General features: G+C 24.7%; 9 protein-coding genes and 1 non-coding gene across 10 annotated transcripts; 4 read left to right on the plus strand and 6 right to left on the minus strand.

Annotated features, from left to right (window-relative positions):
• The first annotated feature begins 27191 nt into the window (after window positions 1–27191).
• LOC134831029 (zinc finger protein weckle-like) lies at window positions 27192–29208 on the plus strand. Its single transcript, XM_063844663.1, has 3 exons — window positions 27192–28199; window positions 28254–28799; window positions 28856–29208. The coding sequence occupies exons 1-3, from the start codon at window positions 27376–27378 to the stop codon at window positions 29151–29153; spliced, it is 1668 nt and encodes a 555-aa protein (XP_063700733.1). The 5' UTR covers window positions 27192–27375; the 3' UTR covers window positions 29154–29208.
• A 1179-nt stretch (window positions 29209–30387) lies between these two features.
• Window positions 30388–39591, minus strand: LOC134828447 (uncharacterized). The gene is given in 8 exon segments (XM_063841425.1): window positions 30388–30540; window positions 30605–30852; window positions 30935–31013; window positions 31229–31709; window positions 32232–32488; window positions 32549–32698; window positions 34108–34257; window positions 39529–39591. Coding segments are annotated over 8 exon segments (1581 nt in total).
• A 3981-nt stretch (window positions 39592–43572) lies between these two features.
• On the plus strand, window positions 43573–43962 carry LOC134828448 (transmembrane protein 42-like). The gene has a single exon (XM_063841427.1). The coding sequence runs from the start codon at window positions 43573–43575 to the stop codon at window positions 43960–43962; it is 390 nt and encodes a 129-aa protein (XP_063697497.1).
• LOC134830883 (la protein homolog) lies at window positions 43958–45395 on the minus strand. Its single transcript, XM_063844494.1, has 2 exons — window positions 45258–45395; window positions 43958–45183 (listed from the first exon to the last, which is right to left on the minus strand). Exon 2 carries the CDS (start codon window positions 45167–45169, stop codon window positions 44057–44059), a length of 1113 nt encoding a protein of 370 aa, XP_063700564.1. The 5' UTR covers window positions 45170–45183; window positions 45258–45395; the 3' UTR covers window positions 43958–44056.
• A 2951-nt stretch (window positions 45396–48346) lies between these two features.
• Window positions 48347–49875, plus strand: LOC134829488 (ankyrin repeat and MYND domain-containing protein 2). Its single transcript, XM_063842569.1, has 2 exons — window positions 48347–48418; window positions 48572–49875. Exon 2 carries the CDS (start codon window positions 48575–48577, stop codon window positions 49808–49810), a length of 1236 nt encoding a protein of 411 aa, XP_063698639.1. The 5' UTR covers window positions 48347–48418; window positions 48572–48574; the 3' UTR covers window positions 49811–49875.
• A 1540-nt stretch (window positions 49876–51415) lies between these two features.
• Window positions 51416–52601, minus strand: LOC134830712 (protein Vhl). The gene is made up of 2 exons (XM_063844271.1): window positions 52160–52601; window positions 51416–52101 (listed from the first exon to the last, which is right to left on the minus strand). Exons 1-2 carry the CDS (start codon window positions 52307–52309, stop codon window positions 51670–51672), a joined length of 582 nt encoding a protein of 193 aa, XP_063700341.1. The 5' UTR covers window positions 52310–52601; the 3' UTR covers window positions 51416–51669.
• A 2510-nt stretch (window positions 52602–55111) lies between these two features.
• On the minus strand, window positions 55112–67364 carry LOC134831789 (carbonic anhydrase 1). Its single transcript, XM_063845603.1, has 3 exons — window positions 66958–67364; window positions 56307–56596; window positions 55112–56238 (listed from the first exon to the last, which is right to left on the minus strand). The coding sequence occupies exons 1-3, from the start codon at window positions 66989–66991 to the stop codon at window positions 55753–55755; spliced, it is 810 nt and encodes a 269-aa protein (XP_063701673.1). The 5' UTR covers window positions 66992–67364; the 3' UTR covers window positions 55112–55752.
• A 2277-nt stretch (window positions 67365–69641) lies between these two features.
• On the minus strand, window positions 69642–70491 carry LOC134831891 (uncharacterized). The gene is made up of 2 exons (XM_063845722.1): window positions 70215–70491; window positions 69642–70159 (listed from the first exon to the last, which is right to left on the minus strand). The coding sequence occupies exons 1-2, from the start codon at window positions 70420–70422 to the stop codon at window positions 69924–69926; spliced, it is 444 nt and encodes a 147-aa protein (XP_063701792.1). The 5' UTR covers window positions 70423–70491; the 3' UTR covers window positions 69642–69923.
• A 1806-nt stretch (window positions 70492–72297) lies between these two features.
• On the minus strand, window positions 72298–99657 carry LOC134831679 (opioid-binding protein/cell adhesion molecule homolog). The gene is made up of 11 exons (XM_063845476.1): window positions 99526–99657; window positions 93587–93655; window positions 93425–93522; window positions 91335–91542; window positions 91111–91269; window positions 89163–89291; window positions 84761–84895; window positions 80395–80544; window positions 77010–77111; window positions 74861–74989; window positions 72298–72556 (listed from the first exon to the last, which is right to left on the minus strand). The coding sequence occupies exons 1-11, from the start codon at window positions 99623–99625 to the stop codon at window positions 72360–72362; spliced, it is 1476 nt and encodes a 491-aa protein (XP_063701546.1). The 5' UTR covers window positions 99626–99657; the 3' UTR covers window positions 72298–72359.
• Window positions 87241–87322, plus strand: Trnas-aga (transfer RNA serine (anticodon AGA)). The gene has a single exon. It is a non-coding gene; the product is annotated as a tRNA-Ser (tRNA).
• Window positions 99658–133929: the final 34272 nt, after the last annotated feature.

Here is a 133929-nt window from a genome sequence, read left to right on the forward strand (position 1 = left end):
TCGGTTGCTTGAGAAGACCATTTTTAGCAAAATAAATTGCATATAATATCTCTTTCTAATATGGGCGATAAATCTTATTATTAAGCAACACACACACCCGAACACAGAGACAACAAATAAAGGATAAAAGTATTGGACTAGAACGGACTGACATCACTCGCTACGGGGGATAACGAAAGGCTTTTTGCCACATTTCTTGGCACAATTTCCAAAAATTCAGTGCATTAATTCCTCTCGAACGTATTTTTTTTTTATTGCATTTCTTGTCTCCGTACGATTTTTTTTTGCTTTTTGCGGGTACCTATTGCCATAATTTTGTCTCTCTTGTTTCGCCCTTTTCTTTTAATTTTGGACCAAACCGACTTTTCATTATTATAAATCAGGTCATTATTGTTTTTTCTGCACTACAACTTTTATTGTGTGCTTCGAAATGTTCTTCGGAGAGGGAAAAAGTCCAATATTTTATTTTTTTTTGTAGTTTGTTACAATCAACAACATTGACAAACATTAAATTACGTACCTATTGTTGTCTGAATCGGATTGCAGCATGTCCTTGCCTTGCTTGACCACTCTTGCGTATGCCTCCGTTCGCATCTCATGCGGTCCAAATGTGCCACAAATTATTTGAGTCACCATAATAATCGATAAGGCGTTTCGAAACATTTTTTATTTATTTATTTTTTTCACTTTTTTATATTAATTTAAAAAAAACTCTTAATTTAATTCATTTCTTATTAAAAAAAAATTAAAAATAATTTTTTTAACTGTCAATTTTTTTAGTTTTTTAAATTAATAATTTTATGATTCGACAGAATCGAAGTTTATCATAGAACTGTTCATCGCATCTCTTCCCCTTCTGTAAAAATTTCTTCTTTCTCTCATTTTTTTCCGTTAGTGTATCGTTGACTTGCTAATTGACCTGATTCTGATTCTAAGTAGAATTGAAAATTTTTTTAATAATTTGACACCTGTGTGTTATTTTTTATTGCTTACTTTGTTTGTCACGAGAACACGATTTCGTTCCTTTCACTTTGATGGTTTTATGCTTCATTGTTTTATTGAATGTCATAATTTACCGATTGTTTGCTCCTTTTTGTTCATTTAAATGTGTGTGAGTGAAATTGTAAAGAAAAAAATTTTTTGTCGTGAATTTTTTTATTTTGCTTTATCGCATTTTGAATTTTAAATTGAAAATTATTTTTTTCTTTTTAATTTTTTTTGTTGTTTTCTAAAATATTTTAAATTATTTTGAATTTAAGCAAAATCAAATTTATTTTCAAAAAATTTAATTATTTTTTTAATTAATTTGCATTAATTTTATTAAAGAAATATTAAATTTAATATTTAATAAAATTCCTTTAATTAATTAAATAATTTAATTTTTATTAATTCGATTTTATTAAATTAAAATAATTCTGAATAAAATTAAATTAAAAAAATAAAATTTAAAAAAAAAATCAAATATTTTTTCTTCAAAAAATAAAATATTTATTTAAAAATTTAATTTATTTGAATTAGTTAATTTAATTAAGATTTTATAAAAATTTTAATAGAATAAATTAAAAACAATTTTCTACTATTTTTTTTTATTTTTTACTTTTCCAAAAATTATTTTGTACCTTAAATATTATTAAAAATTAATTTTATATTTTTAAAAGAATTTTAAGAATTTTAATTTAAAACTTTTTTAATTTTTCCAAGATTTTTTGAATTTTTAATAATTTTTTAAAATAACCTTTTTGGAAAAATTTTAATAAATTTTCTTGAATTTTTAAAAAAATTTAAAATTTTAAACTTTCCTAAATTATTCATTAAGATTTTTTATTTTTTAAGATTTTTTTTTTAATTATAAAATTTAACTGCAGACAAATTTATTTTCATGAAAAAAAAATTTTTTACATGAAATGCGATTGAAAAAAAATTATTTTATTTGCAAGGATATCTGTCTGCTCTTTTTTCCTCCCGTGCCTTTATTTAAAACAATGCTACAAAAGCTCGTCGAGATTTGAATGTAAATGAGCAAATTATCTCGTGTTGTCTCCCATTTGTTGACTTTGACTTGGATTTGATCGTTTGCGGATGATTGGGAGTTCATTGTCTGGGCAACTTTTTCAAAAGATGAGCAACACACAAACCTAATCAAATGGCATGGCGCACAAGGACTTTTATTCGATATTTAACGCCTCATGAATACAAATTGTAATTATTTCAGATTATTGTAATGATGGATCGTGCGTCGCATGAGAATGTCGAAACTGAATGCAACAATTTATAAGAAAAAAAAGGGATCGCTCCAAAAAGAGGGTTGAATCAATCTAAGAGACATAACGACGTAACAATTTGATTAATTTGAGACGATTAAAATAAATTCGGCAATAAGACTTAATTGGGCAGTTAAAGGCGTTTTGCATGATTTTCCTTCGGATGAAAAAAGGGAAAATAATGGCAAATTTTCTCTTCTTGGAAAGTTGCTTGTGGGTTGGAATGAGTGAAAATTGACGCAAATGAATCTTACAAAGAGGTAATTTTCAAAGATGAGCCTTGAGGAGTTTTCATATTTATTGATTTTGCGTGTATTTGATTGACAGTAATTAAGCAATTTTAGTCAAATATGTTTCATTAAGCAAAATTTTCGATATGTGAAAGCAAAATTAGTTACATGATAGATAAAGTGGGAGTAATTGAAATATCGGAGAATAATTCAAGTTGAAATTAAATTTTAATTAATTAATAGAATGAAACCAAATTTAAGATAAATTTGATTCCAAATGACATAAGTTTGAGTTTAAAATTAACCCAAAATATTAGAAAAAAACAATTAAAATTTTTTAGCAAAATTTAGCAATTTAGTAAAAAATTTAGTAAATTTAGCAAAATTTTTAATTTAGTATCTTAATAAGTAATAAGTTGAAATTTTATTTATTTATTTATTTTTTTGAAAAATTCATAAAAAAAATTGAATAAAAAATAAAATTTTCATTAAATTGAAAATAAATGTAGTTTTTCAGAAAAATTACTTTTATTTCAGATGTTCTTAAATAATTTTTCACTTCACTTATTTTGAAAATTTTGAAAAACTATCAATTAATTTTCACAAAAAAAAAGCATCAATTAAAAAATTGTGTTTTAAGGATAAAAAAATTAAATAATAATTTTGAATTTTTTTTCATGTGAAACGACAATTTTGAACTTTCTCGAAGCTTCTCTTCTATGAAGTTTCTCGAACATTCTATGAACTTTCTCGAACATTCTATGAAGTTTCTCGAACATTCTATGAAGTTTCTCGAACATTCTATGAACTTTCTCGAATATTCTATGAATTTTCTCGAAGCTTCTATGAACTTTCTCGAAGCTTCTATGAAGTTTCTCGAACATTCTATGAAGTTTCTCGAACATTCTATGAAGTTTCTCGAACATTCTATGAAGTTTCTCGAACATTCTATGAAGTTTCTCGAAGCTTCTATGAACTTTCTCGAACATTTTATGCGCATTCTAAAACTTTTTCCCAATGAACAATATAAAACTTTGCCCCAATGCACATTCTAAAACCTTGCCCCAATGCACATTCTAAAACCTTGCCCCAATGCACATTCTAAAACCTTGCCCCAATGCACATTCTAAAACTTTGCCCCAATGCACATTCTAAAACCTTGCCCCAATGTGAACATAACCGATACGTTACTTAATGCGATATTAATTTAGAGCGCCATCTGTATTCTTAGTATGTAACTAAGAGCGTGACACGATGACAGAAAACATTGGAATTTAAATAAAAAAGCATATAATAAAATAAAATTTTCATTAAATTAGTCAGAAAAATTACTCAGATGTCTTGAATAATTTTTTGAAGAAACTTAACTAATTTTCACAAAATCAATTAAAAAATTGTATAAAAAAAATTAAATAATATTATTAAAATAATTAAAAATTAATTTTATAATTTAATAAATTTAATTTTTTAAAAAATATAATAATAATTTTTGAAATTATTTTTCATGTGAAACGACAATTTTCAAAACAATTTTTAGGTTAAATTTTAGTATTTTATTATTAATTTTTTTTTATTATTTAATTTTATTATATTTATTAAATTTTAGTATATTTTTTAATAAAATTAAAATTCATTTAATATGTTCTTAATTTTTATCTAAATTATTTTTTTTTTATTTTTTTTTTATTTTTTTTTTTAATTTTTCAATTTTTAATTTTTATTTTATTTATTTAAAAAAAAATTATCAAAATAAATTTAGATCATTTCACGCGTAAAATGTTGACAAAAATCATAAAAATTTAATAGCAAAATAATTTTTAAAAAATTTAAACCAATTATTGACCCGAATTTATTTATTTATTATTTATTATTTATTATTTATTATTTATTATTTATTATTTATTATTTATTATTTATTATTTATTATTTATTATTTATTATTTATTATTTATTATTTATTATTTATTTATTTATTATTTATTATTTATTATTTATTTATTTATTTTTTTTGTGAAATTCATATAAAATTATGTAAAAACTATTCAAATACCAAAAATTTTAATTTTTTTCAACGTCTAAAAATTAATTAAAAAATAAAAAAAAAAATATTCCATGAAAAATAAATAGGTTAAAAAAAACCTTCTTCAGTTTTGTTTCGTATTTTGCTAAATTGATTTTTTTCTACACGCACAACTAATACTTTTTTCGCATGAAAAGGATTAAAACAAAAATTTCCTTCATTATACAAATTCAACTTCACAAAAAACTAAAAAAAAAAACAGAATTTTCCGTCTCATTCTCAACTTTTTATTCAATTTTTCACTTTTTTTCATTTTTTTTTTCTTTTTTTTTACGCAGTTAAAAAGCAGCAATAATGACTCCTAACTAGCATTGTTATAATCCCCAGAAAACTTCTTTATCGCATTAAGTACCGTCATTGTCAGATTATGAATGCCTTCCTGATTAATCTCATAAGTTGGCTCCAGCTGTTCATTATTCGTCGGAAAAGCTCGTCTCCCATCCTTTTTACTGTTGTGCAAAGGCCATCTTTCGCTCACCAAATTACCCAACAATGGAGGCAGAACTTTGTCGCGGTAATATTGCAAATGACCCGGAGGTTGTGAAACCTGAAAAATTTTAAAAATTATTTTTTTTTAAGAAAACATATTTTTTTAAAGAAATTACTCGATGAAGAAAAGCTGATCTCACGATATGAGCCAAAAAATAAAAATTGTAGAATAATTGGTAGTAAAGGACGAAATAAAGAACACTTCGTCCTATGTAGTAATAGCTATATTTGTTCTTGGAACGTCCTTCAACGAGTGCATTTATGTCTCTTTTGTCGATTTTTTTGTTGATTTTCTCGTCATGAAGACGAACTTCGTAGTTTATTGACGTTGCATCGACAGATTTTGACGACGTCTGATGTACTTGTGCCACAAGAACGACAAATGATGCCATCATAAAGGTAAAGATGAATGACGATGACATGATAATCTCCTCCAATAAACTTGCGAAGAAGGATCAAGTTGCAGTCGTGGAGGTAATTGGAGTCAAGAGCATCAAATTGATGATGAAAGATTTTCTCGTCATATATTTTGGACGAAAAAAAAGAACAATTTTCCACGTGAACGAGTCTTTTATACGAAAAAAATCGGCGTTGAAAGGATTTCGCCCAAATATCCTTCTGTGATGTCAAGCAGAAAAAGGCGAAAAAAAACTATAAAAGCATAACTTTTCGATCGAAAGACGATAAAAATTTTCCAATCTCTAATTTTTTTTTCTTAAAAATATTTTTTCGACACGCGGCGATGAATGAAAGTACTTGACAAAAATAATTGTCTCTGAGTGCATAAAAGGAGGCAAGAGAAAAAAAAACTTTTTAAATGCGAAAAAGTTTTTCCATATTTTTCGTACACTCTCTTCTGTTGCTTTCTTTTCTTGAGCAAAAATCTTCCGTCACACAAATTTGCCTAATATTTCCAATTGACGACTAATAATCGAACTTTTTTACTTTTTTTTCCTTTCTTGTTGCTATTCTTTTTTTCTGTCACTTTTCAGCAGTTATTTCTGGCTTTCTTTTCTTTGAAAATCACCACGAACAACGAATAACGTCGAACAAAAGCAATAAATGGAAATGAGAATGTCACAATATTTTAGTCGTTATAGTTTAAATATTCTTCTGTTATTGACAAATTGACAGTAAACTTTTATGATAATGAATGAAATTAACACGAAAACTGGGTTTCGTGACGATTTATTTTTTTTTTGTCATTTTTTTTATTTTTTTTAACTTAAATTTAAAAAAATTAAAATAAAAAATAATTAAAATAATTAAAAATTAAAATTAAATTAATTTCTAAAAATTTCGACTAAAAAAATAAAAATTAAGAAAAAAATTAAAGCTGTCAATTTTTATTTTTTTTAATTTATTTATATATTTTCAATGATAAATTAAATTATTATTAAATTTTTTAAAATTTTAATTTTAACTAACAATAAAATAATATAATAATAATAAATTTAATTTTTTTAATTTTATTATTTTTATTGAATAAAATAAATTTAATTTAAATAATATTAATAATAATAAAGAATTATTTTTTTTATTTATTTTATATTTTTTTTTTTTAATTTATCAATAATTATTTTATGTAAAAAAAATAAATTTCGATAAAAAAAAAGAAAATTAAGAAAAAATAATTATACTTAACAGTTAATTTTAAATTTTTAAAAATTAAAACAATTTTTTAACTAAAATAATAAAATAAATTATATTTTAATAAAAATAAGAATTAAAATTTTGTAAAATATTTTCTTAGTTCGAATTAAAGTAAATTAATTTTTAGTAATTAATTTAATTAAATTAATTTTTTTACATATTTTTTTTATTTAAAATGAAAAAAATAATTATTTTAAAGTTATCTTATAGATTAGATATAAACTAAAAAAATTTTTTTTTTTAATTATTAATTTTATGTATAATTTTTACCAATGTTTAAATAATTTTTATAAAATTAAGCAAAATAAATTTTATCATTTAAATATTTATTTTATATTATTATTTTTATTTATTTATTTTTATTTTAAATTTTTTTTTGTTTTGAATTAAAAAAAAAATATTTTAGTGAATTTTGTCACAAATTTTAATTTAAAAAAAAATATTTTATGGATTAATTTTTAAATTTTTTGTAAAAAAAAAAAAATTGGTTACGAATTCCATTTTTCGTGGCAAAATGTCACAAATATAGAATAAAACGTGACAAAATCCGTTATTAAAACATAACTTTTCTCTTTTTCATGCTAATTAAGAATTCATTTATCACTTCATTCCACTTTTTGTTCTTTTTTTCCCATTTCTCCATTATTTTTCTTTCTCTTTCTCGTTGCCTCTAATCAAATTAACGCAGAAGATGTCCCAATTAAAATTCATTTCGTTTTATATTTATTTAAATAATTTCATCACTAATCTCCTTCGGCAAGCGGTGCGTGTTGTTGCCGAGTGCGTGCAAGAAAAAAAAACGAAGAAGAAATAAATAAATATTTATCCGTAAAAATGGATTTTGTGAGATCATTTTTCAGCATTTGCCTCGTCTTTACGTCGATTTTTATTCACTTTTCGCACACAAAATCTCTCGGAGGAAATATTACGACGGCAGAAGCAGCAGCAGCGTCCTTGACTAAATCCAGCGCGTTGACAACTATTCCCAGCGAGGCGCGCGGCAATAAATACAGCTACTACTATATGTCCCGAATAATTTATTACATTCCGTTGTATTATTTGTTTTATATGGCATTTTATGGTGTCAGTGTGGTTTTTCGAGGAGCCATCAAACATTACGTGAGTTCTCACTTTTTTTTCTCGTGGCAGAACGTCTTTTAAGCTAACCACATTAATTTAACCCGAAATTCCGTTATTAATTTACAGAATGAATTGAAACCGCCGTTGTCGAGGAAGCGACGAAGTGAAGAGAAAAATGAGAGATTAGCGGAAGAGGTTCAGAAAAATATTGAGAAATTCAAAGAAAATTTGAGGAAAACATAAAATTAATTTTTAGAAAATTATAATAAAATTTATTTATGAATTTAGGAGAATTTTTCTTGATAATTTTCGATGTTACTTAAAATGGTTGTGAAAAAATGTTCGAGGTTTTGACGATCGTTGTTGTTCATAAACGTTGATGTTGATCTAATGGAACGAAGATTAGCTGCTTGTCCAATCTGAAAAAAAAATAAAATTTATTTCTTTCGAACAAATGAAGTTTAACTAAATTATTAATCAAGCTTAATTAATTTTTTTTTAAATTATTTTTTTTTTTAATTTTTTTTCAAAAGTTAATCCAGTAAATTATTGTTATTAATTAATTTTATTAAAAATAAAATAATTTAACAGCTAAATTTTATTTTTTTTAATAAAATCATTTATTTTTCTACTAAACTTTTGGATATATTTAGAGATAATTTTATGTAAAAAAAATTAAAATAAAAAAATAAATTATAAAATTTTTGAAAATTAAAATTTAAAATTTTAAATTTAATTTTTTAATAATTTTTGTAATTGAATTTTCAATAAGCTTTTAACAAAAAAAAAATTTTTTGGCCTTATTTAAAAGATAATTTTTAAAATAAAAAAAATTTTGGCCCGGGAAATAAAATTATAAAATTAATATAAAATTTATTTAAAATTTTTAAAATTTTTTAATAATTTTAATTTATTTATAATTATTTATAATTTATTTATATAATAATTTATTTATAATTTTTTAATAATATTTTTTATTTTTTTTTATTTAATTAATTTTTTAAATTAATTTTAAATTATTTAAATAATTTTTTTAATTATCAAAAAAATTTTTATTTTATTTTAAATAAAAAAATAAATAAAAAAAATTTTTTTTTCTAGATTTAATTAACAATTTAAAATTTTTTATTCTTGCTTTTATTTATATTAAAAATTTAATTTTTTTAAATTTAAAAAAAAATTTTCACTTAATTTAAATAAAAAAATTAATTAATCAATTCTCACTAAATTTCTATTTTTTTTTCAATAAATTTTTTTTTTTTCTTAGTTAAAAATTTAAAAAATTTTTATTATTGCTTTTATTTATATTTTTTAAAAAATTAAAATTAATTTAAAAATTTTCACTTAATTTGTTAATTTTTTTTTTTTAATTTTTTCTCAAAAACTCACTTTATGTGTGTAAATCGACCTCAAAATCAAATAAACGAAATAAAAAACCAAATAAATTTGATAATACAGCGGAATATAAAATGGAATCCTCGACATGTAATAAAAACTATATTTCGGTGAACCTCTTCCAACTGCTTCTAATTCTGTATTTTTAACTTCTTTCTCATCACAAATTTCATTAAAATTTTTATTTAGTACAAATCCATCAATAAACGTTTGACTCAATAAAATACTGAGAACTAAAAACTTTGAGTTCAAAAACATTTTTTTAACGAAAATATTTATTTTTTTACTAACTTTGGTCAATATTTTCCTTAAGACGCCAAATCTCTAACTAAAATCTTTTTGACTTGACTCTCAAGCAGCAACCTATTAATGGAATTTTTAACAAAAGGCTCATTAGCATCCCTTTTGTATTCGAAAAAAAGTTACTTTTAAATGTTTTTTAAATTCTAGATTTTTTTTAACGTGTAAATTCAAAACCCAAATTCAATAATTTCTTTTTATTGATAATTTTTGTCGATAACTTTCAATGATTCTCGGTATTTCTGATTCTTCTGGAGATTTTTCGCTCGTTAATTGTCTCGTTGTGTCACGAATCGATCTCAGTCCGATATTTTCTCCAATCTAAAAAAATTAAAAATTAATTTAAAAAAAATTAAAAAAAAATAAAAAACTTACTTTATGCAAATACAAAGAACGATAAACCAAATACAAGAAATATAAACAAAAATAAAGTTGATAGTAAAGCGGCACGTAGAAAATTATCCGTGAAATGTAATAAAAACTGTGAAGCATCCCTCTGGCGTTCGATAAAAATCCTTTAATGTCACTTGATGCCTTTTGTTCAACGGGATGTGCGAGAATTTCCAAAAATCCAAAGACGATTGGAATCAAAAGTTGTGCAAAAAAATGTTTTAATCTCATTTTTGAATTATTTCACGTCTATTTGCTCGTCTTATGTAATTAGTTCTGTGATACGATTCTAACGAATAGTTAAAACAAAGCTTTGTTTGAACTGATTTCAGTATTTGCACAGTCATTAGCATCTTTAAGAACCTTTCACTTTGGACTTAAAATGTAGGTAAAATTATTTTTTTAGAATAAAATATTTTTTAAAATAGTTTTAATTTAAATTAATTTAATTACAAAAATTAAATTACTTTAATTTAATTTAAATAATTAATTAATTTTATTTAATTTTCTTAATATTTTAATATTTTTAATATTTTTTTTTATTTATTAAATTTTTATTTTTTTTAATTAAATTTAATTTTCTTAATTAAAAAAATTTTTTTTTTAATTATTTTGATTAAATTAAAAATTAAATTTTATTCAATATTTTTTTTCAAAAATTCTTATAGAATTTTAAAAAAATATAATTAATTAAAATTTAAAAAAAAACTTTTTTAATTCAATTAAATTAAATAATTATTAAATATTTTTTTAATTAAATTTAAATTTTTTAATGTAAAAAAAAATATTTTATTTTTGAAAATTAATTTTGAATTTATTATTTTTAATAATTTAATATTTTTTTTAATTAGATTAAATTAAAAAGAATTTTTAGTTATATTTAATTTTTTTAATTAAAAAAATTTTATAATTTTAATTTTAATTTGAATTTTATTTTAAAAAATTTATATTAAAAAAAAATAATATTTAATTTAATTGAATAAAAAAATCATTGAAAATATTAATTTTATATACAAAATTTTATATACCTAATTAAATATTTTTTTTTAATTCTAATAAATGTTGAAAAAAATAATTTTTGCATAATTTTCATCCATTAAAAAAAAATTCACTTAAAATTCTATTCTCATCAAAACTGGGGCAAATCATGTCAGAATGTGTGAAAAAGAAAAGGTGCTAACGAGAATAAAAAGTAATTCTGAGTGGTTTTTAAGAGGAGTGGGGAGAGTGTAACAATTCTCAAAGATCGAGACCCGAAAAAAAAATTACAAAAATTTAAAACATCATCAAATTCATTCCAGCTGCGTATCGTAAAAACATTAGTAGTGCCAACTTTTGATTAAATAATTAATTCAATTTTGATGAATTTTTAAATTTAAGTGAATTCATGTGCTGAGTAAATATTTTCAAAGCAAAAAAAAATTAAATTACTCCAAAAAATAAAATAAATTAAGCAAAAATGATCGTCAGAAGTAATTCAATCACAGCAATTTTCCTCCTTCTGGTTGCCGTCACATCCAAACAATGCGCCACGATAGAGCAAGACGATAACAATCGCATCCGTAGGACGGAAACGACAAATATAGGAAGTGATAAAATGGAACAAACACCCGCAATTACTCACACACAACGAGAGACGAACAATGGCGAGAACGTTTCAATTACGCAAAAGGCACCAAATCAAGTCCATGATTTTATTCTGCAACGAAGTCAAACTCCGACGCAACAAGTGCCGGAAAACAAAAGAGACGAACCGCAACTCGATTTGCCCGCACCACGAGGACGAACATCCAAATTATTCCGCAGGTAAGTCGATTTTTTTTTTTGGCATGACCTGCGATGACATGACGTCGTCAATCAATGTAATTGACATGTACAAGAAATGGCGATTAGCCACGTTTGCCAGTTAAACAAACGAAAATTTTATCTGCTTGCAACCGAAAATAGCAAAGGAGAGACAGATAAGGCCACAGATGTTTGTTTTTAATCTAAAACTAGAGAAAATATTTTTTTTTTTTGCAGAAAAGTAATTAAATATTCAATTAAATGCCAAACAAATTTATGAGAAAACCACAGAGATAGACTTTCTGACAATTTTATGAATTTTTACAAAAGTTTTGCTACGACTTTAAAAAAATACCACAAATTATGTGATACTTTAATTATTCCAGTCTTACTCATGCACATAAAAAGTTTTGTTGCAAGAGCATTCCTATTTGCATTTCATTACGATGTTTCTCTTATTTTTTTGGAATTACTTGTTCATGCCACTTGATTCGGGAAGAGGCTGTCCATTGAAGATATTTTTTTTTTGCTTTTTTATGAATAAAATATATGAAAAAAAATATGAATAGTGAAAGAGTTAAGTTCAAAAGGTTTTTTTTATCATTTTTTGTGAATGTGTTTGTCACATGAAGGATACGAAATTTTTTGGCTTATAATATTTTTTTGAGTTTGACTACAAATAATGTTTTTTTTACGAAAAATAGAGATGAAAAAGTTGGTCAGGAAATTTTTTGATTTGTTTTCATAAATTTATAAAGAAAAATTTAAAATTAATATTTTATAAAAAGTTAAATTAAAAAAATTAAAAAATTAAAAATTGAAAATTTAAAATTTTTTTTAATAATTTAAGTTTTTTTAAAAGGCAAGGAATTAATTTTTTAATTAATTTTCAATTTTAAAATTTTTTTTTCTATACAAATTAATATTTATTAAAATTTATAATGTTCAAAATTCAATTATGGGTTAAACGTTTTTATTTTAAACATTCAATATAAAAATTTAGATCTACATTCAAAAAAAAAATAATACCTTATTAAAAAAAATAATTTTGAAAACATTAATTAAAAAAATTAAAATTAATTTTCAAAATTTTTATTTTGGAGACTTCGTCAAGTAATTATTTAAAAAAAAATTATTTTATTAAAAAAAAAAAAAAAAATTATTTTAATAATAAAAATGTAAAGGTTTGACTTTAACCTAAGTTTGGCAAAATATAAGAATTTTATTTTTTTCATGTGAAAATTTTTAAATGAAATTATTTTATAATATTTTTTTGAATATTTTAGATTTTTCTAAAAAAAAATACTTTAAAAAAATTCATTTAAAAATTTCACATGAAAAAAAATTAAAAAATAAAATAAAATAAAATAAAAATATAAAAAAAATGAAAAAAAATTAAAATTAAAACCTTTACATTTTTATTTATTTTTTTTTTTATTAAAAAAATAATTATTTGATGAAGTTTCCAAAATTAAAAATTTTAATAATTATTAATTAAAAATTTTTTTAATTAATTTTTAAATAAAAAACTAATTTTATGATAATATTGTTCATAATTTTTAAATATGAAAATATTTTTTTTTTCTAATAAATAAATAAAAAATTTTTTAAAATTTATTTTCATATTTAAAAAATAAAAAAAAATATATATTGGTTTTTTTTACCCATCCTCGCTTTTCACTGAGTTCATACAAAAATTTACAAACACAACTTCTTTCATTAGGTAACATACTGCGATCGTCAAAACCAAAAAAAAAAAAAAAAAAAAAACAAAATTTTTATGTTGTTTCTTTCATGTTAAACTTCTCAACAACCCACAAAAAAATCACTTTTGATTGCGGTTGTTAAACAAATGTACAAAAAAAAATATTTTTTAAACAAACTCACAACAAAGGCAAATGAGAATTGCTCTTGGTCTCAATTTTCCTCACTTTGTACAAAGCTTGTTAACCAGTTACGAAATTCGTTATGAATGGATAAGGACTCTCTCTACCTTCGTGTATCTTTTGTGGTTTTTGTGTGGAAGTTACTCGGATAATCAGAAATAAGCATTTTAGTTCAGCACGAAAAAAAGGGAGATGCCTGGTTGATGAAATTTTTCAGTTCGTCTAAAATTTATCCAAAATTGTCAACCACAATTAATTTAAACTTATACTTCAGAAAATTCAATTTGCGTGAGAAGTCGAAGGAAATCAATCTGAAATTGGTTTGTGTAACTTGAGAGAAAATTGCATCCAAATTCGAAATCAAACAATGACACGATGCAACGAGGAAAAAGGGAATTTATAACAAAATAATGAAATTTAATTTATTTTGTTATACCTTTTGTTCTCTTTTGCGAAACAATTCAATTCGATTCAATTATTTCGAATTGTTATTGAATTTTGCTGTAATAAAAACCGCACGAAATTCAATTTTAATTTCAGTTACCAAACAATTTATGATGGCGCTCGTGCCTCGGGTCCCGTTTACCAACCAGCTACACTCACAACCACGGAAACTCCGAAAGCGAATCAAGAACCAGTCGATGATGATACTGCCACAGATGAAGACGATACGCAGCAGCAAGATGTCAAAACGAACGAAAGCAATGAAAAAATTAATCCTTTTCTGGTGTCGGCTTTCAACTTTATAACGAACACAGTTTTATCATCCATAAAATCACGTCAGAGTAATCTAGATGAGGGACGCGCTCAGGCGGAAAATAAAGTTGAAGAGTTAAATAATACGGGAATGGATAATGGCTCGGAACATATTGACGTGAAGAGTGACGATGACTCGAATACAGGTGAGAAAAGGTTTTTTTCTTCTTTCTCTTTGTTTGCTTTGTGAACTTTGTCTCATGCAAAAAAGGTTAAAATTTTGTGAAAAATTAATTATTATAGACTTTTTTTTGGGTTGTTTAAGCTCATGTGAAGCAGAAAAGTTGATGATGATGATTCATATGAGTAACGTTGTTCTTTGGGTATCGTTTGAGTTCCATATAAATACGAGCGTGTATTGAAATAAATTCATTCGAAGCTGAACGTTCAATACGAACACAGCTATTTGAGCTTTTCAAAATTATTTTTTGAGAGTTCGGAAATTTATTTTAAAAATCATTTTCAACGATTTTTTCTTATATTCCATTTCTGTAATATTTCAGTTCATAACTTGAATCCTCAAACACAAAATTGGGATTCGGAAATAATTTTATTAAAAATGCTGAAATTTTTGCTTATATACCATTTAACTGCGAAAATATACAAATGTAATTTGTATGAATCCATAAAAGAATTTTTTATTAATTAAAAATAATAATCTAAAGAATTCTTCAAAAATGAGAATTCGGACAATATATTTAACAATTGACTGTAAACATTAATAAGCTTTTGTAAAGTTTTTTAATTTTTCTATCTAATTTCTTTAAGAAATGTATAATTTTACTAAATTTTGCGAGTTATATAAAATTTGAGGTTAGAAGATCTTAGAAAAATTTACTCGGTTTTGACATCAGTAATGTCTTCGAGATCGAATATTGCAATTCAAAAGCTTTTTTTTTAATTTTTCTAAAATTTTTGACATTTTTGTATAAATTAAAGTTAAAATTTTTTAATTAATTTTTTTAAATAAGTTTTTAATTTAAATAGATTGAAATCAACTAAGTTTTCATAACTAAATTAATTTAGTTTAATAACTTTAATTATAATTTTATAACTGTTTTTTTAAATAACTTTAATTTATATGAAAATGTCAAAACTTAGTTAGTATCCTTAATAAATTTAAAAAAAATAAAAGTAAAGAAAGCTTTCAAATTGAAATATTTGATCTCGAAGACATTACTGATGTCAAAACCGAGTACTCGAAATTTTTTTAAGATCTTCTAACCTCAAATTTCATATCAATCGATTTCTTAGTTTTTTTTGACTTATTTTGTATTTTAATTCATTTTTATTTAAAAGTTATCTTTTGTAAAAAAAAAATTAACTAAAATTTGTAAAAAAAAATATATATTAAAAAACATCAAAAATTTAAGAGAATTTATCTATTAACTTCAAAATTAGCCGTCTTTGAATTTATCTAAATTTTTCCGTTTCTTTTGAATTTTAACGGTTTTTTCTCTTAACATTATCTACATTACGGTAGTATAGTTTTAAAACTCAAAATATTATTAAATTGAGTCCAAAAGAGTTAATTAATCTCAAAAAATTTAAACATTTTTTTCTTTTTTATAAAATATTTTTTTTAATACTCACATATCCCTTTGAGCTGCATTTGTTGATTTTCTACAAAGAAATTAAACTCAAAAACCGCAAACAAATTTCTACTTCAGAATTACATCTCTCTTTTCATCCACATACTCAAATCCTTTGTTTTTGAAAAAAAAAACAATTTTTATTTGATTTTCCACAAAAAAACACGCGAATAATAAAAACGAGTGAAGTAACGATCCATTTTTACTTACTTGACACAAATTTGAGCTAAACTGTAGTTACGCAGTGTTATGGAATGTTTATTTTAAATGTTTAAATGCCTTTATATTATAATAACATCATATGGGATGGATGGCGTCTTGTTGGTGCGAGGGACTTTTTTATCCGTACAAAGCGACGCACAATTTAATTTTTTTATTTTCTGTTTCAAAGTTTATGACTTTTTTTGTTGTGTTTTAGCATCACAGTTACGCTTTGTATTTTTTTTTTCTCTTGCTCTGTGAATAGATAAGTAGGTATTTCCCTTCGCATGACGACACATAAGCATATTTTATTTAAAAGCTTATTATTATTATGTAAACGCTCCTCTGACTTCTCTTTTTTTTCTTCTTCCTTTTCTTCTGTGTGTGTGTGTCGCAGCGCTAAAAAAATAAAAGATAAATTTTATTATTCACAAAAATTACGTTCATTTAGGAAAAATTGTCGTTGTTGTAGAAAGTTGTCGTGTCACTGATGGAAATTTATTTTTATTTTCTCAGAAGAAACGTCTTTGTAGCGAAGCAGAACAAAAAGAACGACAAAATTTTGTCAATTCAATTTACAGATTATCAAAGATATTGAACACAAGCTCGTCAACTTTTATGTTTAATAATGATGATCGTTGCTGATGTCTCTCTCTCTCTCGAAACGAGAATTTTTTGAATATTTTCTCTGTTTTTCCTTTTTTTGATGTTTTTTGTATGGAAATTTTTTTTTTATTTTTTGATAAAATACCAAAAAGCGACTGAATGTCTGAAATGTTGCTTTGAAGTATCTGTCGTTAAACTTTGATTTTTATGTCCTTGATGCTGCTTTGACATGTTAACGAAAAATTTCTTAATTTTTTTTTCTGCAGAGTCAAAGTCAAGCACTGACGTTGCTGAAGGTCGATACATTAAAGGAGATCCTCTGAATGGGTATTATGACTTTGTAATAACCGAGGGTTCGTACAAATTTTGGATTGTGTTTCAGGTGAGTTTTCTTGTTTTTAATTCGGAAATAAATAATAAATACATCGACAATGTTCGCTCTTTAATTCATGATGAAATTAATATTTAACAAGCAATTAAATTGGCATTCCCTCCAGAAAATAAATGGAAAAAGTTGTCATTTAAAATGAAATTATGAATGAGTAGATCGTATTTCAATTTTGAATGAAGGGAAATTTTTGACCCAGTTGACATTTTAAAAATTTTTAGAAAAAAAAATTAAATTTTAAACAAAAGCCCCAATGCACATTTGAAACTATTACTCGTTTAAATGTTTAAAATTTTCGCCCAGTGCACATTTTTTGTCAATTTTACTCTTTTGAAATTTTTGTCCCAGTTGACATTTTAAATTTTCATTTAAAAATTAAAAAATTTTAAATAAAATTAATTTTTTTTTAAATAATTTGAATTAAAATTTTTAAAATTTTTACCCAGATTATATTTTTTTTAAATTTTAACCATATGATATTTTTATCCCAGTTGACATTTAAAAATTTCATCCCGATAGCATTTTAAAAATTTTTGGAATAAAATGAACTTTTAAACTAAAGCCCCAATGCACATTAATTTTTTTTATTCGTTTATATGTTTAAAATTTTTGCCCAATGCACATTTTTGTAAACTTCATTCTTGACCAATGTTTGTCCCAGTTGGCATTTTAAATTTTCAATTAAAAATTAATAAAATAAGGTTATTTAACATTAAATTAATGTTTAAATTAAGAAAAATATTTTTTTTTACCCAATGCACATTTTAACTTTTCACATAAGATGAATTTTAAATTTTTATAATTTTTTTTAAATCTTTTAACCACGTGACTTAACTCAATAAAAAATTTTAAATTGTCTTCTCAAATATTCTTTTAAATTTTAACCCATAATACTTTTGCCCCAATACACATTCTAAATTTTCATTTTATAAAAAAAATTATAATTATAACCTCAAATAACAATTTTTTTAAATATTTTTAACCACGTGACCAAATATCACATTATAAGTCAAAATAACCGCATTTTTCTTTCATAATGCGTTTTAAACAAGGACAAATTTCATTTAAAAACGAAAAAAAGTACTTTTCACAATTCATTTGATTTAATTATATCCGATCATGTTCGAACAATGAGCATGATTGTGCACGTGGTTTGCATCATTTCATTCGCTGTTCACACAAACAATGCCATTTAATTGAAAAATTAATGTTAAGTTAATAATAATGTCCACGAATACTAATTAAATTTCATTTTTCAAAAAATTTTACAGCTTTTTACAGCAGCTTTGATCATTTATTCGACATTTGCGGCGATTTACTACTCCAAAGTCAATCCGATTGTGTCAGATTACGAATATCAAGATTACCTCGGAGGACGTTCGTTTCCCGAAGGCGCTTCCATTGTCGATGACTCGCAAGATAGCGTGGATCCGGATGGCGATGCAGTCTCTCAACCCGCCCAAAAATCATCAGAATCATGGTTTTCGGGTCCTTGGATGCAACGAACGCAATATGCTCTGCAATTTATACTGGATGCCATTGAACATCCGCCGAAATAGGCAAATTTATCGCATTTTTTTAATTTAATTTTCGATATTATTCAAAATTCAATAAAATAATTTTTTTTTCTTACATTTTACTATATTTGCTATTCATAAAATTGATTGTTTTATTGATCGTTAAACTGTTTCCATCCGCAAAATTATTTTAGGTGCGCGATTATTTTATGTCGAAATGAATAAATTAAAGGACGCTAACTACTATTAGCATGATTAACAATGGGAAATTAAACAAACGACAACAGAATAATTCGGGTAGCGTTAAATTTTTGCAAACGTTTATGTTTTATTTAAAAGGACACCCCTTATTAGTGCGCTCGCTGAGTGTCTGGCGATCCGATGCGAAAATTAATAGTGAGTGAGAGAGACAATTTAATTTGTTTTCTAGCCGAAAAATGAATACATTTTAAATAGAGGTTGGTCAATTGTCTGTATGCGAGTGTGTGTGCCTCAAATTAGCGGTGCAGTTGAGCTTACGCTAATGCAATAAAGCAATCAATTATTTGTGCTGCATCCTTTGCCCCGTGTTAAAGGTAATTATTTGTTGTTTCGCTGAACGACTGGATATGGAGGTTTTTTTCGATGATGATGAAAAAGGTGCTTAACGGCTTGGCGAGGTAATGTGTTGATAGCGATGCGATTAAAAATGTTTTTTAATTAAAATTTTGAAGGTTAATCGACAATTAAAGAAGAAAATTAAAAATAAATTGTTTTAAAGAGTTTTTTTTTAAATTATATAGAAAATTAAAGTTTAGTTTTTACAATCTGAATAAATTAAAATTAATTTATTATAGAATTTTTTTCATCAAAACTTTAAACTAATATTAATATTTTTAAAATAAAATATTATGTTATATTAATTTTTTATTTTATTAAATTTAATTTAATTAAATTTTATTTTTGTTGTTTATAAAATTTATTTTCAATACTAATTATTTTTATTTAATTCAGTTAAGATTAATTTTATTTTTGAAAACTTAAAAGATTTTTTTTATTTCATTTAATAAGATAAAATTCAGTTACTTAGAAAAAAATGTTTTTAAATTTTTTTTTAAATCCTTAATTTTATAAAAAATATAAAAAATAATTAATTTAAATAATTCTTATATTTTTTATTATTTATTAATAAGGCCGCTCCAAATGAAACTCAATAGTTTTGTCCGATGCCCCATTTTAAATTCAAAAATCCAATGGGGCAAAATAAAAAAAAAGTTAAAAATTTCATCAAAAATTACCGATTTTTGGAGTATTTTCATAATTTTTCAAGAAATTTTCAATAAAATTCTTCAATTTTTAATAATTTTTGTATTCAAAAATGTATTTCGACATAAAATTTTCTTTAAAAAATAATTTTCATGAAAATATTGAATTTTTTTTTCAAAAAAATTTTTACAGTTATTTTTATAATATTCATATTTTTCAATTTTAATTAAAATGTTTTTAAATCAATTTTTAATCCACAAATATCAATATAAAAAACTCAAAAGAACAAAATATTAATTAACGATCAAAAATTTTTAACAAATTTGGCATTTTGTATGAAAAAAAGTATTTCAAAATTTTTTATTTTTTTTTTATTTCAAAAATTTTGGACAAAACTATTTTTTTTTTTTTTTATTTTTTTATTTTTTATTTTTAGAAACCTTAAAAAATTCATTAATGTACTTTGAAAAATTTACTTTAAAAATAAAATGTTTTCCTACTTTTTTTAATTCTTAATTTTATAAAAAAATTTTTAAATAATTAAATTTAAATATTTTTTAAATTTTTTATTTATATTTTTTTTATTATTAGAAAGCTAAGAAAAATTCTAAATTTTTTTTTTGAGATAAAATTTACTTATCTGCTTAAAAAAATTTGCTACTTTTTTTAAATTTCTAAATAAAAATAAATAAATTAAATAATTTTAATTTTTTTTTATTTGTTTTTATTTTTTTATCATTGAAAAGTATAAAAAAATATTTAATTTTATCAAAAATGCCAAAAACCAAAATATTAATTATTGACAAAACATTACATTGATGACAAAAATCCACACAAAATAAATCCTTAATTGATTATCCTCGTCGTTATCGCAATTTTTTAATCAAATATGAATGTTTGATGTGCGATAATTAGTGTATAATATGAATATTAGTGCTTATCACAAAATATTTATTAAAATTTGCATTTAACGAAATGATGTTAATGTGAGTGGAAATTTTTGCGGTTTTTTGCACGTACGACAAAACGGGATAAGCGTTCCTTTTTTTTATTAAATTCAATTTTCCATATAAACCGAAAAACTCGTTTATTATTATTAACTCGATATAAAATAAATAATTAATTTCATCTAAAAATACGCACATGTGAAACTTTGCCACAAGTATGGATTATTATTCGTGGATTTTTGATTTTGCGTGACACCGATAATAATAGTAATAATCATCGCGATGTTATTTTATTATTAGTAAGCCACACACGGAAATTTTTTTCAATAAATAGAAATTGTTCATTAACGGTTTTTTTGTATGCGAAAATTAATATTTACGAAATAATTTCATTACATTTTACAGTTTCAGCTGCGGATTTTCGATGCCTTCGAGGAATGCAATTGCGCTAATAAAATGCAATACTAAATAAATAACGAGTGTTATTTTAATGTAAACGGGATATTTGCAGCTTTTTTCGGCAGTTTGTTGATTCAAAATCCAAATCTATCTAAAATAAAACCGCACTTTTTTTTGGTAAACAAAGTTTATTTTATAAATAAATATTTCGAATATTGATCCTCATCGCCTTAAGTGACTACTTTTTTGATAATTTTCAATCAAGTTGAGTACTTTGCTCGTTAGTTCAGTTACTGCATCGACATTTACTTGTCCTGGCGAGTCAAAGTTGAAGTATCTTCCAGGCGAAAGCTCTGTTGGAGTTGGTTTGATCTGAAATGATTTGAAAATTTAAGGACCCTGTACCTTTTGTTCGAGTACATGACGTGACTCATCAAAATGTGCTTTGGGATTTTTTTTAAATTTTTTAACAAAAAGCTAATTTTTCTATTGATTTATGAGTTTTTGAATATCTTTATTTAAAGAAAATATTTAAAAATCATAAATCAATAGAAAAATTAGCTTTTTGTTGAAAAATTTAAAAAAAATCCCAATGCACTCCCAAATCCCAAATCACAATGCAATTTTGATGATCATAACAGTTTTTAACACAAATTACAAAACTTCAAAATGTGCATTGGGATTTTTTAATTTTTTTTTTAAATATGATTTTTGAGTATCTTTATTTAAAACAAATATTAAAAAATTATAAAAATAAAAAAATTGTTATTAAAAAAAATTAAAAAAAATCCCAATGCACATTTTGATAATTATAAATTTTTTTTAAAAGAATTTACAAAACGTCAAAATGTGCATTGGGATTTTTAATTTTTTATATTTTTTTGAGTATCTTTATTTAAAAAAAATATATAAAATTTAAAAATCAATAGAAAAATTAGTTTTTTTGTTAAAAATTAAAAAAAAATCCCAATGCACATTTTAATGATCATAACATTTTTTTTAGCAGAAATTACAAATCCAAAGATTAAAAGGAGTTAAAACTGAAACTCACTTTATGCAGAATAATAGACCGAATAATTAGTCCGAGGATATAGAGACAAAAGTAGATTAGGAACCACAAAGGGATATACCAAACTCGTCTTGATATATAGTAGTAGCTGTATTCAGCTCCTCTGGCTTCTGAGTTTGTCAGTTGTTGGAGAGGATTTTCCGCACTGGCATTATCGTGTTGAAACTTGTGTAATTTAGTGGTGTTTCGAGTCGAGTTGGATGCTGGATGCAATACAAACGACACCATAGATTTATCGCTGTTTAACTCCTGTTTTGGACTGATCGTAAATTGTTCGGTGCTCTCACAAAATATCGTGAGAAATATTAAGAGATAGAAACTCTGATACATTTCGCTTGGCTGTATAGGTAAGTCGTTTTTAAATTTTTATTGCACTTTTCTCGTTCAACTTTTGGACACTTTTTTCTTCTTCGTTTTCTATTCTTTTCTTTTTTCTACTGAAAATTTTCAGTCTGCTTTCGTCATTTTATAAATTTATTATTATATTGCTAGTTTAGTTTATATGAATTTTGAAAAACCAAAAACTTTATCTTTTCTTCGTCGTTTCAGGTATGCCTCTGCCTTCCTTTGTGATAATAAATAAATCAAGAAGTCGTTCGTTGAAGCTACAACAGAGGACAAAACTTTAAACTTCTATAAATACCAGAGTGAGTTAGTTTAAAATTAATGACATTTTAACAGTTTCTGATCCACTAAAATTTTAATAATGCAATTACAATTATTATTGTGGTCGTTATAACGAAACGTTAGCAAACTATCTAAATTCCCTCACCATCGTCTTACCTGAAATTCTGACAAAAAAAAACCTCTCATTTCTCATACATAAGTAAATAAGTAATAAACGACAAGAATATATGGGATTGTGTTAATTAACACATCACAACGTAACGTTCTATCTCGCTCTAATAAAAAATCAGAACACACATTTTTTTCAACAAATTTACAGTTAACCATCTTTTTTTTTACCCCAAAAACGACCAAAAAAAAAAAGACTATAAAAAATTTATTATGTTGATATGTAAATGCAATAAGATCCTAATTACACGCCACACCTCGGAGTACCTGAGTTGTCAGCTTTGAGCAACCAAAAACAGGAAAAATATCATTAATCAACTTATCGTATACCAACCAAATAAAAATAAACATTTGATGTGGAAAATTTTCGTGTAAAAGTTAAATCTGAAGTGCGAGTTGTTTTGTTTGTACGCCGTTTCTGTCGCCGCCCGCTATTAACAAACTTGGCAAAAAAAAATAAAGCTGGAAAAACATACAAAAAAATATGTTAAATAAATATTGACAGAAAAAATTTTGTGTTTTTCCAGTTCTCTAAGCGATGATGTGTTGTTGTATTTATGGGAAAAGCAAAAAAAAAACGTTGACTGATAAATTGTGAAGGGGATGTTCAGAAATGATGGCAGCTTGAATATGGAAGAAATGAGGGGGGATTTGGTAAGTTAAAAATTTTATGGTATTTTTAAGAAATTATTAATCAAATTTTTTGAGTTTTTATTTATTTCAGGCTGAACAAAAAAAAAATTCGAGAAAATTTCAATCATACTGAATTTGATAAGATACTAAATACGTATACTTATTTTGGATCTAAGAGTTATAAGGATCACTAAATTGGCTTGCAAAAGTAAATGTAGCTATTACAAAACAGAAACTAATAAAAATCCATCCAAGGAAAACAATTCGACTAAATGGAAGCTCATACGTCTTGATGAATAAATATGCTTTTAAAAGCAGGAAAGTCTGAATAACTAAGTAAGTGTCAACAAAAGAACTGAAGAATGCTTAAAAACGAATGAAAACTTAAAGCTTAAGGCAAAAATATATGAAGTTATTCCGACACAATTCAATCACAAGAAAAGTATAACGAGGCAAACAAAAAGTTGGAATATACAATTGGAGAATCTCTTAAAAGAAGATAGCTACTACTACTTTTTTTCTACAGTTGATCTTCGATTACTTGACTTCTAAATCAAAGAACGCAATTCGCAATTAAAAAATTTAGTAACATTTATAGCAAATATTGACAAAAATTAAGCTCAAACTGCATTGTTTGAAATGTTTCGTGTAAAATACGATTCAAAATACAACATGAGAAAATTCGACCAACTTAATAAAATTCAGCTCAATTAACTTAAAAAAATCAATCAGAAGTAAAACTAAAGTAAATTTACAAAAATTAAAACTTAAAGAAACTAAAAAGCTAAAATAACAAAAATCAACTATGAACAACGCCCCTCGCTATTTTTTGTGATAAAACACACAGCGAAAAAAACTTCCGTTCCCTCGCGCCCCAAAAAGTAAAACAATTTACACTTCATCATAATTAGAACGTTAAATAGAAAGTTTATCAATTAGTCAAAATTTACATTTCGCCACGATTTTTTCATTTTATTTTTTATTAATATTTCTCGTTTTGTATGCGATATTAATTATAAATTTCCGCCGTAAATCCAAACCAAAAATTTGTCACCGTTAACTTTTTAATTTCCCCTCAGAACAAAAACATTGCTTGTTTAAAATTTACTCCGACATAAAAGAGGCAAACATGATTGAAACCATGACTATGATTACATGACTGCATTAAAATTGACTTTCATGAAAAACTGATTTCCATAAATTTGCATTAAAAACAGCGAAAATTTGAACTAACTCATTATCGGAAATTCATTAGTGACATTGCTACTGTCGCACAAAAGTTCACACATTTTTGCTGCCAGCGAGAAAACTCGTCGTTGGACGAAAAGTTTACAAAATTTTTAATGAGATAATATGAATTTTTGGTAGCTACCTACCTACCTGTGTGTGTGTTGTTGTTGTTTTTGTCGCCGTTGGTACTTGTACCGTGATAATAACTAGGACATAGTTGCACATATAAAAATTATTGTATCTCTCCGCACATAACTTTAATTATTAATGGATAAATATATACGCAGTGAGTTGGCTGTACGGGTCGTTCTGGAAAGCATAAACTACATTATATTTGCATTAATTATTTAAAATATGTCGTGTTCTCGGAACGTACAGCGGCATGCAGGTATGCGGTGTGGCATACATTTATTATGATGATGTTATTGTCGTTATATTTTGTTGATAATAATCATCGTAGGAGTCGCACACGTGAAAAAAAAAACTAAAATCATAAATATATCTCTCTCGTCGGGTACTTCCTGTGGAAACACAGACGAAAAACTTGCAAAACAGCAATATTTTTACTAAATTGAAAAAGTGCATTATGTTTATTAATAAAAAATATAACTGTGTGTCCAACTCAATGAACGGGGATGAATATTTTTTTTCCCAATAGTTTTTCCCGGTACTTGGGCGTATGTTTGTTTGTTTGTCTACAGATTACCGTAGGACCGTGCGATGATGAAAAACATTTGACTATAATCGTGTTGATACTTATTTATTTATGAATATTTTTCGAGTTGAGTGCAGTGTTATAATTTTTTAGTATAATTACATTAAAAATATTATTTTATGGCAAAGTATTTATAGGATGCCACGTACCTTTAGCTGCTTTGTAGGAAGTAGGATGATGCACTAAAGCATGATGATTTTTTAATGAAAAGGTAGAAACAGTGTTAAAAATGAATTAATAATTATGATGATGAGGAAATGAAATAATTTTTCAGCAAAAAACGCCTGAATTGCTTTTCACACAAAGTTTGTATTTTTTTTTTTCAAGTTGCCTCTTACTCTGGATTGAAGTTAATTCAGGAGAGTGGCGAACTTTGTCTTTTTCATACAGAAATGAATTCTTAATGACTGCATCTCATTTCATAGGAACTGGATATTTTCCGGAAATTATAAGGAATGAAAATGTCAAAGTATGTTAACGATTTGCAACTAATAATATTTTTCTATGAAAATGTTAAATTGTACGAAAATTTCTTGATAAATGTTTTTGAGTTGGCATCAAAAATTAACTTCTTAGAATTTTTTGATGGGTTTTATTGTCAATTTGAGAAATTCATGAGAATAAAATAAAAATTTTTTATTTGTGTAGAATTTTATGTTAATTTTTTGGACTAAATTAATAATTAATTGCGAATATTTTTTTATTTAAATTTTTATCGATTTTTTTTATTATTTAAATTTATTTTTTTTTTAAATTCAAATAATTAAAATTAATTTAAATATTAATAGAAAAAAATAAATAATGTTTGAAATTAATTAATTTTTAATTAAATTAATAATTAGTTGATAATAAATATTAAATTATATTAACATTTTTTAATTTTTTAAATTAAAATTATTAAAATTTATATATTTTTTAATTAAAATTTTTATAAATTTTTCTTTGAAAATATAATGTTTGAAATTAATTAATTTCTAAATAAATTAATAATAAGTTGATAATTTTTTTTTTATTATTATTGAAATTTTATAATTTTTTAAATTAAAATTATTTATAATTTTTTTTTAAATCTAATTTAAATTTTTGAAAAAATAATGTTTCAATCGATTTTTTATGTCTTAAAATTTAATAAAAAATTTTTTAATTATTTTTTATTTGAACAATTTTTAAGGAATAAAAGTACTAAAATTGCCTAAAATTTTTTTAAAAAATTACTTTAAATTTTTTATTGATAAATATTTGATTTTTTTTTTAAATTTTATTTTTTAAAAAAATAAATAAATAATAATAAAAAAATTTTAATATAAAAATTATATAATATTTTTATTTTATTTTATTTTATTTTTTAATTAATTTTAATTTCTTTAATTTCAGATAAAAAATTTATCTTAACCGATTTCGACTTCAAAATGAAATATTCAACGATTTTTTCAAAACCGGCACATGTTCGATGGGAAAATGCATAACGGGACTTGGAAATCCGTTACTAACCTCAGAAATGTCAAACGAACCAAAACAATAACAAACCTGAAGAAGAAGTGAAATTTTATAAAAATCGGATTTTCCGACAGTTTTTCCGTGTTTTCATCCTATTTTGAGTAAAATTATCTTCTCTACTGCCAAATTTCTCATTGAAATTTATGAAAATCATCAAAAAATCTTCAAAGAAATCAAAAAATTCCTCAACTAAACTGACCTTCACCTAATTTTCGCCCTCAAATTGCGAAAATAAAATGATTGATTGGCTAAAATGGTGCCGTTTGTGTGGCAGCGAGGAGAGTTTTTGCGCCATCGAGCAAGGAAGCGATCTCATGACCATCATCAATCGCTGTTTCACGATCCTGGACTCTTCCTCCCTATGTCTCTGCGGAAACTGCTACGAATTTGTCGCAAATCTGCAGAATTTCTGCTCAAAAGTTGTTGAAGTCGACAAAATGTACAAAGAATTGTTCTCGGGATACGTGAGTCATGAGGAAGGATTGCGAGATATTCGACTGAAATACGGCCTGACGACAAAAATTCCTTTAGAAAGTGTGAAAAAAGAATCAAAATTGGCAGAAAATACCGAAGAAACGGAAATTCCTGACAAAAGACGTCGCTCACAACGAAAAATTGGAAAAACAACGACAGAATATCCAATTAAAGCGGAAGAAACAACCCAACTGGACTTCAATTCGGAGGAAAAATTCAACAATTCCGACAAATCTCTCGATATTGACCAAGAAATCGAACGAATGATCGATCAAGGAACCGATTCTGACAACGACGAGCATGGAAATCCTTATGAAATGAGTGAAACTGGCGTGGATGATGCCGAATCAAAGCCTAAAACGGACCAAAAGAAGTTTGAATGCGAAGTTTGTCAAAAAAGTTACAGCCGACGACAAACATTGGAGGAACATGTTCGTCTCAAACACGGATCCGAGCAAGATTTCAAGTTTCATTGCGAAATATGTCAACGAAAATTCATTTCTGAGAAGAAATTGAAGCAGCATTCCATAAGTCACCTGCCCGCCAACGAGAAAATGGTTCATCCTTGTCCTCATTGTGATAAAAAGTAAGATTTTTTGATGATTTTTCGACATTTTTTAACAAAAAAAAATTTTTTTAGGTTCACAAAATCCGTTAATGTCGTCGCCCATATCAAAGCAGTCCATATTGGGTTGCGCCCCTTCATTTGCGAGTCATGCGGGCGTCCTTTTCAGAGTAAGGGAGCATTAAAAGACCATCAAATTACCCATTCCGATGAACATCCATGGGCCTGTAGTCAATGCCCGAAGCGATTTAAGAATCAGGCGCGATTGAAAACTCACGAAGATATTCACAACACGACTTCTTACATTTGTCCTCATTGCGGATTAGCTCTAAATACGAAAAGAACGCTCAAAATGCATCTCGTCGTTCACAGCGAAGAGAAAAAGTACAAATGTAACTATTGCGGTAACGAATTTAAGCGATCCAAGGCATTGAAGAACCATTTAATACTTCATACGGGACTTCGACCCTATTCCTGCCCTTTTTGCAACAAAACATTCGCGAATGGGTCCAATTGTCGAAGTCACAAAAAGAAAGCTCATCCCGATGAATTAAAAGCTTTGGAAGCAAGTGGCTTGAAATCGACTGTGGAAATTCCTCGGATTGAAATGTTGCAGCCAAAGTAAGATTTTTTTCATTTTTTTTTTAAATTCTTAAAAAAAATTAATAATTTTTTAGAAAAATATCAAATTTCGAGCAAGAAATCTCAAACGGGCTCCAAATGACTGAACAACATGCCATAACGTTGCCATCTCTCGCCACAATTGATAACTTGCCATTGCAAGCAACAACTCAATCCAGCTTGAGTCAAATTCAGGTGATTGACATGCAACATCCAATAATTCATCAGCAACAACAAATGACACAAGTTATCACGCAAATTCCGTCAACGAATGCAGCGACGTATCATGTTCCCGTTACGATGTTGTCAATTATTGAACATCCATCGATAGAGACGAAACATGAACCTGTGTAAAATTTTATTGAAAAATTAATTTTTTTAAGTAAAAAAAATTAAAATTAAAATTTAATAAATGTTTCAAAAAATTTTTTTCGTACAAAATTAAGTTTTATTTATTTTAATATATTTTTTTCTTTTACAGGCGATTAAAAAATATTTTTTTTTTAATTTAAACTAATCGTAAGTATTTTTTAAATGCTTTCTTAAATACAAAATTAAAACTAGTCTACTTGAGTTAAATACAAAAAAGGCATGAAATTAGTTGAAATCGATCTTTTAATATAACCTCAAAAATTTCTTTGAATGAAAATGTTTAAAAAAATTATAAATTTTTAAGTTTTTTAAACAAAAAAATGAAATATTAAAAATTTGTGACATTTTTTGAAGGAAATTCATCTTAAAAACTCAAAATTAATGGAAATTTGAATTAAATTTTTAAAAAATATTAAACATAACCTCAAAATATATGTTGATCTGTCATGAATTTATTTTTAATTTAAACATTTTTTGTTTCTGTTTGTAATGTAATTAATACTGTTTGAAATTTTTGAGCCGTTTAATAAAATTATTAATCAAAATTTTTTTTGTATTTTTTGCAAAGAAGTATTTTATTGAAATTTTGAACTTTTGTTATTTAATGAAATTTAAAATAAAAATAATTTTATAAAATTACTCAAAAAAATTTAATTAATAACAATTTTATTCAGTATTAAATAAAAATGAAAATTTTTTGAGATATTATTTAAGTTTTTATTTTAGAAAAAAAAAATAAAAGAAATTATTTGTTTCAAATTATTAGAAATTTCAAATTATTTGGAAAAAATTAAAAAAAACTTTAAATATTTCAAATTATTTTATTTTTATAATTAAATTAATAAAGAGTTTCTATTTTTACGAAAAATTTTTAGATTTTTAAAGTAATAAAAAATTGAATTTATTAAAACGTAAATTTTTAATTATTTTTAAATATTTTTCTGATTTTTTTTTAAATTAAATTTTATAAAAAATCTTAAACTAATAAAATCTTCTTTAATTCTGGGTTGAGTGAACAAATTTTATCTACATATTTAATATCATGGTTAATTAAATTTCATTCATTTTTTAACACATTCACCTTTTTTGCTCATTTAATTTTTAAATAAGGATTAAATGCTTTTTTTAAATAATTTTGTCCTTATTACTTATTAATCTAATGTTATAATAAATAATACCAAAAATCAAATTAAATAATTTTTTTCGAAATTTTTTCTTATTGAACAATCGCTCTTCCCGCATAACCTCCGCATCTCGACCTCTGATGATTATAATGTTGATGATGCATGTGTTGCGTTGTCGGTGTGATGTGATGATGGTCGTTGTATGGTTTTTTGGTGCTGTGTAGTTTAGATGCTAAGCGACATGTCTAAAAATATTTTTTTTTTAAATCATAAAAATTTATTTTTTTAATTGAAAAATTTTAAACTTACGATAATTGTTGACAAAGCAAGTAACGCTGCCAAAACTCCTGAAACGCCAACCACATTTTTGCATTGTTCGTAACTTTGTTTGATGCTCATTGGACCGTTGCTTTCTTCACCGGGCATTGTTACGCTATAAGCGATATTCTCCTTGAAACGAGTGTATTCCGTGGAATTACGATCTGTTGCTCTTCTTCGACGACCATGTCCTTAAAAATTAAAAAAAAAATCGTTAGATCTCATTTTTGGCGGGAAAACTATTTAAAGGGCGGGAAAAATGTTATTTTGGTGAAGAGACATTTTTAGGTGATTTTTTCGGATAAAAAGAGGGAATCTTACTTTTGTTACTACCTGTTGGCTCGTACAGATCTAAGCAGAAATCTGGTTGACAATCTGTGGCATCCATGCATGCTTTGATCTAAAAAAAATTAATTAATAAAATAATTTTTTTTTAATTTTTTAAAATTTTATTTAATTTAATTAAAATTTGGAAAAAAATATTTATTAATATTATTTTAATTAAATATTTAAATAATTTTTAAAATTTATTTAAATTAATTTAATTGATTTTTTTTTATTAAAAAATATTAATTTTTTTTTTTATTTATTTATTTATTTCATGAAATTTCTTACTTGAGAATGAATCCAAAGAGTACTCCGTTCCTTCATAGTACTCAACAAAAACGCTTCAAAATCCAAAAATACTTCGTTCGGTCGATCGCGATATCTTGCCGGTTGATGAGGAATAATCGAAGCAAAATCTCGATTTCGACAGCCATCGCGAACCAACGAAACAGCTCCTCGTGCATGCGGATCTTCGGGATCTGGAGAGACAGTTACTTCCATTAATTTCACGTATTTCCAAACACTTGCCGAACTGATTCTCGCTCGTAATTGCAATTTTGTGCCAATTGGAACAGCTTGATCGACAGGAACTTCGTCATTTTTCAAGTGATGAGGAGCAATAGTCGTCGAATGATTTCTCAAATGCGACGGTTTGTCATTGATGCCACTCAAACGAGCAATTGGAGGAGCTTCTTTATACAAAGCAACCTCATATTCCAATCTTCCGGGTGTTTCTTCTACCACGCCAGAGACACGAGCGCCATGAGGACTGAAAATTCATGAAAAATTATAAAATTGGTAAGTAAAATTTATTTAATTTTTTAAAAAATATTTTAGATTTATTTTGACCTAAAAATCATTTTTTTGAATTTAAATTTTTTTTTTATTTTATATTTTTTTAGAATTTAATTTAATAAATAAATTTTAAAAAATTAATATTTTTTTTTAATTTTTAATATTTTATTATTTTTAAAATTAAAAAATTATAAATATTTTTTCATAAATTTAAATAAATAAAAATTAAATTATTTTCTGATGTTTATAAAAAATAAATAAAAATTAAATTTTTTTTTTTAATTTTTTTTTTTAATTTCATTTATTTTAATTTAATTAAAATTTTAATTTAATTTAATTTTATTTAAAAATAAAAAAATTATTTAATTAATATTTTAATTTAATTGGGTAATTTTATTTCGTATTAAAATTTAATTTAAAAATATTTTATTTTAATTAAAACTTTAATTTTTTATCAATTTAATTCAATATTGAAAAAAAAATCTAAAATACTTACAAACTTCCAGCAAACCCAGCAGCTTTATTCTGAATAACAGTTGGCTCTGGAGGCTTACACATTATGATGAGTTCCTGATCGGATTGCATCACAACCGAAGGAAATTGCGGAAACCAGATTCGAACATGGACAAATCCATTTCGCTTCAGGACTCCACAGCGAGTGAAATCAGTAATACGAAGATCGAAATTAAGATCTGTTGGATCACTTCGATCGGGTTTTATTCGACAAAAAGGATCAGCTTCAGGATCAACTCCCTTAAATTTAAAATTTTATTTAAAAAAATCAATTAAATTTAAGAAATTAAAAAAATTTACCCGATCATCCGCAAAAATAGGCGAACCTTTAAATCCCAGAGGTTTTGTCAGTTTCGCCGAAATAAAATCTCCCGCAAGAGGATTCTGTGAGGCAAACGAACATTGTATACTCGACACGTCGTAATCTTGTGCCAGGAGAATGTGTGAAAACTGAAAAAGAGAAAAAAAATAGAACACTTGAACTAGAATGAAGTAATCTTGTATCATTATTCAATCTGGATGTGTTTGGATATTCACTCATCATCATAATAATTATCTTCAATGTAATCACAGCACAGTTACTTTGAACCAGCAGTAGTTGTTACGATAATTGTAAACTTATCAAGCACACACTGAGTTGAGCATCCATCCATCCATCGAAAAGTATGCGGTTGAAAAGCACTTAAAAGTAGCCAAATCGCATCTTAATCAGACCATCATTTGGTCAACGGGTGTTCATTAATTTGTGTGAATTGTGGTGACATAATGACAATTCTTGACTTTAACAAATAATTTCTTGTTATGCATCGTAAAAGCAGAAGCTGTGCAAAAAAGTTGATCGTGCATAACGACGATTTATGTTTGCTTTGTTCTCGCTCAAGTTCAGTAGAACAGCGACTTTTCATTGTTTTAAATGATATTTTTGTTGTAATGATGTACTATTGTCCGGTTATTGGTCCAATTTGCAAAAAAATAAACAAGCGTTTAAAGTGCAAAAACATTAAACGGAAAACAAATAAATTTCGTGTTCTTGTTAGATGAGTATTTATTAACAATAAAAGACACAAAAAATGTTTTGAAAGTCATCGTTAAAAGAAGAAAAATAACAAAAGCGCTTTTAGAGGTAAAAATTTAACGAGTGTCGAAAAATTCAATTAAGATTTTTCGAGGAAATTAAAGAAGTGAGAAATATTGCAAGAATGATGGTTTTCAACTTTTTTAAACAATTTAATGGATATTCGATGGATATAGAATCAATAAAGTAAGTACGTTAGAAAAGTCATAGAGTTGTTGATGTTCATAAAAAAAATAATCACAAGTAAAATTTAATTTCTTTCAGCAATTTGCATTATCACAATAAACTAATGTCTCCGAACCTTCGTGGAAATTTGATAAGATTGAAAAGCATCAAGTTCTACTGTAGCACTGACTTATCGTTTCAAATGATAGTCGGGAAGAATAACTTGCCTTTCCCTTCAATATGAACTCGATAAGGCTGATAATGTAATTAATCAAGGCGTCTTTACAAGCTTCGTTTAAATTTCATGAATTTAAAAAAAGTTTTCTCACAAGATCTCCTGCCAGAGCTGGATAAGGCAATACTTTTCTCAATGATCGTTCCATATAGAAGACTCCAGAAAAATTCAAGTTCTTACTGAAAAAGCAGCAGATTCAATTTGGGAAAATTAAACATTGCAAAAAATACAAAAAATTACAAGGCAATTGTTTAATGTATATGAGAAATGGTTTTTTCTACTTAAGTCTCAAATCCCAAATGACTTTCGTTTGACCATTTTTTTTCTTTGAAATTGGCAAATTATGCTATTTTGAAACAAACAATATTCCTATTTGGCTTTTACTTGAATCAATCTTCGGAGTTTTTTGATGGCCTTGGTTGAATGTTGATAACCTTGATCCTGACTTTTAAGAGTTCCCTGTATCGAAATCCAATATCCGAAGAACTTTTTGATAAAATCATCAAGATCAAACAGGAAAATGAGGTTCGTTTTCTTCCACGAATACAGTCACGGAATAGTAATTTTCACAAGGGCTTGAACTTTTTCAATAAACTTCCTGTAAATGTCCGCCGAACCGAGAACGTTATATACTTTAAATCAGAACTGAAAAAAATCTTGACTAACGAACTACGTCCCTTAAGTTAAAATAGCTTTATGTATTAGAATAAGTCAAAACTCCAAATTGTCTTCCAAATTTATGTCTCCTACTGCCAAAAACAGTTAATGCTGAAGTAATAGTTTAAGCAAAGAAAAATAAATAGTAATAAGACAGACATTTCAACCTCTCAAGAGCCAAATTGTTTAAAAACTTAACGCCTTTTAATAAGAAGAAAATTCAAAAAAAAATCAATGAATTAAATAACGCTACATTTTTCGTGCAAATCGTACGAAATAAAGTAAAGTTAAGTAAACTCCATCAAGCATAACCAATCATCTTATTTTATTTTGTGTGTTTATTTTCAAACCAAACCAATTCTTCTAAAGTTTACCTACTCTTATGTACCCAAAATAAAAATAAATAACAAGAAAAACAATGAACGGAATAAGTGCATGCATCTAAAATGTCTGATGATCAGAAACAAAGCACTTAACGCACGAAATAGAGAATGAAAAACGGAAGAAGTTCCGTTCACCGCATGTTTGTTAAAAGTTAAAATTAAACATAACATGCCGAAAAATTCTGTTATTTTCTTACAACATTTTTTAATTAAATTTTATGTAATTTGGGCTTTTTTTACCTCTTGGATATAGGGGAACAGTTCCAGTTGTAATGAAATTAAAGAAATGAAATGAAGAAAAAAAAATTAACATCGTGACCTTAATACAGTTACCTACTAATTTCACAACAATAACACGCGTAATTCGAAAGCCATAAGCTTGATGAGAATTTGCATAATTTATCTCTAATGTAGTAATTTTTCCGAGTTCATTATGAAGAAAAAAATGCATTTTGATGAGAATTCATGATAATTCTCGCTAATTTAACACCAACTACTGATGAATGATAAAAAGTGAAGAGACGTGGTTTATTGGATGAAAAAAGGCGGGAAAAAAGAAGACGATGAAAGTGCTTGGGCTCATTGATTAGGTCTAATGATAGCTATTGAAATGATAATAAAACAAGAATAAAAGTCGAGAAAGAGAGAAATTGACCAGAATTGGTCAAATTATGGTTATTTAAAACTTTCGAATGGCTTTTTATCAACTTCCTTCTTGCATTGAACGAAAGTTATGAAGAAAGGTTCTGCGAGACGCAGTTAAATTGGGTTATTTGTGTTTATTTATTGGTTTTTTATTGTTTTTTCAGTGCAAAGTGTGCCTGCGGTTGCTACTCGAAAATTATGATATTTTCACTGAATCTGATAGTTTATGCTTTGGTAAAAGGTGCATGCATTACACATTAGAAAAGAACATTAAAGTGAAAGAAAAATTATGTTTGGACGATTAAAGTAGAAAAAAATTGCTTCATAATAGCGAAAAATAGCGTAAAAGATCAAACTTAGGTGAAGGTGAACTAATTTTGTTCTAAAAGTAGAAAAAAATAAATTAAATATAATAAAAGAAAAAAAACGGTTGAATAGTCACGAAATAAAAAAAGCTCAGATGGAGATCTCATAAATGTGAGAAAATCGAGTTATGAAAGGAGGAATATTAAGGTTTTTCAAGAGCTTTTCTGGGTCACGTGCCTAATCAAGCGGATCTGCGTTATCTAATGGCATGAAAATATTTGACAGCTCAAAGCGTGTAAACTCAAACAATTTCGAGCACGTCATCTCGGAGGAACGTGAGTCTCACTGAGCATGACGAGATGAGGTGAGTAGGCAAGAATTTTGTTCAGCATTTTTTCATGTCAGTAGTTTTTTGGTTTTAAATTTTTTCAGTAACGAGTTTTAGAAAAAAAATGATTGCTTGACGAATAATTGCGAGAATTAAGGACGATTTAAAGCAATGCAAAATTTTATGTTTTTAATATTTTTTCTTAAATTTTAATTTTTTTTATTAATTTTTAATTTTAATTTACTTTTTATTTTTTTTTTTATTTTTTTTTTTAAATTTTTTGATTTTTTTAACAAAAATATTTAACAAGGTCTTTAACAAAAATTCTTTGAAATATTTGCTTTTATTGAAAATTTCAATTTAAAACAAACATTAAAAAAATATTTTGAAAATTTTATTATTATTTTTATCCCAAAAAAAAAAAAATATTTTATTATGAAAATTGACAAAAAAACGAAAACTTGCAAAGAGACGAAACGCAATATTAAATTCGTAAGAAAATATTGATAAAATTATGGTTATTAAATTTAGAAAAAATTTAGTTATCCAAAACAAAAAAATAAAATGAAAAGCTAAAAAAAATAAGTTTTAAATTTAAATTAAATTAAAAGTTTTTTAAAATTAAAATTTTTAAATAAAATAAATTTTAGGTATTAAAAATAAAAAAAAAATAAATCAAAATTTTTAAATTAAATTTTTTAAATTTATTTAACGAAAAATTTTCTATTTTTTTTGAAATGTACCTAATTTAAAAATTTATAAAAAAAAATTGAGAAATATTTTCAATATTTCTTTTAATATTTTTTAGTAATATTTTTCTCAATTTTTTGAATTATATTATTTATTTTAAAAATTGTTATAAATTATTTATTCATTTTTTTAAAATTAATTCAAATTATTTCAGACATTAACCTAATTTTCTATAATTTTCAATTCAAAAAAAAAAATAATGATAATTTTGTCGTTAAAAATTCAACATCTTTGAAAATTTTATTTATTTTATTTAAATATTATTTATTTAAAAATTTATTTATTTATTTATTCAGTCCACGTGAATAATTTCTCATTTTTATCTAAAATATTTTTTATTTTTGTTATAATGAATTTGATCACAAATATTTACCACAAATTAATTAAAAATAATAAAATAAAATATTTTTGTTGCAATATTTGCACTGCTGGTAATTGCATCAACTTAACACCATTCAAACAACTCAAAAATTGAAAAATAACAATAGATAATATTTTTTATGTATGTGAAAAATAGTTAAATACCATAATGAAATAATTTGTTTCCATTATTCATAAAATTAAAACATTATCTTCACTCTTTACACAAAAAACACTCAATTAGTGTGCAAAAGTGCGTGGGGTTATTTTATTTGGATTAAGAGGTTAATTTATGATTTTTTTCTGAATAATTATTTTAATTTATTTACTTTCTCCAAACAAATTCAATTTTTCGCCCCAAAATTAACGCAAATATTTCAAAGCGATGCAAATAATTTTAATTTAATCGCATAACAGTGCATTCATCTCAATCGTTGCATAACATGTTGCAAGCCTTGAACTTAAACTTGATCTCATATTATAACATGCCGCGCGCGTATAAATAGCAATTTATGCCATAACCGGAAAGTACGGCAAGCACACTGACCTACTGCTGTAGTGTCGCTCGTACCAACATTTTTCCTCTTCGTTTGAAGTAAAAAAAAATACATAAAAGACGATTGATATGCTCTAATATTTCCTCTCTTTTATTATTTTTTATTTAAGCGCGTTTTTTTTTTCATTTCTATTATTACTACAATTTTTATGATTGTTCTCTGATTTATGATTGTAACTTGAATTGTTTGTACATAATTTATAAAAGTATCATTTATTCATGAAAAAAGTGCAGCTAAAATGGTCCGTGTGCAACAAAACGACATACGGACTGTTACTTCGGCGTTCTAATTAAATCAAAATCTGGTTTTCTTCTAATGTTCTTTTAATAGACTCTGATGAATGCAATTGTGCATACTAATTATATACGCCTTTATCGAGAGAAATATTTCTCCCGCCCGAATGCATTTATTGGTGTCAGTCTGGTTTTCCGAACAAAAGTGACGAGATAATTTAAATATGTAACGAATGAGCCGTTAGATTGTTTGAGCTTTGAAAAAAAGTGGTAAATAGGACATATTTGAATTAAATTAGTACTAAAATTATTTTTTTATTTGCATATTAATTTTAAAAAAAATATGATTTTTTTTTATCAAGTCTCGTTAAAATAAATATTTATTTATTTAAATTTAATTAAATAATTAAAATAATTTATTAATTTACCTAATTATTTTTTTAAATTTTATTTTATTATTATTTTTTATTTTTTTTTTATTTTTATTTTTTTTTTAAATATGTATCAAATGAGCCGTTAGATTGTTTGAGCTTTTAGAAAAAAAGTGGTTTTAATTTATTTTTTTAAAAATTTTTTATTTTTTTTTTTTTAAAAAAATTTCAATTTCATATTTAAATTATTTTCAATATTTTCGACTTAAAAATTAATTTTAATTTTTAATAAATTATTTGATTTTTTATTTAAATTTTATTTTAAAATTTTTTAATAATTTTTATTTAAATTATTTTAATTTTTTAATTATTGCATTACATTAATTTCATCTTTTTGATTTTTTTTTTAATTTTATTTTAATAAAAAAAAAAAATATTAAAAATACGAAAAATTTCAACCAATTAAAATAATATAAAAAAATAATAAATTATTTAATTTAATTTTTTAAATATAATTTTATTACTTTAGAAATCAATTAATTTTAAACTAATAATTTTAATTTTTTTTTATTAGTAAAAATTTGTCAGTGAAAATTTTTAATGAAATTAAATTAATTTTTATATTATATTTTTATAATTAATTTATTTATTTATGAATATTAAAAAATATTTTTATAAAAATTTTAATTTTTTTTAACAAAATTAAAATTGAAAAAAAAATAAATTAATTAAATTTATAAAAAAAATTATTTTTTAAAAATTTAATGAAAAAAAGTTATTTTTTTAAAATTATTATTTTTTTTAATTTAAAAAAATACAATAAATTTTTAATATAATTTTTACTTCAAATTTTATTTTTTTAATTATAAATTTTTTTTTTCTTTAATTTTTTTTTTTCAATTATCCTTTTAAAACACAAAAATATTTAATTTCTCCCATGAAACACTCGCATTCGAAACGAAAAGTAAGCAACACACAAACGCATTCTCGTTTAAAATGTGTCGCCTTACAGTTACATCACTTACATGCAGTTTGACGACACACAGCTGCAACTCTGTACCATTCCGCCGATCATTAGATAATTTTCTATAACATCGATGAATAAATGGCAGAACGGCAAATCTAAACTCATAACATTAAAATTACTCGTCGCTGCATCGATGTTTATTCATATGAGACGCAAAATGATCTTTATCAAGCGAATTTGTTACTTACCGTTGTTAAAATGATGAATAATTTGTTGAGGCAAAATTTGCCGAAGATTTCGTTCACGTTCATTTTGGTCTAATTTTTATCACTTTTTAGTTCAATTTTTTTTTTAAATTTTATTTATTAAAAACTTTTATTTTCTCTTAATGTCTCTATTGTATTCAAACAAAAAAAAAACACAAAAAATATTAGAAAATAGTTCTTTTTAATTAATTCGTCGTCGTCAGATCCATTTCCCATTTTGTACAAACGCATTAACACACAAAAAGCGAACAAATCTAGATTATTATTATTTTTATTTCATAATAAAAGACAGAAGAAATAAATAGACGAAAAATTAAAGAAAAAGAAGAAAGTAAACACGTTACGCACTGTGATTCGTATATTTGGCTTATAAATTTTTTAAAAGCATTTGATACGCAAGCAGCATCTTTTTTGTTGTTAAAACTATCTTCTTGTGTTTATAAAATATAATTTTCAATGTCTCACAACAAAAAAACTCAAAGACGATATAATTTCAGTATTTTAGTGAAACTTTTCGCTTTTTTGTTGTTTTGACATCAAAAATCGTGACACAGTTCTTTATCAAAATATGAATGAAAAAAAAACAAAAATATGAAAATGGAAATTTCTTTTCAAGTAATGTGTCTGGAGAGCGTGTTTATCAAAAATTGTGATCATAGTGAGGAAGCAGAAATTTTGTACGAATGAAATATTTTGATAACTCAAGTGTTAAAGAATAAATTTTAGCAAAAAAAAAAATATAATTGTAATCTTTAATAAAAAATATAGAATTATGATACTGGATGAAAATAATTAAAGGAATATATTTTTTTAAATTTTTTAATTTAATCAAAATTAAAAAAAAAATTAACTAAAAATAAATTAAAATTTATTTATTTAAAATAATTATTATTTATTTATTCTTCAAATTTAATGAAAAAATAATTTTAATTGATTTAAAAAATTAATTAAATATTTAAAAATTTAATTAAATTTTAATTTAAAAAAAATATTAAGAAATACAACTCTTAACAAAATTTGAAAATATTAAAATGGACTTAAAATGTATATAAAAATATTTTGAAGCATATACCTAATAAAATTTCTATTCATCATTGACATAAATATTCAAATATTTATTAAAATTTTAAATAAATTTTAAAATTAATCGATAAATTCATTAAAAAATATTAAAAATAGTGAAAAATAATTCATTAAATAAAAATTAAGTTGATTTTCTAGAAATATATATTTTTTAAAAACTGAAGTTGCCGATCAAAATATATTTTTTATACAAAAAAAAATATTGAAATGTTTAATTTTTATTCTTAAATTTTATTTTTCAGTTTTAAATTAAATTAAAATTAATTAGCTTTAAATCTGAATTTATTTTTAAAAATTATTTTTTTAGAATGAAATTTTTAATTTAAATTTTTGGTAAAAAATTTTTTATCAGCTTCGACTAAAAATCAAAATACTCTTTGAATATAAGTTTTTTTTAAATTATAATTTTTTTTTATTTAATTTTTTTTTTTTTAAATTATTCAATTAATTTTATTATAATCTTTAAATATATTTTAAAATAATTATTTAAATATTTTAATAAAAAATTATTTTTTTAATATAAATAAATCATAAAAATTTTATTTCAAGAAAGATAATCTTCGCATTACTTCCGTTAAATATTCTCAGAACAAAATTCATGTTCCATATCCTCCAGATCTCAATTCCCGATAACTCTCTACATTCAGTTATCGTTAATTTAATCACTCAATTACCGCCTTTTGCCACTTCAACTGAACAATTAATCAAATTATTTCATTTGTACGCATGGAAAAACGGATCATTCACGTCGAACTGTACTTCTCTTCAAGCATTCATCAAGTTGTTATTACTCACTTAGAACTAACCCATATAATATTTCTGTGCTTGAATATATTAAAAAAAATATTTTATTCACTTTACACTCATCATCGATACAATTATTGCACTTTTTATGATTTTTTTTTGCTTCTTCTTCCAGTTACTCCGTAGAAGGCAGAAGAAACAACAACACTTGTCCAGACGAGTTTTTTCTGCAGCGAAATGAGAACTAGAACAAATATGCGCGCATGCAACAGGAATCGCAACGCGTTGTACCGTTTTATAATATTTATTTGCTAAACTTGCACTATTTTTCGATTGCGTTTAGCGAAAATTGCGCGAGAGAAAGGTTTCGAATGCACGACCGTCTTTGCCAACAACTTTGCGAGTAATGAAGATAATGTTGGAAGAAGAAGGTAGAAGAAGCAGTAGGCAGAAGTTAACAGTTTTTCTATTTTGCCGAGTGTTGTTGGTGTGTGGCGTAGGAAAATTGTATCTTGATGTGATATGAAAGCAAAAATAAGACAAAAATGTGAATGAATTGAATATTTTTCTAAAGAAAAAAAGGTAAATCACAGATAATTTGAGTGAAATGAATAGGCGTAGTAACGTGGAACGTGCTTTGGTTAACCATTGTCGTGTAAATAAATTTTTTGCGTGCCCTTTCGTGATTTTTCTGGAAGGGTTTTCATTCAAAAATGCGAAAATAAATATTTTTAATTTATTTTTATTATTTTTTTAAATTATTAATTATTGTTTATTATTAAATTTATTTTAATTAATTTAATTTATAATTAATTATTTATTTTTAATCTAATATTTTTTTTATTTTTCTTAAAAAAATTAAACATTTATTTAACATAAAAAAATTGAAAAAAAATTTTTTTAAATCATTTTATTTAACTTTTAATTATTTCATATTAATTAATTATTTTTATTAATTTTAATAAAAATAATAAAATAAAATAACTAAATTAATTAAATTTTTTTTTTATTTTTTAACATAATAAAATTAAAAAAATTTTTCAATTTTATTTTTTTTATCAAAGAGATCAAAATTATTAATAAAGATGTTATTTGTTGTCAACAAATGTACTTGATCTCTATTCAAAAACCACTGAGTATTTTTTTTTCAAACGTGCCTTTCATCCAATAAACAACAATGTGAATCTTGACATTTGCGGCAATCATAAGAAGCTTGTTATGGTTTAGATAATTTCAATAATTTTTCTTTGGTTTGGCGAAGAGAAAAAAAATTAATAAAAGATTAATTTAAATAGAAAAAAATAAGGAATTAATTGTAAAGGGTGACAGTTGATGGATTAAGACATCTCAAAGAAATAAAATTACTGTGAATTTATGTCATTTTAAACATTTTCTCAACTTTTTTAAAAGGTTAAAGAACTTAAATTTAATTCAGTAAAAAAGACTAAAATTATTGAATAATAAGTTATTTTATTAAATATTTTGTTTAATAGAAAAAATTTTTTTTTAAAGATTTTTCCAGTTATGATTTTGGCTTAAAATACATATTTAATAAAAAAAATAAAATTAAAAAATTATTTAAATAATTTAAAATAAAATATATAATTAATAATATTTTTTTTTAAATCTTAATAACTTTTTAATTAATTAACAAGCACTATTTTTTCATTAAAAATTTTATAAAAACATTTTTTTTTGTTTTCTCGAAAATTTTGTGTTTATTAATTTATTTAATTTTTAAAATTATTCAATTAATTTTAATTTTTAATGTATTCTATCAATAAATATTTTTATTATTTTTTTTAACATAATTTTTTTTTAAATATTTTTCAATTTTTCAGCTAATTTTCGAAAAATTAAATAATTTTTCTTCATTAAACATTTATTTTTATTTTATTAAATTAAAATTAATTAATTAAAAAAAAATTAAAAATATTTAAAATAAATTAAATTTTTGAAAAAAATCACAAAGACAAGAATTTTTTAATTAAAAAAAAATTAATTAAAATTTTCAGATTTGAAAAGCCCAAAAAATCATTTAAAAATTTAATTAAAAATAAACTTTAATAAAAAACTTTTAGCGCCATTTCACTCACTTAACCGATTCAAACCCGCAAAACTTCCCATTTAGACATCACTGCTCGAAGACCCACAATTCCAACTTCAAAACAAACAAAAACTTCCTCTTATCACAAAATCATGAAATTAAACAAAAATGCCATTTTGTCAGGCTTTTGTGCGTGTCTCGGCTCGTGTTTCGGCAAACTCTCTTCCATCGTGACGGTCGAAAACAACGCCATCCTCTACACAATTACTTCCATCAACATCGCCTTAATGCTCCTCTTCAACGGATTAGTTTGGACATTTTTCGTGAAAGCCCTTCAGAGCAAAGACTGCAACACAGCGACAGCTACTGTGACATCATCTGGCGCCAACTACATCCTTTCCGCGCTACTTGGCTGGCTGATATTCGGCGAAACGAATTGCGGGCTCTATTGGTTCGGAATATTTTTAATCATCATTGGGCTGGCAATAATTAACAAAAGTGACGAAAGTCCAAAATTTGAAGAGAAATTAAAGAAAAACTGAAAAAAAAATTTTTTTAGTTCAAGAAATTCTCTTAAAATTTATTTTTTTAATATAAACGGTCTTAAAATTAATGAAAAAAAAAATTAAAAGGAATTTAAGCATCAACTTCTTGTTTCTTCGACACTTTGTCGCCGTCATCGCCATCGAGAGCATCATCGGCCTTGCGTTTCTTGCCGCCCTTGTTAAATTTGTCGTTTCCGCGATTTCCGCCGCGACGTCCCTTGTGTCGCGAATTAAATGCTTGACGTCGTTCCCGAATGTTGTTAATTTGTTCCTTCAGATATTCCTCTTCTTCTTCGCCTTCCAAGACGCGAACCGTGATTTCTTTGTCGTTCACCGTAATTTTGCCGTCTTTGCATCTTTCGAGCACTCCTTTGGCGCTGTCAGCCTCCTGGAAGCGCACATGGCCCGAAGTTTGTCCCTTTTCGAATTCAATGAAGGCAATTTGCGTCGTTCCCAAGGCTTCTTGCAACGATTCGCGAATTTTTTCACGTGTTGCTTCCGGATCGAAGCCATCTAAGTTAATTGTGGCTCCCTTGGGCAACTCGATTTTCTCTTTTTCCTCTTCTTCCTTCGCCGCGTCCTTTTTCTTCTTGTTGGCGTTGCGTTCTTCGCGTTTTTCCTCGTTGTACGTGTCCTGCCATTTGCGAATTAGTGCGACTTCGTTGTGTTTGACGCCTTCCAACTTCAAAAATGCCTCCGCTTGATCTTTCGTGGCGAATGTCGCAAAAACACTTCCCTTGAATTTGTACTCTTTCGTGCCCTTGTCGTGATATTTGCGCATCACGATGTTGACGACTTTGTCGAAACCGCGGAAAAACTCGATTAAAGTGTTCATGTCGGCATCGAGGGGAAATCCTTTGACGTAACAAGTACGGGACATAACCTCCTTGCGATGTTCCTCGTTTTGTTCGGGCAACGGGCGTTCCGGATGACGACGAAGCTTGGTACGATCCTCGCTGACTTGCACGAGACCCTCGTCACTCTTCTCAATGGCATCGACAATGACTTTTTCGTCTTCCGACAAAGCTTGAAGTCGTTTGAACGTGAGAAGTGTCTTGACCGGGACCCATCCGTCGTCTTTGGAAATTTGTTCTTGCAGGAATTTGTCGCGATTGAGGTTGGAATCGCCGAAATAATACTCGAGTTGACGGATTATGTTGGATTCGAGCTCCGATAATTTGCTGGCGCCATTTGATTCGACCATGTTTCTGTGTGTGACTGTGCGGGAGGAAAATTTCACAATGTTACAAAATGGATTTTGATGAATTTTAGGGAGAAATTTTTGAAGTTACCTTAGAGGTGATGCTCTTCAAGTGAGATTTAGCGTAAAATACTGAATATTTTCTATTCAAAAAGTTATTTAATTTAATTTACAGGGATTCGCCGCGTTATTGAGACACCACGTTGAATTTGTTATGACAAATGAATTATCAATTTGAGTCGTCTCAAAGTGTTTTATAATTTTTTCGACGAAAACAAACCAAGGTCATTACAATAAACAAATTATTTGAGTTTTGTTCAAAAAAAATATTTTATAACATTTTATAACTTAAAACTGCTAAAAAATTTAAACTGAAAAAAAAAATTTCCTTTGACATAGTTTTGTTTTAAAAACTAAATCAAGAGCAAAAAAACTGTGTCAAAAACTGTGTCAAAGCCATTTTTGTCAAATCTTGCTCCAAATGGATAAAAATTTGTCAGAGGGCTCTAATTTATCATTTTTAATCATTTTATAACTTAAAACTGCTAAAAAATTTAAACTGAAAAAAAAATTTTCCTTTGACATAGTTTTGTTTTGAAAACTAAATCAAGAGCAAAAAAACTGTGTCAAAAACTGTGTCAAAGCGATTTTTGTCAAATCTTGCTCCAAATGGATAGAAATTTGTCAGAAGGCTCTAATTTATCATTTTTAATCATTTTATAACTCAAAACTGCTAAAAAATTTAAACTGAAAAAAAAAATTTTCCTTTGACATAGTTTTGTTTTAAAAACTAAATCAAGAGCAAAAAAACTGTGTCAAAAACTGTGTCAAAGCGATTTTTGTCAAATCTTGCTCCAAATGGATAGAAATTTGTCAGAGGGCTCTAATTTATCATTTTTAATCATTTTATAACTCAAAACTGCCAAAAAATTGAAACTGAAAAAAAATTTTTTTCCTTTGACATAGTTTTGTTTTGAAAACTAAATCAAGAGCAAAAAAAACTGTGTCAAAAACTGTGTCAAAGCGATTTTTGTCAAATCTTGCTCCAAATGGATAGAAATTTGTCAGAAGGCTCTAATTTATCATTTTTAATCATTTTTTCACTCAAAACTGCAAAAAAATTTAAACTGAAAAAAAATTTTTTCCTTTGACATAGTTTTGTTTTGAAAACTAAATCAAGAGCAAAAAAACTGTGTCAAAAACTGTGTCAAAGCGATTTTTGTCAAATCTTGCTCCAAATGGATAGAAATTTGTCAGAAGGCTCTAATTTATCATTTTTAATCATTTTACAACTCAAAACTGCTAAAAAATTTAAACTGAAAAAAAAATTTTCCTTTGACATAGTTTTGTTTTAAAAACTAAATCAAGAGCAAAAAAACTGTGTCAAAAACTGTGTCAAAGCGATTTTTGTCAAATCTTGCTCCAAATGGATAGAAATTTGTCAGAAGGCTCTAATTTATCATTTTTAATAATTTTGCAACTCAAAACTGCCAAAAAATTGAAACTGAAAAAATTTTTTTCCTTTGACATAGTTTTGTTTTGAAAACTAAATCAAGAGCAAAAAAACTGTGTCAAAAACTGTGTCAAAGCGATTTTTGTCAAATCTTGCTCCAAATGGATAGAAATTTGTCAGAAGGCTCTAATTTATCATTTTTAATCATTTTGTAACTCCAAACTGCTAAAAAATTGCTGAACTCAAAACTGCCAAAAAATTGAAACTCTTTTGACATAGTTTTGTTTTGAAAACTAAATCAAGAGCAAAAAAACTGTGTCAAAAACTGTGTCAAAGCGATTTTTGTCAAATCTTGCTCCAAATGGATAGAAATTTGTCAGAAGGCTCTAATTTATCATTTTTAATCATTTTGCAACTCAAAACTGCCAAAAAATTGAAACTGAAAAAAATTTTTTTCTTTGACATAGTTTTGTTTTGAAAACTAAATCAAGAGCAAAAAAACTGTGTCAAAAACTGTGTCAAAGCGATTTTTGTCAAATCTTGCTCCAAATGGATAGAAATTTGTCAGAAGGCTCTAATTTATCATTTTTAATCATTTTACAACTCAAAACTGCTAAAAAATTGAAACTGAAAAAAAAATTTTCCTTTGACATAGTTTTGTTTTGAAAACTAAATCAAGAGCAAAAAAACTGTGTCAAAAACTGTGTCAAAGCTATTTTTGTCAAATCTTGCTCCAAATGGATAGAAATTTGTCAGAAAGCTCTAATTTATCATTTTTAATCATTTTACAACTCAAAACTGCCAAAAAATTGAAACTGAAAAAAAAAATTTTCCTTTGACATAGTTTTGTTTTGAAAACTAAATCAAGAGCAAAAAAACTGTGTCAAAAACTGTGTCAAAGCGATTTTTGTCAAATCTTGCTCCAAATGGATAGAAATTTGTCAGAAAGCTCTAATTTATCATTTTTAATAATTTTATAACTCAAAACTGCTAAAAAATTGAAACTGAAAAAAAAATTTTCTTTGACATAGTTTTGTTTTGAAAACTAAATCAAGAGCAAAAAAACTGTGTCAAAAACTGTGTCAAAGCGATTTTTGTCAAATCTTGCTCCAAATGGATAAAAATTTGTCAGAGGGCTCTAATTTATCATTTTTAATCATTTTATAACTCAAAACTGCCAAAAAATTGAAACTGAAAAAAAAAATTTTCCTTTGACATAGTTTTGTTTTGAAAACTAAATCAAGAGCAAAAAAACTGTGTCAAAGCGATTTTTGTCAAATCTTGCAAATGGATAGAAATTTGTCAGAAGGCTCTAATTTATCATTTTTAATCATTTCATAACTCAAAACTGCCAAAAAATTGAAACTGAAAAAAAATTTTTCCTTTGACATAGTTTTGTTTTGAAAACTAAATCAAGAGCAAAACTTAATCAAAAACTGTGTCAAAATTATTTTTGTCAAATTTTGCATAAGGCAATGTTTTTTCTGTTAATATTTTCTTTTTGACAAAATGTTTTAAATCTGTAAAAAAAATTTCCATTTTTTTTTCTAAAAATCAAAAATTTTGTGCAAATATTTATATGAAACACGACACTTTTTCATACAACTATATTAAAAAAAAAATATCGTTAATTTTATAGTTTTTAAAAATTTAATTTCTAAATTTATTTCGAATTTGAAACATTTTTGATAATTGTAACAGCCTATTTAATTTTTGAAGCGATTTGTATTCAAAGAAAGACTTCCAAAGTAATTTTTGATATCAATAAAAGATTGAAAAGGATTTCTTGTGAAAAATCGGTAAGAAAAAACTAAATTTTTAATTAAAATCGCCCTATTTCTTCTACTTTTCATTAAAATTTCTTTTGATCATCATCGTAAAAGTTCAGTTTTCTCAAAATTTCTAAATATTTTTATCGTGTCTCAACTCGCCATGCTTCTTTCTTTTCGCAGAAAATGCCAGAGGAAACGAATTCCGTCACGAATGTCACCGAAGATGACCAAAAGGAGAAAAATACGCACCTAACACCGCTCCAACGAGACATCTTGGATGCCATTGCAAAGAAAGACATTTCCCGTTTGAAGCAAAATCTCGTCGAACTGAAGACTTCAATCGATTTCTACGACGACAGTGGCATGACTCCGCTCCAACATGCCGCCTTCAAAGGAGACAAAACCGCTGTCGAGCTAATTCTCGATCGTGGTCCAAACGTTAATTCGACACGACATCAATACGATTACTCGGCGTTGCATTTCGGAGCTCTTTCTGCCAATAGCGATGTTTGTCTCTTGTTGCTGTTGGCTGGAGCGAATCCCGTTGCCATGAATTCTGTGCAACGAACCCCATCGCAAATGGCTGCTTTCGTCGGAAACAAGTCTGTCGTGCAAACTATCAACAATTTTATTCCAAAAAGCGAAATTGACCTTTACACAAAGTGTCAGGATCAGCAAAAAGAGCCCCATTTACCGCCTGTACTCGCGGAAAATTTCCACAAATTTGTCATGATCACGAATTTGCATCCCGTGAAGATTGCGTTGTGTGTCCAAAAGTATCCGCTGTTCTGCGACAACCTCCCGAAAGTGAAAAAAGTCCTCGAGCTGCTTGCCGAGCGTCAAATTAAGCGTCGTGAGGAGCCCAACGAGGTCCAAGCCTTCAAATTCCATTATCTCGCATGCATCGTTGGCGAACTGAATCGCGCCAAGGAACACACTTTGACGCGCAAAGACGACGCCGACAAAAAAGAAGCCGATTTCATCGAACTTTTCACGAAAAAAGTCCTCAAACCGGCAAAAGACAACCAACAAAGTTACCTCGAGACGACAATTCGCGATCTCGTGCGTGAATTCCCCTGGCGAGAATGCACCGTCTTCAAGCAGGTCGTCGCGCAACTCGTTTCGCCCCAAAATACGCTCTCGGCATTCGATATTCTCAAGCAAAGTATCATGGGACACAACGTATTTGCGGATCAGACAGTTTATTGCGACGCTTGTAACGAAGAAAATCCCACGAAAAAATGCTCCAAATGCAAATCCGTGCAATATTGTGACAGGGAGTGTCAACGATTGCATTGGTTTATTCATAAAAAGTCGTGCGGAAAGGCAAGTGCACCCGCAACGAGCGAAGCAGCGACAAAGGGACCAATTGATGTCGCGGAGTTACAGGGAATGTTGCAACAAATGAAGGGCAAATAAAATAATTTGTATTTAAATGTTGAATAAATGTCACGGATTCGTTAATCGATGTCGTAAAAATTTGATGTTTTATTTTTCAAAACTATAATTTTTTCCTTTTGAAAAGAATTTGGACCTTGAAACAAAATTTTTTAATTAAAAATATTTAAATTTGTTCAAATTTGTTGAAAATTTTCCTTCAGAGCTATTTTTTGTTAAAATTTCCCATTAAAATTGATTTAAAAATTTTCTACTTCAAAAAAAAATTTTTTAGGCAGTTAAAATATCAGAAAATGTTTCACTTTTTTCATAAAAAAATTTATACCCTTTCGATTTTTGGAATATTTTTAGAAATTTTCATATTATTCCAAGTACTATAAGGTCTTTTTCGATTTTTTTCAAATTTAAAAATTCAAGAAAAATTAAAATAAAAAAAATTTAAAAAAATAATAAAATTTAAAATTTATTTATGATTTAATTTAATTTATGATTTGATTAAAATTAAATTAAATATTTTTTTTAATTCAATTTTTTTTAAATTTAAATTAATTTTTTATTTTAATTAAGGCCGCTCCAAATGAAAATCAAAAATAAAGTCCAAAATTTTTCAAAATAAAATGGGGGTGCAAAATAAAAAAAAAAATTTAAATACTTATTTTCATACAAAATGACAAAATTTTAGCAATTTTTGATCGTTGATCAACATTTTTGTTGTTTTTTAATAATCTTCCTTGAAACTTTCAAATTAAAAATTGATTTAAGATCATTTTAAGTTAAAAATTTAAAAATTAAAATTTCTTAAAAAATATCTGTCAAAAAATTTGAAAAAATTCAGTAATTTTATGAAAAATATTTTTAGAGAAGAAAATTCAAGTTAAAATATTATTTTCAAAACAAAAATTAAAATAATTGAAAATTTTTTATAATTTTTTTTGAAAATGTCTTGAAAAATTATGAAAATACAACAAAAAACGATCAATTTTGATGAAATTTTTAACTTTTTTTTTATTTTGCCCCATTGGATTTTTGACTTTTGAAATGGGGCATCAGACTTTATTTTTGATTTTCATTTGGAGCGGCCTCAATAATTTTTAATTAATAATTTTTAAATTAAAAATTTTTATAATTTTTGAAATTATATTTAAATTTAATTAATTTTGAAAATTTATAAATTTAGGTCAAAATTTTATATATTTTTTTTTAAATTTTCCTCAAAATTTTAATGATTATATTAAAAATCTGAAAGTAATTCCCATATTTGATTTTTTTTTAATAAAAATAAGAAAAAAAAATGTTTGAATTAGCATAGAAGCGATTTTCAAATTTTCAACGTAAAATTTTTTAATTGATATTTAAAATTCTTTAAAATAAAATAAAAATGAATTGAATGAAAATCATAAAATGTTCATAAAAAAATAGTTTTTTAAGAATTTTTGACAATTTCAATATTTCAAAATTTTCAATATTTTAACAAAAATTTGTCTAAAAACAATTATTTAAAAAAAAAAAATTAAAATTAAAAAAAAAAAAAAATTAAAGTGAAACATTTTTCAATATTGACCTACCCTCAAATTCTAACAATTTTAAAATTTCAAAAATAAATTTCGTCGCAAAAGTCCTTTAACGACAATTTCCAAGCCAAAAGTCAATGAAAAATGTACGACGTAGTTAATTTTTTTATATTCAACTTAAAATTATTTATTCGCTTATCTCATGTTTTCACGAGTGTGTTATGTGTGTAATTAAAGGGCTACCGGGAGGCGATATCAATATAATAATATATATAATTTATCAAAAAATTTACATTAAATTACAACAAAAGTTGTCGAAAATACGAAAAATACGATGAGTAATTGCACCGTTGCTTATGTCCTAATAATTCACACGCGTCTCTCTTCCTCGACACTATTCTCCTCGTTACTATTCGTACTTGTGTTACTATTGCTACTATTTTCACTTTCGTCCGTCGCATCGTCGCTCGCCTCCGTGTTGCGGTATTGGCAGTATCGCTTATGTCGTTTGAAGAGTGTTTCGAGTTCGCGTCGCAGACTCACGGGAATCTGCAAGTCCTGAATGCATTCGCCGTTCTGCAAATGTCTTACCACGCTCCACATCGCGTTCTTTTTCAGCGATCGCAACGGAAACTGTATCCGCACGAGAGTTCGTCGGATCATCCGTTGTCGCGGATCGATTTTCAAGTACCACGGCTTCGGCCAATAAACTTCCTCGTTCTCGACTACCATCCGTTCGCCCGTGAATTTGTCCATGAAAATCCACGGATGTGTCTGAAAGGTGTTGATCATGAAACGATCCTGAAAAAAAAATTTAAAATAAAAAAAAAATGACGAAACGTTAATTAGATTTACGAACCAGTGGCTTGAGTGTTTTGTACAGCACCAATTGACTCGTAAAGTTGACCCAATACACGTCAATCGTGCGTTTTGTGACATTTTCAAAAATTACAAATGCTCGAGATTCTGACTTTTCCGACTTTATGTTGAATCCATGGTTGAGAGACATTTTTCTGCTTTTGCTTCGTCGTCGTGCCGTGAACTTAATTAACCCACTACTCGATACTACGAGCGAGTGTCACGTAAAGTTCAGCACTTTGCAGCACTTTTGCCAAGAAAAATCTGGGGAAATTCTCCGGAGATGGGAGTTGCTCGAGTTTTTTCAGTGAAACGAATTCAGGACGAGAAAATGAAAATTAATAAAAATTAATTTGCTGATAAAGAGGAACTTTTTTTAAGAAGAATTTAATACAAAATATTTTTAATGCAATTCTTTGTTGTTGTTGATTGCTTTCTGCTTAGGCGTTGTTCATTAAGGGCGTTGAATGATAAGGGGGAAAGTTTTTTTTATTGTCAATGGGAGAATTTTTTGTCAAATGTCAAAATAAAATATCATTAAAATTATTTTTTATTTAATTTTTTCATTTTTAAGTAATTTTAATAATTTTGAACCTTTTTTTATTCAATTGAAAATTTAAAAAATTTTGCAATTTTCATGAACTGACTTTTTAGAAATAATTAAATTATTTTTGTTCAGAAGATTCTTCGTAATTTAAAAAAATCACTAAATTCAAATAGCTTTCGAATATTTTCCTTATGAGATTTAAAAAATTTCTTATTTTGTTTGACTTTATTAATGAATGGCGCCCCTTTGACAGAAAATGTCACTTTGTGAGACGAATGAAAGTGATAAATGTTGAAATTTTAAAATAAGCTTACCAGATCTCACTGATCTAAATATTATTTTAAAATAGATCCATTTTTGATCAATTTTCAAAGCAGTTTTATAATTTTATTTCATATTTTCAAATTGAACATTTAAATTTTTTATCGAATATTAGGTAATCGAATATAATTATAGTATAAAAAGTACCTTTTTTATAAATGAAATTTTCTTAGATTTTGAATAATTTTAAATATTTATTGAAAGAATTAAGATTAAAATTAAAAATTAAGAAAAATGAATATTTTTTACTTTAAAATTGAAAATTTTCAACAAAAACGGAAATTTTTAAATTTTTGACGCAGCAACTGATTTTAACGGAAATTTTGATCTTTTTGGATCACATTAATATTGGATCATTAATATCCATGAATTGTGAATATTTCTTTTAACATGAAAAAATTATTTTGATATTTGACTAATATTAAAAAAAAATAAAATGATTAATCTTGAAAGCTTAAAAAAATTATCGATTTATAAAATTTAATTTTGAGGTTATGTAAAAACGAGATCGTCATATAATTTTTTTTTTGCTTGTTAGAAACAATTTTAATTTTTTTCTGAATTCACTTAACGATTTTTTTTTTACTTTCTTAATATCGCTCCATAAATCTTGTTTTTAAAGCGTGCAAAATAACTTTTATTGACGTTTTACGATTATTTTTGTTGCAAAATAAAAAACAAAGTTAAAAACAGTAACGGGTCATGTTCTATTTTTTTATTAATTTTTTTTTTCTTAACGATTTCAAGTTCACAAAGCTATCAGACACCTGTCAAGTCGTACATGCATCGGAACAACACAAACACTCTTCATGACCCATAAATTTATTAATTATAGTAAATATTAGATAACGCCTGACTGACTTAACGCAATTAAAAATAGTCGAGCGAGAATTTAATCAATGACCTTCGAGATTTAATAAAAAAAAAGTTTGCAGTTTATTGTTGCGATAATGTTGTGCATTATGAGTGCGACGTACTTTGATAACGACCTGCTCAACACAAAAATTTGTGCAAAACACGTTTTACGAGTTGCTTATCAATTTCTTTTTGCAGGCGAGACGATAATGTTAGAAATTTAGGAGTTATGAAAACACGTGAAAAAAGTCTAATTAGAATTTTTTAAAAAGAATTTTAATTTGTCTGAAAGCTAAATTACAAAGAATTAAATTAGAGAAAATTACCTTTTTTAATTAAATTAACCAATTTTAATTTATTTTATTTATTATTATAATTTTTTTCTTTTTTATATTAAACATTGTAATTAAAAAAATATTTCATGTTAAAAAAGAATTAAAAAAAAAATAAATTTAATTTTTAAAATTATTTTAATTAACCAATATTGAGTTATTAACTTGTTGATAAATTAAAATAATTTTAAAAATTAAATTTATTTTTTGAAATTCTTTTTTAACATTGAATATTTTTTATTTATATACAATATTTAATATAAAAAAGAAAAATATTCATTAAAAATAAAATTTTTAAATTAATTAAAATTTAATTAAAATATTAATTTTAAATATTAAATAATTTTCAAAGTAAATTAAAAAAAAAATTTTTTTATTAAAAAATAATATTTGCTTTTTTGTTAATTTAAGTAATTATTCGATTTATTTTAATGAATATAATAAATAATTAATACCTTATTTAATTATTTAAAATTCATCTCCGGTTAATTATTATTATTTTTTTTACAAAATTAATAAAAATATAAAATTTTATAGATTTTATAAGATTTTAGTAATTATTTTTATTTAAATGAAAAATTTGATTTTAATACCTATTATTTATTATTATTTTCATTATTTCATTAGAATTTATAGGTAAGATTTTCCATAAAACAATTAAAATAAATAAAGTTTTTTTAATTTTCATTAGAAAAGATAAAGAAAAATTTAAAAAAACTTTGCATTCCTCAAGAGTAAAAAAAATTATCCTGAGATTTACCTTTTTAACCATTAAACAAAAAAAAAATCTAATTCAATATTACCATTTAACATCGAAATCTATAGAATTTAATCTTAAATAATTTTCTTTAAATTTATACTTACAAATCCATCAATAAACCAACTAATTAAAACCCCTTTAAAATTCCACTTTTAAACAATTTCAATTTTATTTGTTTTGCTTTTTTGCACCAAAATATGTCTACATTACTTCCTTTAGTTTTTATTTTGTTTCTTAGAAATTGTATAAAGCTACAATCCTTTTTTCCTTCGTTTATTTAATAATAAAATATTTCTCTCTGTGAATAAAAATCTATATAACAAAAATATCTTTCTTTCTCTTTTCTTATAAACTCTTATTAATTAATTAATTATTCGCTCAAGTTGTAATTCAAAAAATATTTATACAGTTAGTATACAATAACCAATGAATTTTTTGTTTCTTTTTTATACAAACAGGCACTTGTTGTTACCAGACTTTTACGATTGTTACAAATTATTTAACATTTATAGGTATCTCCTCTATCAGGTAAGTTATATATTTTTTTCATTTTAATAATTGACACTTGTAGGTTATTTTTAATATTTTGCTTTTTTTTGTTCTAAATGATCCTCTGTAAATACTGTTTGTATCGTTAAAGTAGTACAAATTCATTAAATTTTAATTGTTATTAATGTTTTTTTCTATATTGCGAATTATTTGTGCTTGACTAACACTAAAGTGCATAAATTTTGTGTGATATCAATTTACGGTTGTTTACAGAACATTTAAATGCCGTGTTAGTGACCGCCACTCTCGCGCAACGTGCGATTACCCAAGGGAAGTGGCGGGCGAAAGTTGTTGATGACATGTCCGCCGAGCGCATCATACGGACTCTCCTCATGCACATCGTGGCACTTGAGTTGTCGGAAAAGCGCAATTTGTTCCTCCGACACCTCAATGGGGTCCTTGAAGACAATCCAGATGACAGATTCGTAGAAAGGCGGTGTCGTCAACGAACCCAAATATGTCCAATAATTGGTGTCCTTTGGAAGCAATTTGGCGGGATCGATGGCATGAGGCAACGTGATGCGATCTCCTTTGTGCGTAATAAAGGGCAAAAGTTGTGCAATCTTGTCCATTTCCTCGTGATGCTTGCCAACCTTCAAGAAAACTCCCAAAACCGCAAGACCATCAGGTTGACCAGCAGCTTCGGCGAATGAACTGTACTTGGATTTGTCCCAGTGCACAAGATGAAGTTCGCCGGCATACGAGACGCCATCTACCTGCAAAAGATCGAAAAAGATCGTTACATAACCTCAAATTTTGACATAACCTCAAAAAATTTTCTTACAGTATGTTCCGAGCCACGTTCATTCGAGCATCCCCAATGTGAGTGAAATTGTTCGAGCACAAAGGTGTCGCTGTTCAAGGGACCTCCCGTGAGTTGAGATCCTTCTCCATTTACATCGACACGCCAACAGTAACCGGGATTTACCAAACTCCGCGTATTTTCCGGCACATATTTGAATTGTAAAGGCGAGAAATTTCCCGTTTTTTGAATGTTGCTTTTCGTTTCGATATTTACCGGAGATTGGCGATTTCCGTTGGCCAAGGGAAAAAGTTTGCCCCAAACTGCGGGACCTGAAATGAGAAAAAATAATAAATTTGATTAAAATCAGCTGATACCGCGAAAAAAGGTAATTTGATAATTTATTTAATTTTAAATACATCAAGTTTGTATTAATTTTTTTTTTTTTTATAATATTTATACGCATGATATTTTTGGCAGAGTGCCATGAAAAAAAATGTTTGTGAAAATTAAAGGTCGAGAGTTTTAATATATGAAAAGGTGTTTGAGAGCTTTCATCTGCAGGCATCGTTATTATTATCGGTAAGTTATTAAATTTCATTCATATTTTTTTTTTCAAATTTTTTTCAGATTTCTCAGATGTAAATGAGGCTGAAAATCAAGCAAGAAAAAAAAATTACGATAGAAAAAAAATTTATCAATTAATCCAAATAGCCTTGGAAAATTATTTTTATATTTATTATACTTTTTTTACAATTTAAAAAAAATTACAATAATTTATAGTTCATAATTTTACTTGAAAATAATTTTCTTGAAATTTATTGTTTATAATAACTTTGAATAGTATTTTTTTTAATTGCTATTTAATGCTATATATAATTGCTTTAGAAATTTTTCAACATTAATTTATTGTTTTAATCGTGAAGAACTTTTTATATTTTTTTAATGAGCTCGATAATAATGTTAATTTAAAAAAAATATAATTTTGAGAAAAAAATAGAATTATTGAAAAATCTTGCGAATATTCAGATTTACAAAGCAAAAATTTGCACATAATAATAATTCAACAAAAAAAACATAAATTATAATTGTTGGAAAAAAATATAATTTTTTTTGTAGTTTATTTATTTATTTATTTTATTTATATAATGTATTTAGTTATTTTGAGTAAATTTCAAACAAAAATTTATATAAAATTTCTTAAAAATTTTATAAATGTTTTTAAATTGACTCAAATTGATTCAAATTAAATATAAATTTAAAATATAAAAATAAAAAAATTAAATTAAAATTAAATTAAATAAAATTAAACAATTAAAATTAATTTAAAAAATTAATTAAATTAAATTAATAAAAATTAATTTAATTAAAATTAAATAAATTTAAAATTAAATATTTTGCAATAAAAAATTTTTTTCCTAAAATTTTATGGAAAAAAAATAATTTTCTAAAAAAATAATATTTAAAAATTATAAATATAATTAGAAAAAAAATATATTATTTAATTTAAAAATTAAAATTATTTTATTAAAATTTTAATTAAAATAATATAATTAAATTATGGAAAATAATTTTTTACGAAAAAAAATTAAAAAAATAAATTATTGTTGAATATTTTTTTCACCTCATAAATAAATAAAAAATAATATTTTTCCAAGACTTGTATACAAAAATTTATAAAATGACAAAAAGTTTTTTTTAATTAAAAGTAATAATAAATTCAAAACTTATCAAGAGAGCTTTCGAATCTCTTAAAACCCTTCATTCCTAAAGAGATTTTTAATCCAAGAAACAACAGCTTCAATTCGCAAATATTCTCACGTACTCAAACTCAATTTAATCTCGCACGGTGTGCATTCCGAGTCGTCGTTCGAAACAATCGTAATCACATGTAATGGATTTTGATTAGAGACGTGTCAACACAAGACGAGCTGGACAATATTTGCTCAAGTGCACATCATCCATTTCCACAATAAACAATAATTCATCATTTCGAATTGTTATCTCGCTTGTTATTCTATTATTATTATGTGATATTATTAAGTAATACGCTGAGTCAGTTTTGTTTATTTTACCGGGGAAAATTTATTGCGTGCCGCGAAAATTGTTTCGCACTTAAACGAAAGGAAAAGTCATAAATTTTAAAAGAACAAAAAATTTTTTAAAAATAATTCTTTTGATAAAATTTTCTTTTATTTTTATTGGTCGATTAAATTTTTTTTTTGTTTTTTTTTATTTTTAGCCCAAATTCTTTTCGTGATGTTTCTGATGTCGGACAAAAGTCACGAAGACACGTGTAAATTTGATTGATGATTAAAAAATGTGGAAAAAAGCGGCATGCAAATCAAAATTTTCACTCGACGTGATAATTACTCGCATCTCGTCATGATGATGCGAAACGTCAATGTGTCTGCCGGTTGTCGCGAAAAAAAAAGTTCATAATTCACAAACAAAACGCAAAAGCCACTGTATTTTTCATTATCGTGTGCGTGACGTGGAAAAATGCATCTGGTCTGTGTACACAAGTGACTCGAGCGAAAAATGACGAGGTAAATTCATTTCCGTTTTTAATTTACTTAGAGTGGCGAGTGAACACAAACCGCGTTGCTGATCGTGATAGCGAGTGAAGTTGATTCAAATTGTCGTTTAGATGGAAATGGCAAGACGATCCGATTATCAAATCAATTATTTTAATGCCTTTTTTCATGCAAATTAAGTGCAAATTATTTGTTTATTTGATTAATTTATTAAGTTGTCTCTCTCTCGTGTCGCATTGTTGACACGTAATTCGAGACAAATTTTTTTTTTCTAATTATTCGACTGATTGATTTCAATTTAGATCATCACACATTTTTAATTATTTTTTCGATTTTTTTGCCTTGGAACAAAACTTGTTGAAACACGGAATAAAGACAAATGACGACGAGTCATGTGATTTTATCCAGTTGAGTGTGGTTAAGCGCGGAGAATGTTTTGATGTAAAACGAGAACAATCAAATATTTAATTAAAATGACCTCAGAGATGAAATGGAGGAGCTAAGAGATAGATAAACAAGATACTGCAGCTCGTGTTGAAATTTTTACAGCTTCAAAGTAAATTTCACTATTTTTGCTTTTTTTTTTGAGGAGGAAATTCTTTTCGGCAGAAACGTTTGTTTATTTGTTTTGGATTTAGTCAATAAAATTTTTAGTCTGGAAAAACAGATTGGAATGACAAAGTGTTCAGAGTGTATTTTTAGTATTTTTGAATAAAAATGTGGTGTTTGGATTTTTTTATATTCGATCTGTGTGAGAAAAAAAATTTTTGAGATTAAAAATAAATAAAATGATGAATGTGGGTTTTTTGATAAATGTTACTAAGCAGAGAAAATAAAAAAAATATAATTTTTCAAATTAAAAAAAAAATATTTTTTTAAATTTTATTGTCAGTTATTAAAAAAATAATTAATTAATTATTTATTTATTAAAATTTTTAATTAAATTTAATTTAATTAATTAAAAGAATAGTTTAAGTTACATTTAAAAATAAAAAAAAATCATTGTTCAAATTTCACTTTTCATGTTCTACTGAAAAAAAAATAAACATTACATTACAACAAAATTGCCTCAGAGAATTTTCGAGTAACAAGTACATTAATTTATCGAACGGAAGAACGTATTAATGAAATATCAGTACCTATAAGGATGTGAAAAAAAAGTTTTTCTTGTTTTTTAATGTATGAACGTAGAAAACATTAGATATTGTATTTTTTCAGAAGGGAATTGACCCATTTGTGGTCTTATTGATTTTTGGATTAATTTTTTAATTGGATAATTTCTTAAATTTTTAATGAAATTTATTTTTTTAGATAAATAATACATTAAAATTGATACAAAATATATTTTTTTTGCTTATATTCCAATAACTAATATTTTAAATTATTTTTTTAAAAATATATTCGAGTCAAAAAATTAATGGATTAATTCTTTAATTAATTAATTATTAAATTAATAATTTTAATTTTTTTAAATAGAGGTTAATTAAATTTTATTTTAATCTTTTTATTTAATATTTTATTAACGTCAAAAAATTTTTTTTTGTTTTTAAAAATTGCATAAAATTAATCAAAAAAATTATTATTATTAAGCTTAAAATTTTTATTTATTTATTTTTTTTTTAATTTTATCATTTTGACTTCATGAAAATAATAATTTTTTATTAATGAAGCAAAAATTCTCTTATAAAAAAAAATTTTGTCTTTCGTATAAATCATTTTTCAATAAAATAAATAAATCAAGAAAAATTAACTTTGTTCATTTTCTTTAAAATTTTTAAGTATTCTTTAAAATATTTTTTTAATTGTTTAATTAGTTTCTTAAAAATACTTTTTTTTATTAAATTAAAAATTAAAATAATTTGTTTTTTGTTTTGAAAAATTACATAAAATTTATCAAAAAGTTATTTTTTTTACCTTAAAATTTTTATTTTTTTTTTTAGAAAAATTCTATCAATTCGACATCATAAAAATAGATAGTCTCTAAAAAAAATGTTTTTCGTGTAAATCATACTTTTAATAAAAAAAATTTGTTCATTGTTTGAGTTTTTGTTAAATATTCAATTCAATGACCAATTTTTTTTAGAAAATTAAAAAAAAAAGTTAAGCAAGATTTATCTCAATTATATTTCATGGATATTTCACAATAATTTTCAAGTTCAAAATTGATTAAAATGACACTTTTTAACTTATCAAATTTAATTTCGACTCAAGATGTAAACAAACAAAAATAAATCTAATTGTGTCGAATCAATTTGTAACTTACAACCTTATCAATAACAAATATTTATTATTATTACTAAATATTAATAAAAAGTTTTACATTTTGATAAAACCTTGATTTGGCTTGAAATCTAGATTTCTACTCGATTGCTTCTGAAGGTCTTGAAACTTTTTTTTTTAGCTCAGTTGAATTTCAAAATTTATTCATTTTTTATCATGAATTTTTCTCACTTCAATTGAGAATAATTTGCGACGGAAATATTTTCCATGATGACACCTCATCATCTTAAAGAGTAATTTTTTATGCAAATTCAGAGCAATTTATCCATCATCCGCGCAGCAAAACAACAACTTCCACAATAACAAAAAAAAGCGTCTATTTTCTAATAATAATCTAAGTGACGCTCTAAATGTATAAATAAATAAAATATTTTATAAAATAGTAACTGACTCCATTTTTAGTCTATAATCACAAAACAATTTATAAAGTGCTCTAACGCCTTCTATCGACGTCGTCATTCGGTCTCTATTGTTTATTATTATTAACATTCGTTCCCATTTATTACATAAAAAAAAATGTAGCGCAAAGTAATTGTTTACCGCGCACAACGGGGGGAAGTAGTGTCACCGCGATGCATGTTTAATTCAATCAGTTGATGGAAAAAAAAGAGATTCATCATCTACATAAATAGGATAAAAATGGTCTTTCCGCTCTTTTGCATGAGCTGCTAATCACGCGCTACAAAGACTTGTTACATTTTTTATTTGTGTTTGCCAAATATCTCGTCTTATCTAATATTCAGAGCAAATATTTGACTTTTTTCTCACTCTGGTCATTGATTCATGACACGAAATTTCATGCTTTGATGCAATTTTTTGTATTTTTTCAATTATTTCATTAAAGATTGATATCAAAAAAGACGCGAGTTTTGTAAGTGACTTGAAATATTAATGAGAAAACTATTTTTTACTCGCACGAAGGAACACACAAAAGACGATTCTATTTCAAACTTGCCATCATGTAATTTACTCATAAATAGAAAAAAAAGTATTAAAATAATTAAGATCTTTGTAGTTAATGTGTCGTCACTGCGATAAAATGTCACTTTGGACAACATCGTTGACACGAATCAACGAAATACGTTAATGGATTGACAACGATCTGAATCTTTCATGCAACTGATGGACAAGGAATTACTACTTGTTGTCATGAAATTTCTTATATAATGCGTGATATGGATTAATGTTCTCAGAAGGAAATTTTGTGGTAAGGATTTATTTTGAAAAAAAAAAAATATGACTTTTATTAAAAAAAAAAATTCTTAGTTAAAAATAATTTTAAAAAATTTTTAAATTGAATTAAATTAAATTCTTAATTAAAAATAATTTTTAATTTTTTTTTAATTATTATTAAATTATTTAATTTAATATTTATTATAAAATAATTTTTTTTTAATTAATTCAGTCGATTTAAAATTTAATTTATTAATAATTTAATTTTTTAGAAATAATTATTAAAATTTTAAAAAAATTAATAAATTATTAAAAAATGTGACAATTAAAAAAAAATAAAAATTGTTTAACAATTTAATTAAATTTTTTATGTTTCTTTAAAAATTGATAATTATTTTAATCCTTAATTTATTTAATTTTTTATTTGTTTTCATGAAATTATTATTCTAAAATTTCATCGAATGAACTATTTTTTGAAAAATTAATTTTTTGATGATTTTTGAAAATTTTTAAAGTAATTTTTAATTATTTTTTTTTTTATTTTAAAATAAATAAAATATGTTATTTTAAATAAATATTTTAAAATTATTAAAATATTTTTTTAAAAATTAAAAATTAAAAAAATATTTATAATTTTTTTTTTAATTTCTATATATTATAACGCAAAATTCAACTAATTTTTATGAATTTTGATGAATGTTTTTTTTTTAATTTTTAAACTTTAAATATAAAATTATTCATATTTTTTTAATTAAATTTTTTAGTAATTATTAATTTATTTATTTTTTTTTTCTTAAAATTTATTTTAGAAAAAATAAATTTTAAGCGACTAATCTCAACATTTTTAGCTGAGTTTCCCTCAAAAAAAAATTGAAAATCATGTGCCGATGACAACATTGAACTTTCGCTTTTGAAAGGTTTAATCCAATTACCATTGCGCGGCACACACACAAGAAATACAAAAAGTTCATTCACACTTGTCGCGCGCATTTTTTGTCTGCTGCCTCTGATTGCAAGGAGACAAACGGTCAAGTGACATACAAAAATATTATGATTTACGTGACATTTTGCGGTGTGGGCGGCTTGCATTTGCGGTGTGAATGTTGTTGAGAGCTTGGCTTGTTATGAACTGCAAATTAAATGCAATTTTGTTCTGCATTTATTATTTAAATTTGCGGTTTGACAATAAAATAAACAAAATTCGGACTAAAAGGGGAAATCCAAGACCTTGACATATTATCAATAAAAGTTTTGAAGGCAAGTGACCTATTTCGTTCGTGAATTACAAAACCTGTCATTTAAGTTCCTTGACTTGAATTTCGCTCCATTGAGGAAACAAATCTTACGAGATTCATTCTCGTAGAAAAAAAAACAGTATAAAGTTTATTCAATGAAGTGCGTCAATGCAATAAATGTTGCTGTATGGACTTCTGTGAAATCTTACTAAGCTTTTTTTATTGCTAAAAAGATTCTATTTTTTCTTCTTCTGTTATTTTTTTATGAAAAAATTATAAATTGTTGATTTTTCTTGCTATTAAAGATTGTTTGGTAAACCTGTCTGGTTTGTGTTTTGCATTTAATTTTTTTTTTATATAAATTAAGAAAAAATAGCAAATTAGGTACAACAAAAACTCATTGAATAATTTTTCTTGTCAAATAATTTATTGTTTTATAATTTAAATATATATTTAATAGAAATTAAAATTTTATAAAAATTAAATAAATTTTTTTTTTGATAATTTAAAAATAAAAATAAATTAAAATAAAATTAATAATAATAATTAATAAATTAATATTTTTATTAAAATAATTAATTAGGTAATTAAATTAAAATATTTTTTAAAAAATTATTTAAAAATTTCAATAATTAATTTTTCTAAAAATTTTAATTTTACAAACAAAAATTAAATTTATTCAGAAAAATTATTAAAATTAAATATAAAATTTGTTAAATAACTATTTAGATACTTTCAATATTTAATATTGAATAAATTAATAAATTATAAATAATTTCAATAAAGTAACGTAAAATATTTTTTCTCATCAGCTTAAAGTCTCAATAGAATTTTTCTTAATATGTTCCAAGAACTGAGGTTAAATACCGACATTTACAAGATTCACATTAACCACTCAGACTCTCTAAAGAGGATTTTCATATAAATATTTCAATATAAATATTTTTTGTTAAAGAATAAAATTTTACGAAATTAAAATAAAAATATATTAAAAAATAAAATTAAAATTAAAAATATAAATAAATTTTTAAAAAAATTGTAATTAATTCTTAATAAAAAATAAAAAAAAACGCACGACTGATCCTTAACTTAAAAAATAAAATATGAATAAATTAAAAACACATAAAAAAATTTTTGGGTAAAAAAATCGACTTTTCCACATTTTCAACTTTAATTTGATAAACAATTTTATTGCACCTTTTTTCCATGTGTATCCGACAACATTGATGTGAAAATTTTATGAGACACGAAAATCTTTATGGCAAAACTTATGAGAGAAACCCCAAGAGCTTCGTGATAATGACATTTTGTATGACGAAAAATACAATAAAGTGTCGTAATAATAAAATATCAAAAAAAAATTGTCATTCTACAAAATTATTACTTTATGATTTAATGATAGAGTTGCCAAACCCAACTAAGCTCTTCATTAAAACAATAAAAACTACTGCAAATTAAATTAATTATAATTAATTTTTTCTTCTACATTTTCTCAATTTGTCATTTCCTTCCAATTTTGCTTAATTACTTAATTTTTCCAAACTTTGTCAATCTCATTAAATATCAATTTTCAATCAAAATAGAATTAACTCATTTTCTTCAATGATATGCAACAATTTTTATCAAAAAAAAAATATTGACACTGTTGATCACCGCTTGAATCAAAAAATAACCTGTTTGCATAATTGAATATTAACTTCTCTTTATTTTAGTTTTTTTTCTGATATGTATCTAAACAATTCGTCAATGTCTCCCATTCCAACTTTTACCGAAAAAGCCGCTTACTAATACGATTGCTCAGACCATAAATAACGAAATTCGTGTACCGCGTTCACCTAGAATAGGAACGAACATTTTTCTACGCATCGCAAAAAAAAAACTTTATTGACCCGGTAAGACATCGTTAGTGATATTAGTTTGTTCGTTATCGACAAAAAAAAATAGTATTTTGGATCAATGGACATTTTTGTTTTGCTTTTGAATACGAACTAAAATAAAATTCATTCAACAAGTTGCTTTATTTATTTGTTGTTTCTTTTCATTTTCTTCTTTGTTCTACTTTTTTTGTTTTCGTTTTTTTTAATGTGCTTTTTATCGTATTTTGTTTATTTTTAATCCGTTGTGGTACGGATTACGTAATAAGAGGATGATGGAAACAAATTGTATTCGAAGAACTTTACGAATTTTCGAAAATTTTTATAATTTTCGAAAATTGATTATAATTTTGATTTCATTTTTTCGAATAAAAATAATTTTACGTTTTCGAAAATAGAAATAAAAATTATTTAAAAAAAATATAAAATTTTTAATATTAATTCCAAATTATTTTAAGATTTTCGAAAACATTTTTTTTTGAACGTTTAAACAAAATTTTGATTTTTTTTTTTAAATCTTTAAATAATTTGGAATTAATATTGCAAATTTTATTTTTTTAAATATTTTTTTATAATTTCGAAAACGTAAAATTATCTTTTTTCGAAAATATTACAAAAATTAAGCAATTTTCGAAAATTAAAAAAAAATCAATTTTCGAAAATTTTAAAAGTTCTTTTAGATTTCTTAAAAGTCGTTTTATATCTTTTTAAATTCGTCCAAGAATTTTTAGAATTTACGAAATTGGTGAATATTTTAAAATTTTCGAAATTCGTTCTAAAATTTTCTTAAATTTATTTTATTTTAATCAATAAATTATTACAAATTTCATTAGAAAATCTGAATTAATTATTTAAAAATTTAAAAAAAATCTTGAGCTTTTAAGAATGCTCTTTTTAAATTAATTTAATAAAAATTTTCAAATTCGAAAAAAATATCTATTTTTTTCAAATTTTCGAAATTGAAATTCTTAAAAAAAATATTAAATTATTATTTCATTAAATTATAAAATTATTAAAATTTAATTAAAAAAATATTTTTCTTTTAAATAAATTTTCTAAAATGAAAATCACTTAAAAAATTTGAAAAATAAGAAAATAATAAATTTTCGATTCGAAAAAATTTCGAAAATAAAAATTCTCTTCAAAATTATTTCTAAAATATTTTTTTCTAATTTTTTTGAATAAATTAAATTTCTAAAAAAAAACTTAACAAAGGGTTCTTTTCATTTCTTTTTTTTCATAATTCTTCCCCAACATTTATTTTTATTTATTTACAAATAAAGCCCGTCACACTTGTTCCAATATTGTCACATGTACAAAAATTTCCAGCGAATGTACGAAAGCGTTGATGAAATTCAATGGAATTGAAAATAACATTTATTACTTTATACCGAACTTCAAACACACAGCGAGTACGGAACAATAGAAAGACAGCTGAGCTACCTGAATAACGAGTTGTGAAATTGACGATAAATGTAATTGCTTTTTATTTTTTTAATAATTTTAAAACGTGTAAAAGCTCTTTACTCTCTTGCCGGCCTCTGTGGCGCGTGTTTTCGATAAATCAATCGAAAAATTGATATAATTGACTCACCGTTTTCCGCTGAATATCCCCAACTTGTACTCATTATGACACTGATAATTGTTTGTAAATAATTTATTGATGAATCGCCTACTTTGTTTATTTTTGTGTCACCGAAATTATTTTATTTCCTGACTTTTTTTTCTTATTTTTGCTCAATGAGAATTTTTTCTTGTTTCAATCACGTGCCGAAAACGCAACAGTTCAAGTTGTTGCACACTTGTTCACTGAAGTTGCGTTCCTTGGTTTATTTTCAGTGTTTTAATAGTAAATAAACAGCAATAAACAACAAAAAAAGCCGTATTTTCTCTTATCATGTGCATGTACGGCCGAACGATGTTCAATTTTATGACTTTATGATCGACGATGTCGGACGAGAAACGAACGCGAAGGAACAAAAAGCGTCTGGTTTCGTTGAAATGCTGCGAGAAACTGAATAACATTCATTCAGTTTACGCCACTTTTGTACTTTTGCGCCGTACACACGCGATTTCGTCGTCGTACAGCTTTTCTCGAAGTTGCTGTCGATGTGTTTGTGCTTTTTAGTTCGTCAATGCGTACGACACGAAACCGAATGAAAATGATAGTAATTTATTTCTTGTCTGGTTTCGTGAGGATTTGTGTCTGTCTGTGAACGTACATGGGGTTGATTACATTTTTTTTTATTTAAAAAAAACAACAAAAACGGAAAAAGGTGAAAACATGTCCTGTCTCGTAGTAACATGATGACCTATATTGAAGTGATCACCCTGTAACGTTGCATTCACGAAACCCGAATGGAATCGAATTTCATTCATTCTCGTTTTTCGACAAAAAGTGAATTTTATTAAAGAAATACGTTATTAACTGCGTTACTTTTTAAAACCCGCCAAATAATCCCTTTGAGCTTTTTTTATTTTATTTTAACTTTTTCAAGGTCACAGAATGAATTTTTTCCGAAAACATTAGAATAAAACAAGTAAAAGTTAGAACAAAAGTCATTGGAGTTCGTCACGTGATTGTAAGCCTCAACATTCTAAATTGTTAGTCACTGTCAAGGTAGGGAACTGAAGAGTCATTACACTTATTATTTATTATTAAAAAGCAATGAATATCAAATTTGTTCATTTTTTACGCGAAGTTTTTGTTTTATTTTTTTTTTTTTCGTTCACGAGCGAGGAACATAATTGTGAGTCAGTCGGATAAGTCGTTATTACTCTTCATGTGATATTGTCATTCATTTTTTTTCGGAGTTTAATGACCATCAATAAAATAAAAATTTATTGTTTTAGCAGTTTTGGAGATTTTTTTGTAAGAGCGCATTTTGAATAATTGATAATAATTTTGAAAGCGCCATCTATAGAAAAATTTGAGAAATTAAGGAGGAGGGTTGATACGTACAGAATATACGTGAGCTATAGATACAGAAAAAAGGGGGAGAGGATTCATAAATTTGTTTGTTTTTTTGAGGAATTATGGGTTGAAATGTGAATTATTTTAATATTTTGCTAAAAAATTTCAAATTTACAAAAGTAACAAAACCTTTAAAATTAAAAAAAAATATTATGAATTACTTAAATAAATAATTTATAATCCAGCTTTTTTTTTGAATAAAAATATTAAATATAATAAATAAATAATAATTATTTTAAAAAAGTGCAATTAAAAAATGATTAAATGTAAACCTAACTTTTTCCGAAAATAAGGAGGGAATAAAATAATGAAATAAAATATTTTAACCTTCAAAACAACAAAAAATTAAAAAATAAAATTATTATTTTTGATATATTTTGCAATTTTTCTAAGGATTAGACTAATTTTCATGAAAAAAAAATTTAAAAAAATAAAAGTAAAAAAAATTTTAATTTCAAAAAATAAAAATTTTTTAAAAATTTAAATTTTTTTTTGTTTTCCAAATTTAAAATTAAGATTAAAATGGTTGTAAAATAATTTAATTAAATTAATTTAAAAAATCATCAAATCAATTTTATTAAATAAAACATTTTATTTTATTAATTAAAATTTTAAATGGTTTTTAAATTTGATAATTTTTAATTTGATAATTTTTCATTAAAATCAAATAAAAAGTCAATAACGAAAAATTATTAAATTATTTTTTATTTAATATTTAAAACCAATTAAATGCAATTAAAATAATATTTTAATTAAAGAAAATAAATTTTATTTAATACACAAAAATTAAAATCATAAAAAATTAAATTAAAATAAAAAAATAAAATATAAATAAAATTTAAATACAATAAAAATTTATCATAATTTAAAAAAAAATAATTAAAAATTTATTAATTAAAAATTATAAAAAAAAAAACGAAAAAATTAAATGAATAATTTAAATTAAAAATTAATTAATTTTTTTTAAATTTTTGCAACAATTTGTTTAATATTTTTATTTATTAATTTTTTATATTAAATTTTGTCTCTTAAAAATAATTAAAATTTTCATTTAATTTTTGAAAAAAAATTGATACAAAAACTCAACAGACTTAAAGGCATCAAAATTAACTTTTTTTTATCAAATCTTCATATTCACGCGCCTCAAATTCTTCTCAAATGACGCAAGTATCAACAACTTAAAAAATCCGTCACGTGATCCGAATGAAATTTGACAACAATGAGTGTAAACAATAATAAGAGTTTTATCTCGATAAACAAATTTTCAGTTAAAAACATATTTATTTTCTTCTAGAAACATTTTTTTTTGTTTTGTTTTTTTATCTCTCTTATTTAGCATCTGGATGTCAATGTCTCTTCAAATAATTAAAATCCAAAAAAATATGTAAAAATTGATAACAAACTATTTTTTTCGTCGCTGTTAATTGGTTAACTAATTAAATTTGTGGAAGTTTTAATTATCACAGATGACCGAAAAAACAGTCGAAAATTGGTGAAGAAGGCCACAGATGAAAAGTAGATTCAGTTCAGTATCGCACGATGTGACACGATAATTGGAAAGTAACAAGGAATGTTCGAGTTTTCAATCAAGGTTTGGAGTTTGGCGGCTTCGGAGGCATTCCTTTAGTTTTTAGCACGGGCATGTTAAAGACTTGAACGTTGCCGATGACGACATTGGAGCTTTTGCTAATGTTGATGATATTGCCCGGATTTGAATATTTCGAGGATTTTCCCTTGGAACGTTTCTTTTCTTTTGATTTTTTTACTTCCGGTTCGGGTTTTTGTTGCTGAGTCGCAGTTGGAATGGCAGACGATAAATTTTCTACAAAAAAAATATTTTAATTTAAAAATTTTCAAAATTTTAACAAAAAACTTACCTTTTTCAGTTGTTGACTCCCTGAGAGTTGGTTCTACTTGAACTTCTCTGATTTTCGGAACCAGCTCGGAAATGTTTATTTTTTTGCGACGACAAAAGTCTTGAAATTCTTCTTGGGTGTGAATTCGTTCTAAAGTTCTTTTAAAGTACAATCCGCGGTTCGGAATTTGCATGCAAAGTTCTTTGTAAGTCGCGATATTTGATGTCATTTGTAATTATTTTATTAATTTAAAAAAGAGAAAAAATTAATAAAAACAAATAAAATGCAACTGGTTGTCAAAAGCTAACATCTGGTTTGTTCATTCAAGTTTTCGTTCATTTCATTCATAAAAAATTCCGATTGAAACAACTTGTTTGAATGAAATTCGATTCACTTTCATTTCGAATGGGAAATGGAACTGAAGGTTTTTGAATGGGGTTTTATGAGAAAATCCGTTAGAAAATTTATTTATATTAAAATAACTTAATATTATTATTTTAATTTTATTTAAAAAAAATTAGTAAGCCAAAAAAAATTATTATCATTTTTTTTTGAAAAAAAAAATAAATTAAAAAAATATTAAAACAATAATTTACAAAGTATTTTTAATAATTTTTTTATTGCTGATACATTATGTCAAAAAAAATTTTTTTTGTAATTTTTTTTTAATTATTGCATTAAACCAAATTCTACATTAGAGCTCAATTTTTTACTCCTTCACTATTAATCTTTCACGTACAGGCGAGTGTTTCATCTAAAAGCTTTTTCAGTTCAACAAAAGATTTAGAATGAGTTTGAAGGATTTCATTCAATGAAAAAAAAATGGTGAAAAATATAGAATAAAACTCAAAAAATAAAAATAAAAAAAAAATAAATAAATTCACCAAAATAATTTTTGAATGGATTTAATTTATTTTTCTGATTTTTAATGTAAATTAATAATTATTTTTTAATTTTTAATAATTTAATATTTTTTTTTATAAATTATTATTAATAAAAATTAAATTATTAATTTATTTCATAAAAAATTTGTAAAAAAATCATTTTTTTTTAAAATAAAGTAAATTAAAATTTATTCAAAATAATTTTTAAAAAATTTAAGATATTTTTCAAATTTATTTATTATAAGCATATTTAAATATATTTTACCTTTTTTTTATCATAATTTTGTGAAATTAATTCAATAATTTTCAATAAATAGTTAAAAATTACAAATCAACAAAATTTACCTCTTTTTATAAAACTTGTATCAATAATAAAAAATATAATTTGAAACCTGCTTAAAATTAAAAATTTATTTAAATTAAAATTAAAAAAAATATTTTAAATTTTAAAATTTTAATTAAATTTTATTTTTATTCAAAATTTTTGTAAATGTAAAGAAAATATGTCGATTATTTTTTTAAAAATTAAATTAATAGTAAATAAAAATTAAAAAATTTTTTTACCAACTCAATAAAGCCTTCATAACCACAAAAACAATCAAAACAATTATTTTTTTTTGTTAAATAGGTTTTTTTTTCTTTACAATTCTTCTTCATTTATTTTTAATAATAATAATAATATTTATTCATTAATTTATATTCAATATTCACTTTTTTCGTATTTTTATATTTTTTGTAATATTATATCCTTTTGTTTTATTACATATTTTTTTAAATATTTTTTCCCTTTCTAAAAATTCTAGACTATAATTTTTTTTCAATACCAATTTTAATCCTTAACGTCTTTAGGAATATTTTTAATTAAATTTTTAACACTTTTTTTTTGCTTAGCAATTATATTTTTTTTAAATTATTTCCAAATATTAAATATTTTTTTTTTTTTGATAAATGACAAAAATATGAATTAACAAATATTATTTTGGAAAACCTTTGCTTCATAAGCGATATTTTTAGTTACTTTTTATACAACATTTTAATATGTATTTTTTTAAGGAATCGTAAAAGGAAGAAATTTATGACCTAATTTGAAAAAAAAAATCTCTAATAATATCACTCTCCATGTTACGTTACCTTCATTTATTTTGTACAGACATTTATTTATGCATTTTGTTATTATCTACAAATTAGTCTAGATTCTAGATATACATGTCTCTTAATGCTATTAACTAACTTTTTTTATACTTCACATAATACTTTTTTTTTTGAAATTTCAACGCTAAAGCTACACGAGTACATTCAGGAAGGTCGTACGTCGAAACAAAAGGAAATTTGTCGTGAGAACGATGCCAACGATGAGTTTTGACGTCGAAAGTGTCACCGCTGCATTTAGAATTTCGTTATCACGTGATGCGTCTTGATTCTTGCCAGCTGCGTTTTGTTTGTTGTTCCTCTTGCGTTCGCTCGTGCGATCACGATGTTCTGCGAGGTGCGAAAAAAAAGTGAGAAAAAATTTAAAAAAATTAACACAAAGTTTCAGCGCGTGATTAATACACATCACGTTCCTTAAATTGTACTTTTTTCTCATTTTCACGCTAATAATAAAAAAAATAAATAAAATGAGAAAAAAACACGAACTCTCAATTTATCGCATCACTCGAAACTTCTTGACAAATCATATTAAATTTTTTATTCGACTTTTATTCGTTGTCGGAGTCGGAGCTGTGATGCAATAACGCATGCCTGTGTCTAGACTCGCATTCACATACAAAGAAGTCATTTCCACTAATAATATGCTAATCATATCCAAATAAGAACGCAATCATAAAAATTGAATCATTCTGCAAGCAATGAAAAAAAAATGTGAAAATGAAGAAACTGCAAAGAAGAAAGTGAAAGACGGATGAAATGTGCAAAAAAAAAACGGTGCGGTGTTATTTAAAAAAGGTGCTCGACGTCGTCGTTGAAATCTGGTTAAGGCACATGCATGGATGGTTCGGAAAAAAGAAATATTTTTGTCTCGGCATGCAAGCGTGCAAATGTCGTAATCGCATCAAAGAACGTATTAAACGACCGATTTTTTTATTTTATTTTTTTTATTATATAAGATTTAATACTTTGTTATTATAATATAATAAGAATAAAACTTATGGTGACAAATAGTCGGGAGAAACAGGCAGCAAGAAGAAAAAAAAAATAGGAGAAGAAATCTACATATAATGATCCTGATGACAAACGGATTGAAAAATATAAAAAATTGTTTTATTCATCTGTGATTGAATTGCGTTGAATTTTTATTTTTTTTTTTTTTTTTGCGTTTTAAAAGATTTGAATATTGAAGTTTGGACGACAGGTAATTTGGCATGAAAAATCAAAGAAGAGAAATTATTCTTCAACTTTTTTTTTATTTTTTAAAAATTTATTAATTTAAAGTTATTTTTTTTTTAAATTTATTTAATTAATTAATTGGTAGATAATTAAAATTCATTAAAATTAAATGTTTAAAAAAATAAATTTTGGTAAATATTTTTAAAAAATTCCTTATTAAAATAATTTTTGACATAAACTTAATTATTTATAATTAAATAATTAATTTATTTTAATTTAATTTAAATTATTTAATTATTAAATTTATTAAAAATTAATTTTAATTAAAAATTATTTAAATAATGAATTAACTCAATTATTTAATATTAGAATTAAATTTTAATTTAATTAACTATTTAAATTAAATTAATAATTAAAAATTGAAATTTAAATTGAATTATTATTAAATTCTTAAAAATAATTCTATAAAAAAAATTATGAAAAAATGAATTATTCAAAAATAGCAGAATTAAATTTTAATTTAATTAACTACAAATTAATTAATAAAAAAATTGAAATAAATAATTTAATTTTCATAATTTTTTTTTATACATAATTTAAATAATTAATTATTAAAAAATTTTAACCATTTTTTTAGTTGTTTTTTATTTTGAAGAAATATTATTTATTAAAATTATTGTTTAAAAAAATCCAATTGCAAAAATTTCAGTAAAATTAAAAACTAAAAATTAATAAGTTTTGCGCTTACAAATCTTTCCAATTTCATATCTTGATAAATTAAACAGATATCTCTCAAAAAAGACTTGATTTTAGGCAATAATAACCAATTAAAATTTATCAAAAGCCAATTTTGAGTTAAAATTTTTCAATTCAATGGAATTGCAACTAACAAAATTTCTCTTTAAATCTTTTTCAACGCCTTACCGATCAATGCAACTTTCGAATATGATTTTATGCTGAATCATCATTTTCCTGCAACTTTGAACGACAACAACAAACAATTTCTTGTCAAACTTCCTGAACTTATAATAATTTCAAAGTAAGTCAATTTCTGTTAATCTCATGTTTGACTTTCACATATCGAAGAAGTTTGCGCGGAAGTCAGGATCAAAATATGCCGAAAGTAAATTTAAACTAAATTAACGGAATCATGACATGAACAGGAAAAAAACGATAAGTGTCAAATTAAATTTAGTTAATAAAACACAAATCACACTAATTGAATTATCAGAATATTTATAATGTGATTAAAAAGCATGCACAATAAAAATAAATAAACATTTGTCGGTAAAAAAAACGTAACAAAATTGTTGGAATGAATTAAAAAATGTATTTTTCAACGCAAAATGTGATTATATAGAATTCCGCGAATTTGTGACAAATTGCATCAGTTTTGGTATATGCAAAAGCACTGCACAGTGCAGAAGCCGAGTGAATGATGGAAAAAAATTGTATTACCTCTATCTCTAATACCACTACTACCATCAAGTGTATTCCATAAGCCAGACGTTGCACCAAATAAATTATTATTTGATGAAGCATTTGACATATTCCATGGTGATTTATTAGTGTTGTGCAGATTTCTATCTACAAAATATACGGACACAGAGAGAGAGAGAAAATGTACACAGGTTAGTACGGAGCGTGTTTTGTGCAACAGTGAATGGCTTGTGTGCGAGTGTGTGTGTGCTTTGGGTGAAAAATCTAGTCAGAGGAGAGAAAAGGCACAAAGCAAAAGGTTGGCGGGCGGTGTGGTAAATTGGGAGCTGTGCTGCATTCAATTTGTATTTCATATACGTTAGAAGTACCGGAGTTTCACTCAGAAATTACGGAAAATTGGGTTACACTGTGTACTCTGTGGATCGAAAAGGGGTTATTTTAGCATCCATTAGCATATATTTTTAAAACTTCACAATTGGTTAAAAAGGTCTTGATTTCCTTCAAAATAGCATCCTTTCTCACATTCTTGTATTTAAAAAAAATCATTTGTTTCTTTTCAGAAGACAAAAAAAATTTGAGCAAGAACTTATCGATTGTTGGATTATTTGGACATCCGAAGTTTTAATTCAAGAAGAAAGTCGTTATCTTGATTTGCTTTTAAAAATTTTTCAGATACTTTTTCATATCATCAAATAGTTCAGTATCTTAATAGAAACCTTTTAAGAAGAAGTTGATACTTTCAAAAAGTTGGTATAGAAATGCAGAGGCGACGAGGTTATTAAGTCTCATATCTTCGTTTGAACTATTTTAAAGTCCTTAAGTATCACTTTTAAGTTATTCGCCATTCGACTTTGGTCCGTTGGTTGTTAAGATGATCCAAACATAGCTGCAAGATGAATCTTCTTGAATTTGATGAACATATTGAATAGATTGTCCTTATTGAAAAAATCGCTTTTATGTATTTGGATAATATAATAAGAAAGGCATTTGTGTTGAGTAGATGATGGCCTTTTGTTTTTTCTGTATCCATATCAATGATTTACAATTCTTCTGAATCAAAAGCTTGACAGGGAGCTTTAAGTATCCTTATATGATTTGTGGTTCAAAATTGAGTGCATTTAAAATTGACTTTATAATTTTTTGTAGGAATAGGTCAAATTATTATTTATAAAAAAAGTATTAAAATCAAATAAATATTAATGCTTACCAAACTTTTTTTTTTCAGTAAAAGTTTAAAGTCAATTCAAAAAGAGATAAGCTCGTCAGAAAAAATTTTATTAAGTTAGAATCTATTGCTTTTCATGTCGCCTAAAATTATTTAAAGAAAATTTCTAACTTTCGAAAATTTATTTTATATTAATTATTAAAATAATAAAAATTAAATATCTTGAAAAATACAAAGTACCCCTAAAAAAATTACCCAATCGAAAATTTTACACAAATTAATGAAATTTTTGGAAATTAATAATAATTCCTAAATTAACCCCTTTTTGAACCACAGAACGATGAGACGGCTCTGTATGACCCATGTGGATTTTTGCAGCTAGCAGCACATATGGTGCATGTTCTTAATACAATTCTACGTCGTACGGTGCGGTTATTTATATAAACGTTATTGTTTAGTTATAGTTCTTTTTTTTCTACATTTTTTTTTTGTGTTGTTGTCTGTTTTCCTTTCTCAATTTCACGTGCTGTTTGTTGTTGTTTTGTTCTTGTCTCACTTAACTTTTGGCATTATTCGGTTGGCTGGAGTGTGTGTGTGGGTATGTTTGTTTGTTTGCACTTGCTTTGGTGCAGAACGCGCGGCAAAAGTGAAGAACAGAAGAGGTAAGCAAAGCTCAGAACATGTAAATTGTTGTGTTGAAAAGATTTGAAGGCTGTGTGTGCTTCTCTTGTGTATTTTATGTTTTAATAATATCCTTAAGTGAAAAACAACAAGGACATCTCGTGTACACACACACCCCAAGCAAAAGAGTGAGAATCGGAGAGACAAAAGACAAAAAATGTAACTTTTTAATCTTATTAAGCTAGTTTTAACGAGTTACCCTTCAGAGGGAAAGGTAAACATCACAGAAAGTTAATGGAAAAAAAGAGCTGAGAGTTGCACACAATGGAGACGTTTCTTTGTTCGTGGCACGCATACAAGTGGAGCGCGAGAGGAACTTACCGACAAAATTGTCATTTATATGTTGTTGCACAACATTTGTCGTCAGCGGATCCATTGCAGTCGTTGTTGACACAGTTGTAACGATTGTTGATTGAGGCAAATCTGTGAAAAATTACAGAAAAATTTACGTTGAATTAGCAAGAAAATTCGAATTGTAGTATAACTGACATAATTTTTAAATTTACATTGGGAAAAAAATTAAATGGGCTTTGGGACAAATTTTCAGAATGTTCATTGGAAAAATTTTCAAATTGTGCATTGGGACAAAATTTTATATTTCGCATTGGGAAAAAATTTCAAATTGTAACTTGGGCCAAAGTTTCAGATTTTGCATTGGGAAAAAATTTCAAATTGTAACTTGGGCCAAAGTTTCAGATTTTGCATTGGGAAAAAATTTCAAATTGTACATTGGGCCAAAGTTTCAGATTTTACATTGGGAAAATTTTCAAATTGTGCATTGGGACAAAATTTTAGATTTCGCATTGGGAAAAATTTTCAAATTGTACATTGGGCCAAAGTTTCAGATTTTACATTAGGAAAAAATTTCAAATTGTAACTTGGGCCAAAGTTTCAGATTTTGCATTGGGAAAAAATTTCAAATTGTACATTGGGCCAAAGTCTCAGATTTTGCATTGGGAAAATTTTAGACAAAATTTTATTGGACAAAATTTTAGATTTCGCATTGGGAAAAAATTTCAAATTGTAACTTGGGACAAATTTTTTTGTTCGAGCAAAAACAAGGTAGTATATTAAACTTATACTTCAAAAATTCGTCGTTAAAACGAACAAGGTGACGATGTTGCTGATATATTTTTTCCATTAGCTCAACTATTTTCGTTCGCGCCGTTTTATGTGTTAGTTGCGTTGTCATGAGAGAGACGAGAAAAAAAATTGGATATCTGCTTCTTTTTTGATGAAAAATGGCGGAGCAGGAGCACACAATAATAACAAAAAACAAATAAAATATTTTTTTTTCAGTCTGAAGCGAAACGATGATGTTAACTAGTCATGTGTAAAAATATAATGATCTCTGTTTTGCATGGAGAAAAAAAAGAAAAAATCTCAAATACGAAAAAAAACACAGCAGGTCAGTGCAGAAGGATCAAGTTTTGCTTCTTTGCTTTTCAGTTTTCTCTTGTTTTACATGTCATGTGCTCGAGAAAATGTTTTCTGGTTTTGAGTTTATACACATTTTTGCAAGAACAAATATTTTCTCCTTAACAACTTTGGACGTTAAGCTAAAAGATTTGTCAAAAGTTGAAAGAACAACTTTTTTACTCAATGGACGAACTTGTCTCGACTTTTGAACTCTACGATGAGGAAAAAATCAACAAAGGCTTCGGTTTTAAGTGAATCTGAATTAAAAACAATAAATTTGCAACTGCAACGTGAATTTTGCCAAAGGCACCAATTTTAACAATACAAAGGATTGCATTACATGAAATGCTAAAAAAAAATGTCAACTTTCTATATATTGATTTGAGAGTTTCTGGCTTACTTTTAAAACCAGAATGAAAATAATATTTTCAATAATAATAGCAAGCGGTGTCGGAATTTATTTTTCAGGTTTATTTTATGAAAAGTAAAGAGGAAAAAATTGGAACTTTTACAGCGATGTTAGGTACACAAAGAAAATGTGTGTCATGTGCATTCATTCAATTTTCTTGTGCAGTTAGTGTAAGTACAAATAAAAGTCTTGAAGCGATACAGTTTCCATCCATAGATTTTAACCATATTTTTTTTCAGCAGAAGTGTAAAGCGACGAACACACGGAACATTTCAAAAAATTTTTTAAAACATTCAAATAAAAAATTTTTTGTTGATCGGAGTCGTCGATGAAAAAGTTGGAAATAGATCACAGCGTATTTTATTAAAAATGGTAAGGTTCGGAAAAAGATTTTTTTATTAATTAAAATAAGGTACCTATATTAAATTAAAAAAATAAATTCATTAAAAAATTATTCATGAAATATAAAAAATAATTTTTGAATTAAATAAAATATTTAAATTAAAAAAAAATTAAATTAAAAATTTTAATAAAATTAAAAATAATAATTAAATTTTTAAAAAATGAAAAAATTTTTTTATTTAAAAAAATTAAAAAAAAAATTAATTTTTAAATTAATTATCTAAATATTTATTAGTTTAAATAAATTTAATAAATTTAATATTATTTAATGAATTTTTTTTTTAATTTAATTAATTTTTTAAATTTTTAATTTATTTTAATGTAATCTAATTGATTTTTTTTTTATTAATTTTAATGAATTAATAAAAAAATATTTTGAAATTATTTAATTTTTAATTGTATTTTTTACGTTTTTTACGTTAAATCAACCATTAACTATTGTTAGTTAATTTTTTTTAAATTTTTTAAAAAATGTTTTTTTTTAATAATTTTATTTCAAATTATTTACAAAATCTAAAAGGCTAATTTAAAGATTTTTTTAAAAATCATGATAAAAAAATCTTTTAAGCATATTTCCTTTAATAATTTCATAAAATTCATTAAAAATCAAAGCTCTTTAAACTAATGGACAGTTTCCAGACAAAAAATGTCAATTTACTCCCATCATTCTGTATCGAAATGCCCGACACTCGATACGAAAGATGCTGCTTCACTTTTAGCAATTTCCAATATGATGCCGATGATATCGTACCACTTACGGAAAAAAATGCAATACAGTAGCAATAGTCATGCCACGAAAGCAGTAACAATAAAAAAAAATATTCAACAGAGAAAAACGCATTATTTTATGATGTGAAGGTACTTATTTCAAAACCCCAAAGCACTTTAAATTTTTACGAAGTAAATGAAATGAAAATGTAGAGGAAAAAGTATCAGTGCATTTTTTTTTTCGGGGAGAAACATGTTAGTTATGTCCCAAAGTCTTTCAGTTTCGAGAGCAGAGACAACTTTTCCACATTCCGACATTGAGCGAAAATATTGCCACAAAAAATAAATTATATTTTTTAGTATTTTTTCCGGGAATACGCAAAAAAAAAATCACAAGAAAAAAATGCATTTTTATGCATTAGAATGTAGTGACTCGCAGTCTGTCGAAGAAAAGTAGTAGAGAGAGATGTAACATATTTTATTTCTGCGAGTTGCACAGAGAAAAAAAAGGACAAAAATTTTTTCCGGAAAAATTTAAATAAATGCCTCGTGATATCTTACTCCTTCGACATTTAACAACGCTCGCTCCATACAGAAAAAGAACTGGAAATATATGAGGTTGTTTTCTGCATTTGAAGGAATAATGGGCGGAAGGAAATGAGTTGTTAGAGAAGTTGGAATGGTAATGGAAAGTATATATTTAGAGCGTCATCATCAATGTTTATTGAATCGTTACTTGGCTTATTTTTATTATAAAATTGTACTTACGATACAATTTTATGCTGCCATCGGTGTCGCCGAGCGAATTTTTGGCGATACATTTGAAATTCCCAAAGTCACTTTCGTCAACAGGTTTTATGGTTAATTTCATCACTACCTTGTACTCCTTTTCGTAGCTCGATGGCTCGTAACGACCTCCTGCAAAAATAAAAATGGAAATTTTTTGGTAAGTAATTTGACTTTCCGGCGAATTACAAAAATTAAAAAAAAAATATTTGAAAGAACGACTATCGATGCATTTTTTAATGAATTAAAAATGTGCATTGGGTCAAAAAATTTTATTTAAAAAAAATGTTAACTGGGTCAAGTTTTTTTTAAATATGTATACAGGGAGAAAAATTTAAAAATTTACAAGGATAAAAAATAAAATGAAAGTTGGGCCAAAAAACTCTTTAGTAAAATTCATCCCAATGCACATTTCATGATTTTAATGATTTTTAACTAATTAATTAACTTAATTTAATTAATAAAAAAAATAAAATTATTAAAATTTAAATAAATTAATTAATAAATAATAAAATTAATTTAATTATTCATTAAAATTAATTTACTTAAATTAATTAATTATTAAAATAAAATTAAAATAAAATTATTTGAAATTATGAAATAAAATTAATAAAATAAAAAAAAATAAAATTTTTTTACTTAAAACAAATAAAAAATAATTTTATTTTATTAATTTAATTCATAATTTTAAAAATAATTTTAATAATTAAAAATTAAATTATTAATTAATTTATTTAATTTTAATAATTTTATTTTTTTTCAAAATTAATTTAAAAATATTTAAAAATTAAAAAAAAAATAAATTGTTAATTTAAAAAAAAACCTTTATAATATTTAATATTGTTAAATTTAAAAATTTTAAATTTTGTTAATTTTTTAAAATTTAATTACCTAATAAAAAAATAAAATTATTAAAATTTAAATAAATTAATTAATAAAATTGATTTAATTATTTTAAAATTATTATAATTAAAATTATTTAAAATTATGAAATAATATTAATAAAATAAAATTATTTTTACATATTAATCATTAGTTAATTTAAAATAAACTTTTTAATATTTTTTTATTGTTAAATTTAAAAATTTTAAATTTTGTTAATTTTTTTAAATTTGGATTGGGATAAAAATAAAAATTGTAGAACGTTCATTGGGTAAAAAAAATCAAATTTTTATTTTTTATCCCAATGCACATTTAAAGATTTCAACTTAATACGTTAAATCTTGTATATTACCGCAAATTCTTCGAAATGTGGTAAAAAATCAAAAAATGGAGACGCCTGATGAAAAATTTCTTTTCAACGAGGCATGTCACAAGACATTTTTATTTAATAAAATGCATAATTTTTTTGTCAAAACAAAAACCAATTAAGTGACTGCAATGCATTCGTTTTCTTTTTTCAACAACATTTGTTCGTCCTGCATGTAAATATACACAAATAGAGTGGAAAAAGCTGTAACGACACACAATTTACTAAAAAGCATTGACTTTTCATTCTTTTTGTCAATTACTTTACTTTTATGTATCTTTCTTTCTTGTTTTATTGTTATTATTATTATTTTTTGTTCTGTTCTGCTTTCCAGTTCTTTCGTCTGTTTTCTGTAAATCATGAATCCGAGAAGAGATGCAATTTTTTACGTCCTCCATCCAATAATGTACAGCACAAAATAAAAATAATATTAAATGGAAATGTAACATTTTTCGTTTATTCCATGGTCTTATTACAGAATTTTTTCTCCTCATGACTTTTTTTTTGTCTTTTTCTTGCGAAAGGGAAACAAAAATGTCGTTACAATTGTCGTAAAATCAATTTTATTTTGTGTGTTTCTGTGCACAACATTGTTTAAGTTTATAGTTGGAGTTTAGTTTTTAGGTCTGTGTGTGACAACAACGATGACGAGAATGATGTGAGAACGAAGGGGACTTGAAAGAATGGACAAACTGGAAAATGTTTTGTAGTGAATTAGTTTTTTTTTTCTTGTGAAGTATTTACTTGTGTCGAGCAACGAATGTAGGTTAGAATTGAATAAAATCTTGTAGTAAATTGCAATTTGAATGACAAAAGTCTACATGATGTCTAGCAGTTTAAACAATTTGAGATGTTGTGTCTTGTTAAAATAATATGGATTTGCAGACATTGTGAGAGGAGTTGTGAACGAAATTGAGATTTTCAGGTATTTAATACGGATTTCAATTAATTGTAAGTACATTTCCATGGGGAGAAGAAATTTCAAGAATTTATTGATATATTTATTAAATTGTATTTTTGAAGTGTAATTATGGCAATATTATGGAGGATTATTTTGGAAAATTTTAATATTATTGAGCTTAAAGAATTTTTGGAAAATTTTTAATTGATTTTTTTAAAATTCCAAGAACCATTTAAAATTCAAATTTTTATTGTTTTTAAATTTTTATCAAAAAAAAAAATTTTCAAATAATTAAAAAATTATTTTTATACTTTTAATTTTAAAAATTATTAAATATACGTTTTTAATTCTTTAAGAAAAAATTTAAAAAAAAATAATTTTTTTTAAGTTCTAATAATTTTTCTTTTTAAATTAACTTTAAAATTTTGACATATTTTTTAATTATTCATTAAAAATAAAATATTTTTTGTTTTTTTTATTATTTTTTTTTAGGTTTTTAATTTAATATCTAATAAAGTTAAAATTTTTACTAATTTGAATTTTAATAAAATAATTAAATAACTTTGAAAAAATTTAAAAAATAAATAAATTATAAAAATAAATAAATATTTATAAAATAAATTTAATAAATAAAATTTAATAAAAAAAATAAATTTAAAATTTAATTAATTTTTTTTTCAATTTTATCAATTAACTTTTTCTTCTATTTATTAAAAATAATTTATTTAATTTTATTAAATTTCTAAAAATTAAATTCAACAAAATAAAATTCCAAACAAAATTTTAAAAATTTTCTTCGATCTCTGTTCCATTTACTGCTCAAAATCTCCTGCAGTCGACAAAAAAAATATTTAAAAAAAAATCTCCTGAAAACAGTAGTCGGAATAAAAATAAAACAAAAGCCAAAGGACATTTTGTTCAATTTTATTTTCATTTCTTTTATTGCATGCTAGCCTTCATTCTTTTGTTTGCGATTCCCCAGAGTTAGATGTCATGCCGTCTCTCCCAAAAAAAAAAAAAAAAATATCTCGACACATGTTTGCATGCGTTTGTATGTGGTTTCGGTTGCAACATTTCAATATACTTTCCCAAAATAAATAAATAAATTCAAACAACACACAAACACACGCATTCACGATGATCTGAACAAATTCGAGAGAAACATTTATTGGCCTACTGAGCGAAATCGTACAATTCATTTCTTGGACTTCTCTGGTTATTTGCTCGGTTTCCCTTTTTTCGTATGAAAATGTACGATTTTATCATCATCTCACACACACATTTAACACATAGAAGTAAATTGAGTGGTTTGTCCTCAAATTTGTCGTTTTTCTGTTGTGAGATGGACAAGTATGAAAATTCACGTTTCGCAAGAGAAAATATTTGCGAGATATGAAAATTTAAATTATTATTAAAAAATTGAACAAAAAAAATGCTCATTAGGGTAATTTTTTTAAATGTACAATAGGGCAATTTTTTGAAATGTTTATTGGGACAAAATTTTAGAATGTTTAATGGGACAAAAATTTTTAATGTGCATTGGGATAAAATCTTGAAATATACATTGGGTAAAAAAATAAATATGCATTGGGGCAATTTTTTAAAATGTGAATAGGGGATCTATTTTAGAATGTGCATTGGGAAAAATTTTAGAATGTGCATTAGGGCATAAGTTCAGAAGATGCATTGGGGTATTTATTTAAATTGTGCATTGGGGCATAAGTTCAGAATGTATATTGGGTTCTGAATTTATGCCCTAATGCACAATTTAAATTAATACCCCAATGCACAGTGTTAAAATTTTATCCCAATGCACATTCTAAAATTTCAACCCAGTTCACATTCTAAAACTTTTCCCCAATATACATTTTTAACTTATGCCCCAATGTATATTTAAAAATTTTGCCCCAATGAACATTTAAAAATTTTTGCCCCAATGGAAAATCTTTTTGTTATTAAATTTTCATGTCTCGGAGATATTTTAGCTTGCGAAACATGATTTTTTTATACAGAAGGACAGACAACAGCAATCACACACGTATGATTTTTGATTAACAAAACCATAATCGTAAAACAGATTGACCCTTCTCCGTCTTCTTCGTTGATTTTGTCTCTCTCCCCGTGATTTAAAATAATCATAAAAACAATCGAAATAAATGTTTTTGGGTCGATTTTACGGATAATCGAACGTTACTCACCCGGCGTGATGATCGTCTCGTTTTTCATCCAATAGTTAATTGACTTGGGATATGCTTCGGAATGACATTCCAGAGTCACGCGTTGACCAAATGCCGCGCCTACCAGCTGGTTTTGTATCCAAATCATCGGCGGAACTGCAAAAAAAAAACGAAAAATGAGTAAAATGTCAAAAAACGGACCATTTAACGTCATAAATCCTCAACGAGAGAAATTACTTAATGCTCCAGAAGAAGTAAAATGGGCAAACACAGATTACATTATGTCACATCACATCACAATTTAAATTAAATTAAACTTAGATTGCATTTTAAATCACACAGAAGCACTTTTTTTGCTTGCCTTGCCAAGACATAACAGCTCTTTAGTGAATAATAAATTTAATATCACAAAAAAACGTCCTCGCTGCAACTTCAACGAACGTCGCTCCATATAAACAGCGCAATAATCGAGGAAATAATAACGCTTCATATAATAAATGGAATGTATAAAGAGTGTATGCTATTAAATTAATTGAGCATAAAATAAGATCAACATTAATTTTATCACCTTACAACACTTAGCTATTTATTCAAATATCGTAAGAGACTACCTGTTACCTTTTTTTTCCTACTTCCGATGCATACAACGAGCAATTTTTAAATTTTTATTATTCTGACTTGTTCGGGATTATCATAATGGTCCGTAGGTACGTATAATATAATGTCAATATGCTCTTTTTTGTATCACGTGGAAAATGGCATGGAAAATTTTTATTTTTAAAGAATTTCGTGGAATTTCTCTTGGTATGTCGTTGTCTGTCCTTTATTGAATGAAAAATTAAATAAAGTTCATGGAAAATTTTAAAATTATATTTTTTTCGAGGAAAATGTAACAAGATTTTATTTGAAAGTTGGAAATATTTTAAAATTAAAATTGATTTTTATTTTATTTGATTCTCAGAATTTTTGTAGTTTAATTAAATTTAATTAAAGATTTTAAGAAAAAATTATATTTTTTTAATATTTTTTAAATTATTTTATTTTAATGATGATTAAAATTAAATTAAATTCAAAATTATTTAAAAATATTAAATTATTAAATAAATTAAAAATTTTATTTTGATTATTAAAAAAGTAAAAATTGAGAATCAAAAATATGATGAATTAAATTAAATTCTTTATTCATATTTTTGATTCAAAATTTTTACTTTTTAATAATTAAAAATAAAATTTTTAATTTAATTTTGAATTTAATTTAATTTTAATCATCATTAAAATAAAATAATTTAAAAAATATAAAAAAATAAATAAAAAAAATAATTTTTTCTTAAAATCTTCAATTAAATTTAATTAAACTACAAAAATTAATTTCTTTAATTTTTTGAATGAAAAAATCTTTAATTTTTTTTACTAAAAAATAATGTTGACCTTAAAGTTTTAGTTGTCATTTTTTAGATCGCCAAAAAATAAAAAAAATTGATTAATTTAGAAATAATTTTTAAATAAAAAAAAATAAAAATTTAATATTTTTAAATTATATAAATAAAAATTAATTTATTAAAAAAAATAATATAAATTTTTTAAAAATTAAATTTAAATTTTTATTAATTATTTTTTTAAATAAAATTTAATTAATTTTTTAAATTAAATTATTGAATTTTTTTACGGAAAAAATTTAAACTTTATAAAAAAAAATAAAATAAAAAAATAAAGAAAATTTATATTTAATACATGAAAAATTAAAGATTAAAATATAAAAACGCGCCAAAGTCGATCGCTTCCTTGCAATTTTCATTCAACTTTTTTTGTATCAAAACATTCTGTGTCCTTCTGCTTCACATTATTCGTAAACAAGAAACTTCCTTGTAAGCAAAAAATTGATTTTTGAGCCACGTCAAGTCGTGTTACGACGACGAAAGTTTCCCTTTTCATTCCGTTTTATTCATTTTTTTACACAAACAAACAATTACTTGTGTCGTTGCTGGTTCAATGAATATAAAAGTGCTCACAAATAGTCAAAAATATGACAAATTACGTGCTACGACACATAAAATTATGATGACTATGTACATTACACACAACCTGCTGTGCGCCCATAATGTGGCATGAGAATTATTATTATTATACATTGTCATAATAAATAAATTTATTAGGTGAATTTAATAGAAATCGTAAAATGGAATTTATGTCGAGCAAGTTGGAACGGAACAAAAAGGAAGAATTGTTGACATATGTTCGGTGTTGGGGTAGGTTGATGCATTTGTAGAGTCACTTGTGTCTCTCTGAGTGTGAAAAATTGATGAATTGATGTGAAAATTGCAAGTTTTTTTTTACGGGAGTTTTATGGCGAGGAAGTTTTTTATTGTCATCGGGCGAAAAAGTAACTTTTTTGAGTTGAAAATTTAGTGACGTCATTAAATCGAGAGAAAAGAGAGTAATTATCAGTGAATAATTTGTGAACTTTTAATCAAGATTTATTTTTAGATCGTTACAGATAAGATGCAGTTGTGGCCGAGTGGTTAAGGCGTCTGACTAGAAATCAGATTCCCTCTGGGAGCGTAGGTTCGAGTCCTACCAACTGCGATTCGGATAATTTTTTGCCATATTTTGAAGAAAAAACTCAAATTTATGAAAAAAAATTAAAATTTTGAAAATGTGCATTGGGGCAAAAATTTTAAATGTGCCCTGGGCTTAATTTAAAATGTAGATTAGAAGCTTTTAGCCCAATGCACATTTAAAATGTCAACCCAGTGTACATTTTGTGTTAATTTTCGACCCAATGCACATTTTAATTATTTTTTAATTTAATCCCAGTGCACATTTTAGACATAAAAATTTTGAAAAAATAATTAATTAATCAAAATTTCAAGTTTTTTTCGTTATTTTGCCTTAAATTTATTAAATTAATTTTGACAAATTTAAACTCTGTAAAAAATTTACTTTTTTAATGACTCACAAAAAACGCTTACTCATTCTAACAACCTTCCCTTTTAATTTTTTTTTCCAATAAATACCAAAAATTCTTCGGATTCTCCAACATTCTCTTAGCAACCATTCACAAAATCACAGCAATAATGTCTCTTTCGCAAGAATTCAAATTCGACGATGGCACTATAGCCAAAGCACGTGAAAATATGCAAAAACTCGACGAACTTCATAAAATATGGATTACACACACTTCGAACGAGGACGTGAAACTTCTTTTGTATCTCTTGGGATTCGTTTTGCAAGAAACCATCAAGAAGATAATTGACCTGAGTGCACCGGACGACAACAAGTTGGGATATTTGGCAAATGTTGTAATGGCAAACGTGAAGCACTTTCCGGAATTAGTGGAACACGTGTTGATGGGCGAAGACGGATACGAATTTGACTTTGCTTATGAATTGCTTTTTGTTCACATGTGCAACGATTGCAAGAATTTTCCCGCGCGATATTACGAAAAATTGGAATTGGAAATGCAGTTTCAGGAAAATGATGAAAATTGTAAGAATAATATTAAGAAGAAAGTAAAATAAATTAAAAAAAAAATTCAAAAGTTTTTCTTTAATTTTTGAGGTTAGAAATTTTTAAATTTTCCCGCCAAAAAACTGATCAATTTTTTTTACATTTTTTCAAATAAATTAATAAAATTAATTTTAATTAAAAAATAAATTATTTGATCTAAAATTTATTTTTTTAAAAATAATTTCAAAATTATTTCATCTTTATTTAAAAAAAATCTTATGAGAAAGATTCGCGCCAAAAATAAGTTTTATAATATTTTAAAAAAAATAAATTAAAAAAAATTAAATATAACTTTACTAAATATAAATTTAAATTATTTAATTAAGTAATTAAAATCTTTCTTTTTTTAAAAATAAAAATTATTTATTTAATTATTAAAAATATTTATTTAAAAATTTTTTTATCTTTTTTTGGCGGGAAAATTTAAAAAATTCTAACCTCAAATTTTTTTAGTTTTTTAATCATTTAAAAATTAAATAAAAAATTCTAATAAAAAAAAATAAATTCGTATTTCTCGTCCTTAAACTTGTCATTTGTCGGTCAAAATCCCGCTTAACAACTTATTTTCACGAAATGTCATCGAAACAAGGAACAAAATTACCATCGACAACTATTTCTGATAATTAAGGTAAACGTCGACTTCCACTCGAATCATGCCGCAAGCAATAAAACAACGTATTTATTCATTTATGCAACGAGTATCGAGTAACAATTCCGACAATTCAGACCTTCGTCGGTTCAACAAATGCTAAAAATACATGAAATTCTTAATAGGTAATAAATTAAGTCGAGTTGCTTTGAATATTAATCAAATTTTTGCTGTCCACACATTTCCACGCAAGCACTGTCCGAGCGAAAATTTATAATTTTTCCTGAAAAATAACAAAAAAAAAAAAAAAATGTACAAAATACTTACAATGCACTATCAACATGACGCGTTTGCTGATAGTCGGAGGAATTCCATTGGAGGCGATGCACAAATAGGCGCCCATATGGAGTCTATTAACACGTGATATTGTAAAAATGGAGCCATTAATGCTTGTAACTGCATTTTGTTCGTGAAATGGAGAAACAACCGCACGCCGCCGCCGCCCGACAACATGATGGTTTCAAGATATGATGTACGTGTGCAGCAGCATGGAATGGAAAAGGAAAGAAAAACAAGTTCAAATAGCTTGTTAGTTACTCGTCGTCGTTCATGTGAGTTTTTTTTCTTTGTACTTATAAGAGGCGTCTGTGGGTTGCATTTTCTCTGAATATAATATTTATAATAACATACATGAGCTCTGTGAGGAGAAAAAGGGTGAATTTTAGATCTTATATATTTTAGATTTTATATTTTTGAAAAAAAAAATTTTAAAATTTTTCAAAAGAATTTTTCAAAAAAAACCCTAAATTTATAAATTTATTTTTTTTTATTTCAATGATTTTAAAGTTTTAACAAAATTTTAAGTATTAAATTAATTAATAGTAATTTTTTAATTATTTTTTTTATTTAAGACTTGTAAGAAAAATTAATTTTTAGCAAAATTTGATTTTTTTTTGTAAATTGTCAAAATATTGAATTTATTGTTAAACATAAAAAATAAATAATTAATTAATTTATTTAATTAATTTTAATTAAATTTTGGTCGAAATTAAAAAAAAAAAATTTAAAATTAATAAAAACAAGCAAAAATATTTTAAACTTTTTCAAAAGAATTTTTCAAAAAGACCCTAAATTTCTTTTAAAAAAATTATCTTTCCTTTTTTAGAAAATATTTATTTCAATGATTTTAAAATTTTAACGAAATTTTCAGAAAAATATTTTTTTTTAATTTTTCAAGTATTAAATTAATTATTTAATAGTAATTTTTTAATTAATTTTTTTTATTCTTACAGATTTAAGACTTGTAAGAAAAATAAATATTTAGCAACATTTTGAAATTTTTTTTTGTAAATTTTCAAAATATTTAAGTTATTGTTAAACATAAAAAAATAAATAATTAATTGATTTATTTAATTAATTTTAATTAAAATTTGGTCGAAATTTAAAAAAAAAATAATTTTAAAATTATATTTTTTTACAAAAATATTGAAAATTCTAATTTTTAAATTAATATAATTTTAAATTTTTTTTTAATTTAATTTTATTTTATTTCAATAATGCTTTTAAAATTTTAACAAAATTTTCAGATTTTTTTTTTTAATTTTTAAGTGTTGAATTAATTAATAGTAATTTTTTATGCTTACAGATTTAAGACTTGTAAGAAAAATTAATGTTTGTAAATTTTTAAAATATTGAAGTTATTGTTAAACCTAAAAAAATAAATAATTAATTAATTTATTTTAATAAAATTTTTGTCGAAATTAAAAAAAAAATAATTTTAAAATTAAATTTTTTACAAAAATAATAAAAATATTAATATTTTTATTTAATTTTATTTTTTAATGTCAATTTTAATATTTTAATTTTATTTAATTGAAGAAATATTTTAAAAATATATATATATTTTTTTTTTTATTAAAAATTTCAATTAATTGATTTTGCTTGTGCGCTTTTCAAAATAAATTAAAATATTTTTGTTTAAAAAAGCAAAATCTGCCCCTTCTCCAATCACAGAGTTTTTGTAACGTTACCGATGAACATCGAACGGGTTGTATTATTTATACAAAAATAAATGAAAAAGAGGTGAAAATAAGAAGGTAGAGCAAGAAAAATGTTTCACACATGAAATAATATAATAATAATAACGGTTTTAAGAAATTTATGCAAATTAATGGCGAACACCGCACGTCTCTCTCTTTTTTTACGAGGAAGTAAACACCTCACATGTCTTCAGATATGATATTTATTGCAAATTCACACAAAATCCGCTTGTTACCTTCTACATCAGTTGATAGCGCAATTGGGTCACCGTTTTCGCGACGCCACGTTATAACGGGCTCCGGCGATCCTGATGCCGCGCATCTTAACGTTACATTACTACCTTCCCGCACTACCATGTCAGTACTTGTTGGATAGTCGAGGATATCAGGAGGCACTGAAAATCACACAAAAAATGCTAAAAAATCGTTTTTTACGAGAAAATCTGAAGAAACAACTCACCTACAACATTTAAAAATACTGTTTGTGATTTCATTGGATCTGTATTAATTTGACACATGTACCACCCGCGATCAGACTCCTTGACGTCTTTGATTTTGAGAACCCACGCACGTTTCTCCACGTGAGCGATACTCATACGATGGTTCTTCGTTATAACGTGACTTTGTATCGTCAATATTGTTTGAGTGTCGACGCGGAGCCACGCAATCTGAGTGCGGCGGATAAGATAAGATACGAAAAAAGAAAGGAAATTTATGAAAAAATACAACAAAAAAAAAGGTAAAAATGTTGTCTAGAAGACGGAGTCGCTTGCCAATTACCCCACAAAGTAGAAAACTTGCGACTATTCAAGGTTGTTTCTAACGTGAAATTTGCTTATTATTATTTTATTTCACCTGAGACGCACGTCGTTACAAAAAAAAAGTGTGTCTGGCTTTGTGTTTGTTTGGGAAAATTTACTTGAACGCATTTCTATAAAAAAAATATTTTTTACTTAATTTTTTTTAGCATTTTATGTTTGTATAAAAATTAATTTTATTTTTTTATTTTACTTTTTAATTAAAATTAATTTTTTTTATTATAATTTGCATGATTTAATTAAAAAAATGTTTAAAAATATTAATTTAAATTTTTTAGCTTTATTTATTAAAGAAAAATTTTCAAAAAAAAAATTATTTTATTTTTTAAATAATTAAATAAAATTATTATTAATTTAAAAAAAAGTTATTTAAAAAATAAAATTTTTTTTTTGTTAATTTTTCTTTAATAAATAATTTAGTTTAAAAATTAAAAATTATTTAATTTAATTAGTTTAATTTTATTTAATTTAATTATTTTAATAATATTTTTGGCTTGCACATTTATTTTTTAATTTATTATGGATTTCAAGCTATTAAAAAAAATTAATTCAAAAAATTAATTTTTTTTTTCTTTCTATTTTTGATTCCATCTTTCATTGAATGTCTTCTTTAATTGTTCATTTTTAATTTAATTTAATTTAAATTAATTTAAAATTTTTAATTTAAATTAAAAGAAATTTAATTTAAAATTAATAATTTTAATTTAAAAGAAAAAAAATAATTAGTTTAATTAATTAAGACATTTTTTAAAAGAATTCTTTATGGATTTATGACTAATTAAAAACTTTTAAATATAAATAAAAATAATAAATTTATTTATTATTGAGTCTTTTAAATCAAAAAAAAAATTATTTAAATTATATTTTATTAAAAAAATATTTTTTTATTAAATTTTCATTTCATTTCATATTTTTCAAGAAAAAATTAATAAATTTAAAAAATTATTATTATTTTTACATTTTAGAAAATTATAAATTTAATTCAATTTTATTTATTTGCATAAAAAAAATAATTAAAAAAAAATAATTTAATATTTAATAATTTATTAATTTAATGAATAAATTCAAATAATTTTTTTTAAATAAATATTTTAAATTAAATTTTATTTATTATTTTTTTAAAATTATTTTGCAAAAAATTAAGTAATTAAATTAAATAAAATAAAACAAATAATTTTTTATTAAATATTATTATCTTTTAGAATTAAAAAAAAATATTAAATTTTTCTAAAGACTCCCCAAAATTTTCCCAAACACTTTTTCTAAAGAAATGCGTTCAAAAACGAAGAAAATTCAATTTTGCACGGCAGTTTATCAACGTCTTCCACGGAGCACTTGTTAACACCAACATTAGTGCCATACACACACAAACTCCGGCATCGCGTATAATAAACTCGCTTGGGGGAATTATTTCTAGCAGCGCGCGCGAGACTTTGCATTTTCGTGTGCATTACAGTTAAATTTTAATTAACATTATAGCAATAATAATAATAACGAGTGAAGATAATATCGATTTATTGTAAAAGTTTTTCGGTTGCTCCTCTGGCATGCGGTGCACGGGCCCGACATTAAAACTTAACGAAAAGTTTTGATAACTAACAAAATGAAAATTAATATCGTAATTTTCAATTATTCGGTGCGAGTAACGTGCGACTCAAACATGTAACGCAATAATTATAATGAACTGCCGCATTTAATTGGCTAAATAATAATGCAATGATGGGCATTTTACCTTGTACGTTTGTAAATTATCGACGACACACGCGAGTATCGCTTCACGTCCTACAGGTATTGTCATGTTGTGCATTGATTCACCGAATTTCGGCATATCTAGGCGAGAAAAATTTAATTATTGTGCGAAAATTCCTTTATTTCGGTTTCGAAAGTAAATTACCTCGATCCTGTGCGTATGACAAAGTTTCATTCTGCTGCGATTCGATGTAATAACCAATGTTGAGGTTTTCTGAAATAAAATGTGAACGGGAATTAAAATTTTTCACTTAAAAAATTAATGTTCATTCACAGCCAATTTGCACGGAATTCAACATGAAGCAAAAAAAAAATTAATTAAAATCCTCAAAAATGTCATAAAATATATTTTTTTCCGTTTTTTCAACTTTCTCCTCGTTTTTTTAAGAGTTTCTTTAGCGTCTTCAACACATTTAATCACCATTATGTAATTTTTCTTACATATCCGTGTCTCGTCCGTTTTATGCCGTTGTTCGTTAAAAATTTTATTTTTCTCGAAGGGAGACGACGACACGACAATAATCATCAAGAATAAAGGGCAAGATAATTATTTTTTTTATAATAATTTTTAATATTTTTTTTTGCAAGCCACAATCAAGGCGTTATTTTTTTCTTAATTTTTTTGATACTTTTCCTTTTGTCGTTATTTCTTTCCGGTGAGGATTTCAAAAGGGATAATTTTTTTTTGTTCAGCTGAGTCGTCTGGTAAGTTAGTTTTGGATTAAATTAAATTATTTTGTTAGAAAAATCTCTTAATTGAGACTTTTTTCTTGGAATTTTAGTTATCAAGAGAAGAATTTTTATCATTAAATTTCAATTAAACAGAGGAATTTTTGGTTTCTCAGTATTTAAGATTTGATTTATTTTCATTCTGAAGGTTTAAAATTGAGATATGATGTTTGAAAGTTAAGTTTTTGTGTGGTTTTATTAAATTTAAGACGACATTTTGAAAAAAAAAATTTAATTAAAATTCAGTTTTAATAATTTTTATTTAGTTTTTTTTATTAATCAATTTTAATTTAATTTATTTTTAATTCAATTTATTTAATTTTAATTAATTTAATATTTATTTTAATTTATTTTTAATTTGTATGTTTTCTGAAATTTTAGAGAAGTTTGTTGAAACAATTTTTTTAATCAAATTTCGACAAAATTTATTTTTTTTTTTCCTAAAGTGAAAAATTAGTTACCTAATTTATGTTTAACAAAAAAAATATTTTGCTTAAAAAATTTTAATAAATATTTATTTAAATTTAATTTAATTTTTAATTTTAATTTAATTTGAATTTTAGTTTAATTTTAATTTATTTTTATTTAATTTTAATTTAATTTTTTAAAATTTTTTTTAATTTGTATTTTTTCTGTAATTCTAAAGAAATTTGCTGAAACAATTTAAAAAATTTCTATTTTATTAAAACTCTTATTTTTTTTCAAATTTCGATAATTTTTTTTTATTTTTTCTTATATTGAAAAATTAATTATTAAAAAGTTTATTAACTTTAAAAAATGAATAAATATCAGAACTTATTTAAATTTAACAAAAATAAAAATAAATAATAATAAAATATAAATAAAAACTACAAAAAATTCAACATAAAACATTTAAAATTGATTCCCTGTCTAAAAATTTCCCCGAAACGGAATTAAAATCGAAAGATAACAAGTTCAAAAGTTCACAAACTTGACTGTTAAAAATTCCGTTTCACCCAGTTTTTCGTATCTGCCAAACAACAAATTTCTACGATGATCATTTTACCATCACAAATTTTTAAGCACACTTGATATCGTGCTCTGCAAATATTTAAAATAAATACACACATGAACATGTTTGCTTGAAGAGAAAATAAAATCCCGATTTTTTTTTTGCCTGCTAAAGAGTAAAGAAAGTGCCTTGCTTGTCTACTTGTGGAAAAATCAGATATTCATCAGCCATGCTCTCATCATCTCCCCGTTTTGTGTTCTTTTTTTTTTGTTCTTCTACTTCATATTTACACACATCGTTTAGTCTTGCGTCGTGTTTGAACAAGTAGAAGCGCAACAACTGCGACTTAATGTGGCACCTCATTGTTGCCATTTTTATTCAGAGTTAACAAGACGATGAATGATGAGGATGAAAAAAATAGGAATGAACATTTTTAGATTATCTCGGATTATTTATAGTAAAAAAACGTAAACAGAAAGGACTTGGGCTGATAGAGTTATTAAAAATGTTTTTGATTTGTTTTATTTTATTTTTTAAAAAATTCTTCTTGAAAAAAATATTTCAAATTTTTCGTATATTTTACAAAAAAAATGATTGAAATAAAATTACATAAAAAAAAAATAGTAAATTTAATAGAAAAAAATTTATTATTAAATTATATTTTTAAATTATTTTTAATTAAGGCATTTTTTAAAATAAAATTTCTTTAAAATAAGTTTTAAAGTAAATATTTTAATTTTAATTAATTTTTAATTATTTAATTTTTTTTAAAAAACTTTTTTAAAATATTTATTTCCATAAAATAAAAATTCTTTAAAATTATTTTAGTATAAAATTATTATTTTTGTAAAATATTTATTTAAATTAATTACTTTTCAAATTTAATGTATAAAAAATCTTCTTATATATCTTTATTTTAAAAAATCAAACATTGATATCCATAAAAATTTTAAAATTCTATTATTAAAATCTTGCTTTATATATTTTTTTTATTTTTCGTATATAATAAGAATGATCAATTACGTGAATTTGAAAAAAAAAATTGGAAAATTAAAAAAAAATATTCCCTTTTTGACGTGTAAATTTCATTGCATAATTTGTCATACACTCAATTTTAATTGAAATTTATTAAAAAACAGTTTTAAAATTTCTAAAATTAAATTTTTTTAATAAATAAAAATAAATAATAATTCAATTAGAAATTAATTTAATTAATTAATTAATTAAAATTTTAAAATAAATTATTTTTTAAAATAAAAAAAATTATTGGTCCACTATTAAAAAAAAATTATTAAATATTTATAAAAAAATCATTTAAATTATTTAAAAAAAGAAAAAAAAAATTTTTTTTGTATCAGCCTTAAAGCAAACCTTTCTTTTTATTCTTTAATTTTTATTTTTTTATCTAATTAGAAAAACTAATCGATTAATTAATCTTTTAATAGTTTTTTAAATCTTTCTTCCGTCAACGCGATGTAAACATAAATGTTTTCAAAAAATAGCAAATATAATCCTTTGAGGTGCAAAAGCAACGTTTATTTGCCAACTATTAAAATAATGAGTTATAATGAGCAGAAAAAGAGAGTATTATGCTACAAAAAAAAAACTCTCCTTTGAAATCTTTTTAATTTCATTAAAGAGAGCGAGTTGATGCACTTCATAAAAGGAAACGAAGATAAGTGCACTTTTTTTTACTCGCTACACGCACATAAGCTGCATGGAAAAATCAAATTAAAAACAACTGTTTACGTTTCTCTTCTTTTATTTCTATTTTTTTTTTTATTCTACTCGAGTTCTGTTTGTTTGAATTGCGATCGTACGATAAAAGGTAGACAAGGTAAATGTAAATAAAGAAAAGTTTTTAAATAGTTTTAACTATGTGCGTTGTGTGTATTGCATCAACTTTTTTTTTGCAACATAGCAACGAAAAATAAATTCAGCGAGTGGGATATACATTTTATTATTTAGTACACATCACACACGACGTGAAGCAGAAAAAAGTGCTGTGTGTTTTTTCTGAATTGCCGAAGGAAATTTCATTACATTTTACATCCATAATGTCTCTGTAACGCATTTCCTGGCGAAATAAATCAACGTAAAAAGGACACGAGGGAGTCACGTCTTCGTCATGCGTTTGAAGAGATTTTTTTTGGCAAGGCGTCTCCATTTGCTTGATACTTTCTTACGTTTTTCGTCATAAAAAGATACAATTTAATCCCTTTTAAAAATTTTTCCATGTATTCACGAGGAACATGGAACAAAAACACACGCATTTATTATTACCTCATTTCACTTTATTATTAACAAATATGAAATCGAGTTATTTTTGTTTACATTTTTCTCGTACATTTGCCAATTTTATTCCCCCTTAACCACGGAAAAACTTTTATTTAATTTATTTTAATAATTTACTTTTTAAAAAATAAATAAAAAACAACGATTTATTTGTACTTGACTTTTGATATTTACTTTAATACGCATTAATGTGCGCTTTTTTACTTCCTTTTTTTCTCATTAGAAAAAAAAATCGTATTTTTATTCAAAAACAAAAAAGTGTTCAAGTACAGAACTTTAATTGCCACTAATTGCAGATCACCCATAAAAAAATCCATTTAAGTTTGACCGCAACTATAGATTCGCTAAATATCGCAATAAATTTCCAATGCACTACCATAAATTTTTTGCAACGAAAAAAAAATTGTTCTGTGGAACGGGAGCGAAATAACAAACAAACAAGCAATCAAAAAACGTAACTCTTATGAGATATGATGACAAATAAAAATTTATATTCATGAATCATATTTGAATTTTCAATTCGCACTTTTTACCCTTTAGGCATTAATTATTTTTTTTTGTCATCAACGAGGATGAAAAAAATTTTATTATGATGAAAGAAGAGCAAATATCAGTTTATTTGTGATGTTTCGATTTTGATTGTTTGAACACAGTAGTTTTAGCGCATCGATTTAATTTTAACGTAATGCGAATTTTTAATTTATTTTCAAGTTTAATGGAGATTTCTTGGAATCCGTTTTTTTATGTTGGTAACAATAATCGTAAATTTTTTTGTAGTTTTAACTATAAAAGTTAAAAGTTAAACCTTCTTTTTATTATGATTGTTTTTATGTGCGATTCAACCTTTTATTTATATAATAAGTTGAACGAATGCTTTCTTGCACGAGTTAGTTTTACAACGAGGAGTTAACGAATAAACGAAGTTGGAGATAAACAAAGTGTGTGATTGAAAATCCGCAAATGAGCTCGTGGATGTGAAAATTGCACCTGAACAAAATGTGAGACAATCTATACTTTAATGGTCAAGGTTCAGTATGGACAAAAAATTAATCGTTATTTTTTTATATTTTCAGATTATTTAAGATTTTGAAAGGGATGAAATCAAACTTTCTATCAATTGGATTGACAGTATCATTTTTAGATATTTGAGTAAAAAAGCCAATTTGTTCGAATATATAGAATATTAAATGAATATATTAGTTAAAAAAGTGATATGTTATAAGAAATGGTAAAAAAGTATATTTAAACTGCATGACTTGCTGTATATAGTATTTAACAGTCGAACAGAAGAAGAGGACTTCCATGGTTAACAAGAACCGAAGTTCTTAATTTTTTCTTTCACATTCTACTGAAGTTGGTTGAGGCTTCAACCCAACGTTCAACTTCCTATTCGTTGAAGGATCAATAAATTTTAGTGAACAAAAAAATTGTATACCTCTTCTTTAATGACATTAATTGTGAAGATCGAATCCTTCGGATTGTTAGTAAGTCAAATACTCCAATTTTTAATACTGTTCATTTGATTTCAGTTCTTAATTTTAAATTTTTAGCAGATTAAAAAAGCAAACTTTCATGGACTTTGGAAACGAAGATATAAAAATGAATTATTGTCTTTGGATTGTTGTTAATTTTTTCTGTGTAAATAGTTGCATTTACATTTGTGTTTCGAAATTTCTTTAGGTATCCATCATTTATAATTTGTGTAAATTGTTGAATCTTTTGTATATAGTACAACTTTGTTTGTATCTTAACTTATTTAAAATTCCCAAATAGGTTCTGTTCCATTTTTTGAGTCTCATTAAAATTCAGTACTATATTTATTAATTTTTTACTTGACAGTATTCTGACTGTGAAAATCTTTCTTTGCTCCAAAGTAACTTGAAATAAAATTTTTATCCAAATTCTTATAGATTTTTATTTTCTCTAAGCAATCCTTTTTTTGATTTTTGTCAAAATATCGTCTCCCCTATAAAAAAAATAAAATTTTAAAATTGGATTCCGTGCCAAACTTCACACTCATCCAAATCGCACCCATTTACTAACGACGACTTAAAACAAGAAAAAAAATTATAAAAATAAAAACTTACCATCGTCTGTAAATTGTGATGTATTTGCAATGAAAAATCCATTTAGAGTGAGTAATGTAACAATTGTAAAAAACATTTCACATGATATTAATCGTTTCATGCCGATTCTTTTGTTGCCGATGTTTTTGAAAATACTGCTCTTGTTGTTGTTTTGGTAGAAGTTGTTGTACAGGCACATCCTTTTTGCAATGCATTTATATATATTTTTTTCTTTGCACTATTTTTTTTTATTTTATTTATTTTTTATTTATATAAATGAATCGAAATGCATATTTATGCCAACGGAAAACGATTGATGCTTGTTTGACAAGGTTTTCGAATTAAACTTGAAAGGATTTTCCCTGTTTTCTCGTTTTTTTTATTATTTTTCAATTTTCTGTGAATCCAAGAGTGATGTGATGAGTTGTAAATTAGCTTGATGAATGAAATGGTTGAATAAGAGTTCACTCATGTGTTTTATTACTATCGCATGGAAATTTTCATTTTCTTTCTTTTTTTGATATTTTCTTTTACAAAGGAAGAAGGTTCTTGTTTCATAAACAAAAAATTCAATAACAAGTCTGGTTTTTGATCTACTTCTGTTGGTTTGTTGTCGGTTGGATTGTCTCTGCCACTATAACGAATTTAATAAAACAGACATAATCTATTAAATTGTTCTCTTTTCTTCTTCGTTTTTTTCCCTTTTCTTCGGGGTTTCTTTTTTTATTATTTTATTTTTTTATGATATTTCACTTCATTTGTGTACGCGTCGTGAATGTTACATGCGATGCCATTCGCTTTATTTCATTTGATTGTATTATTATATTTGATCACATCGCCATTCATTTTCATTTTTTCCATTCTTTTTTTTTATTTCTGCTTTTCAACTCCTTCACAAATTGTATTCGCTTTTATTTTATTTTTTTGTTACTTTTATAATTTGCCGTTTAGGTTATTACTATTATTTCACTTTTTTTTTTGTTTCTTACATTCTCCGTTACTATTGTTGTTGTCTATTATTATCACCTTATATTGTACTCGATGAGACCATTTTCGTTTTATGACACGCTGTCACGGCATGAAAAATATTTATTTTTTTCTTGCTTTCGCAAATATATGCCGCGCCGTGTGTGTGTCTAAAGTTTACAAGACGACACAAAACGACAATGAATTGGAATTTCGTCCTCGTCGTCGGCAGCAAACTATTTCTGAAATTGTTGTATAATGAAATAGTTCGTCTACGTCGTCGTCGTCGTTGTTAATGTCTATAAAAAAGGAAAAAAAAATTATAAACTACTTCGCTAAAGACTTATCATCACCTCACAAGTTTTGTTTTATGTACACGTATAAAAAAAGATAGTGATGCGTGTACGCTGTAGTCTAGTGGGTCGTATATTTTAGCGAAAAAACGAAAATTTTGTACGCGAAAGACAGTGCGCGATAGCAATTTAACCCGCATTATGGAAGGAAGCAAGAAAGGGGTTGGCATATAAAAATTTTATGTTAAAACTAAATAAAACTAAAATAATTAATTCAAATAAAAAAAAAATGCTAAAATGATGAAAATGATATAAGAAACACACACAAAAAGCAGACTAATGTTAATCCATGGCTTACACGAGCAGCGTTCAGTGTTTTAAGTGCCTGGCGGTGGTAAGTGAATTAAATGAAAATGATTACATCAAGTTAATTGTTTACAAAGTGTTGTAATAATAGTTTCCGTTTTATTATTTTTCTTCATATTTTTGCTCAAGTTTTTTTTGGGGGAATTTTTTTGCTCGTACTGCAGGAAGAAAATCTGTTTGATGAGACGAGGATAAGAACTATTCACACCTAATTTATGAATGTATGCTTTCGTTAACAGGTTTCAGTGCTTGAGGCTCAAAGTAAATAATAATATTTTTATTCTTACTTTGCTTTTATTATTACAGTAAAGTAGATGATTTTACGAGAAAAATTTTGTAAAAAAATTAATTCTTTTAAAATTAAATTAAATTTAATTTTTTTAATACAAATATTTCAGTTTCTTTTTTAATTTTTTTTTTGTTTCTTTTTTGGTTCAAATAAAATTTTTAATTTAAAAAAAAAATTAATTTTTAAAAATTAATTGAATCTATAACAGCTGAAATTTAAAAATATTATTTTTAATTTTGAAAAAAAAAATAAAATCACATTATCAGAAAATATTTTTTTTTAAATTTTTCAAGAAATAACAAAAATTTTATATTTAATTAAATTTTTAATGCAATAGTATGAAAAATATAAAAAAAATTTTTTTTAAATTTTTTTCAAAAATATAACTTAATTAATCAATTTAATCTATAAGTTAATTTATTTAAAAATTTAAAAAATAATTATTTTTAGGTTAAAAATAATAAAAAGGCATTTGAAAGCTCAAATTTAAACTTCAATATAAAATGAAACTAAGACTTAAAAATTAAAAAAAATATTTAAATAAAAAAAAAATTGTTGTAAAATCAAAAATTCAAATTATTTTCAGAATCAGCAAAAATTAAACATCTAATATTATTTTTAGTATAATTAAATAAAAATTGTTAAAATATTTTTTTGTTATTTTTTTCAAATTATTTAATTCATTGATTAATCTAATTATATTTAATTTAAAAATTAAAATAATTATTTCTCAATTAATTAATTATTAAAATAAATATATAAAAAAAATATTTAAAAAATATTGAGGATAAAATTTAAAAAAAAATTATTTTTCAATATTTTGTATTAAAAAAATAAGTTTGAAATAAAATTAAAAGAAAAATAAAAAATTATATTTCTGTTAGGTATAATTTTAAACTTAACGGTATTAAATGTCAAGAAAATTGTAAAGAGACACTTCAACACAAAATAAATAAATACAAAGACAAAAAATTCCTTTGTACAAATAATAAAAAAACATATTGCATCAACACATAAAAATGCAATATTCCTTTATTTTATATTAAATAACAAATTTAATTTTTTTTCACAATATTTTTTGTGTTTTATAATTTTTTATGTACATTCCGCTGTTTTAAAAAACGATAAATAAAATACTTTTTTTTAGATTCTTTTCCTTCAACATTGTACGGCGCACAATAAATAAGTAACAAAAAGAAACCAGAATCATTTATATTACAAAGTGCACAACAAAGCTCTCTTTCTCGAAGTTCGTTGCATGCTTTTTTCTGCTGCTGCTAAAAAAAATCTCATATAATAACAACAAACGAATAAATGAATGAAAAAACGCACTACAAAAAAACTCTGTGAGAGTTTGCGAGTTTATTTCTGGCACAATATCAAAACCGCTCTTTATTAAGCTAATTTTTTCATTAATTTTCCAGTACAATTAACATGTTTTTCTCGCTACTACAATTATTTACAATCGTCATGATGCTTCATACAAGAGAGCTATTTTAAACGGAGTGCATTTGTGCATATTTTTTATTATTATTATTATTTTAAAATTTTTGTATTTTTTTTATGTCCTTTTACGTAAATCACATATGAAGCAGTTACAACTTGACAATTTTTTGTACTTGTATTTTTTTGAGTGGAAATGTAAATGTATGTTTTTATGGCAGTTTAAAATTTGTAACATGCAGTATTTTTTATCAATTAGCAATTTATTTGATGAAATATGGCTTTTGACAAATTTCAAGCCTTGGAAGTTTATTCATGTGTAATATATTTTTTATTATTTTAATTGATGCTTTGAAGAAATATAATTTTAGCTTTTAATTAAGATTTTTTTATTATATTTCAATTTTATTTTTTAAGTCATTTATTTATTTATATTTTTTTTTTTTTGAAAAATAATTTTTCAATTTAAAAAAATTAATAAAATAAAATAATTTCAATAAATAATAATTAAATTTAATTTTTATTAATAAATTTTTTATTATTTATTTTCTTTTTATTTATTAAAATTAATTTTTAAACAAATTACAGTGAAAATTCTATCATAGGGCAATTCTGAGTTAAGTTAGAGCGCATCGAATTTCAATCTAAATCTCACGTTTTGGGTTTATTTTAACTATTTTCAGTGGAAAAAAGTTTCAAATTGTCTGAAATATGATAATTAAGGAAGAAAAACTTCAAAAAGTTAATAATTTAAAAGAATTCAAAGAAATTTATCATTTTGAATTTTCTCAATAAATTTCCAAATTTTTTCATAATTTTTGATCAAAACATTAAAAATTTAGCTTAATGATCAAAAATATTTATAAGTCCATAATTTTTTACAAATTTTCTTTGAAAAATGCATAAATATCTGAATATTGATATGCCCTATTAGAGAATACATATTCTCTTATTGGTACACTTATTTGAATTTCGGGTGCCCTATGATAGAATTTTCACTGTATTTAAAAATAATTAAAAATAAATATTTTTTTTTAATAAATAAATTAATAAAAAAAAAATATTTAAAATAAAACTTAAAAAAATAAATAAAAATCTGTTTTTGCCTAATTTATTATTTTTTAAATATTTTTTTTACAAATATTTCTGATATAAAAAAAAACTTGAATAAAATAAAAAAAATTAAATAGACTAAAAATTAAATTTGATTAAAATTATTAAAAATTAATTTTTAAATAAATAATTTAAATATATTTTTAAAATAAATTTTGAAAAAAATAAAAAATCTTTTATTGCCTAATTTATTATTTTTTTTAAATGTACTTTTTTGCAACATTCACAAAAAAATCTCCATTTTATAAAATATAATTTTTTAAACATTACCAAATTTATTTGCTTTTTTGACCGCATCAGTAATATAAATAAATTAAATTGATTCGCATAGCAGAGAAAAAAATTTTTTTTGTGTGTATGAAAAAAAACACATAAAAGGAGGAAGTCATGTAAAAATATTTACAAAATAGGAATTTTTATAGCGGTAAGTTTAATTTATTAATTATATTTAAAATTTTGGCACACACAACAAAGTACTTTACAGTCTGGTTGATTTATGTGTTTTTTTAATTACCAGAAATTGCAGCTCGGATATGTTTGCTGTTTGATTTAATTTAATTTGATGGATTTAACAGATTTTGGGGTAAATAAACAGTTTACTTTCGTCACACAAGACAAACATCGCACAAAAAAGGGACGCTAAAGACATTTTTTATTGTTATTAATATCGTTTCTGAAGAAATGGGAAGAGAGACGAGATAATAATAAAGTACCGTGACGTGTCGTACAAATTGCTTGCACAAAAATAAAAATAAACTATATTAAAAAGTGCCGTCGTCGTCGTCGTCGTGTCATGTCGAGGTAGGTAGGTAGGCGAGAAAACAGATAAAACAAAGCATTAAATCACGTGACAAATAACTAGATAAACATTGCACATAATTAACTTGATGATGGAGATAATAAAATAAAAATGTGTGTGCGAAGCTTAAATTTATTTACTTTTACGTGTTTACACAATTTTTTATCATTTTTTGATTTAATTGCAATTTTTTATTATTTTTTTTTGTCAATTATTTTTTATTTATTTTTTTTTTTAATTTTTTATAATTTTTTTTTTCACTGCAGAATTTTTTTATAACTGCAGAATTTTTTTAAATAATTATTTTTTTTAATAAAAACGACCGAAAGTCACGCTTTTTTCACCGTCTTCGATAGACTGAAGCAAGAAACAAGCGAGAAGTCCTTTATAAACCCGAAATTAAATTTAAAGAGTTCCTTACTGAGATCCTCCTTCACGAGAGAAAATAAATTCTCGAGCATGCGCATTAAAAAGTGGTTTATTTGTAAATAAACCGGCATAAAATTACTTTTTATTTTAAATTAATTAAATTTTATTAAAATATTTTAAAAAAAAAATAATTTTAAAAAAATTAAATTAATTTTTTAATTATTTTTTTAATAAATCATTTAATTTTTTTTTAATTAAAAATCATAAAAAAAACAAAATTTCAAGTATAAACAAAAAATCAGCTGTTTCTCTCTGACACAAAAAATTTCTCCCCCATCGGCTTTTAGCTTCGGCAGTCACTCACGAAAATACTTTACTTTCCTTTTTTCCGTAATTTCCCAAACGAAACAGTAACTAATGGTAAGCTCGTTCACACACACGTTTTTTTTTGTCTAATTCACAAAGCGCTCTCATTGATTTTCATACGGAATTTTTTGTGGGGTTTCGTGTGGTTTTCTTTGGTAAACTTAGACGATGTGTGTGTGTGTTTTGAGAGTTGTACTTGTGTTACGAACTTTTTTCGGTAATGGTACTTATGATGATTTCTTTGAAAGGATTTTTGCCTTGCAATCATTTAATGTTTTTTTTTTATATGAAATTTGTTGGTTTTCCACAGAAATATTTTGATTTTAAAATGGAATTGAATTTAATGAAATATTTCTCGCGAAAAATTTTTGGTTTGTAAAATTAAAATTTTAAGCAACAATTGGAAATGTTGAAGTAATTCATGGAAATAAATTGACGTGTTATTTTAATTTTTATTCTGAGTATTTTTTAAATAATTAAAACGCAATATGCAGAACTTTGAGTTAAAAATTGTTTTTTTTTTTTAATTTGATTTATCAAATTATTTTTTTTAACGAATTTAATTTTAATTTTATTTATTTATATTATTTTATTTAACGTTAAAAACTTTTTATTTTATTCAATTTTTTTTTTATTTAAAAATTAAATTTATTATTTTTTTTAAATAAATTTTATTTTCTATTTTTCAATGAATTTTAACTTTTTTATTCAATAAATAAATTAATTAATATAAAATTTTTATTTTATTTTATTATTTTTTATTCACAAATTCAATGAAAGACATTTTAGAATAAAAGAGTTCAAAAATATTTTATCCTAAAAAATTATTATTAATTATTATAAAAAAATATTTATTTTAAAAATTAAAAATAATTTAAATAAAATAAATTTATATTTTAGAAATAATTATTATTTATTTTGTTTAAATAAATTATTTTTATTTAAAAAAAATTAAAAATAAATATTTAATTATTTTTTGAGTTATATTAGTTTTTGTTTTCAATTTAATTTCTATTTAATTATTTTTTTTAATATAAAATTTCTTAATTAATCTTAATTCGCAAAAAAAAATTAATCATTAATAAATTTTAAATTGAGATTTAAAAAATCTAAAATTATTTTTTATATTAAAAAAATATTAAATATTAATAGAATAATTTTCATCACTCATCCTCTTAAAAATTTTATTGGAAATCTTAAACTCAACAAAAAATGAAAAAACCAACACAAATACCAATTACGCGGTAATCCAGTATCCAAATAGACAATGCTAATAATTTTCGTTGTTTATTTATTATAAAAGTTTGTTTTGACAATCATTCACTTCCTTTCATCAACTTTTCTTCATTTTTCCTTTCAATGCTAAATATAATAATAATTCAATTTCGCCTTCGTCGTCGTGCAATTTGACACACTTTCCTTTAAACAAACCAAAAATTATAATCGCTTTTTGTGCCAATGTGTGTCGTTGTCGTCGTCGTCGTCGCGCGTCATGAGCCACAAAACGTTAGGAAAATGATTAAATGAAAAAAATAAACAACAAACGACATGCATGAACACGAAAAAAAAAGTGTGAAAAATTTCTACCAATTATTATTAAATTTCATTTTTGTGTGTGTGAAGCCGTTAGAGGCTTTTTCGAACATGAGAACACATTCAACAAGAACCATTCGTCGCGGTATCACACACACACACAACGCTCGAGAGTGGTAAAAAAAAAATAACAGTCGAACATTTTCCCATCATAAGCAACTCCTTTGCACCGTGCGGCCTGAAAAGTGAGTACAAGTACGTCGTACAGGTGCAAAGCGAGAAAAAAAGCACGCGAATAAAAGAAAAATAATAGACGATAATAAATTTTCTAACCCTCAAATTAAATTTTTCTTTTCTTTCATTTTTTTGTGTGTTCTTTAACGACTTATTGTAGTTCTCGTCGACACTTTCAACGACAAGAAGAAAAGAACACAAATTTTGCAGGTTAGGTCTTAAAAGTGCGGAGGTAAGTGACATGTCAAGTGATGGATAGTCCTACAGGAAAAAAAGATGAGGTAGAAAAGATTTCGTGAAAAAGCAAAATTTATCGCATTTTGAACCAATTTGTAAAATTTTTTTATATTTCAAAATTTTTTTTTTGAATTTTTTAACGAATTTAATTTTAAATTTTATTTATTTATATTAATTTATTAATATAAATTAATTTAATTAATTTAAAACTTTTTATTTTATTTAATATTTTTTTTATTTAAAAATTAAATTTCTTAATTTTTTTTTATAAATTTTATTTGATTTAAAATTTGATTTGAATTGATTAAATATTTTTTTATTTTATTTTTTTATTATAAATATTTAATAATTTAAATTTATTTTTTTTATTGTTAAAAAAAATTTTTTTTTTATAATTTAAATATTATTATTTTGTATAGCACTTAATTACTTCATATTTTTAAATTTTCCCTGAAATTTTCATTAAGAGATTATTTATTTATTTTTTTTGTATTATTTAATGTAATGAATATTTGCATTAATAAATTATAATTTTTAAAAAATTAAAAAATTTTATTATTATTATTATTTAAATTATATTCAATTGTTTTTCTGAGTTTTCCATTAATTTTTAAATTTCCTTACATTTGCTTAATTTTTGGCTTATTTTTAATATTTCCCTTAATTGAATGAATTTAATTTAATTCTATGATTTTTATTTAATTATTTTTTTTTATTCAAGAATTTTATTTTAATTCTTAAAATTTAATATTTTTCAAAAATTTAACAAAATTTTGATGATTATTTTGTTAAATTAAATTTTTAATTTGGATTGAATAAATTAACTAAATATTAATTAAAAATTTTTTTATTTTAAATAAAATATTTAAAAATTTATAATTAATTTATTTTTATTATTAATTTTTTTTTCTCTAATTTTTCTAAATTTTTAATTAAATCAACAAAAAATTCTTAAAATAACGGACAGACAAAATGTATTTTTTACAATTAATTGAAACGCATTAAAACAAAGTTCAGTCACAAATTTATTTCAAAAAAAAATCGTACCTTTTGCGGTTTTGACCGAGACTCATAATTCACCATTGAACTCGGCGAAAGTGGCAAAATAATGAATTATGTTATCAAAATATTATTTTTTTTTTCTCCAATTTAATAATGATGTTGCAAAGTAAAAGTCGCGCGCCTATAAAATTCAATTTTTTCCATTAATTTTTTTTCCTTCGAAAAATTATTTATTTTTGTGTTTGTTCGATCAATTTTATTTTTTGGACCGATTTTTGTTTATTCTAAGCAACAGCGGCAGTCGCAATAATTTAGACAAAGAATAAAGAAGTTACCGTGTGTAACATCCTTTAAACAAAAAGAAAAAAAGAAAAGAAGCGCGCCGTATGAAGCTTGTTGTCGCCACAGTGTCGAATACCACGCCTTTGGCATTCCACATATTTTTAACGCGTACAAAGCAAAAATAAAGGAATAAAACATTTTTTCTTCTGCTCTTCTTTTTTCCCCGAACCAACAACGAACGAAGAGGATATTATTACTACAACAACTCTAGTTTTGTTGGTTGGGGGTCAATTGAATTATTTTTGGCAACACGCATATTTTTGCATTCATAAAAATCCGTTCCAAAAAAAATTTGAATTTTTTCTAAAAAAAAAATTGTGGAAAAATTCTTTTTTAACGAAGCAACAGACGCTCATTCAAACATCTTTTTATTGCATAATCTATGCAGAAAATTAAATTTTGATATCTGTCTATGTGACAGAATGTGTGTGTGTTTGTGTAAAAAAATATAATAAAATTCCATTGAATGCACTTTTATCTGCATTGCATTGAGTTAGCGTCAAGAGTAAACATTGGAGTGCAGTTAAGCGGGTGTTGGAGCATGCTGAATATTCTTTTTCAGTTTTTTTTTGTTGTTTTTCAAGAGTGCGTTATCATAAATCAGTCGCACAGTTTTAAATTATTTTTGCCTTTGTGGCTAATGGTTGTAACGCTGTCAAGTACAAAATTGAAAATGAGAGAAAAGTTTGTTAGAAATTGGTCGATGTGTCAATAAGAAGCCAATTAAGAAAGTTATGAACATGAAATTATTTTTTTTTATAATATTTTATTTGAAAAATACTTTAAGGTTGATGTTTTGACCTTGAAATAATTTTTTCAATATATAAATTGAATAAACATTTTTAAAAAATTATTGAAAAAATAAAAAAAAAACAAATAGAAAAAAATAATAAAAATTAAATAATTATTTAAGAAAAAAATTTTGAAAAAATATTAATATTAATAATATTGGAGTTAAAAAATATTAAATTAATTAAATAAAAATTATTTAAGAATTATAATTTATTATAGATTTTTGACCGTGAACTTAATTTTTTAGAATTTTTTAATGAATAAAAAATTACTTTTTTATTTTTTTTATTTAATATAAATTGACAAAAAAACTTCTAAATAAAATTTAAAGAAATCATAAATAATAATGTTTTAATAAAAATATTTATTACATAAAATTTTTAAAAATTAAATATAATTTCAAAAATATCAATTTTAATAAAAATTTTATTAAACCAAAGAATATTTGACAAAATATTATTATATTTGAATTTAAAAAAATATTTTAATATATTCACTAAAAATAAAATTAATAGAAATTTAAAAAAGTAAAATTTTAAACAAATATGAATAAATAAATTAAATAAAAATATAAAAATTCAAGCAATTTTTTTATTTTTTAGGTATTAATTTTTTCTTATTTTATTTTATTTATTTATTACTTTTAATTTTTTTTTAGGTAAAGTTAAGTTTTTACTTTATCTTAGGGATTGAAAAAATATTATTGTTTATTTATTGTGAAAAAATATTTTCGACAATAATTTTTTTTCCATTTTTTTCCTCGGCAATTATTTATTGTCCATAATATTTTCACCCAATAATTTATTTATGGCAATATATTGCAATATATTGTATTGACAATATTATTGTTCCAATCACTGCTTTATCTATAATTTAAAAAATACAATTTTATATAAAATTTAAAAATTGCTCGAAGTTTCAAAATTCAAAAGAAATTATAAAAAAAAACATTTAATTGATTTTATTTAATTTTTAATTTAAATTAGAATTAAATTAAGTTATTTTTTTCACTATCTTGACTTATTCAAACGAATTAAAAAAATATAAATTTCATAAAAATTAACAATTTTCATGCTAAAAAAATTACTTTTTTTTTCTTTGCATGTCAAATTAATTTCCTAAAAATAAAAAAAAACCTTCGTGAGCTTCTTCATGAAAGAAATCTCCCAATAGTCATCACTAATTAAAAGTCCAGTTATACAACCTTCCATTTATTTTATGATAAACAACCGGTCATAAATTGCCAAACGTTAATCAAGTCCAAGCAAAAAAAAATTAAACATGAGAGCTATTCTTCACAACATTTTTTTTCTCTCTTTCTTCAACCAAAAATTTATTTCTTTTAACGCGCGGCACACAATAAGAAGTTGCAATTTATTCTCCAAAGCCAGCACCGAACACGCAATCCTCCTTTTAAGACATTTTCAACAACAACAAAGAACTGACGCGGACTTTGTTCTTCTCTATCTTTGTGAGCGCGCACGCCAGCTCTTTCATTCTTGCCCGTTTGTTACATTTATTCATCAACAACGTTGTATAATTGAATCAATTATTGAAAATCGTGTCATAACTCATGTTTTCACTTGTGCGCCCGAGCTTCTGGCAGCTTCTATTATTTTTATGTTTTATTACAGAGCGTTCTTTTATATTTTTTCTTTGTGTGTGTGTGGACTTTTTTTTAATCATCATCATCATCGTCGTTGGTTGCTTGGAGGGTCTGCATGATGAAAACACTAAAAGATTTATTTTTTGTATGAACGATGGTTGTTAAAGGAAAAATAAATAAAAATATTATTATTATTTTTACTATTAATATAATAAATGGAAGAAAAAAAAGAAAAGAAGAAGAATAATTTTTTTCGTGTGATGTTTTTTTGATTAATTACAATGTAAATGATTTTTGTCGAGTGGAGTGCTTTATTTGGTAACTTCATATTTCTAATTATTATTTTTTTTCTCTATTTATATTTATGTTTATTTATTAATAGAGACCAAGGATTAATTTATTTTTACTTGTGAATGGTAGTTTTTATTTCTTACTTGTCATTCAATGCTTTTTTGATGCACTATGGGGTAAAATTTTATTTACAAAAAATTACTAAATATCGTTTTTTGAACAAAAAATATTTAATTAATAAAAAAATATTAATATTTATATTAATTATTTATTAATAATTAAAAAATAATTATTATATTTATTAAATTATTTATTAATTAAAATTGAATTATATTTAATTTAGTCGAAAAATAATTTTTAAAAAATTTAAAAAAAATATATATATTTAAGATGCTTAATTTTTTTTAAATTTTTTGACTGATGAAAAATTTTTTAAAATTTTAAGAAATTTTAAAATTAAATAAAATTTTAATTTTAAAAAATTTTTCCTTAAAAAAATTATGTTTACTTCATTTTTTAAATAAAATTCGAATAATTTTTCAAGAATTTTTTTATTTTTCAATAAAAAATTATAATTAAAAATATAAATTAAAATTAATAAAAATTTAATTAATAAAAAATTTAATTACCTAAATTTAAAATTAATAAAAAATTTAATTAAATTTAAAATTAATAAAAATTTAATTAAAAAATTAATAATTTAATTTATTTTATTTTATTTTTTTTATTTTATAATTTTTAAAAATTTAATTCAATTTAATTAAATTAAATTTTATTTAATTTTATATTTGTGTTAAAAAAAATTTCAAAAAAATCCCTCATAGTGCACGAACTCAACGCTAAAATATTCTATTAAATTTGATGGGATCATAATTATTTCTTTGTTTTTCTCCTCTCATTTCATGTTCCTTTTTTATTGCTCGTTGTTCTACTTTGTTGTGTGTGTTGTTTATTAGCTTCGTCGTTGTAAACCTGCGAACGAGAATGAAAGACATGAGTAATTAACTAACGTTGAATACATAAATAACTAACGAAGGTAGATCGAGAAATGAAAAGAGGGAGAGAGAAACCAAAAGGAATGAGTGATGAAATGCGTTATAATTGAATTCACACACAAAACATGCGATTTTCTAATTTTGATTTCCTTGAACCGAGAAGAAAAAACAATAAACTAATGACTGATGATCGAAATCCGATTTCCTGCGTATCCGAAATTAATTACGCATTGAACGCCAGAGATTCCAATCTCAAAATCGCTTCTTCGTATGCGTAACATGCCTCATACAAAATTTCGATTTAAATAATTAAAGATTATTTGATCGACAACTTTCGCATACAAATGACAAAGTTTCGTTTCATGAAAGAGGTAGCAAGACTAATTACGTCGTTGTAAACATTATATCACTGCGATAAAGGATTACATCGCATAGTAAATAGTCGTTAAAATCTATTCCCGTTTCGCAGGCAGGAAGTGTTCCGTAGGAGAAACAAACAACAATTAAGAGATCGTTTTTTTTTATCTCGAGCTATCTATCTAACGTGTGCTTTTTTGAAGAAAATTGGCGAAAACTAGTCAATCAATGATGGCGTAACGATAAAGTAACAGAGTTCACGTAATCGGATAAAATTATCGTCGTTTAGAAAGATATTCAAATTGTTGCAAAAAAAAAGTTTGTATGAAGGCAGGAAAGATTTTGAATGCCGATATTGGAGCGGAAAAGATAAACAAAATGGGAAAACGTGATGTTTTAATCTTGCCAATTACTTCGATGGAAAAGGCAATCTGACATCGGGGTTTTTGAGGATTTGCAAATTGGCTCAGCGAAAAGGTGAAAACGTGATTTGAAGGTAATTTTTAGTTTGAGAACTAATTTAAATGAAGAATTTTTAAAGCTTTTTTAAGGATAAAATTAATTTTAAAACAAGCTTTTTTTATAAACCTTTTCCATACATTAATTAAATTATTTTTTTTTTAATTTTTTAACAAAAAATATATTTTTTTAAAAAATATTTAACTTTTTTAATTTTTTTTTTTTTTTAATGAAATATAAATTCATTAATTTTTTATTTTTTTTATTAAATTAAATATTTTTAAAATAATTTTTTATGAATATAAATTAATATTAAATTAAATTTAATAATAATTAATTTTAATTAAAAATATTTTTAAACAATTTTAACCTTTTTTAAATTTAATTAATTAAAAAAATAATTTTTACATATATTAGAGGAAAAAATTAACAAATGAATAATAAATAATTTTATATTGATTAGAAAAAACTAAAATTGAATAATTTATAAAAAAAATAATTTATTAAATTTAATTAATTTTATTTCAATTTTTTATTTGTTAAAAAAAATATTGCATTTAATTTTTTTTAAATATGAATCCTTAGTTTTTTAAATTTTATTCTCATTAAAAGAAAAAGTTTAATTAAAACTATTTTAAGAACCAAAAAAAAAATCTCAAATGACATTTTGTCCCCGAAAATTAAACAAAAACCCCAAACCTGCCGCAACATCACTTAAAAAATCTTATTAAATCATTTGTTTGAAAGCAATGCGGAACACAAACAACATTGGATGCCGCACCGTGTCCTCCTCTTGCCGTATCTCACTCACTACTAATCAACAGCGGTTATCATTTGATACAGTATAGCTCCGTGTAAATCGAGCGGCGTTGCACGTACAAACACCGAAATTAATATCTTTTAGGTAAAATTCATTTCATTTTCATGACTAAAACAAATGAATTTTCTTTGTTTAATTAATGAAGCTCGTTGGCGGCTTGTTGTTTATAATATTATAAGGTTCACACAATTCCTCTTGCTATTATTGTTGTTGTTCAGTTTAATTTACTTTTCCTTCGCCATCGAATTCTCCTGAACTAAACAAATAATAAAATATATCCTCTTAAAAAAAAGTAGTGCAGAGTACGGATGGTGATTGGAAAAACAATAATAAACTGGGATCTTTTCGTGCGTACTTTTTTTGTGTTTGTGTTATTAATTGCAGGTACCTTATTTTAATGCAAAAAATAACTTGCTCCTATTTATTATTATATAATGCCGTGTTTTGCGTTGCTTTGTTTCAACAGTTTAGTTTTTTTTAGAGGATAAGCTTTTGTGTTTTTTGGATTTTTCTCTCGTTTTGAGTAGTTTTCATTTTCAACTACAATTTATTGTTTGCATTTTTATTGGTCAAAACTGCATTGAGAAAAAATATATTGTTTACTATAAGGCCGGTACAATTTTAAAAAGTATTTCACATTATTAATTTTGATTGAAAATAAGTTAAAATAATAATTTTAATAATTTAAAAATTTAATTAATTAAAATTTTTTTTTAAATTTAATGATACATCTTGAGATTTTATTTTAAAAAAGAAAAAATTAATTATTTTTAAATTTATTTAAAAGGAATAAATTTGAAAATATTTTTAAAAAAATAATTAAATAAAATTATAATATAATTAATTGAATTTTCAAAAGTTCGAATAACGAGGCAAAATTTCAAATAAATGCAAGAAAAAAGTTCAATAATAATTTTTAAAAAATAATGTAAATTTTTTTATATATTTTAAAGGGACGAATTTTTTTTGTAAATAATTTTTAATTGTAGAACATTTTGTTAAGACTTTTAATTGACTCATTTTTAAAAGTGGCAATTTTATGTCTTCTTAGTAGGCAAAATAAAGTATCACAAGTCAAGTAATTGATCCCTTTTCAATTTCAGATTCAAAAAAGCAATACAAGGACTACTATCTTCAATAAGCAGGTTTTGCGATATGTTTTGCGATATGATGCAAAGAATTTATCTAAAGTACTGACATTGTAAAAGAATTTGGCTATTAGCTTCTCTGCAATAGTGTTTTCGGTAAGACAATCCAAAATGTAAATACATGCTATCTCAAAAATGAATTTGGATCATAGAAGGAGCTGATGCATTAATCATTGTGAAAAAATCGTCGCCGTCGGCGAAGTAGAGACATAATAGCCATAATGGCTTTCGACTTCTGTCAAAATCGTACAGCTGCATCTTCATTCATATAGTTTTTGGAGCATCTTCGTATGCTAAACATTTTAAAAAGTAACATCAGTATTTTTTTTCTTCAGTTTATGTTTTATCTCATCTTCTCTTAGTTTCCTATAAAAAAAAAGAAAAAATCCATAAAATTATAATTTAATTTATAATTCATACTTACCTTTTTATTTAAAAAAAAAAAATAATATACTTTCCTTAAATTTTGGTGAAATTTTAGGTATTTCTCTAAAATGTTACTAATTCTTGATCCCATAAACATGAAACACTTCTCAAAATCAGAATAGCCTAAAAAATATTGCTTTGCTCTTTTACAAATTTACTTCAATTTCGCGCCGAAATCAAGACCAATTTACGAAATAATAATGAGTTTCGTCGTTACTCACCCTTTTCCGTTTCCAGTTGAAAATTAAATCTACAAAATGCCACGAACTTTGATTATTATTTTTTTTTTGCCAAACAAACAATTTTCAAATGCGTGCACCTTTCAATAGTCCGCCGCTTATACTTTTAACAAACCTTTCAAATCATTGTTTCTTGTTCCGTTTTTTTTTCGTTTGAGAAATTCGCTACGTTCAATCTACAATCTGGCTGTCTGCGTGAATCGATGCGGCGAAACTTTTTCAGGAAAAAGCGTTAAGCTGAAATATGTTTCGTGACCTCATTGCAGCCCAAGTAGGCAGGCAGCAGCGCACTTACTCAAGCATCAAAAAAGTTCAGTCTTGCCATATCCGGAATAAGAAACCAAATTTTCTTTTCGTAAAAAGCTGTCGGGAAAACGCACTGATGGCAGCTTGCTCGTGCTCTGTGTGTGTGATGGAAAAACATGAAATTTTCGCAAACAACACAATTGCTAATTGGTTTCATTGCATGAAATATATAAAATAAAATAATAAAATATAAAGCGGCATCATGCAGTTTGACAACACAAACAACAACAATGTGTTGAAATATGAATGTTTGATGTTTCCTTTTTCTCCATGCAGCACGTCGTCGTCGTCGTGCGATTTTCTTTTCGGTTTTTCGACACAAAACTGAAGACTACAAATTTATCGTTTTATTATTTTATTTAATAATTTTATATATTTTGCACATTTTCCGGAAATATACTATTAGAAAATATGAAAACCCATAATTCTTGACGTTCGTCTGCATCTTTCGAAAGGAGACTCGAAACTCGATAAAATGCGGATCAAAAAAAGGAAGAGGAGAGAATTTGTTTTGCAAATACAAACAAATGTCTCAGAATCATGATTTTTAATGAAAACTTTTCGACTTTCGTTTTATTGTATTAAAGCAGTATAATTTTGTGCTATTAGCAAACATTAGAAAGTCTTTCCTTTGTTTGTGCAAAAAAAAAAGTCTTGACAATAACATGCTAAGGAAAATTGAAATCAAGCCACAGTCACAGAAGTGTGATGGAAAACTTGCTAAAAATCGCATGTTGATAAGGAGAAAAGGAAGTCAATGTCGCTCCAGAATGAAATTAAAAGACAGCAAATACAAGTTTGAATTTATGCTTTTAATTATTTGTAAAAATATTTTGAATAAAAATATTTGAGCAAAAATACTGTTTGCTTACTAAATTATGAGAAATTGAGATAGAAATCTTTAAAAAATTATAAAATTATTTTTTACTGATAAATGTATGAAAAAATATTAAAAAAGAGAAGAAAATTAAAAAAGAAAGAAAATTAATATTATTATTTTTTTTCTAATTTAATTAAATTTTTAATTAATATTGCATTACTTTTATAATAATAAATTTCAGTCAAAAAATTACAAAAAAAAATTATTGAAATAAAGTTCAACTTTTTAAAATTTTTTTAAGCAAAAATGTGAAATTTAATTATATTTTTAAAAAAATAAAAAAAAGTAATAAAGTTACTAAAATTTGTCAAAAATTATTATTTTTTATTATTTAAAAAAAAATAAATATAAATTAAATTGTTCTGTATCATAATTTTTTGACTTAGTATAGAAATGTTAGTTAAAAAAAATAAAAAAAGAAAATTTCAAAAAAATTTTAAAAATTACAAATAAAATAATAAATTAAATTAAATAAGATTAAAAAATAATTAATTAAAAATAAATTTTTATTTATAATTTTTTTTTAAATTAAAAAAAAATAAATACTTAAATAAAAAATTAAATTAAATTAAAATTAAAATAAATAAATTAATTAATTAATCACATTTTTTTGGCTGTGTGTAAAAGTGTTAGTTTTCAAAAAAAAATAAATAAATTCAATTTTTAATTAAAAAGATGAAAATAATAATGAAAATTAAAAAATTAAATATATAAACATTAAATTAATTAAAAAAAATTAAATAAATAATTTTTTTTTTATAGTTAATAAAAAATTAATTTTAATAAAAATTTATTTTTTTTTTTAAAAAAATTATGAAGTTTCTCGTTATGAAAATATTAATTAAAGTTAATATTATAAAATAAAATATTAATTTAAATTAAAATATTAATTAATAAAGAAATTAGAGAAAATAAATTTACTTTGATTTTTTACTTAAATTTTATTAAATTTTAAAATTTTTGACTTTTTTTTAATTTACTTGATTTTTTTTTTCTAATTAATCCAATTAAAAAAACCAAAAATCTTTGATGAAAAATATTTAGGTAAACGTAAAAAAAATAGACAAAACTAACTAAAAATCTAATAAAATCCTTAAACATCATCATCATCTACCCTCCCGCCAATACATTTACTACTCATGAATTTTATTATATATGAATACATTAACTGGCATATGTTCGCATGCCTCTCTCGATTTGCATTGCGCTGCATGCACAAATAACAAAACATTCCATCAACGAAACATTATCCTGAACTTGAATGCGTCGCAATTCGAAATACGCGCCATCCGCCGCCGCCTGAACGAGTAAAGTGCTCAAATATATTTATATAAACTTACTACAATTTCCTCGAATATGTTTTGGATTATTTTATTATATTGTTTCGCTCCGCACACAGCACGTTATGGAAAGTGTTTGAAATTTGAATTATTGATCAAACATAAAGCGAGCGGCAGTGGCATATCGTATGACCGGGGAGCGTTGATGTTGTTGTTGTTGGAAAATGCATAGACGGAGTTTTCGGTACGGAAATCCATCACTACTTCAGCCAACTTGGAAATTCGCGAGCGTTATGAATATTAATTCGGTTGTGTGGATTTTATGATATTTATTTATTATAACACAAACATCGCTCACTCACATGATAAATTATATTTTATTATTATATTTGGATATTTTGCCGAGAAGTGAGTGCGTGTGCGAGAAAAATCTGACAACGCATAAATGAATGAAAAATTATATCTCTCAATTATTATTTATTATGGTTATCGAACTGTGCGTACGTTATTAATTTGGTTCAGTTTAGTGTTGTGTCGTGGTGTTATTATGCGGTTGAAATATTATTATATTCATTATTTTGGCGTAATAATTAGTGTTTAAATAAAAATAATTGATCATCTATTGTTTGGCTTTTCAATTGAATTTGACGTGTTTTTGCCGCTTGTTTCAACGGAGATGTCAAATGTAATTATTTGACAAAAAACAGTAATGAATTGCACGAAAATTGAGATTTATAAAAACATATTTATTTTAAAAACAAACTTTGAAATTTTATACGTTAATTTTTTTTCTTTTTATTGAAATATTTAAAAGAAATTTGATGTCAAAATTACAATAAAATAAATTTGGTAATTATTAACAATTATTATGTACAAATTTTATCAAAAGAAAAAAAAATCAATTTAATTTATTTTTTATTTTATTTATTTATTATTTTTTAAACTTGCGTTTCTTTAAAAAAAATCTTATTTATTTATTTTCTATTTTTAATTTAATTAAATAAATAATTTAATTTATTAAAAAAAATAATTTTTATTGAATTAATAAATTTATTAATTTTTATTTTTTAATTTTTATTTAATTAAAATTATTTTTTTAATTAAAAATTATTTTTTAACAAAAAAAATATATTTTGTCTTATTAAAAATATTTTTTTCTTTTTTTCAGTAATTTTGAATATTTTCACAACAAAAAAAATTCTTTGCTATATAAAAATTTTTCTAAATAGATACTTATATATTTTATTTTATTTAAATAAGAAAAAAAGGAATAAAATTAAATAACTTAAAAATTGATATTTAAAATTATTTTAAATTATTTATTAGGGTATAAATTTTAATTAATTAATTTTAAATTAATTTTCAAAAAATTAAATTTTAAAAATAAATTAATTTAATTTAACTTTGCTAAAAATAAGAAAAAAAAATAAATAAATTTATTAATTTTTATTTTTTAATTTTTATTTAATTAAAATTATTTTTTAAATTAAAAATCATTTTTTAACAAAAAAAAAAACTATATTTTGTCTTATTAAAAATATTTTTTTAATTTTTTTAGTAACTTGGAATATTTTATATTAAATTTAAACCTTGCTTCTGTATTATTTAGGTATGCGATTATTTCATGCACAACAAAAAATTCTTTGCTATATAAAAATTTTTCTAAATAGATACTAAATAGATAATATTTTTATTTTATTTAAATTATAATTAAATAACTTAAAAATTGATATTTAAAATTATTTATTTATTAAATTATTTATTTAAGTATAAATTTTAATTAATTAATTTAAAAAAAAATTAAATTTTATGAATAAATTAATTTAACTTAACTTTGCTAAAAAGAATTAAAAAAATAAATAAATTTATTAATTATTTAATTTTTTTAATAAGACATATTATTTATTTAATTAAAATTAAAAAATAAACAAATATAAGTATTTAAATAAAATTAATTTTTAAATAAAATTATAAATTTATTTAAAAAAAAAATTGTAAAAAAAATGTTCAAATCACAAAAATAATTGTACAAACCCTCCTACAAAAATAATAATCATACATTTCTATCTATTATGATTATTATGTTATGTTATACTCCTTTTATCATATATTCGAACATCACACACTCGCACATTATTAGCTCAAAGGCATACATGCTTTTATTATCAGACATATCATTTTATTGTAAAATGTTCCCGTTCACTCTGCTAAAATTATCTGAAAACTCGAGAGAACGCAGGAGAGAGGCATAGATGGAAGATTGAATATTATCAACATTAAACTCTATAAAATTGGCTTTCACAGTATTATTAGTTGTCGTTTTTTGTTAAACATTTTAACATTTTCTCACAAATATGAGCAAGACGACGACGACGTCGACAGAGCAAAAAGGAAATCGGAAACCTTTCGTAATTGTTTTAAATTTAATTTTAGACGATAATGATGATGTTGTTATGATAGAGGTTGTTGTAATTTCATAAGTAAAACGATATTATCATCATCGTCATTAAAGTGTTATTACGGTAATTAAGTCGGGGGAATATATCGCATGCATGAGATGAGAGAAAATTTAAGGGATTTCAGTCACCTATACCTGCATGCGATATATTCAAATAAAATTGTGACAATTAATCGAATTACAAACCCCGAAAATTGATTACTGAACTAACGCATTAGCAGCTCATTATTATGAAAATTCATTCATTCATTTATTTATTTATTATTATTGTTTCGGGCTGCTGTTTTATTGACACACTATTATTTAGAAATAATTAACAATCTCTAATTAAATTCGCTGAAAGCAGATTTGTTGCTATTTTCGTGCAACATAAACACACACATTCGGAGCAAAGGGCGTTGTTTTGCTAAATTTCCCATAAATTTCATTGTTTTTTGATCAAAATTTAATCATTGTAATAATATTATTCATCATTTTATTGTGTAACAATTCAAACGTTTTGTAAACAAATTTTGTGTGTCAAAATTTAAATATTTGAATTGAGTGAAAATGGTATCATCTTTGATCTTTAACCAATTTGGGATCTTATCAAAAATCCATTACTTGGCTTCTTTTGCTTTATTTAAAAAAAAAAACTAATAAATTTTTGGTAAGCATATTTTTGTGTCACTGCCTGATTTTTTTTTTTCTTTTTTTGCGGAAGATGTTTAAGAGTGTCATCTGTGTGTGAAAAAATAAAAAAAAAACAGACACTATCGATATTATCTTGCCGTCTGGTTGCCTAAACAGCACCTTTGGCTGTTTCTGTGAATTTTTTTTATACATCACGATTGACACTCATTTTAACGCATTTTCTTTTATATTTGAAGAAAAGACGATTTTCAATAATTTTTGTTATTTTTTTGAAATTTTAATTATTTTTTTTTTTTAATTAAAAATTAAATTCATGAAAAAATTATAATTTTTTATTAAAATTTAAATTAAATTAGAAATTAAAAAATAATTATTATTATATTAAAAATTAATTAACAATTTAATTATTAAAGTTTAAAAAATAATTTTTTATATTACCTTAATATCAAATTATTTTATCTATTAAATAAAAAATATTAAAAAATAAAATAATTGAGATGGTCAAAAATATTTTTGAGATTAAAAAATCAAATTTTTTTAAAAATTTTTCGAAAATTATTTTTTTAATTTTAGTTATTTTTTTTAATTTATATTTAATTTAATAATTATTATTAAATTAAAAAATATTAATTATTTAATAAAATAATTAAAATTAATTATTAAAAATTAAATTAAATTAAAAAATAATATTATTATAATAAATTATTTTATTATTATAAAATAATATTTTTTTTAATTAATTAATTTTGTAACAAAATACAATTTAAAAAATAACTTTAAAGTTTTTAAAATAAATAATTTAATATTTTTTAATTATCAATCTTTTTTCTTTATTAAATTATAATTAATTTTTAAATAAATTTGTTAATTATTAAAAAAAATTAATTTATATTTAAATAATTAATTTAATATAAATCAGTTCAGAAAAAAATCACTTAAAACAAAAGATTTGTATTTAAAAAAATAAAATTCTTTTATCTTTAGAAAAATTTTAAAGTTAAAATACTTTTTTCATTAAATTAAAAATATTTTAAAACTAATTAATCAACTAAAAAAAAAATTTCGAACATTTTTTGAAAAAAAATTTGATTTTTTAAATAAATTTCAAAAGTGCGCTTTTATATTTTTTTTTACTTTTTGTTTTTATAGAACTAACAAAAATATGCAAAAAAAAATCATTCAAGCAAAAAAAAACCTAAAGAAAAAAATTAACATTTATTCATATTTCTCTCCTCTCTTAGTCGCTCAATTTTGTCCTATATATATATTTAGATCTGTTTTTGTTTTTCTTTTGGTTTTTCTTTTCTCCTATTTTTTTCATTACAATGCACTTTTGCTCAGCCATAGGTCAAGCATGAATAAATCACTGTAGCTACTCACCAAATACAAAATCCTTCCTTCATTGCCAGCATATTCCGATTGCAATTGCGATTTAATTGAACTTTCTCACGCAATCCTGTTTTGCATAATAAACATTAATTGGATAATTTTCACATTCACTATTTTTTTTTCCTCTTTTCATTTCATTTCGTTTCCATTTCGTGTCTTTGCAAGTTCATTCCCTTTGATGTTTCGTTTTCGCCTCAATGCGAAAGTTGTCTCCCTGTTTTTATCAATTACTTCCGTACATTCGTTTCTTTTTTTTTTGCGATTGACCTGACACATTTGCTGCTAGACAAAAAAAAACGCAGGCAGACACAGATCGACCATGAAAAAGGAATCCATTTAAATGCTAATGGAAACTATTTGACAGACGAAAGTTTCTACGATTTTTTTTGTTTTTTAAAGAGCGAAGAGGAAGAAGACAACGAAAGATTGATACAACCAATTTAGTGGTTGTCTAAACAAATGACATCAAAACCACATTAGTTAAGTAAAATTGATCTTTTTGGTTTGCTTTTAAGGAGATTTTTCTTGAATAATTTTCGGATTTGGTGAATTTTTGTCTTTCCGTCGAACGTTTGAACGAAAATTCGATAAGTTTTGTCTGAGGAAAGACAAAATTTGTTTTTAGTTGATTTTTCCATATTTTATCAATCACGAATTTTCTTTAGTTGCCAATTTCTTCGAAGAAGGAAAGTGTTGAATAAAATCTGTTTTCTATTCAAATTTGTCTCCTTCCTTATTCGATTTTTTTATTTTGTAGTTTTTGTTCCAAAAATGAACAAAGGAAAAATATTTTTATGTGAAAAATGACGCCTCACTGTCTACTTTTCGTTTCAATCGAAATGCGATAAAAATGTATCAAAATTAATCAATTCGATGAACGAAAAAAAAAATTATTCAAATTCCCATTGCTAATCTAGCTGAAAGAAATTTAAGTAGCTTCCATTAAAAAAAAGTGTGCAAAAATTGAAATAAAAACCAATGACTGTTAAAATTTTATTTGCCTCCTGAACAACGACGACAACAACACGAATAACACAAGTATGTGATGATAATAAATATCGCAAACGAATGTTAACCTGGAACAGGATACTTTTATACAACCATTAAAATTTAAGTGACTTCCTCTCTTGTTTTTCATTTCGTTTCTCAAATACTTCCCACTCGTGTGTCGGTACATTTTTACTAAACCACAAAATTTTTGGCAATGTGAGTACAAACATTGAGCACAACTCATTGAATTGCCATAAGTACATAATGTACAGCAACTCATCAGCAAATCTCAGAGGACATGTTTTATTTATTTACATTCCAAACTAAGCACTACCTGCCTCCTCATTATTATTATTGTTGTTGATGTTGTTTAGTAGCAGGACACGATACGATGCTCTCTAACTCGTTCTCAGGCAAGGTAAGTACAGTACTTGTGTAGTAAATTTCAAATTTTATTTCCGTATCCACATATTTTAGTTTTAAATGCAATCCATATTGTTACCTTGTTCTAATAAATGGCAGGACTTGTGAATGAACGCAGCTATGGTATAGGTATATTGCCAGTTAAGACAATTCCCACACAAAACTTGTTTTAAGTAAATTACAGGATGATGGATGGTTGGAAAGTTACGTGGAAGTAAGTATGAATAACTTTTTATATTAAAAATTTTTAAACTAAACTTTTTAGTTAAATTTAAATTCCTATTTCTTTCTATTTTATATATTTTTTTTTCAGAAATCAGGATAAAAGACTTCAAGGAAGTAAACAGCCTTCAGACTGAACTAAAACTGATATTATGATATTATCAAGTAAATTAATAATCTTCTGTTAAGAATGTAACAATTTATACAGTAAATTACTTGAGAGGAATAAGGAGAATTTTTTACCCTTCAGTTCATTTAAGGCAGATGATTATTATCAGATTTATGTGATGTTACAAATCAATATCGACAAGTATGATCAAACTTCGGAGAAGTCATGTCATAGATTTATATGAGGTTCTTTTAATGAAAACACGTGCACATTTTTAAACTTCCAAAAAAGTATCAAGAAGCGTAACCAAAGAATTTGCATGAGCTTACCTACTGAAAACGTATCTTATGGGTTTTTTCATCTACTCCTGGGTTATGAGCCAAGAAGACCTTTGAAGACGAACGATGGAAGATGTTGTATCAGAAATAAGCCCAAGTCGTTATTATATCTTGAATGTCATATCAACTTTATAAGTGAAGCATCGCCCTATGGGCAAAAATCGGGTCAGATTACCCCTTTAAGGGATCAGGTTGACCCCTTAGGAGTCAAATTGATGCTTTAAGGGGATTTTTTGATCCTTTAAGGGATCAATTTGTTCCCTTAAGGGTTTAATCTGACCCCTTAAGGGATCAACCTGATCCCCTTTCGAATAGGTCATCTAAAAAAACTGGATCTTTTAAATAGTCAAATCCCTTATTACTGAAGAATCAATTTGATCAGAAGAGGTCATATTGATCTCTTAAGGGATTTTTTGTTCCATTATGGGTTCTATCTGATTCCTTAAGGTACCAACCTGATCTCTTAAGGGATCAATCTGACTCGTTTTTCGCCCAGAGGGCGTGTTTTAAGTGTTCTTTTTGGTTTGATATCTTGAACAAAGCATTTCGAATAAGAAATTTTTAGTAATAATTTTCAGCCAATTATTATTTCCAAAAGATATGGCAAAACTTTGAGCAAGAAAAGAATTTATAAATCTTTCGAATTGTAGCTAAAATGATCTAAAATAACAATGTATAACTTTTTTCTGATTTCTCTGATCGAGAAAAAAATAAAATTTTCTTAATTTTTAATTTTTTTTTTCTAAATAATTAAGGCTTGGTGATGAATTCAAAAGATAAAAGTCAATTATCTGAAAACTAATGCTTTAATTATACAAAAAAAAAATTAAACACAAACTTCGTGTCGAGAACTTTCCAACCCCCCTTACCAATTCCTAAATCACCGAGTGAATTAGTTTATAGCTACGGGGCACAAAATTTTCCTAGACAGATATTGTTTGGGAAATTGATTCAGATTTACTAGTCAAGTCCATTAGCATATTTAATTATTAACATAAATGCAAATGTGTCTACGTGGAAAATCATATGTGACTGCTGCCGGCTATATGTTCAAATTAAAACTGCCTTCACACACAAATCTCTTTCTATCGTCGTTGCTCTATGTCTCTCTAAATGCCGAAACATTTACAAAATGCAACCGTACCAACAAACATTAACAACAACAACACGATACAAGTTTTGTAAGCCTTTTGTAAATGATGAGGACATTTAGTTCTGCTGACGGTAAATTACAACGTTTGCTAATTTGGGAGTTTAAATTTATCTTATCGAGAATTGTTTTTTCGGGTGATTTGATACGATTTCTTACAGGTTGAATATTTTTTTTTGTCCTTGTCATCGACGAATAATCTCAGTTCCAAAATAATCCTCATAATAAAATTTTATGTAATTGAATTTTTTTTTTGGCTGGCATGCATAAACTTCACAACAAAACATCCAAATTGCCGATAATAAAAAAGATTTACGTCCGCGATGTTGTGTGTCGCTACGAAATGCCATATAGTAAAACAATGTAGTACATAAAACTCACTTATGGAACAACATTTAACGATTTTAATAGAGAAAAGTATATGTAAATATCGCGACAGCATTGCATTTATGACGGTGGTTTTGTGCAAGAAAATTATGTCATTCACTCAATATTTTCCAATATATACACTGAGCGAAAAAAAGTTGTTCTGTTTATTGTCAATAAAATGCAAAACGAGCTTATTCCCCATTCACGTTCGTCGTACAGAGGAACATTTCGCTCTTTATTTAATTTATATAAAATTGTGAAATATAAAAAGAAATTCAATTTCGCCAAAAGGAAAATGTCTTCGGCGCGCGGCATTTTATCGCAAAAAATTCATGGAATTGTTTCATAAATACGCCAAATGCAACGACTAAATTAATCCACACACAAAAGACAATGATAAAGGCAATCATGTTCCAAACAGATGTTTGCAGCTTTATAACTGGCTCATTGTGTGGAAATCCGTTCGATCAATGTTATTTTTGCGTCGTGAAATGAAAAAAAAAGAAACCTTGAGCCGAACATAACCAATGACGGTAATTAAAACATTAAATTGAATGTTACAAGTATTTCCACTTTAGTCGGGAGGTAACATAAAGGTAACGTGTGAAAATGAATTATTCTACTTCCAGAACATGCTTCGGCGTAAATTAACAAGAAAAAGGAAAAATTCTTTATTTTCTTTCGTTTTCAGTTCTAAACCATATGAACACTCATGCGGCATAATCCTCTTCTCGTCTTACTTTCGTGAGTTCAGTTCAGGAGTTCACTAAACTAACAGTGACAACAAATAAACAGTAAACCCAAACGAAATATAGAAAAATACTGTAAATACCTTGAACTCTACTTTATTGCTTTCCAACTAAAAGTTTATTCTTTTTTTTTAAGTATAGAAACTATCTTCGTCGTCGCAAAAGGAGTGGAGGTTTATGAACTGTGTTTAGATAGTCTTTCTCTCATTTTTCCATGTCTCACCGAAAAGCTTCATATATTTATATCTTTTTTTCGCCAAAAACGAAATATGGGATCATAAAAATATGATAAGCGTTCCAGGTTTGTGGAAAACAGGGATGTTCCAAAAGGTGAAAGAATCAACGTAGATTCGTATTTTCTTTTAGAATTTTTGGCGTCTCTGGATTTCGAGTAGGTAAAAGACAAAACATGAGAAACTGGAATTACATTTGTAATTCGTGACAGTGAAAAATAAAAATGTCACACTAATATATTGGGTGTAAACTTTATGTCTCTTAGGTCGTCTTATGTCTTATGTAATCGCGTTCTTTTTAGGTTTCTGTCAAGAGTTGTATAGGTCAATAAGTTTGGAGTTAGGCGGATCAATTCAAGTTTTGCAGCAGGTTGAAAGATTTCAATTAGTTTTTTTTTTTTTTAATAATTTTCAGATTTTAAAAGTCTCAGTTTTTAAATTATTTTTTGAAAAAGTTCTCAGTTTTTGAAAAATCTCTCAGTTTTTGAAAAATCTCTCAGTTTTTGAAAAGTCTCTCAGATTTAGAAAAATCTCTCAGATTTTGAAGTCTCTCAGTTTTTAAGAAATTTATAAGATTTTTTTATTCAGATTTAGAAAAATCTCTCAGATTTTGAAGTCTCTCAGTTTTTAAGAAATTTATAAGATTTTGTTTTTCAGATTTCGTAAAGTCTCAGTTTTTGAAATATTTTCAGTTTTTGAAAAGTTCTCAGTTTTTGAATTTTTTTTTTAATTCAGTCTCTCAGTTTTTAAGAAAAAAAAAAATTATAATTTTTTGATTTTTGTTTATTCAGGCCTTTAGAAAAATCTCAAAATTCTACAACGAACAGTTTTTAATTTTAGTGCATTTGGCTTATAAAAGTATTTTGAAAAATCATTTTGAAGTCTCTTATGAGTCTTATTAAAAATGCTTAAAAATACTTTGGTTCGTTGAAAAAATCTTTTAGGCCTAACTAATACAAAACCAAAAAAATTCAAACTTTCGGGTGATGTGTTTTTGAAAAAGAACATTTTTAAGAAATTTTATATCTCAGGTTTTGATCTTCAAAAAACTTAGCTCTTGAAATAATTCAAACTTTTGAAAAAAAAATTGGAAAAACTGTAGCAATTTATTCATTTCCCGCCAAATATTTAGTCAACAATTTCTAACACTTGTCCATTTCCTTCAACCAAAATATTCCGCATTAAATTCCTATCAATCAATTACCCACAAGGATAATTTCCGCTCTTCAAACACAAAATAAACGAACATCTTCATTATAAATCACGTAACTATCGATAAAATCACTTCTCACAGAGCCGCATATGCGTATAAATTCCTTTCCGTCACTAATTGATACGCACAATTTCAATCATGTTGAGTAATTTTCGTTTTTGGAAATCCGATCTGCGTAGTTAACTTTTCTCATTAATGGCTTTTGTGGTTCGTCAAGTGTTAATTAGCTTATAATATGCTCACATGGAAAACTTTTTCCGATCCATTTTATGAATGAAATTCGATCTTTCCTCCTTGCGTTGTTTGTTCAACAGTAAAATTTTTCCGTGTTAATTACCGGATAAGTTTTACACGAAAAACAAGAAACGCAAAAAAAAAAGAAGTTCGTACGTGTTAATTATACACCTTTGGCAAGAAGAACATTTGTGACAAAATCACGTATGAATTTCACTTTTTTTCTTTGTTTTTCACCCTACTTGAACTCGAGTAGTATTTTTCTTTGCAAACACCTTGTGTGAAAATCAAATAACAATAGACAAGTGCTTATTTTTTTATGGCACAGAAAATTCTTCTGCGAAATAGTTTGCGATGTGTCGTGTTAATGTCGGTGTCAGTGTCATACCGAATGTGTCTTCTTCTCTTACATAAGGTCGTTAAAACTACGAAAAAAAAAGCGGAAAGAAAACAAAGCAAGTGATAAACTTATGTGTAGTTATGTGATAAATTATTCAAAATATTTACGTGGCAAATTAGCTTCTTTATTTTTCTTCCTTTTCTTCTTCGGGTTTTCCTGTCCGTTCAAATGAAATTATTGCATGTCGAATCGAGGGTGACACGAGTCGTAAACCAACATTTTTTTTAATGATGAACGCGCACAAACACTAATTTTTATTAATTTCCTCAGAATTCATTTCCCTCTGAAGATTTTTTTCCTCTATCCGTTCGCTCGCTCGTTATTACGTGTTAAACCAAGCATTTTATCATCGAGACCGAGCAACAATATAATTAAAGAGATTTATGAAAATCTCATAAAACGCACGAGAATTTCTTTCATATCATCGCGCGAGAAAAGTGTTTCAAAGATCTTGGACGAGTGCTGATGCTCATCTGCCGGGTTAGCGTAATGAGTCTAATAATAATAACTTTGCCATGCATTCCGTCGCGTAGCTGAAGAAAAATAAAATTAAATAGACGGAAAGGAGATGGGAAAAAATAATAAATTGCTCTTATTAAATGTTAAATGAGAAGTACTTATAACAACAAAAAGGTTTTTAAATTATTTAATATATGCATGTTCGGTGGCTTGGCATGCGAAAACGAGTAAAGGTGAGTGAGCAAAGTTATTAGATAATTTTTTTTCTTTTGCTTTAAATTCATTAAGAAAATAATAAATTTTAGAAAAGGTGAGCTTTTTTGACATTTATTGGACATTGGAAGTGACGATATTCTAATAAAAAAAATTATAAAGAAGACTTTTTTTTCGAGACTTGAAATAATGAGGTAAAAATTAAAAAATAATTAATTAAAAAATTAAATTAAAAAAATATTTTAAAAAATAAAAAAAAAATTAATTTAATAAATTAAAAATAATTTTTAAAAAAATAAAAAAAAAACATTTTTGAAGTTTTCAACTTCTAAAATCATTTTTATATTAAAAAAAAAATAAATAAAATAAAAAAAATAAAAAAACAAACTATAAAGCATGAAACAAGTCTTCTTGAAGGAAAACGATAAAAAAAAATAAAAAAATTAAACAAGCAGGTTTAAACAAAAAATATAAAAATTTAAAAAATATAAAACTGAGCTTAATAAAACTTTAAATCATAAATTTTTTGCTCTATAAGTAAGAAACTCTGAGTGAATTTTTTTTTCAAATTTCTTCAAAATTTTTTCGTGAACAACATGCGGCACGTCGTAACTTTTTCTCCATTATTCTGAGACGTAATAGTTTTCGAGATTACCTTTTTTAAAAAAAATAATTTTAAAAATTAATGGTAAAAATAATTAATTAATTAAATTAAATTAAAATTTTTTTTAAAAAATTTTTTTAATTAATTTTAATTTTAATTCTAATAAAAATAACAATTAAATTTTAATTTTAAGCCTCCGTATGGTATGCAATAAAGTTTACACAAGATTTTCTTAATTTTTCACGAATTTTACAATCATTTTCTTTTTTTTGTCAATTCCAAAACCTTCTAAAAGTCAAAATTAACTCATTATAAAAAATTTAAAGAGATTCATGAAGCAGAATTTGAGTTATTGCGTTACAAAGCTTTTATTTAAAGCAAAAAATAAGAAAAAATTAAAAAAAAAAAATAATGAGCTGAATTCGAAAATATTTTATGAAAATTTCAAAAGAGCTTAAAATGAACTAAAAAAAATAAAAATATAGGAAAACTGACTGACTTTAGATAAACATTAAAGCCTGTCAAAAAAATTGATAACTTACCATGCTTCTTAATTTTCTTCAAAATCATAGCTTCAAAACCTTCAACTTTCGATGAAATTATTCATTTGTTGAAAAATGACAGATTTCAGTTATATTTACTTACATTTCTAAATAATTCTTTGACCAAAAGTCTATCTTAAAGAAAATCAAAAACAGAATACCTTTGAAATCAAATTTTCAGTAGAGTTCAAACTTCAGATCTAAGTCAAACCAATTTTCACAACTCCATGATTTCTGTGAGAATCCAATCTCTGATCAAACTTCCGCATCTGATGCAATCTCAACCATTCCCTTAGACAACATCGATTACCCTTTTTCAGCAGAAATCCTCTTTTGCACGGACACGAGAGAAAATCGAGATAAATTCGTAGCAAACAAAAAGGTGATATGCCCCCAAAACATATTATTTCAAGTATTCACCTGCCCAAACAATAACTCTATAACACGATTCTACTCTGCTACAATCGTCGTCGTCGTTGTTCGTCGTATATCTCCTCTGTGGAAATAGAATTTAGATTTTGTGTAAATAAATTTCCGTTTCAATATTATATTCAACACAAAAACGCCTCTCCTTCTACCCAGCTTATTAGATACCTTGTTTTGTTTGTCTGTTATCCTCTCTCTGTGTTAGTCTGCATTTTGCTTCTGTTGATATCTTATTACATTGTCTGACCTAAGGCGCTAGTAGAAAATATTGTCAAAATCATTTTATTGAACGCTTCGGGTCTGAACTTGCATTTAAGCAAAAAAAAAAGAGACTAACTCGGTAAAATCATCATGCTACATTAATTTGTGAGAGGCACGAACAAAGGAACAATTGTGTCATTAAATCAAACCATTTAATGTTTCGTTATTGATAGATTTGACAGCTCAAAGATAAATAATCTCACAAGCTTTTGAGAGATGTCAGAGATCAATTTGATCGCAAACGGATTGCAAGATGGGAGTACCGATGGCAGGACGAAAGTTACATGATGACAGAGGAAATTTGATAGGTAAACAATCGGCATTTGCATATTATGTGTCTTGTCAATTTAGTTAGTGGTCAGTTACGTAAATTACGAGAAGGCAGTAGGATGTCACGCGTTGTCACAAAAACCGGAAAGAGACACACACACAGAACATTTTTCGATGCCACGATACCGAAAATTGAAATTGCATCATCGCACAGGATATAAATTCAATTTGCATTTACGTTTTGTGAGATACAATTTCCAAATATTAGCATTTTATGCCGAGTGTCAACGCCATAATATGATAATAAAATATTGCACATTATTTACCTGGATATTAGTTATGTAATATTTCTCTCGATTTGCTTGAGTTGTGTACATAAATCATGCCAATTTGTAGCTGAAATCTCGACGCTTCTCTAAAGGAAATTAATGTTTTTTACGAGCAAACTTTTTTATTATTTAATGACCAAAGCAATTCACTTTTCCGAAAAATAAAATGAGAAGGCACTGTCATGTCCTTTTAATTGTTCCGCAGCAGTTATTATTATTATTATTTTACATGTACACAAAATTATTGCGTAATTTAAGTGCTTTTCTTTTTGTTTCGCATTTCTTCTTGTTGAAAAGTCTTAAAAAACTTAAACAAATATAAAAACAACGCGAAAAGTGGAATTAAAATGCACAAAAATAAATGTAAAACAAGAAAATGGTCGAGCAATTGTTAACATCATTAAGGGATTAGTAGACCATTATGTTTGGCAATAAAGTGTATGAAAATTAAATTAATGAGCGTTATAAAAATGCGTCACGACGCCCAATAATAATAAATTTATCGTTGATGAAGAAAGTTGGCGAATGTTGTAAAAGAAGTTGTGAAAATTGACGATTACATGATGGTGATGAGGAAATTTGTTAAAAAACAAAAGCAAAGTTCATGAATGTTTATCTTGTTATTGCAAGTCCATTCACAGGATGCAAGTTTTAAAGTGTGTGCAACATCTGACAATATTTTCTCTTCATAAATTAGAATCTTTTTTTTGCCTTCGACTTTCAAAACAAACGCAACAGTTTTCTCGTCAAAAGTACTTTGAAGGGCGTTTCTTAAAAAAAAAGTTGCGCTTAGAACATGTCCGTCAACATTGGTAAAATTTCAAAATTTTATCTGAATTAAATGTAAAAATATTGAAGAATAATTATGCAGAAAATTTCATTTAAAATTATTTATATGAGACAAATCTAATAAATAACCTAAGGCATTGATGCGACAATCTTTGACATCGAGGTAGTAAAATTTCAATTTTATGTTACAATCTTACACACTTTCTGCCTCTGTCTTAATATACCCTCTCTATTCGGTCTTATGTATTCTTAGTCCTTCGCATGTCTCGAAAATTTTTTGCTTATCAGTTGCATATCATTACTTTGTGTTAAGAAGAAACCCAAATTTTTTGTAGATGGAACATTTTGCACTGCACTGAAAGATCCGGGGCAAATGTAGAGTTTTTAATATGTTTCTCATTGAATGTAGAATTCTTATGTTATTTTGAAGATCAAAAAGGCAAAATACTTATATGAGTGTTTTTTCATGGAGCGATTTGCTGTAAGTATCCGAACTCCATAATTGGAGTAAAAAAAATTATAAAGCTCTTTCTGTTTAATAGATCCTCCAATAATGTCACGATGTGAAATTCTTCTACCATTTTTTCTGATTGTTGTAAGATTTTTCAAAAACAAAATCTGTTCAGATCTGACTCTAAGCCTTGTATTATGAGTTCATTAATCGGCTGACT

This window comes from Culicoides brevitarsis, chromosome 2, assembly GCF_036172545.1.
Source record: "Culicoides brevitarsis isolate CSIRO-B50_1 chromosome 2, AGI_CSIRO_Cbre_v1, whole genome shotgun sequence".
NCBI lineage: Eukaryota > Metazoa > Arthropoda > Insecta > Diptera > Ceratopogonidae > Culicoides > Culicoides brevitarsis.

Coding starts and splice junctions, on each gene's coding strand:
- LOC134831891 (XM_063845722.1), bottom strand. CDS start 70,422: ATGACATCAAATATCGCGACTTACAAAGAACTTTGCATGCAAATTCCG. Junction 70,160..70,214: donor GGAGTCAACAACTGAAAAAG/GTAAGTTTTTTG, acceptor TTTTTTTTGTAG/AAAATTTATCGTCTGCCATT.
- LOC134831789 (XM_063845603.1), bottom strand. CDS start 66,991: ATGAGTACAAGTTGGGGATATTCAGCGGAAAACG. Junction 56,597..66,957: donor GGGATATTCAGCGGAAAACG/GTGAGTCAATTA, acceptor TTCTCATTTCAG/GTCCCGCAGTTTGGGGCAAA. Junction 56,239..56,306: donor AACGTGGCTCGGAACATACT/GTAAGAAAATTT, acceptor GATCTTTTGCAG/GTAGATGGCGTCTCGTATGC.
- LOC134831679 (XM_063845476.1), bottom strand. CDS start 99,625: ATGAAACGATTAATATCATGTGAAATGTTTTTTACAATTGTTACATTA. Junction 93,656..99,525: donor ATCACAATTTACAGACGATG/GTAAGTTTTTAT, acceptor ATTTTATTTCAG/AAAACCTCAACATTGGTTAT. Junction 89,292..91,110: donor GCTATCAACTGATGTAGAAG/GTAACAAGCGGA, acceptor AACAAAATGCAG/TTACAAGCATTAATGGCTCC.
- LOC134830712 (XM_063844271.1), bottom strand. CDS start 52,309: ATGTCTCTCAACCATGGATTCAACATAAAGTCGGAAAAGTCAGAATCT. Junction 52,102..52,159: donor ACAAAACACTCAAGCCACTG/GTTCGTAAATCT, acceptor TTTTTTTTTCAG/GATCGTTTCATGATCAACAC.
- LOC134830883 (XM_063844494.1), bottom strand. CDS start 45,169: ATGGTCGAATCAAATGGCGCCAGCAAATTATCGGAGCTCGAATCCAAC.
- LOC134828448 (XM_063841427.1), top strand. CDS start 43,573: ATGAAATTAAACAAAAATGCCATTTTGTCAGGCTTTTGTGCGTGTCTC.
- LOC134829488 (XM_063842569.1), top strand. CDS start 48,575: ATGCCAGAGGAAACGAATTCCGTCACGAATGTCACCGAAGATGACCAA.
- LOC134831029 (XM_063844663.1), top strand. CDS start 27,376: ATGATTGATTGGCTAAAATGGTGCCGTTTGTGTGGCAGCGAGGAGAGT. Junction 28,200..28,253: donor TGTCCTCATTGTGATAAAAA/GTAAGATTTTTT, acceptor AAATTTTTTTAG/GTTCACAAAATCCGTTAATG. Junction 28,800..28,855: donor ATTGAAATGTTGCAGCCAAA/GTAAGATTTTTT, acceptor ATAATTTTTTAG/AAAAATATCAAATTTCGAGC.